Here is a 127051-nt window from a genome sequence, read left to right as displayed (position 1 = left end):
CTTTATCTCAGGTTCCCTAAAACAAAATCTTTGAGCTAGCATGCTGTCAGGCATGAAATAAATAATAGTCCTCAAGATCATTATATTGCTGAAAAAAAAAACTTTGAGTAAAATATTACCCAAATGTCTTATGAGAGTGAACATTTGCATTCAACTAAGTGGTCTGGTTCTAATGTTTATTCTTAAAGGATGCAAACATCTTGGAGGTACTTAATTATATTTTATTTGTTAACTGACACTATGAAGCATCAGCTTTTGAAGAAGATAAAAGGTAAAGTATTGCAGAGTATTGGACAGGGTTTGTGATTAAAATAGCAAAACTAAAGTAACACCTCTAGGACTATTAGCCTTAGTGCAGCTGAGGAAGGGAATGGGAATAAAGAGTAGTCAATACAGAGAAAGAGGAATAGAACCCTAGAGGAAGATGAGCTTTTGAAAGAGGAAATGGTTGATTTTTTACCTTAAAATAAGTAGGCCATAAAAACTCTTGAAAAGACTGAATTGAAATCTTGGTGTGAGCAGTAAAAGGACATCAGTCATGGAGGGCTATGGGAAAATTGGACCTTCAAGGCTGAAAGAACCATATTTTTCCATCGTATACCAACATATAGTAGCAAGTCAGTGTTCACAGTATTCACAAAAAGACCATGGCATGCTGCCTTGTTCTGTTTTATTCTGGGATCTGTTCCTCATTCTCTGTAATTTTGAACCAAGTTTTTAAAATATTGTAGGGTTTTTTTGTTTGTTTGCTTGTTTTTCAAATCAGTTGGTGAAATGAGCTGGGTGGATATCATAGATAATACCACATGCAATACTATTTTTACTGAGGTTTTGTTAGAGAAAAGGTCTGCAAGGATGCCCTGCACATCGTGTCCTAAGATCATAGAATCACAGAATCATAGAACAGCTTAGATTGGAAAGGACTTTACAGATCATCTACTCCAAACACCTCTCAACTAGACTCAGCATCCAACCTGGCCTTGCACGCATACGTCCTGTGTCTCTTAGTGGCCTTTAAAAAGGTAACAGAGAGAGCAGATACTGGAAAAGCAGCTACTGCAAAGAGCCAAGGAACAGAGCTGTGATCCTAAGGTTAAGTAAATGTATTTTTCTTACTTGTTCCCCATGCTACATGCTGCTGTACAAACTGCTCAGCTAGAAGGCAGTCTTTCTTATAGAAAGCAGTCTTATTGACGCTCATTGCCTTCAGACAACAACAATGACCATTTTTAAACTTGCTTTTTCTAAAATCCTTTAAAGAATTTGAGTGCTTTTTAAAAAAGTTGGATATTTAAAAATCCTTTGGCCTAAACTGCCTTGAATGTGGAGTTCAGCAAACATTCGGGTGCATTTATAAAGCTGGCATTCAAATCAGCAGCAATGAAGCTGATCCAGTGCTAAGAATACACAAATGTGTTTGCTTTGTGAAGCTGTGTATAGAATCCAGTAATGATTCCTGGGATACAGGAGAGTCTATCACAGTAAAGTAATTATTTGTTGACTGCTGAGTCAGCTGTGTTGAATTTATGTCTTGGTGTGTTCAGAATGCCAAAGCATCTTTAAATCTCAGTCTTTAGTTTAAATTAGACATGTTAAATAAGAGCACATTGTGCCCATCTCCTGATGTAAAAGGAAATTCTTGTTGAGATAGTGCAGAAGGTAAGTTAGAAATGGGAGTGATTAGAAGAAAAGGCTTTTTGTTGACTAATTACTTGTCTTTGAAAATGCTCTCAGAGATAGTAACTGCTCTAGCCACAAGCTATTGATGTCTTGGGACTGTGAGGTCTGATTCTGCTTATGCTAAAACAGAAAAAGGGCATACACTAATGTGAAAGGAAACTACCTGATCAGCAAATACTAATGGAAAGAAAAGCTCCTCTGTGTGCAGCTAGTTGTATGCATCCATCTGGAACCTGATGGTGAGTATCTGTGTGTAGTTTTACTTGGGCTCATATCACATGAAGTCACCTTGCCCTGGACCACCTTGTGGTGCAACAGAAGGGCTTAGCAAGATAGCTGTAGTGCGAGGGATAAAGGAGTATTGGTCTCCTGAGACCTTGTCTACTGTTTTAGGAAAAAGCCACAGTGCCTTAACCTGCTTTTATGGTCTGCCCCACAGAATTATAGCTGTGACTTAATTCTGGAGGCAACAATTAATTCCAGAGGCAACAGATCATCTCGTAGCACTACGAGACTTCCTGTTCTCAGTGGTGTCTCCTGTGCTGGCAACGTTTTTCAGCAGTGCCCTCTGGGCTTCTGTGGCTGTAGAGAAAATGCTGCACTTCACCCTGCTCTGTCCCATAAGGGTCCTGCATGGGCACATGCATTGCAGCAGACCGTGTGTGTGAGTTTTGCATCCTGCTTTTTCACTTGAAGTGAGACCTTTGAAAGGTACTGTAACCAGAAGAGAGAATTTCCAACAAACATTTGAAAGACAAAGGAGAAAACTCATACCTTTAGGATTGTCACATCTGATGTCTGGTAAAGTCCTATGGCTTGTTTTGCCACTGCTTGGAGCTGAGGAATCAAAGCAGTAAGTGTTGAACCATGCTGCAAATCTGCAGGAAAGGCAAAAAAAGAAAGGGAAGAAGATCAGCAAAAGAAAAAGGAGTAGGGTATAATGACAAGAGATCAGATCTAGGAAAGGTTTTTCAAATTGTAAAACTCTGTAAATCCTCAGCTTTCTTGGAGCTTAATCCAAACATTTCCTACAGCATGTGGGAGTGCCCAAAACCTTAGCTTCCAATCCAAACTGGCTTGAGTGCTGAGCAGGTAACTATGCAGTGTCAGCACATCAAGAACCAACCTGTATGGAAATCCTGTAATGAAGTAATCTTATCCATTCACACCTCATAAAGCCTTGATGGAACCTGTCTATCTGGTAAATCAAAATCTGTGTTCAACAATCCAGAACTTTGTTGTGAAAGTCAGTGTTTGTGACATCTGATTTTTTAATTATTATCCCCAAGAAGTGAGGAGGCCCTATGCACTCTTGTTAAAACCATCTGGACAAACAGACGGTAAGTAGAACAGTAATAACACTGCTCAGCAGCTGCTTGGAAGATAGATGGAGGAAGAAGCAGCATACTGTATGTGTCAGGCAGGTTCTTTCACTCCAGATAGAAGCTGGGAAATGGCTCCCTACAATGAAGCCCCACCAGCCCACCTCCCCTGCAGAGCCACTTGGAGAATGCCTGAGTTCTGACTGGAAGATAAAGCTGAACCATACAGTTTGTTTCATCTGCAGGATTTCACGGAATGTTTTTTTTTTTAAGTTGATCAACTGTGGTATTTTGTATAACCCCCTCCCCAATGATATAAAAGCAGGAAGTATCATAGAATCATAGGATCATAAAATCATAGACTCATAGAATCCCAGAATGACTTAGGTTGGAAGGGACCTCAGAGATCATCTACTCCTACCCCCTGCCATGGGCAGGGACACCTCTCAACTAGACTTGGCTGCTGAAGGCATCATCCAGCCTGGCCTTGAACACCCACAGGGAAGAGGCATCCACAACCTTCCTGGGCAACCTATTCCAGAGTCTCACCACCCTCATATTAAAGAACTTCTTCCTAAGATCCAGTTTAAACCTACTCTCCCTCAGCTTCAAACCATTCCCCCTTGTCCTGTTGCTACACACCTGATGAAAAGTCCCTCTGCAGCCTTCCTGTAATATCCCTTCAGGTATTGGAAGGCAGCTCTAAGGTCCCCCCTGGAGTCTTCTCTTCTCCAGGCTGAACAACCCCAGCTCCCTCAGCCTATCCTCACAGCAGAAGTGTTCAAGCCCTTGCATCATCTTTGCAGCTCTCCTTTTGGAATTGCTCCAATAGCTATTGTGTCCTTATGATGGGGACACCAGAGCTGGATTCATTTTCCTTTTTCAGCCTGACACTTCGGACTGACATTATACTTCAGATAGCAAGTAATTTATATATATATATATATATATTTAAGTGAATAAATGCTAATCTGCTTATATGCAAGGTCTTTGTACAGGCTAATTTCTGAAAGAATTAATCTCTGATTATTCATGCAGTCCTGGAAATCTCTGTGCTTGAGTGTTTAGTGCAGAGCAGGGCTCAGAACTGATCAGCTGTAATGCCTGATGCTCCAAGTATTTTCGTAGACTTGTCTAAGACTGCTTTTTTAAATTAAAAAAAAAAGTGTTTTATTCTTAATACACACCTATAAAGGGGAAGACAACAAATTTCTAAGTTGTTGCAACACACTTTATTTTTCAGGCAAATAGTATTTTAGATATTCAATTAAATAGAACTATGTTAAACTACATTTTCTTCTTTCTTACACACTAAATAATGCATATTCACTGTAATGACAGTTTCATCATGCTAGGAACTTTTACACAGACCTACATTTTTAAAAACAAGATTTTTTCTTAATAAAACACTCATATCTACAATAACAATTGCAAAGAACACATAGTTAGGTTAAGATTGCAACAATCTTTACAAACTACACAAAATAAAAGTAGCCAAAAAAATACCTCGGAACACAGTGAAGTTCTTAACAGAGAACATAATCTTTACATTTGGTGAAGTTATGCATGTAAGTCATTTTGCTTTTGGAATTTTTTAAGGAAAAAAAATATATATACATTATTTAGTAATTTTTAAAATAGGAAGTATTAAATAGCACAAACAATATTACAGTCTTAAGTTTTGGTGTTATCTATCGTAGAGGGGCTACTTTAAACAAAAATGGCAGTTTGTCTATTCTGTACATTTAGGGCCTAACTCTCAGCTGCTATAAACCACAGTAGCTACACGGACAGCAAGGAATTGGTTTATCCCAGCTGAGCATCTGGCTCCTGACTGCTCTATACACAGGGGAAGGCTGCTAAAGCATGGAAGCCTGGGCTTGTTACGCACTGACAGAAGCTCATTAGATATATGGTGAAGTTTTCAGGCAGCAGGAAAAATGTTAGTTTAAGTCTAATCCCTTAAACAGTCATACCATAATAATGGCATGGGAAGCAGCTTTAAAAATATTATTTTATAATGGTATGAAACTGAGCTATGCTGATTGTTTGAACGGAATCCCTTATTGCCAATATTCTATCAGAAAACAGTGTAACTGTAATGTCTGAGGACTAATGATGGCCTGTTGAAATATCACTGTACCTAACCACTTAAGGGGTAAATTGTACCCTTAAATACCTACTAATCACTATATTCCATCTGGAAGAAATTATGATCCTCACAATAGACATTAATATCACACTAACTCTGCTGGGGAAATAGGAAAAGCATGGCAGCTTACGGAGTATATGCACTAATGTCATTCCAGGAGGTAGTTCTATTCTGTGGCACTCCATTTTTTGGTTCGTTGCTTATGCACTTAGAAGTAAGTCATCCTCAAAAGAAAAAAATTAATTGTTTGCTGCACTGAAAGACATCTGGGAAAAAAACTCAACAACAATCAAAACCTTTATTTTTCCTTATATGTGTAATTTCTTACATTTTATTTTATTTTGGTTTCATTTTTATTTGTCAGCTCTTGTGGCCAGACTCAAGCTCACTGAAATCAGATAGAAAGTTTCCTGATATATTTTTTTTTCCATCTGGATTTAGGCCTTGATTAAGGAAATCGCTTAACTAGATGGCAATATATGAGCAGGTTGGCATTGCCATCCCCTTTGAAGCGAACAGGAAGCACACAAATTGCATTTGAAGAGCTCCCATCAGTGTGGGACTTAGTGTTGATCAATCAGGACCTGTTTGCCAGTTATTTTGCATCAGCTAATGATAAAGTGAGACATCTGATATCAAGTGTATACCAGAGCTGCCCCCATTGTAGTAGATCTCAACTCACACAGGCACAAAGCAAGAGGTGCTCTCCTAACTGCAGAGTTACTCCCATAGTACTCTGATAGAATTAGAATCCAAAAAATGCCCAAAGAGTTTCAACAAAGACCCATTAAAATGCTTAAATTGTTTCAAAATACAGCAGTTACTGGCTGAAACTAACAACTTTTCAAAAATATTTTTTCTTACCTTCTCTGGGTTCAGAAACTATTTTCACATCATTTTATTCCCACAGTAATTTACCTTTTAAAAAATTTTCTTTTAGCTTAGAATAGCTCACTGTTGAGCTATTCTCAACTGAAATAGCTCTATTTTGAGCTATTATTTTTCTATACTATCATAAAATATCATGGAATATATCACAACTTTTCTAGGGTACTCATACATTATTAATCCCTGTTATGTATCTCATTTGAACACTCTCATATAGCAAAATGAGGAAGTTTGTTCCTATTTTTTGGCATTAGTGTTACTCAAACTAAACAAACTGAACCAAACTAAAAATTGTTAGTTTTTCCCAGCATGGCTTGACACACTTTTACCCAGTTTTCAACTAACCACCTTTCATTAGACCTGATAGCTGCATCTTAAATAAAACTATTTCTCTTTAAAAGTTTCTCTGAAGCTTGAGTTTTAGCACAAACCCATTTTTAAATTTTGTTTTTCCTTCATTCTTTTTTTTCTTTTCTTTTCCTGATCTTCTTTTCAGCAGAAAACTGAAAATAAGAGGAAGCTGAAAATAGCATTGAAAAGAATAAAGGGTACAAAGACTGGAGAATGGAAAAGGTTTAATTTAAAAATCTTTGCAACTTTGAGAAAATAGTTGTAACAATCATGTTTTAAAACTTTCAAAGACGCTCATGACTTGTTTCCACACTGCAAACCAGCTTCAATTTAACCACAAGACAGATTAAAAATAATCTGTTTTTCAGTTCTGAGTAAACAGTATACTGCATGCCCACATTCTGTCCTTTGAAAAAAACTGAATTCCTTGAAAAACAGCCAGAATACCGAAGCCACTTAGGTGTTCTGCAAAATCATGTCTGTAACATTCTCAGGTTAGCTTCGTGCCACTTAAAAAGCTTTGTAGTGTAATAGGACACCTTATTTTAATAAAAATCAATCTGAGCAGAGATATTTTAAGTTACATTCCAGAACTCATTAATTTAACACAACTCATACTATGCACAATAATCAGTGTTTTCTCAGATAAAGCATAATTCTGTTTTTCTCCTACTCATTCTTTCATTTGACCTCTGAATGAATGAAACATTTCTGTTACACTTTACTTTTTTTTCCTGTCAGCATGCATTCAACATGAGTTGAACAGTGAGCGAAAGATGCAAACCCAGTATTGAACAGTAAACAAGAAGAAACTCATTCTTAAATGCAGTGCAAGGACATCCTAGCACCGTTTTGAGCATGCCTCTTAACCCAGATTCTTTCACCATCAGTCTGGTTGTTACAGTTCCAGAGTTGCATGATGATGCATTGCTGTTGTTAAAAAAAAAAAAAAAATCTGTTCAGCTCTAATTAAACACCGAGATGTTAAAGATGAATCTGGTTTAAGATGAATACCCAGTTCTGCTTCTAGGACAGAGTCCTGCTTTGTGTCAGTAAGCATCTACGAAAGAAAATCCTCTCAATTATTTTCTTTAGTTAAGTTACACTGGATTTTATTGGGACATGGGTCTTTTCTGAGGCTTCTTGGATTTTCATTTAATTTTTTATCAGATTTGCTCAAATTTGTTCTCAAGAGACAAATATAAGCCCCCTACAGTGAGGACAAAAATAGCTATTACTACAAAATAAAGTTAAGATCCAGGTAGTTGATTCCTTCTATTTCTACTTTTCCTGCTATTTATAAGGGCCTTTAGTTTGCTGTAGTCCCCTCTCATCTTCTGGGATTCCTCCCTCTGCTGACCTTGCTGTCTACTGTCTTTACAGTACTGGTTAATCATCTGCATTTCTGAGTGGCTGAAAGCTCCCACAAAGTCCTTTGGGTGGAACTGCAATGCTCGCACTGAGCTGGCCCACGTCCAAGGTGACCACTTGTCAGTCATGAAGGCCACTGTCTCTGAATCCAACACTTTGAAATTGATCTTTGCTAAGGTTTGCTTGAAGTTGTTCTCTGTTGCGATGCAGTGGTAAAGCCCTCGATCGGTATCTTGGACAGAGCGAATGAGAAGTCCTTGCTCAGTAGCTATGATCCTCTCATTCAGCTTGACCTAAAGGGAAAAAAGACAGAAGGAACTGTTTAGGGAAAGTTATGGAACGATACAGTATTGGACCTCTTGGTAAGTCTCACTTGAAACTCCTCTTTCTTTCTTAAATGATTTCTTAAGTTGCTATATTTTGCCCCAGAGAACACTGCTATTGCTACTTCAAGGTATTACATTTCAAAGTAGGAACTGCCATTAAAGAATAGAACTTCAATATTTATATTTGTTATGTGACAAAAATGCAAATATGGAGACTACAGGAAAGGAGTATTTTCATAATGTTCAAATAAGAGAGCTGAGGAAATGAACAGTTATTTGCCAGGGTTACATCCCCAAGAATGTCTTTTCCAGCATCAGAGATCGCTGGTGAGACTTGATGGAAGAAAGGTACAAAACCGGAGGCTGATCTGACATTGAACACAAGGTGGCTTCTAGTTTAACATTTTGAATTTGAGCAGGTTCTTAGGGCTAGCTTCTGAAGAACCTGCACTGCAGAGTCTATAGGCTGGTATAATAGCTTTCATTGCAGTGGCCTCTGATGGAACTTGGCTTACATTTTTCTACCCTGTTTTCTGTTTCTGACTTTAGACCCTGAACAGTCCCTGGAGATGATCACACCCGCTGAAGGAAGCAAGTTACTATGCCTTGTTATCACCTGATTATAAATGCCTGTGCATGTGCCCCCTTGCACGTTAGCTGTGAAGTAAAAATTGCCAATTTTTTCCATTATGAAATACCAGTGCTGGTATTTTTATGAATGATTTTTCCATTTTGCCACTGCACTTTGCATTACACCCAGTTCTCTTGGGAATTAATTTATTATGCTGTTCTGTTACTGTAAACTATTGTTGGCATTGTGGAGGTAAGATTTCAGGAAATCTGAGAGATTGATATGTAATTAACCCTTTGATTGCTACAGTTTGCTGTTATTTAAAACTGCCTTGATTCTAAAACAGTTATTGAATTTAAGAACAAAAAAGCAAGATGTTCTGCAAAAGCAAAGGGTTAAAAAGACTAAGACTGTCAGGAGACAGCTTGAGTACCTGAGGAGTAAGGGAAAAAAATCAGCATGACTCAGTGAAAGGCTTGTAAGTCCTCTGTGATTTTGGAAAATGGCCTGATCTGAGAATAATATTTTTCAGTATTTATAATCTATCAATGGACATCACATTATGTAATAGTTCCTTTCAAGATAGATTCCTTTTCATTCAGATAGGAACTGCCTTGGGTCTCAAATGGAGTTTTTCCACTTTTATATGACTTAAAGAAGACACATTCCCCATAAGCAACCCTACAGTATATTACAGTGCTAAAACTGAGAGTCTTAGAGAGTGCAGTAATAGAAAATGTGATTGCACCATGGTGGGGAAATGCTTTTGTTGACATGTGTTCTTAGCCCAGGCTAGTTTCTTGCTAAGGAAAGCTTTCACATTTCTCACACTTTTGCCTTTTATCTCCACAGTAGCACAGAAGGGCTACTGCCTGCTGACTTCTTCCTGAACTTTAGACAGGTTATTGCTTTTATGCCTGTTTCCTCAGATCAATAAGAAGTCCTGGGTGCTACAAACCTTCAGTTTGCAATTAATAAGCTAGAGAGGAAAAAATCATTAATTAGTTCCCTGACTTTAGGATCTGACAGGAATTTTCTGATAGCTGTTCTGGTCTGATAGAAATCACTAGGGCTGAGGAGCAAATTTCCAACTACATTAAAGAGTTTGCCCTTATTTATCCAAGTAAAGTGCTGGTCACAGTCCTGCATCCACAAAGATTCTCCAGATTCACTGTAGTTGATGAAAACAGAACTTGGGAGTGGATGAGATGCTGACTGAGGTCCTTTCCAGAGCTACTACTCACACTACTCACCTCTTTCCTCCTGTCATTGTCTTTCTGTAGCAGCCATTTAATAGAAGCCTGAGGAGATTTGGGTGTACATTCAAGAAAGGTAGTGTTGTTTTTTATTCCATACTGAACTATTTCTGCAGCATTTCTGTATGCTAGAACAGAAAAGAAAAACTGGTCAGGCTACTGTGAGTGGTGATTTAATACAGAACTCAAGAAACTGCAACACAGATTAAATGATCAGTATCAGATGATCCTGATACCGGCCAATAATAAGTAATTTAGGGCAAACAAATGAAATGTGAAGTACAGCTAGTTCCAAATACTAGTGTTTTGAGTCGAGCATGGTCTGTTGTGAGAAAGTAGGATACCTGTAGGCTGGTAAGCTCTGATGCTGGCATTGCTCCCTGAAACAATCTCATTCTCTACTACTACAAAAATGCCTGTCTAGAACTGTCAAAAAGAGAATGAAGCATTTAATGTATTTCTTCATGCTTCACCACTTACCAATTGGAGGAATATTGATATTTGAGTCAAAATCCAGCAGCACACCCCTAAAGGAAGGCTCTATCCTAGCTGTGTGCAGTATCCCAAGGAGGCGAGAGAGGGCAGGCTGGGCTCCCACTCCTCTCTCTTGCAAAGCAAGGAAGGGACTTGGCTTTGAATCTGACATGCAAAGAATATGCACACAGGCCAGCAACAGAGAGCAGCAGAGATTTATAGCACTCCAGTAACACCTGGGCAAGTGCTGAGAATATGTCATCACTTAGACTTGTGCTCCTTTATAGTCTTGATAGATGAACAATTGGCAGTTACCGCTAGGAAATTCTAGATAATCATTGCTTGGCCCAAATGATAGTAATTGTCCTGAAAACAATACACTTCCAGATTTAAAAGCTTGCATCATATATACAATTTCATAATTTTTTTTTTTTTGGCAAAGGAGCAATGGCTAACAGACAATATCAGAAATGTAAATACCTAGAGGTCTACACCTCTAAAATGTGACTGGTTTTGCACAATCCTAGGACTGGTTTTCCTCAGACTCTACTTTATCTCCCATTCTTTTCAGCTTCTTTCATCAACTGATATGTGAAATTGGAATCTGTTCTAGAAAATGAAGGAGACACTGCTTGATTCTAGCACTTCAAAGCTTCTGGCACATTTATGAGGTCATGCAAAAATCAGCTGTAACCTTTAAAATGATATTGTGGAAATATTTTGCATTAAAAGTCTATAAGCCAGCAAAAGAGCTTATCTGTGGGCTGACCTACATGTAGCTGTGGAGCAGTGAAAATCTGACCTGTAACACATTATTATTTTTATGTATACTGGAACTAAGTGTACCACAAAAAGGCTTTTTTGTCTAACTGATCAAATATATCTAACTTCTTACCTACTCCATAATACTACTACTTAAACATGATAAGAAAAAGACTGAGAGAATACAAATGCCATAAGGCCTAACAGAAGCTTGACAATATTAAACAGAATATTTGAAAAGTGATCATTTGAGACCCTTAATTCTTGATGATCTATTTAAAAAATGTACTATGACAAAAATGTTGAGTTTATGCATGCTGAGAGGTCTAAGGCATGCAGCCTATCACATTTAAAGACTGTTTCAAGATTATGGAACTCTATGAACTTGGAAGATTCCTTGCTGTTGCCTAACTATGTTCCTTTTCCTTAAGGCAGGTTTATTTTTTTTCCTAGCCTAAGCTGCTGTTTATTTTAATTTTTTTAATTTTAATTTTTTTTCTTTTTCTTTCTTTTTTTTTTTCCCACTGAGGAAACAACTATGCTATATCCCATTACTTCACCAAAACACCCTTCATAAAGTTGCTAAAACACATAAACCTACAAATACATCCACATTAAAAACCAAACAAAACCAAACCAAAACAGGTTGGAAAATAAGAATCCTGTTTCACAAGATTGTCAACATTTAAACGTTCAGTTTCCCTCAGCCCAGAAAGCAGACAGTTGACATTCTCACATATTGCACATCAACAGGGGAGACACCCAGCCACCCTTGGGACAGACAATGGGTGGGTGGCCACAGCACATGCCTGCAAGGTAGGACATGCAGCTCAAGTTATTTTGTGCCTCAGAGCCTAAACTTTAACATGGATTTCTCAGAGATGGTGCTAACTCTAATGGTGGGGTTTCATAATTACCTGTTCAAGCTATTCAGCTTCATATAAATGAGCTAATAATGAGTCATGAGCTTTGGATTGGCATCTAGAGCAGGATTAGTCACATTTGGGCTGAGGGGTCTACAGCCACCTGATTTGATCCAAGAGATTCTTCTGAGAACCGTCAGAGACCATTTGGTAGAATTATTATTAATGGGACATTTCACATTTCTTTTATTATAAAAAGTCAATAAAAAATTTAAAACCAGGTCTATCACTTGGTTTCCAGATGATAAAGATGAGAATGCGCTCCATAATACAAGCTCAGAAATAAGGGTGAAAAAGGAGCATAATTCTCTAACAGATCTTTGGTTTGAAGTCATACATTGCCACAGCCTAGCTGAAAAATGCATGGGGTTGAAGAGAATTAAGCTTCCTTTATGTATGTGTCAAATCTTACTATGAATTTAGTGCTGGGGGCTGATTGTTGGTGAGCAGCTCTGGGAAAAAGGGCTTGGGAGTCCTGGTGGACAACAAGATGACCATGAGCCAGCAATGGGCCCTTGTGGCCAAGAAGGCATTCAATGGCATCCTGGGGTGTATTAGAAGGGGTGTGGTCAGCAGGTTGAGAAAGGTTCTCCTCCCCCTCTACTCTGCCCTGGTGAGGCCACTTCTGGAATATTGTGTCCAGTTCTGGGCCCCTCAGTTCAAGCAGAACCTCAGAGAACTGCTTGAAAGAGTTCGGTGCAGAGCCACAATGATGCTAAAGGGAGTAGATCATCTCCCTTCCGAGGAAAGGCTGAAGGAGCTGCATCTTTTTAGCTTGGAGAAGAGGAGACTGAGGGGTGACCTCATGCCTGTTTATAAAGATGTGAGCAGCAGTGTGGGGAGGACAGAGCCAGGCTCTCCTCAGTGATGTCCAATAATAGGACAAGGGGCAATGGGTGCAGGCTGGAGCAGAGGAGGTTCTACATAAACATAAGGAAAAACTTATTCATTGTGAGGGTTCCAGAGCCCCGGAACAGTCTGTCCAGAGAGATTGTGGAGTCTCCTTCTCTGGAGATTTTCAGAACCCACCTGAATGCCTTCCTGCATGACCTGCTCTAGGTGATCCTGCTCTGGCAGGGGGGTTGGACTCAATGATCTTTTGAGGTCCCTTTCCACCATTAATGTTCTTGTGATTCTCTGGTATTTGACTGGTGTCTATAAATTGGGAGACTTGGGCAGGTGGGAGGGTAGAACACTGGCTCCCCTGTCAACCATACCAGGCTGACTAAACACTTGCACAGGTGAAAACCAGGGTCTTTATAAAGAGATTTGAAATGGCTTGTTTTTCACTGTAAGGGGAGAAATAAATATTTTTAACTCAAAAGACAGGTTGAGCTGAAAGATGTGCTCCATAACACAATATGGCTTGAAATACTCAGAATAATTCTGAGGTCCAAGATTTGTATAAAGAGGAATTAATAAAAGGCTGAAGGGATTTAGAATAGCCCTCAAATTAACTGTATCTGTTTCCACTCAACAGTGTCAACTTCTCATTCCATGTATGCTGAATGATGGATTTCACGGTGCATCATTTTAGCATACATATTTTGTGTTTATACAACAAGGAGACAGGTGCTGTTAATTGAAGAGCTACTCTAATTTCAGTTTGACCTAAACTGGAGAAGAGAGGGCTCCAGGGAGACATTACAGTGGCCTTTCAGTACTTGAAAAAGACCTTCAAGAAAGCTGGAAGGGACTTTTTACAAGGGCTTGTTGCGACAGGATGAGAGGGAATGGACTGAAGCTTGGGAAGGGCAGGTTTAGACTGGAGATTAGGAAGAAATTCTTTACAGTGAGGGTGGTGAGACACTGGAACAAGTTGCCCAGGGAGGCTGTGGATGCCTCCTCCCTGGAGGTGTTCAAGACCAGGTTGGATGAGGCCTTGAGGAACCTGGTCTAGTGGAAGGTGTCCCTGCCCATGAGGAGGGTTTGAACTAGATGATCTTTAAGGTCCCCTCCAACACAAACCATTACATATATATATGTTTGATGTAATTTCAAGGAAGGATGCTAAAATCAAATCAAAACAAAACTCAGGCTTCAAAAACAATTATGTTTTACCAGTAAACCACAGAGATAATATGAGTTATGATGAATCACAAGAAGGAAAGCCATGTGTTCTTTATACAGCACAAGGATCTTTAAAATTAGAGTACCTTTCAGGTTGAAACCTCGGCACTGAGTCAGAGGGTTTCCATGTCTCACGTCTTGCCTACGACTTCTCCTGAAATATTTAGCAAAACCAAAACATTATTCCAAGATAGCTACACAGCAAAGAAACACTTTTTTTTTTTTTCTTTTTTGTTAAACTAGATCAGCTCTTAGGGACCGTTCATGACCTGCTGTGAGTATGCAAGCTTGCTAGAGTGAAGATACTGTTAAAGTGAATAATCAATTTGCTGGAGTTTTGGAAGGTAAAGTAATTTTGCAGTAGAAACATAGAGACAGGAAAGTCAGAGGTTATGAATGAAATAGTCATAGGTTCACTGTTGCAAAATCTGACATTCAAAGCCAGAGCCCCAGCTGGAACTCTTCATAAAGGCAAGCACCTAAGAAAGGGATCCATCAGTCACAGTGCTCGTATCTAATGTACTAATATAAAACTATGATATAGGGCATGTTCCCTCCTTGATTTTGGCAGGCACCTTGGTAGCAGCGTGACAAGTATTTGTATAGAATGATGGAGAGTTAAGATTCAGTTCTGTCTTCTGTTTGAGGGTACGTGACTATTTCCAAAAGGTTCTCAAACTTGCCAAGTCTCAGAAAAAATGGGAATGAACTTCATTATATTATTTTGGTGATAGATGCAAAGTTATGATTCTGTAGAAACAGAGGTAGGGATCTTACTGGGTTTGGGAATACTGGGATTTCGGTCCTCCTTAGCTAGAAGGTCATAGCTTACAGAATTCAGCACATAAAAATCTGGTACCCAAACTTCTTATTCCTAAGATATACTGTTTTCTGAATATTTTGTAAGTTAATTCACTATTTACCAAGATCAACCAACCCCATCCCCCCCCCCCAAAAAAAAAAAACAAACCAAACCCAACCAACCCCAAAACAACAATTTAAAAAGTGATAGATTTGTTGCAAATGGATGCTGCTGGAAACAGCAATATTCTGAACTTTATTTGCAAGATTAGAAACCTAAAAAAGCCCCTGGAGGTCCAGTACCTCTGAGTCTCTATGGCTACATTATACCAGATGCACAAACATGAAAAGACAGTTTATCACCTCATGTCACCTGATCCTTCACTGCATTGTTTTAAAAGGAGACATCTGAAAGGTGATGTTTCAAAGGAGTAATTTCTGACATTCCAAGTATATTTGTGATGCTTACCACAAAAATAGTTCATCTTATGCCTTGGGATCTTAACCCTGGTGAACTATTTATGTGAGTCAAAGGAGACAACAAGGGATTTCTGAATGAATTTCAGGATTCCTGTGCTACTGTGAGCGGCTGCACACTGTCAGAAATGGCACACTGCTTGCATTAAGTAGTTCTGAGGATCTAAACTATTTATTTAAAAAAGGCTGAGAAGGTGATGTTCATAAAATAAACATAATACTGTCAGGTGTTTTGAGGTAAATCAATGTTGGATGAGGAACCACAGTAATTCATGGGAGACCAAAGTGTCAAAAGAAGCAAATAAGTGTATGTGTCCAGCAGATACTACTGTTGAGACTGGGATTTTGCTCTAATTATCCATGTTTTTCCCCTCATAATCCCTCTTGCTAGATAAAGGGACAGCTCATTTCCTTCACATATGAAAGCCAGGTTTCTTTCCATACAGTTTTAGGTGTTTATTTTGGTTTGATATAAAATTGAAGTCAAAATGTCAACATGAAAGATAGCCCCAGTGGAAATAAGCTTGGGTGTCTAAAATGAGAATGGAAACGAATCCACTGGAAGCTGTGCAGACTGGGTGTGTTGGCAGCTAGGTTAGTGTAGGAGTTAGATGACCTAAGATTTGTGGATTTTTCTCTTCTTTCCTCCCATCTTCTTCTGACCTTTGTTCCATGGAAGAAAACAATCAGTTTGCAGACTGGAAGCTGAATATGCTGAATGAAAGGATTAAAAACCTCTGGCACTTTACCAATTGCTACATAGCCAGGTTGGGCTTTACCTTTTAATCTCAAATAAGGAGTGTGTCAAGAAATCTTTAAGACAACGAAAGTAACTGTCTTTAATCCCAAGAGATGACATTATCATTGGCTGCCTAGGTCACTGCAGCAGAGTCAAACTTTACCTGTTTCTGTCTACTGTCTCCTTCCATGTAGGTAAAGGAACAAAGCCCATTAAGAGCATCTGGTCTTCTGCATCTCAGGTGCATACAGTGAGTTCATACAGTGAGTGCATACAGCAGCACATAGTGGGTAAAGCCCTGCTCTATATCTGAAAGGTTTTTCTCCTCTGTAATACCTCATTGTGTGCTCTGTAGCTTTGTTTGTATATGATGTGAAACCTTAGTAATACAAGAGCTCTACAGCCTCCTAGTATCAAATGTTTCCCTTGGGAGGAGGAAAAAGGCTCCTGTTTTGCATAAGAATTATGAGATGGACTATTAACTCTGTTGTAAATTAAAGGGAAATTGCTTTTCCTGTCTACTTTAATAAATCTCATGTCAAAAAGCCCAAATCTGCAGTCATTACATGGAAATCCCATTTGCCTAAAATTTCCCTGGAAATAAGTCTTCTCACTTAGCTGCAAATGAGGAACAAAGAATATAAATTACTTTATTCCTCAGACAGCCTAAGAGATATTTTGCTGTATTTAGTGTTATCATAATTACATTCATAGTAACCAATTGAATTTAAACAAAGGTAACGAATGATTCACTGATTTTATGTGCACGAGGCAGAGGGATTAATATTTATGATTATCAAGGGGGTGGTTTGTGTTTTTTTCCAGTCCATTACTTTAAATATGAAAAGGCAAGCTCTCTGCTTGCAGCAGACACTCCTAGGTGATGAACAATGCCAAGCACAACACATAGTGGGGAATTGTTTGCGTGTGTTCCTGAAAGGAAACACACCCCACATAACAACATCCCAGGCTACAAAACAGAACAGAAGACTTCTTTCCTTGTAAACTTCACTGGGCTGCTTAATACTGCTCACCTTTTCCCTGTGGGATAAAATCTGGAGCAGGAGTTACCATCCCAGGCACAGTACGGATCTCGGGCCAGGCAGCAGTCAGCGCAGGCGGTCCCATAGATGTGGCAGCGATGCAAGGATACCTGAGTGACCCCTTCATCTGAGCTCACATACAACTGTTGCTGTAGAAGGAAATGGAAATATTTGTTTTAGATGTGGAGGAGCTTCACCCAAGAATCGGCTAACACACCTAAAAACCTTTCAATTAATTTTGGAATTAACTCAAGACCAAGAAGGGAGATACTAATATGTATAAAGCCAAGACAAACAGAAATCTCCCAGGTGAACAGGTCTATAATATTTCCACCTTCCGGATAGCAAACACAGAGAAACACCAGGGAATGTTAATGTTTTTTGGACATTGAGTATCATTGTTCTGTTCTGAGGCAGACAGGCTGAATTAATACTGCTCAGATTTGGGAACTTTGTTCTTATTCAGGGAGGATTATTGACTCAAGCCTTTGAATTGCATATAGCCACTTTAATAAACATTAAGCAGAGTTCCTAGTTGAATTCTTCAGTGCATAGATTTCTAAGACATAAAACCTAGACATTACATTCAGGCTTAGGGCCAGATTCTGACAGCCTTATATACCTGGAAAAATAAGCCAAAAGAACTTTCCTAAGTAAATGAGAGCTTTTGTAGAAGAAATTCAAAGTGAATAGATCATCACCAAAATCTGTTTTATTTAGAAACAATTAATAAATTGATAAATTCTTAAAACATAAATTAACATTGTATAAACCCTCGAGACTCCCACGATCCTTTGGTCATAAAACAAACACACAAAAAAATTACACTGAATTCAATCTAGTGAATAATGTTTGCTTATCAGTAGTTTTGTAAAATACTGTGCAATGTGTTGCTTGTAAAATAATGGAATACATAATTTTAGTTTAGATGTTTAATATTTCAGCAGAAATCCTCTCAGTCTTATCTTTCTTATTGTCTATTACTAATAAACAAACACAGACAACTGCACCATGGACCCAACAGTCCTGACACTACCTTGTTGGATTGATCAGACTTCTGAGCAAAAGTTTCCATTTAGGACTTACAGGAAAAAAGGGGGAGTTCAAATTAGCTCTTTTGCTACTTATTTGTATTTAATTGTCAAACAAGCCATCATAAATTTGGCACTCCTGGTGAATTAGAAATTTTACATTATGAATAGAAATTGTTTTATCTTAGAGGCTCTGGGGCATATAAGTAGTTCATGCAAATTTCAGTCAACTTTCTCTATATGCACTATGGAAAATCTCCTGTTGTATATAATATACTGCACAACAGTTGGCATTGTAACCCCTTTAAGTCAATTTGCATCTCAATCAAAAAGCACAAAGTAAGCATTTCACTTTTCTTTACCTTTTTAGATGAAATCTTCATTGTTGTTATAGGAGAATTACTCTGAAAGACAAAATTCCAAACCACATTTAGATTGGCTTTCTTCTTAACTCTGACCCAACATTAGAATTTAAAATTCAATAAAACTGAAGTAATATCTTAGAAAACTGTAACTTTTCATATCTTGGAAAGGCATCACTCACTCCTATTAATTTTTTACCTCTTTTTTCCCAGAATTGAACAAAAGACATACATACAATTAATGTGTCACAGAATGTATTGGCTGAAGTTGTCCACATTATTATTACTCATGTGCATCTACAAGTTTCTCTACACTTCTAATTAACTTGCATTTGAGTCACCTCAGCAACAGAGAAGCAATGTGTTTTGAAGCCATTTCTCTTTGTAATAAGTAGCAATATTTGTTCCTTGATGATGATGATGGATGATGAGAGAGGTGATTCTGCCACTTTACTCTGGGAGCTGGGGTTGTTCAGCCTGGAGAAGGGAAGGCTCTGGGGAGACCTAAGCAGCCTTCCAGTATCTGAAGCTTGCCTACAAGAAAGCTGCAGAGGGACTGTTTGCAAAGGCCTGTAGTGATAGCATGAGGGGCAATGGTTTGAAATTAGAGAAGATGAGATTTAGATTGTGTTAGGAACAAGTTTTTTACCACGAGGGTGGTGGAACACTGGAATGGGTTGCCCAGGGAGGTAGATGAGGCCCCATACCTGGAGATAATCCAGGTGAGGCTGGACAAGGCTCTGAGAAACCTACTCTAGTGGAGGATGCCCCTGCTGACTGCAGAGGGGTTGGACTAGATGGGCTTTGGAGGTCCCTTCCAACCCAAACCATTCTATAATTCTATGACAAGGAAAGGAAATCATAGACTAGATCATATATATTTGCCACATGATCTGGATAAGACTATGTCATATCACTTTACACATTATCTAGAATGCACAGAGTTTGGTTAATATCTGATATATGAGTCTAGATTATGAATTACTAGAATGCTAGAGATGGAATGTATGTTATTGAATGTTTTTTTCCCAGAAACAGTACAGAATACTACAGTATGGCATCAGTGCAGCCTATTACTCTCTGTGTCCAAACCCACCACTAAAGTGCTGGAAAAGGAATTATCACTTTTATTGCTTTCAGCAAGTGAAGCAATTCATTACTCTCATCCAAACAAATGATGAAATTTATGGTAATAAAAATGTTCAACATGTTTACAAATCTAGCATTTGCTCAGTCACAAAGGAAAGGCATAATAGGGGGCTAGGATTAATTGCAGTGGACTACGTGAAAAGCAGGGGAGTCAGGACTAGAAAATCTGGCTGTGGATCATGTGAATTGGCAAAGGTTTGAAAGAGTTTAGAGCTGCTGTAGCATTTCATGAACTGTCTGGAGACTCAAGGTCAAATGCAGCATTGGATCTGATGGCACATTCTCCTTTTCTCATTTATACTCTGGAAAGAAATCAGTGTTTTGTTTACTCTTGATATTTACTAGCACAGAGCTAGTGACCTCATCCCCACTCTTCCGGAGAGACTCATCAAGACACTGCCATGCTGCTTGCACAGATTGCAACAGTAGAGGATATGATATCATTTTTAGGGTTCAGGATAAAAAAGTTTCTGCATAGAGGCCCAGAAACTAAGCTTAGGGTGAGAATTCCTCTCAATTAATTTATGTCTGGATTAATTTACATTTTAGTAAATGCAGTTTGTAACACTTGAATGAAGGGTACTCTTTAGATAATATTACTCACATGTATCTTTTTAAAAGGGAAGTCTTCAACAAAAGCCTAGGAAGACTAATTATGCCTTTATGAGGGTTAGCATAGACTCTTTCATAAAGAAAATGTTGATGCTGCCTGTCTAGATAAAAAAAGCTTAAATTTCCCTTTTTGCATCCCATCAGTTAAACAAATAAAAGTCCATGACAAAACCCCTGACTGTGTTTATAGATGAATACTACCATTTGCCACAAGACCACCTGTTTTAAAGAACAGCCCACTGAAAAATTTGAAAGGGATTGTTCAACATGAGGGCAAACATTTTCTTTAGGTTATCACAAGCTGCTACATGCCAGAGTGATTGACAGAGGCTATTCCCTTATTTCTTGCTCTAGTTGTTTGTGGTTCTTTTCAACTTATGTTGTGTTGGGCTTGTAGCTTTCTTGACTCCAGAGGCATGTGGCTTTGAAGAACTGTTGTTAAGCAAAAGTAACACCATTTTGCTTCCACTCTGCAGCTCAGAATCAGGAAGATTATCAGATAAACAAAGAAGTAGAAAAATCTTAGATTACATCTGTAAATAGTGACAGTCTCAATACATGATGCCAAAGGATAAAGTTGCCTTCTGGCAGACACATACGACCTCTTAAAAATGTAATTATTGAAATCCTCCGGCCAACACAAACAACATAAATAAGTAACTTAAATATAGGTGAAAAAAAGGGACTTAAGCTACTTACAGCCTTCATAACAGAGGATATTTTATATTCCTCTTTGGGTGGGTACCAAGCTGACAGCATGCACATTTACTCCATCTTTTATCAAGTCACAGTTGCCCTTGCCAAAGTCTTTTAGAACAAAGTGTTTGTGTGAACATATACATTGGAAAATCAAAAGTAGGAGCAAGCCAAACCTGAAAAACCTCCAGTTCTTCTAAAATGAGTTCTCCACTTGCAGAGAAGTTGGTGGGTAAAACGACAACTTTTTGTACTGTTCCTTGATCTGGAAAAGACGAGAAAAAGTGAGACTGTGTGACAGACAGAAAGAAAAAGCAGATGAATCATTATCAATTATGAAAAGAAACCATCATAGAAAAAATGGAAATGTTCAGTAATTTATAGAGTTTGGGGTCAGAAAAACAACACGAGACGATTCCTTATGTTGGAATACTATATTCGGTATTACATATGAACATGAAAAAGTCATGGTAGGATTTGAATTACTTCCATTACTGTTAGCATTCTACCCCAAAAAAAGGATTAATCAAACCCAGTATCTTCTGTACAAGTTGCTGTACAGACAGAGGTAAGTATCTGTCCTAACCATCAAAAAGTTAAAACACAGCAATATAAAAAAGGGAGCTAAAAAAGGTAAACATTCTGAAGAATTACTCTACACATAAAGTAAAATGAAAGCATAAAATGAAAGCTTTTTATTTCAGGAAAGTCAAACAATAATCAAGTCTGTTACATATTGGTAGGAGTTAACATTTTGGTTCATAGGGAAAAAAGGAAAAGCAAGGTGAAGATACTGTAGCTACTCTGTCAAGGCTGCCCTCTCAAAATACAGTTCCAAGGCTTCCAAATTCACCCAGGTCAAAACAGTAAGAAGTAAGAAGGATGGGGTAATGGCAGGGTTTTTTCCACAGTATATATAGTGAATGAGGATGATGGGGTATTTGTGATTGTTTTTTCAAATTTGTTATGTGGAAAAAAATACATGAGGTGGAGGGGTTCATCTGTGGAGGTTCTTAAAGGCTGAGACTGCCACTGAAGTATTTCTGATGTGGTGGAAAGGTCAGACTGTGGGAGAATCACAAGGGCAAGAATTTTCACTTGGAAAAAAGCACAGCACATAGAAATCCTCTTGCCTGAAAGGCCTGGAAATTAGTCTGAGTAGAATAAATTTATTTGCTCAGTACTGATTCTGAGATCAAATGGTATAGATTCTCTTTGGCCCTCAGAAGTTTCATTACCAATACAGACTTGTCTGATTAGTAAAACATTAATATAGTACAACACAGTTAAGTATCTACATGAATTTTTATTAATTTGTGACTGAGAAAAGGAAATCTCAGCTTCCTGTTTGGCAATTCATGATGTAGGCAGTGTAAACTGAAAAAGAGCGATTTTGCTTCTGTTTTTTAAGGTCAGTGACTAAATTCCATAGCTGGAGCTGCAGGGCAAGTTGGTTAGAGTAAATAATTTACATCCTATTTCCCTGAAGAAGGCTAGCATATAACAATACATTTTATTTTAGAAAGTAAAGCCAGAATATTGATATGTAATGACCTGACCACACACAGAGAGCGCATTGGAGTATTTTATAACTTAGGGAAAAAAAAGTAAAAAGGGAAAAGAGAAATTGAAACCTGAGAAGACATAAAAATGTGTAGCTATCAACTATACATGTTCAGGGCACGTTAGGCATGAATTTTTCATGAGAATTTTCTTTGGAGAACATTTATTCTCATTATGCAATGGCACGATAAACCAGTTCCTTCCGAAGAAACTTTACTGAAATTAAATCTTGTGATAGCACAGCTGTGGTCTAGACTGGGTGCCAGTTTCAGCAAAGCTATGAGAACCCAAGAGAGATTTACTCACTTCCAGGACCCAGCTGAATCTTTACACTCCTGCAGATGCATCTCTTGTTGGAGCTAAGAAGCATACGCATGTGCATGTACATGTGTATTTCTGCTCTTACTAAAGGAATAATCCACTCCCAAAAACACTGAAATTAAGTCCAGTCTACTTCTGCCTCTTTGCACCGTTTATCAATGTTTTCTCTCTGATATTAAACTATATCATATAAACTACAGTGCAGGAAGGAGTTATAGCTTTCTGTAGGTTTTTCATCTGCATGATGTGTCAACTACCTGTAACCCTGACAAAGAGGGCACTAAGCATGTTGACAGTGACCTTGCCTACAAAGGAATGTGAGGCTGCTGAGCCTCTGAAGAACCGGTTTATTTCAATGATCCATTAGCACATGCCATACATTTAAAATTCCTAAATTGTCTTCAGTCCTCAAGTATTGCCCCAAACTGAAATCAGAACCGGAGGGGAGATTTTGTCCTGATCATTGGCATAGAAAATACTGATAAAGCCTGACGCCAAGTCCTTGTGTCCCAGTAACCTTTCCTATTTGAAAAGTAGGTTCCTATCTACCTTTTTGTCACACCCCAGCAAAACACACAGAGTTAAGGGCTGTTTACCTTGGTTTTTCATTCCCTTTGACTCAGTATTTTACCACTCAATATTGTACCATGAGGGACAGATCCTTGCAGAAAGAAATATTCCATTGTTTTAAAGAAAACAACACAACATATAAAATAAATACTCATGTTAGGCAAAGTAGGTAAAATAAAGCTCTTTGATAAATAAAATCACTTAAAGCAAAGGGTTCTAATAGTCTGTACATATTTTATATATATATATATATATATATACAGACTTCCAAAAATACATGGCTTACAAGCTGTAGTTCTCTACTACTTTTAAAAATACTTTTTCCACTGATGCAGGGTCTGTTCCTTAATAAGTGAAAAACAACTATTTGTGCCCAAATCCACTTCTTATTCCTTTAATTGTACTGATTTCTCTACTGTAAGTGTAATAGCTGACAAATAAGTCACTTACATGTCTTGCATCAGAGAGCCTATGGTACATCTGAGTTTTGTTGAAAATCGTATTTATTTATCTCCTTTAATGGCAAGGCAACAAACTAAACTCTTGGATAAGAAGGAAGGGTGAAAAAGGATGCAGATGTTTTCTGTTGTATTTCACAACAGATTCTCTTTTGCATTGTAAGCCAGGCATAAGAGATCACCAAACAAGTATATGTCAAGATGTTTCATGTTTGGGCCAACATATGAAATCTGTAAAAATCATAAAAGTGAACAGGATGGTTTCTTTTGCTCTTTACTTGTTAGTTACAGCAATCCACTTGAAAACAGTTCTAAATTGTTATGATTTCATATAGTCTTAAAAAGAAAAAGCTAGTATGTCTCCAGAATATCAATTCACCACTAGAATGCATGAAGAGGCAGATTTATGCTTACCACTTCCCTGACTTTTCACCAGGAGCTGTCTGCAGCCTCACATCAGCCCAGCAGTCTGTGAGTCGAGGGCAAACAGACAAACAAGAAAGGATCTCTCTCAAGCTGATGGCAAGAGGACAAGAGTGACTCACAGTGTTTTTCTGTGTCAAACTTGCTTGAGCAACCGCACATCTCCCAGATTTAACACGGAATACAATGTTACTGAGATTGTGTTTCCTCTCAGAGGACTAAGAAACAGGGAACAGTAAGGGAGGAAAGTACTAACATCTTGTAGTCTAAAAAATGCTGTAGAAAATATGCACAGTGGGAAATAAATGGAGGAGGAAGGCAGTCCAATGAAAGGTCCAAGGAGGGAACAAGAAGAACAAATGAATAAAAATAAGAATAAGAAAGAATGAGAGTAAGAATAAGATTAAGAATAGGAACAAGACTAAGAAAAAGAATAAGAAAATAATTATTCCTTGGAATGCAGGGCATGATTCTGGGTTGGTATTAATACTGAAAAGATGCCTGATTGCACTAATTCCTAGTCTGCTTGACCACAGGCAATGAAAAAGGCAAATTTTAATGAACAGCAATGGAAAATATGCAGATGTTTGTCTGAATCTGCAGGTCTGAGTTTAAGCCTTGTTCTCTGAATTTTGACTAGCCTTTCTTTCCCCAGCTGTAAATGAACACTGCAGTTGCCAGTACAGTGTGCCTCAAGAGTCAGGACTCATCTACCCCTGAGCCACATCATGTGCACATACTGAACAATAAATAAACCCCTTGACTTTTCCATATCATAAAAAAAATTGTCTGCAATGGACACTGCTTCTCTGATGGGAGTTTCAGAGATGCTTCCTGCAGTAATTGTCCTCCCTGTTTGATATTGCTGGAGAGCCTCTGAAAACTTTTCTCCATGTTGTATCTGTCAGCCTAATGGCAGCTTATCTGAGTTGAACAAGTAACATTGGAAAGAAAAATGAAAGCAAGTGTTTGCAGAATGCTTAAAATCTCTCTCTGTTAGAGAAAATATTGAGGCTCAGCAGAGAACCGGAGATGGTGGCAGGGTAGCAGTCAGGTCTGACAGCCAGGTCGCCATGTTGCTTGCTGTCCTGAGGTGTCTGTTGTCTGTCAGAGCTCCCAGCACAGCCATCTAGCATCTCTGTGCTTTAGTTCACTCATCCGTTAAATGCATGCAACTTCCTCCCCCTCCCCCCCCCATTTATAATATCACTGTGAAACTGCAAAATTCAAGCTGCAAAGAATAAAAAGATAGATATAAATTTCTAATGAGTTCACACATGAGGGCAAAATTTTCACATAGTTCCAGCTCAGTCAAAAATTTGGGGATACTGTGAGCTTGTTTGAAAGTAACTGAACAGGGGAAATGAAACAGGTGGAGGAACACTCCATAAGCTTACATATCTTCCTAAAAAGCTGTGAAAAAGCTTTGGATGAGTTGGTGAATTAAAGGTTTTCAATGTCTCAGGTACAACAACTAGAGGAAGAAGGAAACTCTGTCAACCACTTGTGCAACATTATTTTCCCTAGCTCAGGGTCATGAAGCTACAGCCAGCAAATCTATGTGAGTCAGGCTTCCTCTTCAGACAAGATTGTCTTTCTCTGTTAGAATCTGTAGCTCATGACATGATTTTGGCTATTGTATTGTATTGTATACTGGAGGCTACTGTAGGTATGCAAGGGTTACTTTTCCCAAAAGGCAGCCAGCATGTTGCAAACTTATGCTCTGAAAGCACTTCCTGCATCAGGACTTTGGAAGCAATTGTTGAATCAGAGAAGATAATAAGAAATATCAAGTAACCTCATGCCACATCCGATACATGAGGCCCACATTAATCACCTGAATGAGCCACACGGAAGCCTGAAGGGCTTTTACACAATAGTAACTTAGATCTCTTTCCACAAAAACATACCCTATCTTGATAGCAAGGAACTGAAAAAAAGTTCTATTGGTGCCCATTGGGTGTTTAACGTAGTCAAGTCTGACCCAGACATTTAATATCTTCATAACACCAGCAATAAAATGCATGATCTTTCGTTGTGCAATCTGTGTGTAATTTGATCAAAGGCTTTTGTATGTAAACCATAGGTGGCATGCTTAAAAAATAAATATTAATCTCAGTAGAATGTTCTCATACTGTTTTACTGCTGTTCTTAAAACCCAGCTGGAAAATAATTTACCAAAGGATAAACAGCAAATATTGAAAGCTCAGGTTCTTTAGATATAACTGTGATGAGCAAATGAACTACACTAGAATTTAGGATGGCTCAAAAACTTCAGGACTGAGTTCCTGGCCAGTCACAGAGACAGGATAATCAAAGCCAAAATCTAACCCCAAATTCCTGAGCCAAATACGTTATTACTTACTGCATAGGGAAACAGTATGTTCAGCTTGGCCTTCGTCAAATATGCAAATGAGTGATTACATTCTATCCATGTGAAATATCCCTTGAGTTTCTGTTTTGGAAGACAAGGCATATAGCACTCTTGTATCACTGCTCTCTACTGTTAAAGACTTGCTCTTTACTCTAAATCTGGTCATTTCCTAGGAGGGGTGATGGATGGACTTTTTCAAGTTTTTTAAGTACTTTGGGATTCTTCACATTTAAAAGCAGAGGGGAAACATGAGATCATTATAATTTCAAAAGTGGGTGGATTGCTGCAAGAACAATGCCTGTCTCTGGGATTAATTTTATCTACATAGATGAATGAAGGAGAAAATCAACATATTAACTCTGAGCATAGACCAGTCCCTGTGAGATCAGCACTTTTGTCTGGGGGTGCAAAAGAAACACTACCTTTAGTTCACACTGATGTGAAAAAATGACACTGCTGCCTATACCCTCCCATGCTGTGGCTACATGATTAAAACCACTGGGGTTCTTGGAACTTTCTACCTCTGTTATTCTTCACTTGCATTCAGGAACTGATTTATTACTGAAACTGTAGAGGAGGAAGAGAACAAAAGCTAAACATTTTGTGTGCTCTGCATCTGGCAAGACATAAACCACTCCAATTTCAAGCATGAGACAGGTCACTGACAGTGACAGACATGGCTGGCAACGTCTCAGTTCAGCAGCAGTAACTCATCATCTGAGCTGACTGTAATTGTCACCAGGCGACAAGTCACATTGTCTCTGGCTGTGGGGCTCCAGGCTCCCAAGGAAATTATCACATGAAATTCTCATATACACTGTGTTTTTTGCATTTGCTGGGATAAACTGACACCAAAGCAAATCCCCTCTGCATTCCTTTTGACAGTTAATATCTCTATCAAACCTTCCCTAGTCTCACAGAAAGCAGAGGATAAAGAAAATAAGCTTCTCCTCTTAGTGGCTGAAACCTGATCACTTTTAGTTAAAAGGGCTGAGAAATGCAGTAACATACTTTGCATCAATTTATTCTGAGGAAAACCTTGGAAGAGATTAATGCCCTCTGCCCTGTTCAGGAAGAGTAATGCCTCCTCTCCAACTAACCAGAAAGCAATTAATATAAAGTATCAAAATCTGCAGTTTATGTATTTGATTCATAATGGATCCTCTGCTGATACACAGAAGAGGATACACAAACCCTGAGAATAAGGTGAGGTATGTTAATGTTTTAATGAATTGCAGGTGTATATGTGAGGCTACACTGATCACTTAAAAAGTCACTAACTAATCAAAGTATAAAATGAAATTACCTGCATCTATCTTTTTTTATTTTTCAGAACTACTAAAATGCTAAATATCAATATTGGTATTTCACACACATTTCAATTTTCCAGCAGATTTCAATTTTCCAGTACATTTCCAGTATCAACTATCACTGCTCCTTTAAAAATTCTGTATTTGTGTCTTTATTTTTGTGTCTTTATCTCTTCCACTAATCTTTAGTAGAATTTTCCTCCAATTAACTTTATCTTTTACTAAGAGCTCTTGTAGAGTTGCACAACAGTAGTAGGGGCAATACCTATTAACACTTCTGCTGATTTTACAGTAGTGTACAAAGACTCTTCGGTAGGAAAGGAGGAAAATAACCCTGAAAGGTCCCAAAGTCATGAAGATGGTGACCTGGTAAAGGTTTGACAGAAGAACATGAGTGAAGTGTTTCTGTTTTCTTATTTACTTTCATTGAACCACAGAAGTCTATGGGCTGGAAGAGTCCTCTGGACCAATGATATCATCTTGCTCAAGGCTGTGCTGGGCTGGATTTTGAATCCTTTGGGTCTCTGAGGATGGAGAATTCACCTCTCTGGCCCTTCTTCCAAAGTTTGATCACACTGATGGTGAAAGAATCCTTTCCAGCAAACTGCTAACCAGAAACACTTCCATTAATACAGTACAGAGTGCAGTCTCCTTTGGCCCAAGGGCACTCTGTTCATTTTGATAGCTTGTGGCGGTTTTCTAAGAAGAGTGAAGAGAGTTCCTTTTAATCCTGCCTGACACTCGTGACAGACTTTTTAGCATGAGCTTCCTAAACCTATTATAACAAGATGGTTATTTCTAGTCCCATGTGAGTTTGTTGGCACACACGGTTATTCTACAAGCAGAAAACAACCAGGACCCCAATAACATGTGAACCATAAATGCAAGCCATCTCTGTAATTATTTTCTGATGTTCAGAGATGTATTTGTTCTCCTAGAGTTCTTTCCCTTTGTTCCACTTGAAACCATCTGTACTAAAAAGATTAGCCTTTGTGCTTATCAGCCTATAATGTCCTGTTAAGCCAGTGGGAGTTTTAGATGTGAATGGATCCTAAGATCCAGCCAGAGTTAGTCTCTGCTTGTCTGCTTCCATCAGAGGAGTGTGATTCCTGTATGAATATCTTAAAAAATCAAAATTGATCAGTATGAGAATCACTTGACCTGTTCCCTGCAGACTTCAGGAGCGTAATATTGCATTCTAATTTGATATAACTAAGCCCAAAATGTACATTATATTAGACAGAAATTATTTTAGAATACTTGGATCAAATTCTCTGTTTCCACTGCTGTTAGGATTCCAACTATTTAGAATCAAGAAGGTTGGAAGAGACCTCAAGGATCATCGAGTCCAACCTGTCACCCTACACCTCATGACTATCTAAACCATGGCACCAAGTGCCACGTCCAATCCCCTCTTGAACACCTCCAGGGATGGTGAATCCACCACCTCCCTGGGCAGCACATTCCAATGGCCAACCACTCTCTCTGAAGAACTTTCTCCTCACCTCCAGCCTAAACCTCCCCTGGCGCAGGTTGAGACTGTGTCCTCTTGTTCTGCTGCTGGTTGCCTGGGAGAAGAGACCAAACCCCTCCTGGCTACAACCTCCCTTCAGGTAGTTGTAGACAGCAATGAGGTCACCCCTGAGCCTTCTCTTCTCCAGGCTAAACAGTCCCAGCTCCCTCAGCCTCTCCTCATAGGGCTTGTGCTCAAGACCTCTCACCAGCCTCGTTGCCCTTCTCTGGACATGCTCCAGCAATTCAACATCTTTCCTAAACTGAGGGGCCCAGAACTGGACACAGTACTCAAGGTGTGGCCTAACCAGTGCTGTGTACAGGGGTACAATGACCTCCCTGCTCCTGCTGGCCACACTATTCCTGATGCAGGCCAGGATGCCATTGGCTCTCTTGGCCACCTGGGCACACTGCTGGCTCATGTTCAGGTGCCTGTCAACCAGTACCCCCAGGTCCCTTTCCACCTGGCTGCTCTCCAGCCACTCTGACCCCAGCCTGTAGCTCTGCATGGGGTTGTTGTGGCCGAAGTGCAGCACCTGGCACTTGGACTTGTTGAATGCCATCCTGTTGGACTCTGCCCATCTGTCCAGCCTGTCAAGGTCCCTCTGCAGAGCCCTTCTACCTTCTAACAGATCAACACCTGCTCCCAGCTTGGTGTCATCTGCAAATTTACTGATGATGGACTCAATCCCCTCATCCAGATCATCAATAAAGATATTGAACAGGATGGGGCCCAGCACTGATCCCTGGGGGACACCACTAGTGACAGGCTGCCGGCTGGATGTGGCACCATTCACCACCACTCTCTGGGCTCGGCCCTCCAGCCAGTTCCTAACCCAGCACAGAGTGCTGCTGTCCAAGCCACAAGCTGCCAGTTTGGCCAAGAGTTTGCTGTGGGGGACAGTGTCAAAGGCCTTGCTGAAGTTGCTTCTTTTTCTCTGCTAAGTTTTTGTTTGTTTGTTTGATTGTTTTGTTTTCTGGTGGGGGGTTATTTTTGCTTTTGAAACATCCTGTTCAGATGGTATTTTTCTTCAGAAGTAGCTTACACTGTATATATTAAATAATGATGTTAAGAGCATACAGTATAATACAAAGCTAGATTTTGGTATTTTTTACTTGTTAGACAGCATCAAATTGTAATGTGGAATCATGTTGCAAACTCTGTTCAAGAGAAGTATTATAATTTAGATGATCCCACCTTGAATACTGAATCCAGTTCTGGTGTCCCCATCATAAGAAGGACACAGAGCTGTTGGAGCAAGTCCAGAGGAGAGCCACAAAGATGATTCAAGGGCTGGAACACCTCTGCTATGAGGATAGGCTGGGGGAGTGGGGTTGTTCGGCCTAGAGAAGACTCTAGGGGGAACCTTAGAGCTGCCTTCCAATACCTGAGGGGATCCTACAGAAAGGCTGCAGAGGGGCTTTTCATAAGGGTGTCTAGCAATAGGAGAGGTGGGGAATGGTTTGAAGCTAAGGGAAGGTAGGTTTAGACTGAATCTTAGGCAGAAGTTCTTCAGCATGTAGGGTGGTGAGACTCTGGAACAGGTTCCCATGTAGGTTGTGGATGCCTGACTCCTGGGGGTGCTCAAGGTCAGGCTGGATGAGGCCTTGAGCAGCTGAGTGTAACTGAGAGGTGGGGAGGTTGGAGTAAATGATCTCTAAGGTCATCTACTAAGCCATTCTGTGATTCTACAACTCCATGAAATACAATGCACACTGGTGTTGATTTCTGCCTCAACATTCATATCAATACATTGTCTCCTGCACTTCATTAACATGGATAGTCAACATAAAAATGCACAAAAAGTAAAAAGATCATAATTTATGGATTTCTATAGACATTTTTGTATATAGCAAACACGTTTAAACAGATATTTCTAAAAGATGTAAGTTGTACAAATAGGATTTGATTGCAAATTATAAGACAATGGAGGAAAATGAGTGTTGTTAGGTTGTTCTTACCCGTTCCAAGAAACAAGACGTGGTATCTCCCATCAGCAGCATTCACTCGATCCACTGCAATCTTTGTGTACTTATAGTCGGCTCCTATCCGGATGATTAATGGCCTCTTGTGTATTGGGTAAATGGGATTAAACATCAAAGGGTGATTCCTGATGAAGGTCACAACATCATCTGGAAACTCTTTGGTTGTCCGCATATTAGGTGTGAAGGCTCCTCCTGGACACTGCAAGAAATATGCACAGTAATGATTAGAAGTACTTATCATCCTTCAGAGTTTTCTTCTCCAAGTCATTTACAAATATTGACAGAGAGTTGACAAGGTAGGTTCCCAAAAGAGCACTTCAAACTCTGATTAGAAGTGATTATGTTCCAGTAAGGGGAATGAAGTGCTTGAACAGCTACGCTTTGAACTCTCATTGATTCCGGTAAAGCAAACAAACAGATTTTTTTCACTTTCGAAACCTTGCTTGGTGGCAAAGATCCATACTTCTGGACCCATTTCCACTTTCTTTATGCCTCCAAACTGGCTACTGAAGAAAAATAAGTAAATATATATCCAAGCAACTGGTATGGGAAGAAATGAAACTTTTGCAGATGGTTGGTTCCAGAATTAGTGCAAAGGTAAAAAATAAAATCTGATAATTAACTGGAATTTTGTCAGTCTCTCTCTAGACATTACACTGATAATGAGATGGTGAAAGGGGCTGTGACTCATCTTCATTTGAAAAAGCAATAGTATGTGGTCGATGAGGGGGTCCCATGACAATTCAGTTGTATCCTAGCAGACTGACTATTCACAGCCTCTTGTGTATATTTTCCCCTATGCCTGAGAAATAACAGAGGCCCATGAATACTCTGTATGCTTCTTTAAATGTAATAAAGAATCAGTGCAATAGTCAGCCCTCAGCCATTCCAGACCTCCTGGAGAAATAAATGTGATCTTAGAAAAGTCTATTTGTACTGAGAGTGAAACTAACGGAAGACCTCAGAAGAAATCAAGAGCTATGTCAGTAACTGGTACAATGCTCTGTACCTATCTTATTTTATAAAGCTTTTTTTTTTTAGCTACTTTTACCTCACTTCTTGTTGCTGCTCCCAAGCTTTCACTTTCCCCCTTACCGGATTTCTGAGCTGTGAAAATTTTCTTGGAGCACTGGAGCTATTCAGAAATATCTCAACACATTTTTTTTCCAGCTGGAAAATGTTGAATTGTTCAGTATGAAGCTTTTCATGGAAACGTGTTTATTTTAATTAGGACTGTTCTTATGTCTGGGGTGGAATTTCTGATCAAAACCACAGACAAAAATAGCTAGGAGCTTAGGGAGAGATTTACCTCACCTGACTTCTACTGTCTCAAAGTCAGGTGTTTATTCTTAGTTAGACATCTAGGTTTCCCTTTTAGTCTATAATTCAGATGATATGCCCTGCTTTTAGTTGGCTAAAATTACATCAAATGTGTCATACTCTGACAGGAGAGGAAACTTGCTGGGGACATTATGAGTCATGTGTCCAACCTATCTGATGTGAGCAAATGTCAAAATCTGGGTCTTCACCTCCCAGGGGATTCCTCTAACCACCTGGCAGGACTGCCCACGCTATTCCTCCTGCTAAAAGCTGTGCCATCTTGTTCACCTAATAAACAATTCATCAGGCAATACCAGGAATCAACTAGAGAGGGGACTGCAGCCTCATACCAGGCTTTAGAATCATCTTCTAGTTCAATTAGGATTTAATTATTTAGAGAAAGTAGAACAACTCTGGTAGAAATTCTTCACATTAAAGTACTCTGGCATCAGTTACCTTCAGGAAGAACTGGAACCGAGCTTAGACATGGGTCTTCCTCATCTGAAATCCCTGACAATTGATCCTTCTAGATTCTTATTTATCCTGAGGGTTTTGGGTTGTCTCTCATTAGAAATGTCATAAAATGTAATTGTTCATGAACCTGAATTTTTATTTGCTCTACTCCTTCTCTCTGTGGCATTTCCATCCACATCCTTCCAGGAAATGTATGGAGCTATCTGCTAAGATTAGCAACAAATGCTGAAAAAAGGATCTGTATTCATAAATGCGTAGGCTACTACCAAGACTTTTCAAGATGACTGTCATCTAATTAAATAATTCTTACCACCTTTGCAGCCAAAAGAGCAAGAGTGATTAACATTTTGGTTGACTTCTAGTTTTTTTCTGGATTTCCAGATACTACGTGATTTGTATGGCAAGCTGAGAAGCAAATTACAGAATCACAGAATGGCCTAGGTTGGAAGGGACTGCAGAGGTCATTTACTCCAACCTCCCCACCAAGGGCAGGGACACCTCTCAACTAGACTCGGCTGCTGAAGTCCTCATCCAACCCAGCTTTGAACACCCCCAGGAAGCAGGCATCTACAACCTACATGGGCAACCTGTTCCAGAGTCTCACCACCCTCATACTGAAGAACTACTGCCTCAGATCTAGACTAAACCTACTCTCCCTCAGCTTCAAACCATTCCCTTTGTCCTCTTGGTAGACACCCTTATTGAAAAGTCCCTCTGCAGCCTTCCTGCAGGTTCCCGTCAGGTACTGGAAGGCAGCTCTAAGGTTCCCCTGGAGTCTTCTCCAGGCTGAACAACTCCAGCTCCCTCAGCCTGTCCTCATAGCAGAATAAAATTGTTCTAACTGTAACTGTCATGGTCACATACAGTCCTTTCTTAGTATAAATAACATTTATTTATGTATTATACAAAGACAAGTAATTGGCAAGCCTGCATAAACATCTTTGTACTTACAGTGCCAGGTCGTGGGTATGGAATTCTGCCCTGATATGGAATCAGCTGGTGGTTTGGGCCCTCCTTGTGAGCAAATGGCCCATTGAACACAGTTTGGATGTCAGACAGGTGATACACACACACAGCTGAGCCTTTAAATATGGAGCTGGAATACAGTAGGGAAAAGTTAGTATTGCAGTCTACCGAATTTTGTATAGCTTTTCCATTACTTTACGTGACCCAATGATAAAGGAGACCTGTAAAATAATGTATTTTAAAACTTCTGTAGCATGGATTTAACACATTTTAAATCAGCTAATCTAGCTTCCTACCATAGTCCATTACTCCTTAAGACTTAACACCTTTTTGAACAGTGAACTGAAAAAAGAGGGTGGAAATTTTTTATTGGTTGAGTAAGAAAATTTCCTGATGGTGAATCAAAAAGAAATATAATCTGGTCCCTGTTAAATCAATGGCAAAAATATTGCTGACTTCAGTGAAGCAAGAGTTTTATAAACTTTGTACTGTCAAGCTCATCACAGGTTTCCATAACTCCCCACCAGTATATTAACCACAAGACCTCCATAAGTCTCCTAAAATACATGGCTAAAACACTAATCAAAATATCCAGTGCAATTACAATTGGTTAGACCATTACTACCAGCTGCCAGCTTTTCTAAGCAAAATGGAGACCGGTTGTGGCTGGAAAGGAATTACTCCTATACAGTCCTCAAATCCACCCACAAAAGACATCTTCCAAAGACCTCTTCAAGAGGGTTGAAATTTGGTGCTTTCTGAGGAGAACTGGGGGTGACCTCTGAGAAGGACATGTTTTTTTTAACTGCTCTGGGTTCAGCAATAGTCTGAGATGTTTTTAAACAGCACAAGCCTTGAATGGCCTCCAACACCCCATGATGTAGGGCACTAGGGGAATAATTTCCAGAATGATGCCAGGGCTGACTGCAGTGAATTTTATTTCTCTCATTGCATATAAGGTTTGAGATATTAATCTTAAAAAAGTGAAAAGTCCAGACAGTCTCAAATCTACCTGCTGTTAACTGTAGGATGAAAGTAATCCAGGTAACTATCTGTTTTCAATTGAAGAAGATGAAATATAATGTAGAAAAGCCTGAAAACATTATACATAGTGTCTAAAGAAGGAAAGTGCAATCCACATTGCTCTCAGCTATATATGGACTACTAGGAGAAATCTTTTAGATGGTTTATGGTATTTGTGGAAATTTTAGTAGGTATTAATAGGTTTTAGAGAAATGTATTTAGTCTATCCAGATGTTTTATGTTAGATTTACAGCAGATTATGCCATTAAAATATTTTGTTTCAATATTATTTGGTTTCTCTCTGCATGGTTTAGATAAAAATACTACTAGTTATTTGCTGAGATGTTTGTCTCTTGCTACTGTTATGAAGTGGAGGTCTACAGAGATGAAGATAAGGGAACTGTTAAGGACTAAAAATCCTTATGATCGCTGTATTTAACTAGGTAACACATTCAATCTATAGTTGAATAAGGAGAAAGAAAGCACAGATCCTGTGGTTTGTGATAACAGAAATACATGAATGTAAAAACTTGAAGAGAGAGAGCCAGGAAAAAGTGGTTTTCTCTTTGTTGTCACCTTATATGGTCCTGTGATTCAAACCTCATTTCCACTGCAAGAATACCAAGAGAATTAGGTAAAAGCGTTTCCAGTTTAGGCATGTTGCATCCACAACCTAATCACAAGTGTGGTTTTACTTCTAAACCTCAGCATTTGCTCTTTTTGTGCAATAGGAATCATAAAAAGTAGACAGCATCAGATGTTTACAACTTCAGGGATTTTTTTTTCTCCAATTAAATATAATAAAATCACATTTTCCTGGCTGATCCACAAATTGAGAAAGCAGATCCTTGGATCCACATTAAAAAAAATACCAGAAAAGTGTATCAGGAGAAAAATAAAATCATGCAAGCATTTTTTTCACTAGAAAGTGCCATTAAAGGAATTATTACTAGTAAGTTAAAAAACATGCTAAGTTGATAAAATAAAATAAATGAATTTTTCAAAAAAGCAGAAAACCTATTAGAAAGTAAAACCAGCTAAATAATACAGGATAGCATGGCAGGAATCAATAAATGGCAGCTATTTTTACTTTTTATACTACCACTGTGTGGTGAGGACAAGAGAAAAAGGTTCTGGTAAGACCCCACCTGGAGTACTGCTTCCAGCTCTGGAGCCCTCAACACAGGAAGAACACAGATCTGATGGAGCAGGTCCAGAGGAGGGCCACAAAAATGATCAGGGGGCTGGAACACCTCTGCTACAAGGACAGGCTGAAGGAGCTGGGGTTCTTCAGCCTGGAGAAGGCTCTGGGGAGACCTAACAGCAGCCTTCCAGTACCTGGAGGGGGCCTAGAAGGTGGATGCAGAAGGACTCTTTCCAAAGGTCGGCAGTAATAGGATGAGGGGCAATGTTTTAAGATGAGAGAAGAGGAGATTTAGATTGGATATTAGGAACAAGTTCTTGACCATGAGGGTGGTGGAACACTGGAAACCAAACCATTCTATAACTCTATAGCATAATGTGTTGGTCCATTTGTCAGTCTAGCTTTGTTTCAGCATGGTAAGACATACCTCGTACTTCCACTGCCCTCGGGAGCTTACTGAATGCTTTCTAAACTATGCAGTAAACGAATGCTACTGATTGATAACAGGGAGCTTAAAGCTGCAAGGAGGTGATCAAATGCCAGCTTATTTTTCATAGCCAACTGAAGCTGACATGGGTTATTTGCCATCTGTGCAATCATCTGCCAGTTGAGAGACTGGAAATGACTTGTATGAATTCATGTAAGAATTCCCAGTTTGATCCTTCAGGGTGCTGGATGTCCTTCAGGAGGTGTTAAGCACTCTCAGCTGCCACATGTGTTCACTATATTGAAGTCATTCAGTTTTTCAGTTCTGAATGGTAACAAGTGACCCTCTGCAGAAATGTTTTCCCAGTGCCAGCTGACAGTATGCAAGAGTTTGCTCCAAGCAGCACAGCTCTAACATGGATATCAACAGGAATGTTACTGTTACTCCTGATTGCAAATGATATCCAGAGCAAACATATAAAAAAGCACAGAACAGCCTTGACCCAAACCATCAGTTTTAGTTTCCTGCAGAAAACTAGGCAGTTCAGAAAGGTAAGGCTTTTTTCCAATTTTCATTTACCTTGATGTTGTAAAAATTCCATACACAAGCATTGTTCTGGGGTTATCTGTCTCTAAAAGAAACACATCCTCTGTAAGAAAGAAGACAAACAAACATTTTAATATTAATAACAACTTGATTTTCTAGTTCAATTTATTACCCTTATGAAAAGCCCCTCTCTTCAGCCTTCCTGTAGGATCCCTTCAGGTGTTGGAAGGCAGCTCTAAGGTTCCCCTGGAGTCTTCTCTTCTCCAGGCTGAACAACCCCAGCTTCCTCAGCCTATCCTCACAGCAGAGGGGTTCCAGCCCTTGGATCATCTTTGTGGCCCTCCTCTGGACTTGCTCCAAAGGCTCTGTGTCCACTTACCCATTCTCTTCCAAATATTAATTCTTTATTTATATAATTCCTTTATATAGTCAAAATTCATTACCCAGAGGGATTTATGAAGAATTTTTTTTTTTTCCTGTGCGAGTGGAATTTTGTTATGAAATTCTACATAACTAACATATCACTGTCTTGACTAAGGAGCTGGATGAACATCAGCAATTAAATAGGCATAGGATGCAATATTTAGATGAAACTTTTAAGGGATTTTTTTTTTGGACATACCTAATTCATCAAAGTATGTTTCTGTTCCATCTTCATCCATTACTGAGCACACAAGTCTTGCTTTCAAGAATGTTGTCCACTTGTTCACGAGACTACGCTGTCCACCTGTGTCATTCTGGAAAGGAACATTATTTTCAGAAAAAAAATTACAATACAGCTTAATTTTTTTACTGTGCTTTCCCACATTTTCCTCAGGTTGATTTGACTCATCCTCTAGAAAATTACCATGATAAGTTCAATACAAAAATAGATAGACCTAAATACTGCAGACACAGGAAAAAGAACAACATAGTTTTCCATGCAGAATTTCTGTGCTGGGCTAGCAGACTTGGGAGGCTTAGGCTGTTGATTTTGTGCAGAAGCAGTGTGTGTGGGTATGATTCCAAAGAACTGTGCAGGTTTGTATCACTCAATGGCACCTAGTGTGGAGGAGTCCATTCTATCTCCAAAAGGTCTGATAGTCCTGTAGGGAGATGTTTCTTCTAGTCCTGACAGCAGTATAGCTGCATCTGACCCAGTAAATCATGCTAGCCCATTAAGTAGATGCTATCAACTAAATTCAGAATTAATGTCTAGCTTGGGGCAAGCTAATTTTGCACTGTTGAGAGTCCTGCTAGCTTAGCCCAGGGCTAGCTTGGTCACAGCTAGCTCAATGATCATTCCATTTCTCTCCATTTCAAGGGGGAAACTGTAACTGCTAAACCAGATAGTGCAGCACATAGGAGATACCTCCTGCCTCATTCTGATGGAGAACACCTTAGATAAGAACAGTGTCTTCCAAATTGCAATACGTAGAAACGTAGAAGCTAGGCAAGTGTGATTTTGATGAAATACTATACAAGTTTCACTGGTGCTCCTGTTGATGGTGATCTGACCAGCGACCTATAAGGGATCTTTAGGGGAGTCTTTCTTGGCATGATTATACTGCTATGCTTGGCCAGTCTCAAAGGTGTTGAGATATAGATATGATGGTGTACAAGCCTACAAATATGACTGACTCAGATTTATTTTCATTGGCCTTGGGATTCTGCCACTGACTTCAGTGTAAGATTAAACAGGCTGAGGCCTTTCACAAATCACATGGCTTCAGTAACAATAACAAATACAGCCATAACAGTGTGAAACGTCTTGCAAAACACCCAAGAAGGCCTTTGGGCACCCACATGAAAATAAAGAAAGTGGAGATTATAAAAGAGATCACATGTCTCATATTGCCAGAGAAGGAGATTAACACAATCCCAAACATGCCCTCACACCCATGTACAACATCACAATTCTAAAGAAATTCTAAAGAAATAACGGATTAAAGATAGCAAATACAAAAATGACTCCAATTATCTTCCTGAGCCTTTCTAGAAGAAGGAATGAAGTAACCGTGCATTGATGATTTTACTCTTATTAAAAAAAAATCCATTTCACCAAAGATATTAATAGCTACTTCAATCAGTTTTCATCTATAGTTGATTACACACTTGAAAAAGGAAATAGAGACACTGAAGAACATTGTGATCATAAATTAATTACTGCATAGGAGCAGTCCCAAAGCCGAAATTTAATTTTCCTGTGCACATTTTTAAAGTTAGGCTCATACATACATCAATGCAGGAACTCAGAAAGTACAGTATTGGAAAAGCAATATCTGAAAATTAAATTAACCTGTTTAAATGCTTGGCTCTGATATTTTCCAAAAAGTGTGTTTGTGGGTGTGTGTGTGAAAGACTTCACTGTCTTATAATTTAGTTTTGCTAACCAAGGCATGTAACTCATTTTTAAAAGGACAGCACATTTGGAAATTCAGCACTGGTAACTTTTTGACTGAGTCAGAGAAATACAGCAAAAGATTGAGTCTCTGCATTTCTGTATTAGTATACGTATAGCCAGAGAGATATAACATGTTCAGACCTAGTTGTGTGCTAAGTAAACTCTTCCTAGTTATGAATGTGGAAGCTGAAATAGAAAATTTGTTTCCAATATGAATCAAAGGTTTTTCAATCATTTAGTCTTTTAGCTTCTTATGTCACACCAGCAGCTTGTCTCAACAGCCTGGAAAACAAAATAGTTCTTACTGGGCATATTCTTGCAATCATTGAATGAATTTGCTTTGTGCTGCCGCTGTTGTCTGTGAGTCTCTCTTTGAAGAAGAAGTAGATTTTGGCATCATTTGGGTCAGTACCATCTGGGATAACATGAGCATCCACAAAAATAGGTTCTGAAATGAAACAGTGTACAAAAGAGAAGAAACCAAAAGATTTATCAGTACAAACAATTAATGATTTGACAATTGCTGGCTGCTTCAAGGAAATGCTATATAAAGCATAAAGAGGTACTGCTGTGGCAGGTTAAGCTTTATGCTGTAGCCTCATGCTGATATATTCCAAATATCACCAGGTAAAGGGCTTCTTGCTGGCAGCCTGAAGTTTCTTTGCATTTTATCCGACAGCATATTTTCAGCAAAGTGATGCAAATGAAGCAGTAGTATTAGACCACTGCAAAGAAATCCATCAGGTGGAGAAACCTATGAGACTGGCTCATACAGTGAATTCTTTACAATTTGTATTTACACACATTACTTTGCGGTTCAACATCACAATTTCAGAGAAAAGCTCTTCAAAAGACAAGCTCTTCATTTGAAACAAAACAAAGAAGAATTCCTGTGAAATTCATTAGGAGCTTTGTTAAAACAAAGACATCTCACCACTCAACCACTTGGAGTTGTGTTGGTCAGTTCTCACTGCATTCCTCCTGGTCAGGCTCCGAAAAATGGCTGCATCTGTCCCCATGAAATCAATATACATGCCTGAAAAAAGCTCTTCATCTGCAGAGAATTGAAATGGAGGAGGAAAACCAAATGCATTGTTATTGCTTTTGGGAAATCTCTATTTTACTGATCTATTTTTACTTTAAACTTGTCAGCTCTTTCTTCACACAGGAGTCTATACAGATAAATATTGGGTCATGGGAATAGGGTTTCCCTGTGATTTACAAAGACAAAATCTAAAATACATAAGAATAATTAGATTTTTCTTAAAGACTTTAAGGAATTGCATAATTAAAAGCAACAACAGAACTGCATATGTGGTGAACCTTTCTTTGATAAGAAAAAAGTTTAGCTGCTCAACTTTCATTGCTAAGGATCACTGGAAACTCAGCCTAGTGTTATCAAAGAGAATCACATTCAATTTTTTTAAGTACACACTTCAAAAAGCTTTTTTGTTATGGGAGTAGACAAAATGACTGGGGTGAATTTATTGCTAGTGTCAACTGGCATAACATCAATTGCAGTCAATGGAACATTACCATTTTTTACCAGCAGTATTGTCAAGGCTGCCCCAGGCAGCCTCAAGATGACTTCAGTATTGCAGAGACCAGACAATTGTATTATTGAACTTTACACAGAGCAATATGGAGCAACAACTGTCGCCTTTTATGTACTTGGTTCTAAGGATAGGGTCTTGGACAGAATTAGGCATGCATCTCTTACATCAACAGAACTATGGACTTCTGTGTGGGCCTGAAAACTCAGACCATCAGTTAGGTTGTCTATCTGTGTTTGTGTGAGCCTGTGCACGTGCATAAATACACACGTATATAATTATAATTACACATACTATCATTTTCTACTCCATGAATTACAAGCAATTTCCACTGACTAATGACAATGAAACCCCAGAGAAGAAAACAGTAGCTAAAATAAACTCTCTCAGAGTGGGAGTGGTGGCCAAATACATTCCAGTACAGCTGGGCCCTTTGATTGATGTTTTTGTCTGAATTTCTGGACTACCCAGAGAGTGTGGTCAAGCTGGCAAGAGTCACAGGTTCAGAAGCACTTGAGGCTATTTTATGCACTGTGTGTGCATCAGTATGGAAGAATATTGGCTCATGAGAGAATTAAAACTGGAGATTTTGTCCTGCTGCTGTCTAGATCTCTAATCTAAACCCTGCAGAGCGGCCAGCAGCAACTCTTTTGCTCTCATTTCTCCCAGCAATGACAAGATTCATACACAGGGGATTTAAACAATGCTTTCACTGCATGTGTGTGAAGCATTTACTGCTTGAGTATGTATGCACTGACAGAATAATGTTAGGTATCTGTTGATTTATAACTGACTTTGTATATTTGCCTCATTGCCTCAATCCATCAGAGCTTTATTCATGTTATGAGATCAATTGGCTGAAAGAGATCACTAAACATTATGTACTGTCCTATGCCTATACATATATGGACACAATTTAACAATAGGACTACCAGACGTAATTTTAATCTATCAATTAATCATTAATATAGCAATATCATTAGTTATGTTTTAAGCATTCCTAGTGTCCGCTTGCTAATCATGTATCAGATGATACCTGTCAGCTCTGGTTCCTTTTGGTTAAGATTTAAGTTCTGCACAGCACTTGGATGCATAGCACTAGTTCATATTACTTCTCTGCTTACTGGGGGGAATTACTGAATTGATGAGGTATGACTGCTTTTATAAATATCTCAGAATCTTGGCAGGGAGAGACACATGCATCCTGCATATTAGTTATGTCAAGCTTCTTCAAAGTACATTTTTCATTGCTTTGATACAAAAGTGTCTTTGTACAAAGACAAATTGTACCGAGTTCAAATTTCTTTTTATAGCATCACTTTCCTCTGAAACATGAATCAGTTGTGCTGCTGTATTCCAGGCTGGTGATGCCCAAAACTGTCAAGAAATTGCATCTATATTTGAAAATGGTTCCTTTGTTGTGGAAGAGTTAGCCAGTCTGGCAGTATTTCCCATTTTCCGAAGTGAGGGGAAGGAATTCCTCCTGCAGAAGAATGCTCAAAGGAGAGTCCAGTACATGGGCTAAGTCCTCTCATTATAACTCAAGCTTAAAAAAATCATTCAAGCTTCATATTTTTGAACTGATTTGACTTTGTAGTAACAGAGAGAAAGTAAAAACATAATCTGTGGGGCTCTTAAAAAAGAATGTGATATTTGTGGAAAAATTTAAACTTTGTAGGTGAATCATGTCATGAATGGTCAGACTCTAGGGAAAGTCCTCCCTGAGATCGAGGAAGAGAATGTAAAATCTTCTAAGATGAACAAAACTGCCACAGATCTTTTGTAGAAAAAAAATTTGCTTATTGTATGTATTTCAGAAACAATGTGCTTTAATGGTGTTTCATAAAATCCAGAAGGAACAAGGAAAAGAAACTTTATTTTCAGTGACAGTTGATTCACTTAATCATACCAGATCAGTAATGAGTAACAATGGATTAATCTGTCATTGACTCTGAACAAACATTTTGTTTACACAGTAGACGTCTGCAAACACTGACCAGATAAAGATGACAGTGCAGCCAAGGTTCAGACAGGCAGCTAGGTTCCATTTACCTGTCTTCTAAAGGTGCTTTAGTTCACATATCTGTGAATGAAATTCTCCTTTTGTACTAAATAGATTTGCTATAAAGAATAAAATAATACTAATAAAAAGAAGCAATTTATATTCTGGACAGGCCATGTAGGACAGACTATATGACACTCCTCTTAAGCTCCATTAGACTCAAACTTCCAAGGAAGGAAATTTATTTCAGTGGAATATGAATAGCATAAACACCAGACATTGTTCCTCTGTAAACTCTCAGTGAAATATGCAGTACCTTCGTGCACTAACTTTCATGTGCTAAGAAAGCCTGAAGAATCTCTGCAATGGCTGTTCCCTTCATAGCCAAAAATATAGCAAGGAGTAGGCACATGTTGAAAAATCAAGACTTTGCCACTAGAAGTCTGCAAAATGTCTGGTTACATTAAGTATATATAACATGTCTCCTGGTTTTAAAATACAGCAATAAAAATGTTTTAGTGATGACTTTGCACAAAATGTATGGCCCTTATGAGTTTTAAGTTAGGGTGTGCAATAGGCATTGGAGCAATTTTTATATGGGGTATATCTCACAGACACCAATTCACAAGAATATTTGAGGTGTATCAGATGTATAATTTTCTGGCTTTTCAAACAGAAGGAAACTGCAAAATTGGCTGGGTGCAAAGCCAACTGAAGGATGAAGAGCCTTGCAATGGCTGGTAAGCTCTACAGCAGAGATGACAACAAAAATGAAATTCAAAGTTTTCAGGCTTTCTTTCCCTAGATACTCTGAGATTTTACAAATGATTAAATGAGACAGAAGTGCTGTCTAGGATGAACAAGGTCAGAAATTGTTCAAACATAAAATGCTAGACAGGGTAATTTAAAGTTGAAACTAATCCTGGGAAAAACATGTAAGCTGGAAAAAGGACAACCTTTTATTTTCTGTATCTCTCCCTTCTGACATCTTATGTCTGTGCTTCATTTGTACACCCATTTTTAGCTTCATGTAAACCTTGAAATGAGGATAGACCAAATCCTTGTGCTCATCAGCCTTGTGGGATGAATTCTGCATCCAGCTGATTTCAGGCACGCCTCAACCACACCACATAGAATATGAATTTATAGCTAAGTAACTTGAGGTGTCTTTACTTACTGATCATAACAGACACGGTGTTCACGTTAGGGTTGAAAGAACAGCGTCCCTTTCCTGATTCACACTTGGAGTCGATCTTGAAGACTTGTTCCTGCAATGTAGATTCATGTGTCACTTATAATTTCAAAACCTGTCAGATATAAAGCAATTTTTATGCTTGGCTGTGTCTAGCATTAGCAATGCTCAACTCTGCTGGGCACTTTTGCTGTACTATCCACAGCTTAACTTTCTTCTTCAGCAAGTCACCGTCTTTTCAGTTGACTTTTTCATTGGTACCCAGTTATTTTCAAGACTCAAATTATAAATCCAAGACACTGAAACAAAGAGTTCTCTGTAGCTCATATATACTTTGGAGAGGTTGACTGACCTCTGGAATAACATCTGTGGAGATTACTTTCATGTTTTTAAAGTTATTTATCATTTATTTGCTGACTACATGGTGACACACTAGTCTAAGGCACTATAATAAATCTTTTAAAACAAGAATATATATTAAATAAAAATCTTTTATGACAACTGTCATTTGGTGATAGTATAAATCATTAGATCTTTACTGAGCTATTAGATCTCCAAAATTCCCTAAGTCACATCCCCCCCCGCCCAGTACCATCTCTTGAATTATGCACAGAGCTCCAATGTTATAGTGATAGATGAAATCAGTATCTCTTACATAGCCTAACAAAAATTAAAATAAAGGTCTCTGATATCTAAGATATTCAATTAAGGGCAGCAACTCTTTGTAGTCCCTTTAACAATTAATATAAATCACAAGGCAATGGGGATGTCACAGAGATCACTCAGCACCTGTTTGGTGGCAGGAAACTGGAGACTCCACCAACCTGAAACACTCAACTAAAGCAGGAACTTTTCATATCCATTATGTTTATCTATTGTTTCAGAAAGAAACTCTTTAAAGAAGTATGAAGTTTCTAATATGATTGTGTTTGGGTTTTAAAAGTCATTTTACTTCTAGATTAATATGCAGCTTGATGTTATTCCATATTTTCTACATTATTATACCACTACTTACCAAATCAAAATGCCCATTAGTGCACTATTAAACTAGTTCCAGAGCTACAGTTGATTTTCATATATATTAAATCTACTCTTTAGTCTGTAATTAAATCACATAGTGATTACACTTCCTTCTGTTTGCATTTACTTTGACATTAAAATATATTTGGGTGACTAAGAATCATTACCAAAGTGTCATGTGTGCCAAGCAAGAAAATTAATTATGTTTTTAACCTCTGTTTCAGGGAAAAGGGCAACATTCTGCCTCACCAGTGAAACTGCCTTGGTTTTGTGAGGTTACGTGGAATTCTGGAGACAAAAGAGCAAAACAGGCCCAGTTCTTATGATTGTTGGATATGACTTTTGCTGCCAGGCTTTGTAGCTTCTAGAGAAAAACAGATGTGCTTTCTAAAGTATCTACTTTGCACATACAAACCCAGTCTTCTGTGCATAGAAAAAACTGTACTAAATTAAAGGTGGAATGATAAAAGCAGTGAAAACAATGAATTCTCACTAGTCCCATCAGGACTACATCGTTCTTCATTCTGCTCTATTAATTAGTCATGCGGTGGTCTATGCAATGAGTTCAGAAGGAAATGCTTGGTTTTAGACTGTTATGCTATTGTTGGCCTGTACAGTAATGGCTTTAAGTGTGAGACGCCTATAGTCACGGGTCTGACAGACTCCAGACGTCTGAAACAGAGTTTATTTAATCAATTGATCATAGGCATGTAGCTATACAGACAGGCTAAGTAAAGCCAGTTTTGCTCCTCCAAAACATGTATATTTATTTTTGACTTAAGAAATTTAACATCTTGCATCATCTGGAGATGTCATTTCCTGCCCTCCCCCTCTCCTTCCCAATCTCATTTACAAAACTTCTAAAATAATAAGATTCGGAGTTCTCTGGATTACAGTGCTACTACTTAGGCTGATAAAAAAATATAGCATTAATTAGAGACAAATTAGTTCCCTTTCCCTTTTTTAAATAGTTTGTCAACAAATAAGATGATGCTGAGGAAAGCTGACCCTTGTTTCAAAAGACATCAAAATAAGGTAATGCAGACTCCATTAACCAGAAGGATATGTTTACTTATTAAAATATTTCTGCTTGATTGTAGTTTTAAATTAAGGCCTATAAACCTACTTATTTACCAAAAGTCACTGACATCATCTCATGCAAACCTACCTGGAGAAACAATGATTTATCACCTCCTCAGCAACCTCTGCAGTAGTTTTGGGTGTTGGCCAGAATTCCCATCCCACTCCCAATGAAATCAGTGATGAATTTCCCAGAGTCTTATCAAGGAGCAAGCCCAGCTTTTAAAGCTGCTCTCACATGGCAAAACTCCAGGTAGCACGCTCTGATCTTCCTTCCCAACACATCTGATTCCACATTGTACAGGAAAATATACTGCACACCCCTGTGCCTGCAGACATGAATCTGACCCAAAAGCTACAGAGGTGCTAGGGTCTTGCTTAAGTGCTTTTTCCTTCTCCTTCTGGTTGCTTAATTTATTACCTATTGCATTTGCACATAAACAAACATTGCACTTTCAAATCAGCAAACTCGGACAACATACTTATGAAACATCTGGTACTTTGTAGATTGGAAATATACAAATGAAATGGAATATATAAAAACTGGAGAGCTACCTGGAGATAAGATTCACATCCTGGAAGATCTCACAGTGCTGAAAAAACTTACTGACTTCCTCCCAACAGACTCAAATTGTGCAGTATATGAAAGTTACCTGTACTGCAATATCGTCAAGCAGGTATTAAGCTGAAATCCAGCACACCTTCAAATACCTGAGCAGTTTGGCCACGGAAGGGATTCTCCCAGTAATCAGTAACACAGGGAAGTTATAAAAAGTGGACCACATAGTTTATGTTTTATCTAACTGTGTATTTCCTTTCAAGTATTTCTCAGCATTTGTAAAAAAAAAATAGTAAGAATAAATTCACCAGACAACGCTGAAGAAATGGTAGTATCAAATGTAGCCTAGGATTTGGTATGACTGAAATTTTGGACAACCATCATATTTGAGGCATAGCTTTTGATCATTACTTTGCTTCTAGCTGGTAATACAATCATGGAATCACAGAATCACAGAACGTTAGGGGTTGGAAGGGACCTTGAAAGATCATCCAGTCCAACCCCCCTGTCAGAGCAGGATGACTTAGAGCAGGTCACACAGGAACACATTCAGGCAGGTTTTGAAGGTCTCCAGTGAACGAGACTCCACGACCTCTCTGGGCAGCCTGTTCCAGTGCTCTGGCACCCTCACACTGAAACGTTTTTTCCTTATGTTCATGTAGAACCTCCTATGCTCCACCTTGAACACATTGCCCCTTGTCCTATCATTGTCCATCACTGAGAAGAGCCTGGCTCCGTCCCCGCAATGTTTGCCCTTCACATCTTTATAAACACGGATGAGATCAACCCTCAGTCTCCTCTTCTCTAAGCTATAGAGACCCAGATCCCTTAGCCTTTCCTCATAAGGGAGATGTTCCACTCCTTTCATCATCTTTGTGGCTTTGCACTCAGAAAACTACGGATCTTTCCTTTTTTTCTATTTAACATGGGTCAAAGAACTAACAAGGATCACTACTACATTTTTAATTTTCAATTTTTTTAGTTTTGCGGTGCATCTTCCTAGTGTTATGCAAAAATAAGTGGATAAAATGAAAGGAGACTTACTTCAGACCTGCGTCCTCTGTTGACATAGACACACACGGGGCTGAAGGCGCCGCTGCCACAGACATACAGATGTGTGCGATTGTATGACTGTATCACTCGCACAAAATTTCCACAGCCATGCTGCAGGGAATACAGAAAAAACTCGTTTCACATTGGCAAGTGTTATTTTAGAGCTGGTAACTCTAGGGAATAGACATGGTTTACAATCTTAACAGGATAATGAAAGCAGCTACTGAGTTTAGTAGTCTTTGGGTTTGAATAGCTGCAGACTTCTCTTTTCATTCCATTTTGTGTGATCTGGGCAGTGATAGGGCACTGTAGAGGAGTTATAAGGAGTGAACATGACTTTTCTGTTTCCTCATAGCAAGGTAGTTTTCATCCACAGGCTTCTCTGTACCTTGCGTGGGAAGAAGCAGGGCCTCTGCCAGAAAATAAGAAGTATTCACACAAAGTTTCCTTAAGGACACCTCCAAACCAGTCTCTTTTCCCCCCCAAATTATTTCATCATAGAATTGCTCCATTTGGAAAAGACCTCCATGACATAAAGCCCAAGTAATTACCGAAGACCACCATGGCCATTAAACCATGTCCTGAAGGTGAAAATAAATAAAAAGCAAAGTCCAAAATTCAGATCTCAATATTTGCATAAGCAATGTTTTCCCTAAACTTTAAAACTCTGAACAACACAAAGGAAGTCTGCAGCAAATTGTTTCTTCATATTGAAGATCAACAGTAACATCTTCAAATCAACACGAAAATTAAACTGGAATGTTAAGAACCATACAGTTTAACACCATCAGATGTACAGTTTTCTCATACCAGCATACATCTCTCTTCTCTTGCTCTTTCCTTTTTTGACTATGATCAAGTGTTAATGCATTTTAGGTTGAAAACTCATTTTTTTTTCTGAGTATTTTTTTCTTACTGAGATTCCAGAATTGTCTTCATACTCATTCATCCAAACCTTCACCAAAGACAACGAGTATTGCATGTGTTCTGTGAGCACAGGATCGGAAACTGTGTTGTCTGTCAACAGTTTAGCAGAGTGCACAGTTTATTTATATTTAAATGCACATTTTTGATTCAGCAGGAGCTGGTACCCTACTACAGCATCTGAAAACTGGTATAAAACTGTAGGTATCTCAAAGTTCATAGATGGAGTTTCTCTAGAAGGAAAATTAGATATCCTCAGTTAAATGTTAGCTCTATTAGAAAAATCCTTTAACCCAGTCAAAATACATTGTTTGTCTAAAGCTGAGGGTTATTCCCAAATGTTTCCATTTTCTTCTATCCAGCTATCTTAGTTTGGCTCCAAGATGTCTTGCTATTAAAATTGTGCTTTTCTTAGTAGTATTGCCAACCCACATTACAGCTAGAGAAAGGGCAGAAGTGAAGGTGTAGCACTACCTTATATATGCCAGAGAATAAAGTGATCTTTTCTAGAAGACTCCTAGATAAAGGATTTCGTGCTGAGAAAACTCATAATGAAAGGATGAGGACCAGGAAACAAGGAGCAGTACTGGTACATGGCAGTTGCTACTCTGCTTCAGTATCATGCCATGAGCTTTGCAAAGGGTCTATGGCAAGAACAGAGGTGTTTTTAGGTGAATGGTTTGTTTCTTTAGGGACAACCTTCTAAGGTAACCATCTGACACAAACTGTGTCTTCATGCCTATTCTCTGATGATTTACAGACAAGTAAGACAAGGTGGCTCAATACCAGCATTCCTGTATTTTAATCCTGTCTGGCAGAAAAATCATTTTATGATCTCTGAGTCTTTGCCCATCTCTCTACTGTTGAACTCTTGTTTTCAGATACTTAGCTGGGCATTGTTTTGTGGGAGTAATGGAAAGACATGTTCGGGGCATCCTCATCCCAATCAGCTGCTCAGCAGGCTCTTCAGCATCATCCCTAGGACCTATCTAGAAAAGTACTATTAATGAATTTGGCTTGTGACAAGAAAAAAAGGCAAAGCAGTAGACAGTGCATATGTTTTTCCATCTGTCAAAGTTTGAAGGTGTATTCTGTTTACACAGCTTATTTTATTTTATTTTATTTTTTTCATTAATAAATTCACTTTATACTTTGGCCTGCAGAACAGTTGAAAAGCAGAAAATCCCACTTCTTTCATTTTGCTTCTGGCTGCACTCAAGGTACTCTCACTTTATTGCCAAGTATGTAATTTGCATATATGTGCATGTGGATTATAACTTACTGTAGGATCTTTGCCAGCCATTTTGCACTCTTCAACCTTGTTTGCTGATGCTGGCCAGAAAATCTGCAAGAAAAAAAATATCTTGAAGAAATATACTTATTACATAATTTAAACAAAATATTTCACTTCCTAACTTATACCAATAAGCTAATACTTTGATATCTTTTACACCTTGATTATAAGCCAAAAATTATTTTCATTGATAAATGAAAACAACTTTCTGTCTTAGCATGCAGTAAATGAAAGGCCCAAGTCTTTGGCTGATATAAATTCATTTCATTAACTATTTTTAAAATAAGTAAATTTATTTACACTTCCTTCTTCTAAGTGATACTGTCAACATCATTGTTTAAATTATGTACATCTTTCATTTTTAGCTTCTACCAAATTTCTAAAAATTGTTCACACTAGAAACCAGAAAACCAAAATATTGAAAGAAGGGTTCTCATAAAAAAAAAAATTAGGTTTTAATACCAACAGTTTAGACTTTCTTATGATAAAGCACTTAAAATGCTAAGATTTCAAACTGGTTTCTGAATTTCTTTCTAAGATACCCTACACTAGAGACAGTTTTCCAACAAGCACCTCAGTGTCTGTTTATCTGATCTTTACTCAAACTCTGAAGTTCTTGGCCTACTTCCATTCCTTATTTTGATTTTGAAATAGAAAAGATATCCATTAAAAATCTCTCCCTAGAAATTTAGTAGGTGACAGAGACTGATAAACTTTAGCCTCAAGATAACATAAATAACAGCATTAAAAGCTCTCTGTGCATTTATATAAATATATATACACACACACACACACGTATATCTATGCAGAGATGTACGCATATATGTATATGTATACAGGATTTCTATAGAGACATAAGATTACCAAAGTGAATCTGTTATAAAAACAAAGAAAAGAACACAGGGAACTGCAGAGATTAATTCTTAGCCTAATAGTGGGTGGTCCATATTTTCTGTGATCACACACAATAATGGGTGCTTTTGTTTGCTGTTAATTTTTCTTTAGTCTCATTTTTCCAGGGCAGAATAGACTGTTGAAATGCCTCAGAGATTTATAATGCAGAATATGATTCATGCAATAGAGGCCTTCCTATCTAACCGAACTCAGCGCAGAATTAAACCCAACCTGCTAAGAGAATGTGTGATTGTTAAGTCTGAAGGACACGATGCCATCTAGAGGGACCCGGACAGCTTGGAGAGCTGGACTGAGGAGAATCTCATGAGATTCAATAAGGCAAAGTGTAAGGTCCCACACGTAGCTCCAGGCAATCCTAGATATCAATACATGCTGGGTGGTGATGAAATTGACAGAAGCCCTGGAAGCTGCTGGTGAATGAGAAGGTGGGCATGAGCCAACAATATGTGCTTGCAGGCCAGGAGGCCAATGGCATGAGAATCTCATAAGGGTCAATAAGGCAAAGTGTAAGGTCCTGAACTGAGGTCAGGGCAATCCCAGATATCAATAGAGGCTGGGAGACGATGGAATGGAGAGCAACCCTGCAAAAAACGACTTGGGGGTGCTGAACATGAGCCAACAGTGTGCACTTGCAACCCAGAATGCCAATGGCATCCTGGGCTGCATCAAAAGCAGCATGGCCAGCAGATGGGGAGAGGTGATTCTGCCACTTTGCTCTGGTGAGACCTAGAGTACTGTGTCCAGCTCTGGAGTTCTCAGCACAAAAAGGACATGGACCTGATGGAGTGGGTCCAGAGGAGGGCCACAAAAATCATCAGGGGTGCTGGAACACCTCTGCTAAGAGGACAGACTGAGGGAGCTGGAGTTGTTCAACCTGGAGAAGAGAAGGCTCCGGGCAGACCTAATAGTGGCCTGACAGTACCTAAAGGAGGCTACAAGAAGGCTGCAGAAATATTGTTTCCAAAGGCTTGTAGTGATAGGATGAGAGGCAGTGGTTTGAAATTAGAGAAGAATAGATTTAGATTGGATATTAGGAGTAAGTTCCTTATAGGAACTTAGGGTGCTGGAACACTGAAACAGGTTGCCCAGGGAGGTAATTGAGGCCCCATCCCTGGAGATATTCCAGGTCAGGCTGGACAAGGCTTTGAGCAACCTATCTTGTGGAGGATGTCCCTGCTGACTGCAGGGTGGTTGGACTAGGTGGCCTCTGGAGGTCCATTCCAACCCCAACCATTCTATGACCCTATGATTGTGCCTTGTGGGAGCACAGCAGTTCCCAAATAAGGATGCTGGTGAGACGGGAATTATTCAAAAAAGGTCACACAAGCTATTTCAGATCAAAGAAGACAGCTTCATTTCAGAGGAAGATTTCTGTACCATTAGGAGGAGGAAGGATGTGTTGACGCTGTTCCATGAGAGGCATTTAATTTAAATGTGTAAGTTAGACTTAGCCTCTCTCAACTCCCTGCACAATCAATTCAGGTAGACAGGCATGTCCAGAGGGTGATTCAGAGCAAAGCCTGCGCTTAGTCACCCTTCAGTGGAGCCTTTCTCTCTCTTGACACATTAAAAGCCTTGCCTCTTAAGAAAGGCATTTAACTTTGCTGCTGCAAGCTGGATATCTCTGCCCCTCAATGCTCCTGAGGTACAGTAATAAAGCCCATAGATTAAAGGCTTGGATGAATTCGGTAGAACAAGGTCTTTATGGTATACTTTAAGGCAGTGTTATAGCTGTGATAATCTAAAGATAGGCAGGGCTAAGTCCTTAGAGGGGTAGTAACAGTCTGGCTACTGGGCACAAAAGTACTTCTGTAGGCCACCTATTTTAAAAGCAGAGAAGCTAGATTTGAACTCACTGTGGAAATAAGAGAGGAATCCATGAAACAGTGTGTTTTAAACATTTGATAATTTGATTATTTTCATATACAAGCTGCCGACTACAGTTTTGAGGAGATGGAATACAGAGTTCTTAAAATATGAAATCTTTATACAGGTCATAATGTCCAAAACCACCCAAATGACGTGTTTCAGCTATCGAACCAAAGGGCAAGGGCTGACACAGACATAACAAAAGATTGGAAACTAGTTTGGTGATTAGACATCGGAGTGCAAAACAAAAATATATATAGTCAAAGGTTAAAGCAACTCTGTCCCTGTGGGTTTTTTTCCTGTGGGTGGAAAATGAAAATGAAGAACACTTCATTACAGGCTTTTTTTAAGAAGGTATCTCTGACTTAAGTCATGGAGAGGAGCAGAGACCATCAACTTATACAGGTTTTCCTTGTGAGGTGAACACATGCTGAATGCTGCTTCAAAACGAGCAAAGAGGTCAGTTTTTAAAGCACTTGAGGGGCAGCAATGCTAACAGCTTGTCCGTCTTGCATTACATATAAACCAAAGACCAATAACTCAATGAGGCGCAGGCCTGGAATTTTGCCTGCTGCAAAATAATAAAATACATTTTTTTTTGTCTTAAAAAGGAAAGCATGTGGTAAAGCAACCTTGGATTCTCAAAATAATTCTTGAACTTACGCTGAGAGGGTCCTGACTTATATTATTAATATTCAAAGACAGAATATGGTCTTTGCTGCCCACATAGATCCGATCCTGATCTTCATCCATTAACAATATCCTGTAATCCAGGGGACTGTGGGATATTCTGTGATACTCAGAGGTCTTAGTTTCTTGCAGCTCTGAAATTGTAAAGACATGAAGTTAGGTAAAGCAGTTTGGTTGCCTTTCACACTTCACCACTCCATTTCTTTTTCAATAAAGGCATCTTTGGACACAACTGGGTTAACGGTTAAGCTACAACAGATTTCCCTTTCCCACTTCGAATGTAATGCTTTTGTACATTAAATAGCTAGACATACATCATAAAAATCAAGCATTGCTGTTTTTCATTCATCTAATTAATTCTTATTTTAATGGCTATGATTATTTACAGCTTTGCCTCTGAGGGAAGACCATATATTAAATTATTCAATGTGTTCAATACATTTTGAAGTTTATGACAGCAGAAAATACACAAGATCAATACAACTACGTAAGAACAGTTTACTTTCTTTTCCTAATGGGTGACTTCACAAAAATAGGTTTTTATCATTTTCAAGGTCTTTTTTTTGTTGTTTTTCAGTTCTTCATTACCATGCATAACTTATTAAAAAAGAAAAGAATGTCTTCATAGAAGTCTGAGTGTGCCCATCTTGTTTATGGGATTCAGGCCAAATTATCAGAATTGCAGCTCTACTTTTCCACATAAAACTTTTTTCAATGAAGTGAAGTTATAAACATCCTTTGATCTCATTAATGAAGGATGCACAAGCTTCTGCAATGTATTACTTGCTGCCCTTGAGAAAGCTCAGCCTTCCTGTCTTTGCTTGGCCAATATGTTTTGGCCACCACTCAGATTATTTTTCTTTTCAGTAACATCAGAAAGAGTATTTCTGAAGAGCTGAGAATGGAAAAACAAAACTTTAATGATCAATTTGTCCTTATTCAAATATTTAACATGTAATTATGCTTTCTTACCTCATGAGTATTATTATTGGTTTGTGTTCTCTGCGATTCTAAAAGGGTGGAAAATGCACACTACATACGAAAACGAAGGCCTGCTATAATGTTTATTCAAAAATATAAGAACTGACTCCAGATCCCTTTTGCAAACTGCTTGCCACTGTTGCTGAAGCCTAGTTGTTGCTAAAAGTAAAGATTTTGCTCCTTGATTCCCTACAGAAAACAGTAGATATTTTAGTCAAAATTAGTAACCTAAGTTTTTGAGATTATGAGATTTACATGAGCTAATGACATTTTGGAAAACAAAACTCTCAGAAAAAAAAAAATCTAGGTATGTGCTCTGCTATGTGTGCCTAAAGTATGCACTACAATACATATAGTGTAAAGCATAAATTTTTCTCTGACAATTGCTTGGAGATCAGTTCTTGACAAGCTGTAGACAACATATAGGAAAAGGCTGCAGTCTTGGAACTTCGACATTTCTAGTAGAGATCTAATGATTGAAAGTACACTTATCAGAATACAATTTGCATTGATAAATATATGTAATTCCACTTTTTTATCATGATTGTTGAATAGTTTCACAGGAAGATAAATTATTTTCAGGTGCTGAAAGGTGTCATGTTTTGATTGACGTAGATCTGTGATTGCTTTCAGGAGCTAAGTGTTGTCTCTGTGCATTTGTTTATGGCACTATTAAAAAAATAACCAACAGTTTAAAAAAAATTTTCTCTGTAAGATTTTAACTAGAATTTTCAAAGGAATCTGGGAGACTCACCAGTATAGTGCCATTAAAATGCAGTCTCTTTGCCTGTTCTAAAATTTTCAGACTGTCCTCTCAGAACAAGCCTGAGAAACTAGTTCTCATGTCTTTTCCTGGTGGCCTTATTAACTTTACTGTAATATTTGGCAGCTGGGAGGTGAAACTGAACTGTCTCATAAATGTATATTTGATATACTAGGAAATCACTTCTAAAATGGGAGATGCATCAGATTCCCACACAGCACTGCATTGCACAGTGAGCACAGTGATTGCACAATAAAATGTCCCTCCTTATTGTTTCAGTGACTGACAAAGATTGGCAATGAATAAACCATGATTAGCATAAAAGATGATCGAGGTTGTGATAACTGTTTTTAAGCGGGAGGCAAAACTAGCTACAGAAATTTGATTTCCACAACTTTAATTTATTAAAATCCATTATTTTCCTGGACTTCTAACCTTTTTGCAATGGTATTATTCTTTCCAAGGCATCTCAAGGGTAATCTGTCTCCCTCATGCTGCTGCTGAGAAGAATAACTTATGACATATCACTAGACTACAAAAATGCAACACCATTCATAAGAGGAAGGAAAGTCCTGAAAGAAATGTTCTCATACAGATTTATAATTTTTTTTTCTTTCAGTGATGAAGCTTACAGTTTGTTAGCATCTTAGGGCTACTCAAGAAAGTGGGGAGGGAATTACATAAGTGATCAACTTTTCCTTTAACAAAATTTACCATATAGTCACCCAACAAAAATCACTTCTGAAAATATTTAAACATATTGAAATTTGGAAAAAAACCCTAAAACCTGGAAAGATGCTGTAAGGTCTTCCACACCCCTTCTCATCTCCGAAAGTTTTGGTAAAAAGTGGTGTAAACATTTCCTGATGATTAAATACAAAATGATGCAAACATTTACTGTCATGGTTTAACTCTAGCCAGCAATTAAGAGCCACACAGCCACTCCCTCCAGCAGTTTGGGAAGAGAAAAAAAAAAAAAAGAAAAAAAAAAAAAAGGTAAAACTGTTGGGTGGAGAGAAAGTCAGAAAAGGAAGAGAAAATAATGACAGAATATACAGAACAAGCAATGCACAATACAGTTGCTCACTACCTGCTGACCAGTGCCTGAACCACAGAGCCTTCCAGCCAGCTTCCCCAAGTTTATCTACTGAGCATGATGCCATAGGGAACACCCCTTTGGCTTGTTTGGCTCAGCTGTCCCACTTGTATGCCCTCCCAACTCTTTGTGCACCCCAGCTTCCTCACTGGCAGGGCAGTGTGAGAAGCTGCAAAGTCCTTGACTTCATATAGACACTGCTTAGCAACAAGCAAAATATCAGTGTGTTACCAATATTATTCTCACACCAAACCTCACACAGCAATGGGCCATCTACTAAGACAAAAATTAACTTTATTCCAGCAGAAACCAGGACACCTTTAAAGCAAATTCTATTCCATGCTTTGGGAATTTATTAACATTCACAGCATTAACATTTTTTAACATTCAAGGCAGTGAACCCTGCATGGAGAATAATGCTGCAGACAGCTCTCTGTGAATATTAATAATTTTGCTTGACAATAAAAAAAAAAAAAAAAGATGGTAATACATTCCATATGCAAATTACTGTCTTCCTTAATGATACAAGAAAAATCTTTGTTCGTCTTTTTTTCACCAGTCAGCAAATTTAGTTTTGGCTTCCCTCAAGGATAAAGCCAATATCAACTTGATCCCTAGTGTTAGAAATCTAATCTTAGAGAGGACATGTTATACAGCTCTTGTCCCTTTTAATGAAAACTGAAAGCTTCAGTAAACTCTCTCCTCAGAACTACTATTATTATTATTATATACATGCACATTTTGGAGATCCTAATGCCTGGGAGTTTTGTCTGTACACTGTGTACAGCTTATTGAGAGTACTGCAGTTTAACACTTTCTCTTTAATTATCCTTCTAATACACCACAAAAAGGTTAATGTAAGTATTATTTTTTAAAAGTTGTGTTCTGGCAGAAGAAATGACAAAATATTTGTGTAATATCTATTATTAACATCACAAAAGTCTTTGGAACACTCAAAACTCGTTGTGTTGACCAGGACAAAACAAATTACAGATATCACAGACTGGAATTCCAGGAAGGTGAAGATACTTCAACAGTCTGTTATACCCAAATCATCTAGTCTGCATAGGGGTACCTGAGCAAGATACACTCAACAGGTAGTCCTCTGAAAGTCCTCTTTAACTACTCTGCATCAACCTTTCATCACTCCTTAATTTGAATTCCCTGGTGTCACAACACAGAAAATACAGCCAGACTTTTCTGATGTAAGGAATATAACAAGCCCTAATGTGTAAGATAAGGCCATAATGTAAGTAACTTCCTCAGTAAGACACCTACTAATATAGATGTTTGATGCATTACTGAAACTAACAAGTTTTAGCAGGACCTTCCCAAAATGTGACTGTGACCATACCTAACCTCATTAATAAGAAGTTCAATAGAATCAAGAGATATCTTCACCTTGCAGAGTTTGGTAAGCTACAGCCATGGTATGCAAGCATCCCCAGCCTAATTTCAAAGCACTGAGTTTATCCACTGGTAAGGTGTGGATAAGCTATGATACATGAAAGAGTGCCTGCAGTTGCCTCTGCACTTTACAACCCTGGACTTCCAGGCTAGCAGTGCTTTTTTGAGCTCTGACAGGCTTTTAATTTAGGATTCCCTGTGGTAAAGTACAAGAAATAATATGTTTTCCTCCTCTTTCCTGCTGGCATAAAGATTGAGCTTCCAAAAGTTGTTTATGGGGAAGTTCAGAGCAGAAGACATTTGGCATATGTGCCTCAAAACAAGAATCACAGAATGATAGAATGTCTGGGGTTGGAACAGATATAACCAGGTGGGTTTGGAATGCCTCCAGAGAAGGAAACTCCACAGCCTCTCTGGGCAGCCTGTTCCAAGGCTCTGTCACCCTCACAGTGAAAAAGTTTTTTCTTGTGTTCACGTGGCATCTCCTCTGCTCCAGCTTGCATCTGTTGCCCCTTGTCCTGTCATTGGACATCACTGAGAAGAGCCTGGCTACATCTCCCCAAGCAACCTCTGCTGCCCAAATCAGCATGATTTTTATTTAATCTTAGTGACTTGGGAGTCAGGAATACAATGCTGTTTTCTTTTATTCTGTCACAGGACATGGGGTACACACACAAGAGGCCTTGTATATATCTAGCAGTAGGCTTGACAGCGTTAGCTTCCAGTTAAGGGGACTGTAAAACTCTCTTAAACTTCAGTAAACCCTGAGCATGAGCCAACAAATATGCCAGCTCATGCCAAATGTGAAATTGCAATGTGAAATCTCACCTTCTAGGAACAGGAATAAAAACAGTTTTGTTTGTTTGTCCTTTAAGCCTAGAAATTAATATTTAAGAAGAACCGTGTTTTTGCTTATAGTATCAAATGAAAATGACACCTTTTTACTTATAGGTCACTTTTGAACAGGTGAAAAAAAAAGCAATTTGCACATATAACTTCAGAGAGAGTCTGTACAGAACTTTAATAGCCTTGAAAGGAATGGTAACGTATTTTTGAAATGTGAGTGGACTCAGAAGTATCTGGAAAGTTAAGAAAAATAAACTGAAAATAAAAAAAGAAAAAAGAAAAAAAAGAAAAAGAAAAAGCTACAGTCAAAAGAAAAGCTTTGGTTTATTTTAGTTAAGATAACTTGCTTTCTACTTTGTGTAGACTACCTTCTCTGTTTTGTACCTTAGAAAGAAGGGGTAATGTCTAGTTAAAAGATACTGGATTTAATAAGAACATTATAATCTGAACTTATTTCTAATTTTTTAATAGCAATGACACAGAAAACACTGATTGTGTTATTTTTATAGTTTACACATTGCCTGTAGAAATTAGTGTGCCATTTATAACATTTATTTTCAGCTACGTGCGGACACAGTATGAATACTTGTTTAATTTTCTGTGTATTTCCTTGCAAAACTTCAGAACAAGTCACCTTTGCACTATCAATGTTCCTTTTCTTTGAAGAAACCTGTATGGATTCCTTCTTCTTAAAGGGGGGAGATAAGAGGGTTGTTATTTTGCCATTTCTCATGCAGTGTTCAAACTCAAGCCCAACCCTCAGCCAGCTCTCAAGTGAAGCTGATTACAAATGGGTACAGAGTCATCTGGCCAAAGAGCCATAAGCTGCCAGATGTGCTACCAGCCGGTCCCTTGTGCGCCTTAACCACACGGGACACAAAATGGTCAGGTGGACCTTTGACCTTTTCTTTATCTCTTTATCTCTTCTTCATGCATGAGAAGGCTTTGCAGATTTTTTTAAATGCTGTTAGAAAGAAATCTGGGGTTTCATATAAGCAGGTAATAGGTTTATAAGGACTGGAAATCACAGATGTGCACACTTCCTAGCTTTTGAATCTGCCTGAAAAGGGTTTAATTACATTTTTATTAAGAGGGGGGAAAAAAAAAAGTGAGAAGGGAGAAAATAGATTTACAAGTGCTCATAAAATCACAGGCCAACTAATTAACACGATCACTTGGAGGATAGAGAGGAAAGGAGTTCAGACAGTGAAGGATTTGCCCAGAGCTAAAATGTCTAATTTGCTAGAAGGAAACTTAATTGCTGTATTTGAAATGAGAGTAAATAACATGGAAATGTTAACGATATCTAAATATGATCTGGTTTAAATACAAACCTTTAATACTTGCTGGGTAAATGAGTTGAAAATGGAATTTAAACATTACTGGATTGAGAGAGTGCAGTCTTTTACAAACAGAAGCAATAGCATCAAGGTGAAGTCTTTGGAAAATCAGGTCCAGAGGTAGCTCTAGCATGTTTAAAGAACAATCTGTCACATTGAGCAAGTCAACATACACATTAGGAGCAGTAAAACACTCAATAGCTCTTTGTGAAGGGGACCATGTGTTGATAGGACATACCAGTTACTAGATGACCTAAAGCAGAGTGCTCACATATGTGAGCAGATCAGTCTTTTTTTTTTTTTTAACAATTCATAAGACACACAAGTCCTAAAATCCAGATAAATCATAGAATGAAAAAAGATCACAATGGAGCATTAACTGGCTTTTGAAAAGTTGTACTGAAAGGGGAATCACTCATTACAGAGTGCTGTTTTATGAGAACTACCAAAAAACGTCACAGAATTTTACATCTTTGAAGAATGAAGAGGGAGGAGCATATCCACCAAGATGTGGGCAGCTGCCAGTTTTGTGCAGAAGGAAATTGCATGACAAAAGAAAGTCACTTTCTTGTGTGCAGCAACATGTATTAATATGGCTTTGTGGCCACCTTCATCAACCCAATGGACCCCACAAGTTTAAGTGCATTTTTATTGAAGCTTACCATTGTGAAGATCAGACCCTACTAAAATGAAGAATTTTTGTTTTTTACCAGACCCTACTAAAATGCTGAATTTTTGTTTTTCACTTGTCATGATGAAATCACACCACATTCCGCACTAGAAGATTCACTCCAAAACAAAGAGGAAAACGTAAGTCAACTTTTTCCAAAGTGCAGTTGCTAAATATTCCAGTATTGAGATTCCTTCATTGAGAATTATGCAAGACCACCCACATCCTCCAGCTAGCCAGTCTCACTACACTGGAGACACTTTGAGGCAGAATTTTCAGATTATTTCTTCCCTTACCTCCCTGTGAACCTAGAAGTCCATACAAAGTGGGCTTTATTTTTAGTTAGTGCACACTTATAATTTTACCAGTCATCAGCTTTGTCCTTTTATATAATTGCAGTTTGTGGGGTTGATTTCAGAAGATGTCACAAATATTGTCACTCTACAGAACTTTCCAGAAGTTCTGGAATAGTTTCCAGAATATAATAAAGTTTCAATAATAATAAAGTTTCCAAGTATTACAGTGTGCATTTCTGCCCATTATTAACCTGGCCGGGCCTAATTCTCAATTTTGGTCTCAAAATCAGAGACAACTTTGGCAAGCATGGAGAGCCATAAAGACAGACCATTTGAGTTTAAAATAACTGCAACTGAGATAGCCACACTACATGGGAGCCAATCTTCTCCATGTCTTCTATCTACAGAGTTTGTGTATTACAGCTCTACACTGTGCAGACAGCCTTCCAAGAGTTGTAAACTTCAAAGTGCATACAGTTTTATCTGTTTCAGAGTTTACCCTTTTGTTTCTTTCCAAAAGATATGGAGAAAGTCCTCGCCACATTGCCTAAGGCTGTACAAGCTCAATCTGGCCCAGGTGCGCTCACTGGCTTTGTGTTTGGAACTTGAGGGTTTTTTTGTTTGCCAGATGCAGGAGACAGAAGCTTTTGGTTGTCGAGTATGACATTACTTTTGAGACAGAGCAGTAAAAAAAGCCACACCCATGGAGAATTCAGACAAAATCCACATTATTTTACTTCTGGGGGCAGTATATCTTTTATTTGTTATCTCTTGTGTTTCTCTCAATTTTTTTTAACTAGTTGACCAGCAATCACATCATTGGAGAAATGGCTGTGCTTCCTCCTCAGTCACACAGAGAATGTTCCAAGTAGCTAACAGACTAACTGGACAGATGAAGCCTTGACTGAATGCAGACACCAAAAGTCTTTATCCATATTGAAAGAAAGATATGAAAAACTGAAGAAAGCAAATTATTGCAATAGTCTGAAAAATGAATTACACCCGAAGACAGTGCTATTCTCCAAGTCAGAAATGGACAATGTGCAACTTGTGAGCTGTTCTTCCAATTCATTCATCTTCATCCCATTTGCCACTAGTGGATTTACCTCTGGGAAAAGAACTAAGTCTGAGTAAACGTCCCATTAATTTTGCATCATATTTAGGCTGTTATTTCTATAATATAAGGCTTAGGTTTGAGAATTTGACTATTTACTGTCCACAAAATGTTGTCAGATGAGACATTTTTTAATATTGGGAGGAGAGAAAGAATGGAACAGGAAGAGTGCAAGTAAATTTGCATGAAAGGCAGGTTGTTTTACTGCTAGAATGGTTTTGCTCTGCAAGTCTGCCTTTCTGTTTCAGTGTAAAAGTGTACTTTGCAGGTTTAGTGGAGTAGCCTGCAGACCGTGAAGACATAATTTGCCCTTTGAAAATTTACAGAGGCACTGTTTTCCCAAATGTGCAGTTTGAAGTATCAATACATTTTCACTGACATGCCAACAATTGTGCCTCTAAACTGTAGTGAAGAACTGTGATAGTTTTAAGACTGTCTTTAATTTCTTCTCACAAAAACTATCAAATTTTGCTAAATAATCAACACCCTAAATAATGAAAGTATGAGAGTAATCTCTTCTTTTTTGACAAAAAAAGCTCTTCACATCAACTCACATGCACCACGTTTTTCACTCCAAACATATTGTCACTAAACTGCAAAATTACTCTTGTTGCCAGAGCTGATAAAAAGTCATTGAGAACACAGCTGAAATATATCATTATAGTTTCTGTAATAAAGTAAGAACCCATTTCACTATGGTGAAACCCTTTTCATTATCTTCCTTTCTTTCCTTCAGAGGACAACCTCCCTGAGATTCAGCCAATCTTTTAATATCTATGATTGGCATCACTACCTCTGCTGCAGTGTTCCTTACCTTTTGAGGTTACCAACTTTACCTGCAATTTTAACCATCCCAATTTATCTACATTTCTCCTTAAAATATACTGATCCCATCTTCAGCTGTCACTTCTCACCCATACTCTGTATAAAAAAGGCAATTTAGTATACGCAGTAACAGTTTCATTATTATTATTACAATTTTAATCAAATTAGGATTAGCTATCAGGCAACATCAGGCATAAAAAAGATCAAGCTAAATCCCAAGTGCTTAGCATTTATTCATTCTTCAGGAAAATTGTAAGGCAGCTATTACACATTCAAAAGAGTTTCATTAATAAATCCATTTCAATGGACTGCTGAGTTAAAGGGTGGTGTTTTTAGATTTAGACAATTCTGAATAGAGAGTGATGCTCATAAAGGTGGGTATCTCATCAAACTGGGTAAACTACTGCTTCCTTTTCAAGCATATTTTCTTGTTTCCTAGCTGTATCAGTACGTGAGTATGCATATACCTGGTATCTATACATTCTCTTCTATGGATCAGGTAATCATCTCTATATACTAAATCCAGAAAGTCAGCAAGCTCCACTTCACATCTGGGAAGGATAAAAGAAACACTTATTCTCGCTCCACTACGTGAGAAAACAGAGCAGCCGGAGGTCAACAAATGGCATTCCCCCTTCAGTGAACCTTCAGTGAACCCCTAGTCCAACGTGATGCCAGAAGGGTCATTGTATTAGAGATAACAAGCTTTACCAAAAGAGACAGCCCACTCAGCTTCCACAGCTCTACCATAACTGTATTTCTAGAACAGAAATATTAGAATAACAGAATACTTCTCCACAACATTCTTTGTTGTTCTGTATGGTTAAACTACCCCTTGTAGCCTAATTTGCTCTTTTTGATTAAATTTGATTTTGCATCCAAGAGGTCACCCAACCTTTTGTATCAATAGGAAACAAACTGCTTTCTGGGTGTGGGTGTTTGGGATGGCTTCTGAAGCCAAGGGAATTTTGGTTTGTGAGAAAAGCAAAGTTCAAACCTATGCTTAAACATTTTCCTTATTCCTCCCCCCCACCCCTTGAAATGCATTTTTCTGGTATATTAAATGCATTCACTCCCATCAGAGAAATGGCCATGTGAGTTCATGAGATGGCACATTTAGATCTTTTAAGTTTCTTTTTTCTTCCCTCAAAGTATTATAATGCCACTACCTGCTTCACTGGGCACAGGGTCTGGCTACATCCCCCAGAGGACTTCAAAAAGTTTATGCAACTGGGAATTATTGTTTTCATCAATGTTCACTTTGCATGTTGTTGAACACCTAGGATTGTTATAATACTTCCAATATTAAAATTACCTGATATTTAGGGTTGTTTTTCAACTTCAAAACCAAAATACTTCCAAGCATATATGCAGTGAAAATTATTTACCTTTAATCTTACTTTATTTCTGTATGGGTTTAGAAGCTGGAAGGAGATCTGTCAATGGTAGGTGCCATGTATGAGATGTGTCTGTTCCTGCTGCTGGCTCAGTGGGAGTAAGAGTGCTGTGCTCCATCCCCGCAGGGAAATGTGTAGCATGCTTGCTGTTTAAACACACAGAATGTAACCGTATTTCACTCTTTTTCACACTATGAAGACTAACACAAAGAGTGAATTTAGGTACACATTCCAGAGCTGCATGCTACCATCAATCTTCAAGTGATCACCAGCTGGTATTTGGGTGCACAATAAAAGGCATGTTTAGTGGGCTGAGCATAGCCTGGTGGATTAGAGTCCACTCAGCTCTAAATCCTGGTTTGCTGGTATTTTGCTTTTTGACTTAGGACATGGCACACAAATTCTCTGAGTTATGTACGTAAGGCGGAGGTAACGGTTTGGTATTTATTTGACTGAGTTGTTTTGGAGTTGCACTTGGTAATGTACAAAAAAGCCTCTGAAATGAAAAATAAATAGCTGGAGGAAGTTATTTAAAGTGTGTTTCATATGTAAAAGGAGAGATTTTTTGTTTGTTTGTTTGTTTTAAGTCCAGACTCTTCAGACATAATAAGCTCGTCAAAACTCTGGTTTGGATTTAAGAGATAACTTTTATGCTTTTCTGTTTAGATTTCCTCTGAAAAGGAAGCCATTTAAATAAATAAACCTTCTGCAGTCACTCATTCTGTGTTTAAACTAGCCTTGCCATATTTATTTGGCAGGATGACCATCTAGTGTTTGGCCATAGGAAGGAAAAAAAAAAACATGAGAATTTCTCCTCTTGCATGCCCAGAGATATTAAAAAATGGAGATAAAACCTCTTCATTTATATTTAACTCTCCGTTATGGAGCATCTCATGGTTACAACACTATCACTTTAGATAATGTCAGGCTCTAACAGAAGTGAGCTGTTTGGATGTGCTGAACATCAGCAAAAAGAAAAGGGAAGATAATCATTGCTTCCAGGTGAAAGAAAAGTCAATAAGAATAGCATACTCTGCCAAAGTACTACATGCACCTCTCACTGGTTCAGCATAGAAAAATCGTGTTCAAGGACAGAAGGGCTTAAACAGCGATCCAAAACTGGAGGGTATTTAGATTCCTGACAGATTTAAATTGGCATACTGCAGGTATGGGATAGGAAGTGATAGTGAACAACATGGGACAGAAATCAGCTACAGCCAACCACTTATCTCTGTAGCAAACTACTAATTGTAGCAGAGGATGATGTAAGTGCCCTCAGTATGTAACTCTCTGTCCTTGATCCTGAAACAGCATAAAAATTGCACTAACTTTAAAAGCAAATTTCCTAGTTGGGTTCTTTGTGTATGCCCTGTATTAATGCTTTTGGAAGCACAAGTGAAATAGCATGGCTGTTATTTAAACCCTAATGTACAAACATCTAGAACAAAGGAGATTTGTTTCATGATCAGAACAGGGAACTCTAAGTCAGAACTCCTGGGTACTTGCTCTCTGACCTTGAACAAATCTCTCCCCTACATTTATGTCAGTTTAACCATCTGCTATATGTTTATAACAAAACTTACCTGTCTTTCAGAATTGTGATCATGTTCAGCTAACGTATGTTGGTGAAAAAAAATAAACGAATGAAAGGATTTTTTTTTCTGTTCAAGATGTTATTTTAATTCATGTTCCTGCTAATCATTTAAGCTCTTTGCATAATACATTTAAACCACTCGCAGGTACACATGCTTTAGTGTTTCTGTGTCATATAAAGTAAGGCTGCTTAATGCACTATCCATTTCAGCTCCATTAAATAGATACTGTCATGAATTCTATTGTAGTAGAAAGGAACTCTCTGCCAAGTGGTGTGTCAGAGTACATAGAGACAGTTCTGAATAGCTTTTAATCAGAATTGGTTTATTAAAGGCATGTTAACTTCACTCAATTTGCCCATGAGAAGGAATGTCAAACAGTGACCTGCAGAAATCTTAACCTGAATGTAAAATATTTTTAACAGGTTTAAGTCTTTTAGCTCGTATTTATTCAGGAAGGCTTTCACTATTGGCATATTTGGACTAGTTCCCTTAAATAGCTTCACCTTCACAGCATTTCATGGTATCCTTCAACTATTTATCAATTACAAAAATACTAAAGCAATTCCCATAACTTAACTTTTTTAAACTGATCTCTTATAGCTTCCCCTCCTCCTTAGCTCTGTTTACTACTCAGTGTTGGGTCATTGGGTGGTTTACTTGCACTGGAAGTTCCTAGAAGCAGTGGTCTCTTGCATCAGATACATATTGAGTGAAGAATAAATTACTTCAATTTATTTTAATATATTTTTTATTTATTTTTGTTGCAATCTATAGTGAAGTCTAAATCACTCACTGAAGACACTATAATCTAGAGATGTTGCACATCTTTCTTATTTGTGCTACAAAAATTACCAAATCTGCTCTTCCTATAGGAATATCATTAGCTTGAGAATTACACTTCACATGACCCTGGGTCTGTTGACCTTATCTTCCACCACATTGCTTCAAATGTTCCATTCTCAACACCAACAAAATCAACAGAACCACTGGCACAAAATACTGTTAAAGCATTAGGTGTCCTCCAAACAGTCTCTAAATTTATCAAATCTATGTTGGTTGAACATAAGATTTCCAAAAATCATTGAAATATGAGTTCAGAGTGAGAAATTTCCTAGAAGTTCAGATGCTTGGGCTTTACTCCTAGTACTAAGCTAAAGTGCAGATAATCATTCTTAGAAACGTGATTCTCAGCTTTGCAAAACCTATCAAACTCTTCTGGTGCAGCAACCCGAAGGCAGAACTGAGGAGAACAAAAATATCCAGCTAATGTCAGGAATATTTCAGGCATTACCTTTTGACTTCTTTTATGGCTGCCATTTGGTGAAAGTTGCTAAGGCCATATAGCGCTCATCCAGGAATACACACAGAGAAATGTCTTGGTAGACATCTTCTTTGTCAACCCAGAGGAAAGAGAAGCATTTTTCTGGGCATGCCCAGTAGTGCATCTTTAGTTTATGAAAATTTTTGATTGTGAGCTAATCTGGGTTTCCTGAATTACTATTCTGATCTAAGGCTGTTAATTCCCAAAGTCCTGCACCTAGATCAGGGCAGTCCTAGATATCAATACAGGCTGGGGGATGATTAAATTGAGATCAGCCCTGCAGAAAAGGACTTGGGGGTGCTGGTGGATGAGAAGCTGGACATGAGCCAACATGTGCACTTGAAGCCCAGAAGGCAAATGGCATCCTGGGCTGCATTGTAAGAATCACAGCCAGCAGGTCAAGAGAGGTAATTCTGCCACTTTACTCTGCTCTGGTGAGACCTCACCTGAAGTACTGAATTCAGCTCTGGAGCCCTCAACACAGGAAGGACATGGACCTGATGGAGAGGGTCTAGAGGAGGGCCATGAAAATTATCAGGGGGCTGGAATGAGGGAGCTGGGGTTCTTAAGTCTGCAAAAGAGAAGGGTTCTTATAATAGTGGCCTTCCAATACCTGAATGACACCTACAAGAAGGCTGCAGAGGGACTGTTTCCAAAGGGCCTGTAGCGATAGGACGAGAGGCAATGGTTTGAAATTAGAGAAGAGCAGATTTAGATTGGATACTAGGAACAAGTTCTTTACCATATGGGTCGTGGAACACTGGAACAGGTTACCCATGAAGGTAGTTGAGGTTTCCTCCCTGGAGATATTCAAGGTCAGGCTCAACAAGGCTCTGAGCAACCTGGTCTAGTGGAGGATGTCCCTGCTGACTGCAGGGTGGTTGGACTAGACATCCTTTGGAGGGCCCTTCCAACCCAAACCATTCTTTGACTTTGTGAAATGCCAGGAAAAAAAGCTGGCTGACACAGATTTGTCATTGCCTATCAGATGACCTGCCCCTTTATCATGTCAAATCAGTATATGGTAGTACAGAAATAGAACAACACAGAACAAATGATTAATGATTTATAACTTGCAAGATTAAGTACACAAAAATAAGTTAATCCATCAGTGTTCCTCATACTAAGAGTGAAATGGTAACAAATCCTGCACTGACAGAAAATACATCAGGATTAAAACATGACAAAATAATGGGGGCAGTGTATGTGAAGGCTGAAGAAAGGAAACCTTAACAATCAGTGACTATTCTGGGAAGAAACATTCTGGTGAAGGAAGGAGAGATAAAGTCAGAATTTTCAATTGTTTTCTGAAATGAAGGACAGTGACACAAGAAACTAAGTAGTCCATGTTGACTTAATTTTCTCTTTCGTCATTGATTTCAACTTCTGCAGGTTCTTGTTTTTGGGTTTGTGTTTTGTTTTTTTAATTTGTGTTATTTTTGTTTGTGTTTGTTTTGGTCTGACTTTTTCTATTGATTAGAAATGAAGTGTGTTTGATTAACTCAGACCAGACAGCTAGCATCTAGATGGCAACACTAGAAGTAGATGAATTTCCTTAATACAATAAAAATACAACTTTGGCTCACCTGGTTCCACAAGGGTGAGGTATAACCGTGGGAGTAAAATAATACATCTGAAACCAGTTAGCTAATGGTTTTGTTTTCTTGTTTCCATAGCTGACATTGGCCTATTTCAATAAAAGGGATCTAATTCTCTTTTAATATATTGAAGTGTAATTGCATCAAAAATCTCCAAGCAGGACAAAATCCACAGACACAGGAGTGAAATAAAGTGACTTGTTGGATTTATCACCTTAAAAAACAAGTGACACATGAGAGGAAGGAAGAGAAAGCATTAGAATATCTGCAATTTGAATAAATTTACACTAATTTCCTGATAACAGTAAATGCCACCCAATATCCCCCTGTCCCTCACACACTAATGCCAATGCAAACCAAACATCCTGAAAACACTATTTATAGAAGCAATCAAAATGTGCCTTTTCAGAGATGCAAAAAAAATAATCACGTGAATAAATGTCTGCTAATTGTCAGGCTGCATGTTACTGATATTTAGATGCCGCTAACAGAAAGCATTTCACAGATCGTATAATTAACACAGTTTTTCTCCTTCAGTTTTGTTTTCTTTTCTCCAGCTCTTTATAAAGCAAAGGTCTATGCTTTCAGTTGGCATGAACTTGTGTATCAACTGAGATAACAGACCACATGAAAGTGTGAACTATGGTACACTTCCAAACACTGATTAACATTTATTTTTGTTTAAATTACAAAATGCAGTTGCTAAAAGACAATTTTTGTGCTGTGCCTTGGCCTCCAAATTACTTACAGCCTGCCGAAATTCTGCTTTAAGTGGCTGACACTAAAAATCCACTGAGTTGTTCAGGTATGATATTTTTAAATATTTGACAAGGTTATTTATAACCATTGTATTAATTTAATTAAAATATGACCTCCCAATTACATTAATTAACAGGGGTAGTGTGTGGATGTGAGCCTAACAAGTTGTTTGAAATGTTTTTTCTGCTGTGATGATACTGTTACTCAGGAGACATTAGTACTTGGCTAGATTTAATTGAACAAAAGAAACTATGTCAATAGCCTTGGGAAAAACATTCTAATCAGAAAGAACCAAGTATTTAAAGAAGCTTGCTTCTGTACTAAAAAAATAACATATATATATACAAGAAGCAGAAAATAACTGCTAATGATTAAGTTATGAGGATATAAAAAATGTACACTACCATTCTGGAATAGCCAAAATATGAAAATATTCAGAGAGCCTCCTCTCTTTTGCTATATGTCAAGGTAAAAAGCACTTAATTACTGCAGCTGTGTAGGTCAGAATACCATACTGTGATGAGGGATACGTTATTTCTGATGCCGTTTCATCACACGGCAGACAATATTCTAAACCTTTTGTCTCATTGTCAATTCATTAAGTTGACACATTTTTGCCTGTTACCTCTAAAATTATAGTGAGCAGTTGTTGACAACCAGTTGACTTGGCTTTTAGGTGGCATTACCCAAGCTTCTCTTACTGAAACCCCACATGTTCTTCGTGACAAGGACCTATTAAATTAACCTGAGCTCTGCTACTGCCTAGCTGAAAACTGTGGGTGTATCATTCCATTTTTCTATTTCTCCATCTGACTTTGTTCTATCTTGCTTATTTAGATTGCAAAGTCCTCAAAATGGGGCCACAGACAGCTTCTAAACCTCTGTGTAGAAAGGCAGGGACAGAGTAATACATAATTTGAGTTTGTTGCAATATCAATGAAAACAAAGTTTTATAGCGGCTTAAAAAAAATGGAAGTGAATTCATACAAATGCATGCTCATTTTTTATTACTTCTTCAACAGTACTTTCAGCTGAAAATTTTTCAGCTCCTAATTTGCATTTTTAACAGCTTCAGAGTAACATTTGTATTGGAAACTTTCTCTCAGGTTTCCTTCTGTCTGCTTCACTCTGTTGGGAGATCCAGGATAAATACATTATCACTGCTTTTGAGTCACTCAACCACATTAACAACTCGAACCAAAGCCAAAGCCTCTGTGGCCACTAGGGTTATGAACAATCTAAGCATCATCTTCTGGAGCAAACAAACAGGCAAGAAACACACTGTAAAGTGATATGGAACTATTGCCTTTGAATATTAAACACGACAGGTCAGTAGAGGGTCACAAATATTTTGTATGGTGGCACAAACCACGAGGTGAAAGTTAGGATGGCCACTAAGTTACAACAGACCTCCAAATGTTATGGGAGGAGGAAAATCAAGGGCATTCTTCCAAAACCAAATAGCTCCATCACCCTTTCTAACTCAGTGAATACATAAGCAATTAAGAGGGGCTCAGGAGGTCTGTTTTAAGAATTCCAGGTTATCTGAAGGTAGGGACAGGTTGGATGAGGCCTTGAGTGACCTGGTCTAGTTGGAGGTGCCCATGCCCATGGAAGAGGGGTTGGAACTAGATGGTCTTTAAGGTCCCTTCCAACCTAAACCATTCTATGAATGAATAAATGAACGAATCATGGACATTGTCAAAACACCAGGTCCTTAAGTCAGTGGTGACGTACATTTCCTTTCAAGTATTTTAAAATGCTGCAATGCCATACATGTCTCTTACAGGAACCATCAGCAACATGATACTAACAACTTGTAATTTTAATTAATAAAACTTCCGTCTTCCTTTTATACCCTTCCAAAGACATTAAATACTTTCAGAGCTGATTCAGCCTGTGTAGGTCTTCACCCCTGCACTCACTGCTTTTGCAATCAAAGGGATTCACAAGATTGCTCTGAAAGACTGGTGGCTGTATTTGCAGTAGGACGAAGCTAAAAGGTTGAAATAAACCAGGCACATTTAAGGAATTCTAGGAGGGTACAAGAAGAAAATATGGGGAGATTTTAATTTGTTACAGTTCTAATATGGTTTGCTCCAGCAAAATATTAAGCCCTTTGACTTTAACTGAAAACACAGAAGTTCTGCTAGGACTTCTCGGGAATGCAAGCTCGGGAATCTTTTGAGCTCTGTTGAAACAGTTTTTTAATTTCAGGTGAAAAAGAAAGTGAAGAAAGACAATCACATATGAGCTAAAGGAAAGAAAACAATTAAAAAAAATTAAACCATTTTGTTAGTTATTACAAATGGGAATAGTGGAATCAGTGTTTTAAAATACACAGCTGTGTCTTATTGAAAGATATGAAGCTAAATTTTAACTGGAATTTGTAAGTAAACACAGAGCTGCCACAATTATGTATTGATATCCAAGCAGAGGAAATAATCAACGGGAAATTAAAGAGTAACATGAAGAAAACAAGAAGAGGAGAAATAGTATTTTAGCAATAAGATTGCCAAGGCAGTTGAAAATTGGTTTGCACACTGTTTACTTTGTCCTGCCTTGATGCAATCTTGCTTGGATGAATTTAAGAACAGCCATTTTCAAAAGTCCTTCTAGGTTAAGGAAACAAAGATGATAGTGGAAAGATACTCCTCAAACACCCAAGATGCTAATATAGCTATCTGATTATCACTGTCAGACAGTATTAAATTACTTCAGATTCAAAGCAAAATTGCAACTCCTTGTGCAACATGAACAAAAGGCAATCTGCCAAAAACAGTTGCACCTTTGTAAATAAGTCAACCAAGAGAAATCAGAAATATAAAGAATGAAAGTGACCTGCCCTAAGTCATTCAAGACAGTAACTGGGAAGAGTACTTACTGTCAAGCCCACTTTTATGTCATGTAAGATCAAGGGTGGCATCTTGGCCTCTCCTTGAGCAAAAGGAAGGAGGCTATATACTGCAGTGCCAGGATTTCTTTTCAGATCATCAATGCAGCTGGGTTCCTCTGAAGTCTTTACAATGTCCTTGGAGAGACCAAATACTCTAGCTGCATACTTGCATGGGTCGCAAATAAAGAGCATATGCTTCAGGACAAATATGCAGAACCCCATACTTTAAACAGCCATTTGTGGCTTAACTAAAAATAACAATGGTTGGAAACACAATCTCAATTTGTTTTTTCTCATGAGTTCAAATTAAGTTGTGCAGTGACCAGGACATTTCATGAGATTCAGTCCAAAGAGATGCAAATTTTACTTTCCTAAGAGGACAGATCAGTCTTATATCCCTGGAAAACCTGTCAGAAGGAAGTTGGCTTTTTTAAAGCCCACACTAATACACTTCACTCCCAGCCTCCTACATTACAGAAAAGTGAGCTAAGACATCATTCAGCCCATCTGCCTCTCTTACCTCCTAAACATGCTTCCCTTGTGTTTTAATGGTATATATTTCTCTTAGTTCACAGTTACTAATAATAATGTTTGAGGAGCAAGGGAAAGCTTGATGTGGGCAAAAAGAAGTATATTTTCTCTTGTAGACTTAAAGAAGAAAACTCACCTAAACACAGATACTGTAGATAGAACTAAGCATGCAATCTAGCAACCCAGCTTTTAGTGCAGGGCAGTCTCCAAGTACAGCACGTGAAATGGCAAAATCTTGTTACTTCTATGTCTTGTCACTGACATCAAAGTCCACTGATGGGGTCTTAAGTTTTGTGACTTGTTTTTTATTTGGTATTTGTTAGTCTTGCTATACTTAATGTGCTCAAGGTATATAAAGCTGTTTGTTATTTCTGTTTCTTATTAGAATTAAAATGCTATTACAATGCATAAACTCATCACCACCCTGAAAACAAAAACAACAGGGAAAAGAGGAACAAAAGAAAAGATAATTCAGATGCATATCCACAAAGAAAAACGTTCTAAAGTTCCCTAAAAAAAGACATATTTTGGTCATGTATGTATGTCTTGGCAAGTTCTACCAAATATAAAATGTAAGGGCTTTGGCCCAGAAAGCAGAAGAATTTTTGGAACAGCCACAGACATGTCCACTAGCAGAGATGTGCTTCAAAGAAAATTCAGAGAATGAACAAGAATGTATCTTTGCCCCAGTATGCTCAGAAGTAAGCAGCAGGATACACTGGTCTCCAGTTAACCCTGCCATCCTCTTTCACATCATCAAAGAAAGGTACAAATTTTCATTAGTCTCATAAATACCACTGTCTCAAGGAATATTACACAGGTCAAAAGTTCAGAGGGGTAATTTTTTTTACAAACACACTTGGCAGAGAAAGAGAAGAAGAAATCTGAATAGCAAGACAAATTCAATCTTTTTTGCCAAACATTGGCCTACACTGATAGGAATGAGAGGAAGTGTGACTAAATCTGACTCAAGACTATTTCTGCTAAAGGAGATGGAGAGATGAAGATTTAAAGAAACAAAGTTATTGTTACTGCAAAGATCATAAAGCCATCCTGGAAAATAGCAAATTATTTTTGTTTTATAATGAAAACAAAATAGATGACTCAATCTCTGAGAAATAAAGCTCTAAAACTTTCTTTTTTCCTCCAGTCACTAAGATTCAAAGAAATTTGGCAAATTCTCCCTTAAAATCTTATTGCAGACATTAATTTCCACTATTCTTCCATGGCCCAGATAGAAGAAGAGCTGAACTCTCATGGGAAATGTGGTAGCACCTCTAGTTTGTTCAGAAGTGGTTTGATATTTCCTGAAGTTCTGTAGTTTTCAGAGTTAATTTTTCAGAATCTTTCCTCTGACACAAACTGAACCATGATTTTAGACAGTCAATTAGCAATGCTGAGTCTTAGACAGGGCTTGGTCCAAGCCCATTAGAGACCTCCCAAGTTTCTGTGCCTGAACGCTCCAGGCTCCACACATGGGGTCATGTGAATGGTTACATCCTCCACATCAGGGCACTTGCAGAAGACAGGCAGGGCCTGCTGGCCAAAGGCTGAAGCCAAGGACTTTTGCAAGGGAGGTAGCTTTGCAGAAAATGTTCCTGAGCTCTTCCTGGTGTGCAGTACCCAGGTGTGTCTCTGATCCACAATTTCATTTTCCTGCAGCAGTACAGTCAGCAGGTCCTGGCAAACACATTGCTCCAGAGGCAGAAGAAAGCCATGGTGTGGAAAGAATTGATGTGTGGGTGACCATGTGAATTACCCTTCTGTGTAAAGCATGGTTTATCAGGTATAGTATAAGTGTCAGTAGAAAAACTTTACAGATAAAATATAAATGCAATAGAAAAAATTGTTTTCATAAATTCATAGAATGGTTTGGGTTGGAAGGGACTGGTAAACATCATCTAGTTCCAACCACCCTGCCACGGGCAGGGACACCTTCCACTGGACCAGGTTGCTCAAGGTCTCATCCACTTGGCCCTGAACGCCTCCAGGGAGAGGACATTTATGACTTCCCTGGGCAACCTGTTCCAGTATCTCACCACCCTCACTGTAAAGAATTTCTTCCTGGTCTCCAGTCTAAATCTTTCCTCCTGAAGCTTCAATCCATTTCCTCTCATCCTAACACTACAAGCCTTTGTAAAAAGTCCCTTCCTGGATTTCTTGCTAAGCCTACATTTGTACTTGGGATAGCCTCAACCCAGGTGCAGAACCTATTGAAAAAGTCTGGGAGACAGCAAGTCAATGTACATTTTGTCAAACAAGGTGACCCTAAAGCTAGGCAGAAGTCTGACAAAGGACTCACAGATGGAATGTAAGTCAGCCTTCAGACTTCTCGTGTTTATCAGCAGCAAACTAAACCTTGGCTTTATTGAGGCTCTCCCCATTGGTTTAACTGACTAAGCAGTAAAAACAGGCCACATAATAATGAGAGTTTAGATAATGTCTCCCAGCACAAATGTTTTGAAGCTTCACTTGTTGCCTAATGCTGCATCGGGAAATCATAAATACTAGTTAGAAATATATAGGTCTTTATGGACTTGTAAGACATTTGTATCTGTTACAACTAGGATTAAGGTGTATACAGCTAGACCTGCAGGCTAAATAATAGTAGGTTTAATTAATTGTTAAAGCCAGCTTTCTAAGTACAACAATTCTATTCATCCAAGCTGAATGAATACCAATAATTGCCTAACAGTAAATCTAGCTATGAGACAATGCAAATATTCAGATAGCAAAAGTTACATGTAACAATTAGTTAATACAGTAACACTAATAAAGCAAGTGCTTATAGAGGGGAAAAAAGTGATAGAAAACGTTATCTAAAAAAATAATATATATGATATAATTATTGCTTTTCATAGAATCACAGAATAGCTTAGGTTAAAAGGGATCTCAGAGATCATCTACTCCAACCACTCTGCCCTGGGCAGGGATACCTCTCAACTAGACTCAGCTGCTTGAGGCCTCATCCAACTTGGCTTTGAACACCCCCAGGAGTGAGGCATCCACAACCTCCCTAGACAACCTTAAACATTTTGGCTCTCAAAATTATTTCCTTCTCCCTTCAGGGAAGCACACTGCCTCACAGAAGGTATCCAGGAAGAGCTCTAATCCTGCTTGCGACATACATCCAGGAAAAAAGGAATGGAACTGACTTGCTCAATTTTTAGAGGTCTGCATCTTCAGAAGGAATGGCCTACTTGTCCAGACTGAAGTACCTTTCTGTGAGCAGATCAGCTGCTTCAGCATGAAATTCAGTATTCTTTCTTTTGAACTTCACTTAGAAAAAGAATAGGATATGAATTATTCATATGAATGCTCTTCATTTATATTTAGTAGGTTACATAAGGAAATCTGATGGAAGGCAAGAAATTGGACTGTAGTCTTAAAAAAATAAGCTTGGTGCTCTCTACCTTCTTACATGCCATTTTGAGTATTAGATGTACAAATTTAGCTCATGTATACAAAGATATTTTAAAAATAATAACCAACATTTATGTTGCAGCAGGTAATAGAAGAATAACATGCAGTAACACTGCCTCAAGGATCCCAAACCACTTTTAATTAAGTCTTAAAACATAACCCAGAAAACAGCAAACAGTACAGAGAACACATTTCTATACCACCAGCTCCAGGTTAAAGGGAAGAGCTGTTTCTCACCACGTAGCAAACAGCACTCAAGCTTGGGGATGAGAATAAAAGTGAGTGCTGAAGCCAAACAAAGATGCAAGTAGTAGGTTGAACACAAAAAGCTATATAAGGTCTCACATTCTGAGTCTTCAGACTCTAGTAATCTGAATTCTGTTTATCATCTCACCTAAAGTGTAGCAACTCCAATAGCACAAAGCCATCCAACTTTATTCTGCCTGTACTGATTTAGGAAATGATAGCTCCTGAATCAGCAGCCAAATTCCTGCAGCAGCTGGGTGTGCCTGGGTGCACATCCATCTCCAGTTAACTCCACAGCTTCAAGAGATGGCAGGATCCTTGTGCAAAGCAGAGTAGCTGCAAAATCTAGGTGGAACAGTGTCTCAATCTATCTGTAATGCACATTAATATGCTAAGCATGGAAAAATAGACTGTGTACTATTTACAGTTACAACTCTAACAAAGCCACAATTTGACATTGAAAACAGAGTTCGGTGGTTTTTGACTATCTGCATGGAAAGTTGTCAGTAATACTAGTTTATAGTTCATGTCATCCTTTGCCTATCCAGATTTATATACACAAAGATACCCAGATTAAGAAACCTTGGCTAGTGCTCTCAGCAGCACTTGCCAAGGCTGAAAATAAGCATTACAGTGATAAGTCTTTATAATGAACACTAATTAGCTGGTGAAATATGTAGGAAAACATGTATGATACACATAAGCAAAAGGAGCATGTTTGTTTGGTTTTAATCCCCAGAAAAAAAACTACATATCAAAAGGAAAATGCTTTCCATGTCTGTGGATCAATTCTAACATGCTAATGCTTTGGACACTCAAATTTTTCCTCATATGTTCTTTTCTGCTGCTTAGATCTGTAAGAGGCACATCTAGCCCAGAATGTATATTTATATGCTGACAGTGCAGCAGATTATCAGTAAACACAACTCTGGGCAAAATAGTTTTAAATGGTGAAACCTGGGCACATGGACACAGATTTCTGTCTTTGGCATGTTTTGTAACCATTAACAAATATCTGCTGCTTCTCACACTCAAAATAAAAGTGGAATCCTCAGAAAGCCAGAGGCTTGGATATTTGAAAAGGGGTTTTATGCCTTTTAAATGTCATAGATCAGTAGAAGAAAGCCCACTCATCACCCTTGAAAAATGTTTTTAACCATTCTTTGGAAACAATGATGACAGAGTAGTAGCATATTTGTGAATAAAAATTCACTGCTTGAGAATTTGAACCAAAATAGCATGTTAAGCCTTCACAGCTACTAAGCACAGAGAACCCACAATAATCTTGGGAATATTTTTGTTTTCTCTCAGTGTGACAAACAAACAAACAAACAGAAACTCCGCAAACAAGCTAAGAAGTCTATTGTTGTGCACTTGACTGCATTGCGAATCTGTTCTGGATTTGTGTCTTGAACTTCTTTAAAACTTAACCAACATTGAGGAATACTGAACGATTTAATGGTCATGTGAGTTTCTTCTGTATATAACTGCCCAAAGCTGTGTTGCCTGGCGAAAAATCAAGTATAATATGCTCCTATAGAAATAGGGAATCTAATCATCACCTGCCAGTCCTCACTGACAGTTACAACACTTGCTAATTAGATACATAGAAAAGGTCAAGGAAGGAGGCATCGGAAATGAGATTCCTGTGGTGAGATCCAACATGCAACTCAGTTTGACCAAAACAACTTACATCTGGACAAAATTATCACTTGTATTGCAGATTCTTTGAACTCTGAGATAGTGACCAAAGTGGCTTGGATGCAGATATATATATGTATGTGTGTATATATAAACACAGACACACACGACTCAGAAAGGTTGCCAACTGAGTTTTCTGTAGGTCCAATTCTGAGACATATGAGAATCTGTGTCACACCTGTTAATGTTACACTTGGTACTTCAACACTAGGCAGGAAAAAAAAGCACATAACATGACTAAGCGGAAGATGGATACATTAAAAAAAAAAAACAACAAAAGGAAAAAAGGACACTGTCATCTCTGAGGGCACATTAGGCAGTGAAGAGAATTGAGCTTTCAGATGTAAAACACATGGCTAAGGCTTGTAATTCACAATACAAGAGTCTAAGAATGTAAAGAATCTCATTATACCAGCCAGGTTAAACATTTAGATTCCAGCACAGAAAATTATTCTGTTGCTAGCTTTCTTCAGAGCTTTGACTTCTGTTAACTCTTCTATCCTCATCTTGTCTTGGAATTGCCAGGACTGCATACATCAAGTGAAAGCTGCTTTCCACCATTCATTCTCCCACTGCTGTTAAAATTTACTAGTTGAGAAGGCCTAGAACTTTAATTAAATGCTAAATATGAAAGGCTATGTCTTCAGCATCAGTGGAATAAAGCCAGAACAATGTAACATTACTGCAAAACTGGCATGGTTTCATAGTAACTCTATGCAGCTTTCTAAATCTAAAATTTAGGTTTTCAACCAGCAAAAGACTCACTGTTAAAATGCTTGAACACATTTGTCACTCCCATAAAAGTGTGCAAAGGAAGGACATATGTGACACGTGCTCAGATTTCTTGTTTTTGTACCCTTTCTTCAAAATATTCTTGCAAAATATGCCACCACCAGCATGATGCCAAGTGCTTTAAGAGTCACACTGGGCTTACTTCACAGGACTACAATGATTGTATCATGGTGGCACTGACACGCAGCCATGTCCAAACAGCTGCTAAAGAGATGACAGGATACCATCTGTCAGGAAAAACCATGCCCAGCTGCTGTCTAATCTGAAGATTACTTTGATGACATGATGCAGATGGCACAAAAAAAGCTTCATTACCAGGTTAGTTAACCAAGTAACAAAATTTCAATGTTATAATAACAAAAGCCTTTGTACAGCTATGACAATGAGGCCAGAAGAAAATGGTGTACACACCATGGCACAGCAGAAGGCACTACAATCCACCAGACAGGAGATGAAAGATAACAAGATAGTAAAAGACCTGACAGCCTTGGCTGTAAGGCTGCTAACACTCTCTCTGCCAGGATAATTTCTTCTGGGCAGACAAATCATATTTGTCCTCTAAGTTCACAGAATCACAGAATGCTAGGGTTGGAAGGGACCTTGAAAGATCATCAAGTCCATCCCCCCTGCCAGAGCAGAATCACCTAGAGCAGGTCACACAAGAACATATCCAGGTGGGTTTTGAATGTCTCCAGTGAAGAAGACTCCAAAGTCACTCTGGGCAGCCTATTCCAGTGCTCTGTCACCCTCCTCCTCTAAGGATCCCCCATAACGCAGCAGCGTATCACGGACCTCTGAGCAATAAAAAACCCAGTGTTCTCTCTATCCAGGTAGCTGTCAACAGGCACCTCTACCTTTGGCCCACCAAGTGAGAGAACAGATCTCACACAAAAACGTACGAGAGAACATTGCCACAGGCATTTTCATCACTCAGGTGAGCAAGGAAAGGGGTTTTGTTTTCTGGAAATTATCTTTCCCCCTCTATCAAATGGAATGTGATGGTTTTTAATTTTCTTCACTGCATTGCCTATTAAGGAAATTGGTAGCACATCTAAGGACCCGTATGAGCACAGTCAACTGACATTAGCAAGCCTACTGCTTTTCTTTCCAATACTGCCAAGAAAAAAAAAATGTTTGCTGTAAGCATAAAGATGCTAACGTATCCCTTTCAATATGTTCATAGCTTTACACTACTATGAACTTGTTTTCTTTTTGATTCACATTGCATGTCTTGTGATTGCTGCAATGTGAGAAGCATGAGAGGAATTTTCCATCTAAAAAGGTTTAGCAATACAACTCACTTTCAGTAAGATTTGTCCCACCAGGCCATAATTGCTTCTGAAAGCCTCACCCTCTTGTACTTTCAGTAAAAAAGATAATGTCATTCCATACAGTGTACTACAGTTCACAAATATGTATGGTCCTGTAGGCTCTGCCAAACTTCAAAAAATAAAAAAAGGAAGCAATGCCAAATGTGGAAAAGGAACTTTGTTTTAATCATGTACATAGTTTACAATTAGCAAATGCAGTAATTCCATTTAAGGTTACAAACTGAAGATGCAGAACTCATAACGAAGAGTGCAGCTAGTAAAAAAGCTACATGAGTAATGTCTTCTTATCATGCTTTTTCATTTTTAAAAAGAGGCTCAAAATAAAAAGGAATGCAAAGACAGTACCAAAATAGTTGATTAACAGTTAGTAACTTGCTCTCTCTACCTGCTGTTTTGGTAGGATTATGTGAAATATTAAGTAAATAAACTGCAAATTGTTCCTTTCTGCCAATACACTCTGCATAGCTCTTGTGTATGAGTGTACAAGAATTTACATGATTAGTGATCAGTAAAGTGAAGGTTTATGAGCTGGAATTTCCATTAGATATTTACGTAAAGCATAATTATATACACCTTAAGATGAAAGTAAACAATGGGAACAAAGTCTTGATTTTGAACTCTCTGTGGACTGTGCTGACTCAGAATTTGCATTACCAGGTCCCTCTTGAAGTGATTTAGACTGAGTACAGGGATATACACTGATAAATGCTATTCCTGTTCTGTCTGACATGCCTATAGTTACCATAATACCTTTCCAATCTGTGTCTTTATTCTCATAGTATATCTGTGATGTAGCATCAATACTGATCCACTGCTGGGGAATTACTTACAATATCAAAGCAGAAGCCATTACAGGAAAGTTGTTAGGCAGTAGGGAGGTGACCCTCCATCTGCAGGTGGCATCACAGATGCTGGGCCAACTTTCTGCCAAAACATAGCCAGGCAAAATTGGCAGAAATCTACTTTTGCTTCCTTAAACACTAAAACCTTCATTGGGGTATGGAGCATTCAGAGAAGAGAGACGGTGATTTATTGTGCTTGTGGCTGTGTCTAAAAGAGTAATAACGGAGACTCTCCTGAACCTGGATGACTTCTCTCTGCTTCAGCTTACTTATTGGATTATGTCCCCTGCAAAGCTCTTGATGCTTCTTTCTCTAAAAACATTTTAAGTATGCCAATTACTGTTATTGCTGCTACCCATTCAAGTTTTTGAGTCAGCAGAACAGGTCAGAATATCTTACAACCACTGCATTGAAATTCTTTACATGCTTTGGTAGTATATGCTGGATAAATCTCTGTAAATGTAATACGTTGGTTCACCATTCTTTATAGAAACTGGAACATTTTCAGCTACTTGGGAGAAAAATATATTCCGTATTTTCCAAACCAGTGGTTTCCTTCTGAAGTTAAATATGAAATTATGAAACATACAATAAAATTTCCACTGTGTTTTTCATAAAAGTTAGAACTACTGCTTCATTCATATAATAAATGCATGCTGCTAGTGCTTCTAGTCTCAGTGAAAGCTCCCCTTTCTTTTCTGACACTGCTGTACTAACAAGAAAATCTCCTGTAAGTGAGAAACCACACCACCCACCCAGCATTTGGGACAGCAAAGTCCAGACAGTACTCGTTGTTGTCTCCACAATATCCCAAACACAGGAGTGAAAAGCTGCCAGTAGCCATTCCTTTTTTTTTTTTTTTTTTTTTTTTTTTTCCCTGTGTTTTACAAAGCAGCAGCAGCTCCAAGAACAACTCTCTGGCAGGATGCTGTACATGCTGACTTGGGAACTCATGTCTGATTCTAATCCAAACCAGCAGGCTGTGAAGAAACCATAGTCTCTCAAGTGCAGCAAACATTTCTCCCCCCACACCAGTCCACTGGGACATTGTGTCATCAAAGATTTTATTGCCTCAGCAGGTGGGGGTTATGTACCTCACAGATACTAATGTTTTCAATTACAAGTCAAACATGATGCACTGTTTTTTAAAGGAATAATTTTCTGTTAAATGGTATGAAAAGCATCCTGTATAGTTACAGAGCTCTATCAAGTCATTTAGGTAGCAGAGGGATCAGCATAGCAGATCAGAGGCACATCTACAGTCACAGCTGTATGTTAAGAAGATTTCCTCCTATAGCTATAGAGCAGAGCAGTTACGCACACAAGTGTTGAAGACCTAACTGATACAAACCCATCATAATTAAAGCAATTATGAATCCTTAAGGCCATTGCTGCCCTCCAGTAAATTGGCTTCAAACACTTGCACAACCAGAGGATCAGCTTTGTGCCAGTACATGCCTGTTGTATCATCTCCTTCCACATTCTGCATTGCTGCCAAGTAATTTTCCTTTCTAAAATTATGCTGACGTTTTAAATAATATGTACACAGCACATAGTATTTGTACATAGACTTTGTATATAAACTTTTGTGCATATCTCTGCAGCATGGAAGGCCTCTCCTAACCTATCCCTAAGAGTGCAGTATGCACAACGTCATTATGGTTTGATGCTTATGTTGGTTTTAAAAGATTAACCATCGGGAGGTGCAAGGACTGTACCTTGTTGCATTTCTAGTGCAACCATTTCTGATAAACCTGGAAATCTTTAATTATTGATAGAGAAACATGTTTTCCTGGAGCACAGGAGAGGAATGAGCTACCTAAATGATGCTGCTTAAATAGCTGCGCATTCTCGATAGAAAAGCTCCTGGGTTATATAGTTTCTCCCTTTCCCTCCATATGAGTAACTTCAGTCTAGCATCTACATTTGGAATTGCAAACCTAGATCAGAGCTTCCCTGTATTTCAGTGCTTTTTAGGAGTGACTCTCAGTCCTAGGGATGCATCTCAGAAACAAACTCTATGCAAGACTCCTAATGTTATCGGTCCTAAGATGTTTAGAGTAGCTACAGCAGATTCAGACCGTCAGATAAATATGCTCCTCTTAGGCCTCTGATATTTAATCATGGAAATATTAAGTGATTCTACAGCTGGAATCCCACCATTATGCAGATACTGTGTACATCCAGTACATTCATCATTCCTTGTGGGAGTAGTTGATAAGAAATGCTAAGGGGCAAATGGATTTGGCATACATATGAGGAAAAGACTGACCTTCACAAAAATGTGATTGATGGGAGGAAAAAAAATGCACTTAGAGCTTACTCTGGGTATGCCTCCCCTTTCTGCAGACACAGTAGTGTTTTTAAGTCTGTTTTAACCAGATATGGCATTTACCTTACACTTCTAGTAGCGAAACACATCTCATTATTATTAGTTCCCTGTGGCCTTTATTATTCTTTATCAGCATAATGAATCACATCAATGTAACAAGACAAATGCACATAGCTTCTCCTTCTGCTGCGCTTACCTCAGATGTGGCAGCATGGAGGGGTCAGTCCAAGCAAAACACTTGTGTTAAACCTCAGATAAAGTAAAACCCAAGTACGAACCATGAAAAGACCAACTCCTGACCTCATCCAGAAGCTCTCACATCCTTCCTGTCCTTCCTTGAAAAGACTATTGCTGCTCAGTGACAGAGAGGGAATGGACTAAAGCTTGAGGAAGGCAGATTTAGACTGGAGATTAGGAAGAAATTCTTGACAGTGAGGGTAGTGAGACACTGGAACAGGTTGCCCAGGGAGACTGTGGATGCCCCCTTCCTGGAGGTGTTCAAGGCCAGGTTGGATGAGGCTTTGAGAGACCTAGTCTAGTGGAAGATGTCCCTGCCCACGGCAGGGGGGTTGGAACTAAATGATGTGTAAGGTCCCTCCCATCCCAAACTATTCTACCAATCTATGAATCTAGTCTGTCTTAGTTCTTGGCAGGGAGATCTCTTAGGCATTATTTGCAGATGTGAAGAACTCCCATTCAAGCAGCTGGCACACACCTGCCCAAATTCTATGCCTTTTCAAGACAAATCCACCCAACCAAGTAATTACTTTTTTGGTCATATATTCACATATTTGATGCAAGTGTGTAGTCAAATTTCACAAAAGCTAAATATTACAGTTACAGCCTGTTCTAGAAACTTGTGGTATAGTAACATTGCTTGCAGTTATTACTGACTTTATGTACAAGTGAAACCCTTTGAGGTATCACCAAAATGCCACTACATCTGTTGCAGTAAAAATTAATTATTTTCCTGGACTTCATTGTTCATGATTTGTTTTTTGAGTACCTAGTATAAGAAGGCAAACACTTTCTTTTGTATGTATAAGACAACACCAATAGCAGAAGTTTTCTGATTGTAATTCTAGCTATACAGCAATAGCAATGCTTAAGTTTAAGCTTAAAAGGAATGAGTAGCACAAACTTAAGGTATTTCTCCTTGCACTTCCCAGATGGAAAATGTGATCAATCCACTTATTTATTGCATGTTTCACAAAAGAGCATATTCACTCTGAAGCAAAATAATGTTATTTATTCATTTGGAGAATAAAGAAAATACACTGGGTAGGATTCAAAATCTGATAATCTTACTAATTTTAGGAAGGATTGTGCACTGTAACTTAACCCAGTGTGCAAAATTCCCATTTTTTTTCCTTTAGCACTTTGCTTTTCAACCTTTTAGTAGTTGGTCTTTAAATATGCTGCCCTATCTTGCTCTCTTGCCTTGTGTCACTGCGTCTTTATTCATCCTCAGAGCACAGCTGCTGCAGCTGAACAAGCCTCTGCTTTCTTCCTTCTCCCTTGGGATTCTGTGCCTGCTGCAGTCATACTTGAAGCCTTTCCCTAATGTGTTCAGAGAGGTTACAAGTCTGGATTCTGCTCCATACTATACCTCATTTCCAATACTGAAGGTGGACTGGCTCCCTTTAGAACACTTTGTGCAGGAGTTCAATAGTCATGCTCATTTAATATTAATGATCAAAGCCACTCAAGAAACAGAGAGCAGCTATTAAAGGTGAGCAAATGCTTAAGGTCAAAGAATGCTCAGATGCACAAATCAAGTTATAAACCCATGAAATCAATGGAATTACCATGGCAAAATTCATTGGTGTCAACAATAGATCTATATTTCAATTTACATTTTCCCTATGTGGCACATACGGTTCATTCCTGTAGTTGAAGTTGTATTTTCTTTGGGTGTATTACACTGCTCTGTTTAAATTTCTGAACTACTCAAAGTTAGGGTAAGAACATGGTATGCCCTAGAGGGATTCCAGAAATGTTAGTTGATATTTTTGTTACACGAAACTCAACCTGGTACAGTATGATGCAGATAACAAACAAATAAACAAATAAATTAAAAACAGGAGGAAAAAAAGTATCAAAGCTGAATGAAGACCATGGGAAATACCAGGCTTATGATATTATGCACCACAACACACATGATGACATCACTCATGCATGGCAGTCATCCCAGACCTGTATCAGGAAATACACAATTTTGCAAAAGGAACTGAAGTGGGAATTTTGGAACTATCTTTGTCTCATTAAAAATTTCTGTTTTATTTTCAGCTGGGGGCAGAATATTGTCTTATTTTATGGATGTCAAATAGTTAGTTTAGATTTCCCCATTTTTCAGTTTGAGAAAAGATCCATATTAAAGCCAAAGGTTATGACCACTAGGACAAGGATGGGATGCCACCCAGAGGGACTTGGAGAGGCTGGAGAGGTGGGCTGAGGAGAATCTCATGAGGCTCAATAAGGCAAAGTGTAAGGTCCTGCACCTGGGTCAGGGCAATTCTAGATATCAATACAGGCTGGGGGATGATGGAATTGTGAGCAGACCTGCAGAAAAGCACTTGGGGGTGCTGGTAGTTGAGAAGCTGGACATGAGTCAATGGCATCCTGGGCTGCATCAAAAAAGCAGCATGGCCAGCAGATGGGGAGAGGTGATTCTGCCACTTTGCTCTGGTGAGACTCCACCTGGAGTACTGTGTCCAGCTCTGGAGTCCTCAGCACAAGAAGGACATGGACCTGATGGAGTGGGTCCAGAGGAGGGCCACAAAAATCATCAGGGCCACTGGAACACCTCTGCTATGAGGACAGGGTGAGGGAGTTGGGGTTGTTCAGCCTGGAGAAGAGAAGGCTCCGGACAGATCTAATAGTGGCCTGACGGTACCTAAAAGAGGCTACAAGAAGGCTGCAGAAATATTGTTTCCAAAGGCTTGTAGTGATAGGACGAGAGGCAATGGTTAGAAATGAGAGAAGAGGAGATTTAGATTGGGTGCTCACTTCTAGGCATTTGACTTTTTAGTAAGCAGGAATGTATTGGTAGCATTAATTTCTGATATACGGAAAATATAAAGATCATCAGCATCAAATGCCAACATCATGTCCTCCTACACAACTACTGGAGAAATGCAGTTTTCATTAAAAAAATTAAAGGTTATGGATTGCTACCAATTACTTGACTAAGTTATATTTCAGCAAAGGCAAGAAATGCCTGTTTTATTATTAGAGCACTTACATGGAAGCTAATGTAATGGAGCAAATCAAAATGCAGAAGCAGAGTTGGAAAGAATCACCCTGTTTCTACACCATCCTTCTAAGCTGAAGAAGGATCAATAAATGTAGATAGTGTTACAACGTGGGGCTTTTTTCTGATAAATGTGCAGTTCTCTGGGGACCATCATGCCCATACTTCCAAAACAGTTAACTCTGCACAGCTGAAGTTTCTCCTATAATCCTTTCTACAAATTGAGTCAGTAGTTCCTTGCCTTGTCCTCCATGGACGTGGGGAACAACTGATAACCCCCATGGCTGTAACCATTTTGAAAACTCTTATCAACTTGCCTTTTTCCACACCATGACTCTTCTCCCTTCTAGACTAAACAAAGCCAGTTATTTCAAGATTTCCTTGCAGGTCCTGTCTTTTCTACCTCTTATCAGCCTTTTTTCTGTCCTCTAAATTCCCTTTGCTTTGCCTACATCTTCGCTAAGTGCACTGACCAAAACTGCACTCATCAGTGTGCAGCAGAATAATTGCCTTCTGTGCCTAAAACTGACATTTCCATGAATTTATCTGACACCCTTATGCTATTACTCTGTTTGCAAGGTAGTACACCTAACCCTAGTTCTGTGATGCTGCTGCCCTATTTTCTTCCATTCTTCATCTGACCATTTAATTTCTTCTCCCTAATTGAATCCACAGACTTTGCAGTTCTCATTGAATTTCAATTTATTGATTGCAGACCATTTTTCAATCCAGTGAGATTATTTTGAGCTCTGACCTTATCCTCCAAAAATCATGAAACTCCTCTCAGCTTGGGCTCATGTTCAAATGTGGAAATTCTATTCCATCCTCCAGGCTGCTGCTGAAAATGTGTAATAGAAATAGATTCAGACAGACACTTTGCAATCACACTAGAGAAGACTTTCCAGTTTGACAGGAAAATACTACTCTTAAATTATTTTCCACCCACTGAACATATATTACTCTAACCTTTAATTTCATAGGGCAATATTAAGTCAAGCTGTAAGCTGTAAGCTCATATCCATGAAAGCTGACACTGTCAAAGAAGGAATTTGGAGCAGAATAAAATCCACTTTCATCCTTATCAATCTATGTGGTTTAATCTATTCACCTCCCTATTTTCCCAAGACATTTAACCCAACTGCTACAGCATTTTGATTAATTTGGAAGATTTTTTTGGGTCCAGCATTATTGACAGCTCTGTACGTTTTTGACCCTTCTGTTTACCTCTCTGCAAAGGGCAGCCTCAACTGATGCACCATGCTCTTATCCACTTGATATTACCATCTTCCAGGGACACTTGACTGACTAATATTGCACTTTGCAAGTAAGAAAAAGAGTCATTTATTATGTAATTAAACATGAAGACACAAGTGATGGTGTTAAACTGTGAACAGAAGCCTGACTGTTTGGGTTGGTGCTAGGTAGCACTTTCTCAAACAAACATTGAGGTTGGGTGCAGTATGCCAGGCATGATCCCCAGCAAATTCTTTGGATGCATATGCCCCGTTTTGGAGACAAAGATAGGTTTTAGTGGAGACCTGGTAGTTTCATGACCCATGGAATCAGTACCCAGGAAAGTTCCTAGAAAGCTATATTTGCAGGTACAAACATAGCCTTAGAATTTACATTTTCCTTAAATTTGTCTAAGATAAATTTAATCAGCCTCTCACACTTGAAAATATCTTGCTTGTATAAAAATCCTTAATCTTGTTCTTCTTGTATTATGAACAGTGTTTGTTTCTTTCTCCAAGTTAAACTATTGAATTTGCAAGCACAATATGTTTATTAGCTCTATTCAGACATAGAAACAGAAAATCAGAGAGTGGTTTAAGTTGGATGGGGCCTTAGAGATCATCTACTCCAAGCTCTCTGCAGGCAGGGATGCCACTCAACTAGACTCAGTTGCTGAACACCCCCAGGGAGGAGGCATCCACAACTTCCCAGGGCAGCCTATTCCAGAGTCTCACCACCCTCGTACTGCATAACTTCTTCCTAAGATCCAGTCTAAACCTACTCTCCCTCAGTTTCAAACCATTCCCCCTTGTCTTGTTGCTAGACATTTGTATGAAATGTCCCTCTGCAGCGTTCCTGTAGGATCCCTTCAGAAGGCAGCTCTAAGGTCCCTCCCCCCCTCCCAGAGTCTTCTCTTCTCCAGGATGAACCACCCTAGCTCCCTCAGCCTATTCTCATAGCAGAGCATATCCCCCAGCCCTTGGATCATCTTTGTGACCCTCCTCTGTATTCGCTCCAGCAGCTCTGTGTCCTTCTTATGAAGGACAATGCTGCTCAGTGTCACCTCTGAGTGCCTTTAGAAACAATAACTAAACTACAATTGTAACACATCTGTTAACTTACAGATAGAGAATTGAATTTAGGAGCAACTAGGGTATGCAAGTACAGTTTCAAAGATGCATTTCTCTGCAGATTTTCACATTGCATACTACTTTATACGTCCAGTTCTCAGCTGCTTATTATCAAGCCTCAATTTTAAATACTTGTCACTTCTGCAGTCACACAGGAACCTCATTCCTGCTGAAAACACTTTGTGACTAGCTGAAAGCATTATTGTCTAGCGTTATCAGTGAAAATTGTAGACAAGAAGAGGACTCAATTCCCTCAGAAATATTGAGTTGAAAATTTTCTACTTTGTACCTTCTGCAACTGAATAAGAGATCCACAGCCAGCAATTGTATTGTAGGCCCTGATTAATTCCTAAGTTGGACGCAGCCTACAAAAAAATGACATGATAATTTCACAATACATGATCACAGAGCAGCTGAGTTAAATTTAGGCTGGCTATTTTCTAGTCTTTCAGAGGCTGACTTGTTCCTTCACTAATGCTTTCTTCACATGGGTGAGTTTTGTGATGAGTCTAATTCTCAGTCATGCTCACTCATCAGTTCTATTTCCAGGCTGATGTGAAGAGGGAGCTCTGTGAATAGCTGACCTAATATATTAAAAGGCTTCATATTACACAAGCTCTTATGATTCCTAATCTTTGGTAACACAGTTTGTCATTTTTTCACTTTATAGCCAAGCTGGGATTCTACCAGAAAATGCCAAAAGGCTCCCTCTGAGACGAGAGCCTCCACAGCAACATTTAAGTCATGGGAATCTTTTAACTGACTTCAAGAAACAGTGGCTCAGACTTTAAAAAGATGCCAAAAGCTGGTATTTCTCTGTATTTCACAGGGCTTCAGATTACTGTTCAGACAACAGGCAACACACTAATGTATACACTGAATGGTGACAATATAAGGCTTAGCCTGCCAAGGTGATGTGTGTATCATAAAATCATAGAATTATTAAAGCTGGAAAAGACCTTTAAGATCATTGAATTTGTCTATAATCCAACTACCATGACCACTAAACTATATCCTGAAGCACCACATCTGCAGCTTCTTGAACACCACCAGAAATGGTGACTCCACTGCCTCCCTGGGCAGCCTATTCCAACCCCTCACCACTCTCTCACTGAAGAAGTTTTTCCTAATGTCCAATCTAAACCTCCCCTGGTGCATCTTAAACTCATTTCCTCTCATCCTATTGCTGGTTATTTGGGAAAAGAGACCAACACCACCTTCACTTCAACCTCCTCTGAGGTAGCTGTAGAGAGCAACAAGGTCTCCCCTCAGCTTTCTCTCCTCCAGACTAAACAATCCCAGCTCCCTCAAATGTTCCTAGTATGACATCCTCCAAACATCAGCCTTGTTGTTCTTCTTTGGACATGCTCCAGGACCTCAATGACTTTCCTGACATTGTATCTAGCTTTTGACCTATTCATACATGGCAAAGAGAGATTCCACAGCTCAGAGCTAAGGTAACCAAATCCTTTGAAGTAGGCTATAAACACACATTGAGCACAAATAACCTGTTGGGTTTGTTTCTTGCTAGAGGAGATTTTCAGTGTATTTATAATGTCCTTTGATGCTGCCTGTAAATTTGCAACCATGAGGCCACAAGTCCTTTCGATGAAACTCCAGTTGTAACTATATGGAAAATAAGCTGCTGGAAGATTTTATAATAGACAAACAGAAATAGCAACACATACATCACCAACACACAGATCAGTTAAATTTTAAAAGCTCGGTAAGGCAAGGTTGGCTCTCACAAGTTAAAAAGGTTGTTTAAACAGCTCTTTTAAACTGGTTATTTAAACTAAAAACACTATGACTGAACTGGAGATTAAGATATACACTGGCTACGTGTTTCAGCCCTTTTTAAACAAACCCTCAGAAGCTATGCACATTAGAATCATACAGACACAATTAGGAATGACATCCCTCTCTCCTGCACACAATTTCACTAATTTCTAGAGCTGAACTCAAGCAAAATCTGATGTGCAGACCTCAAATATTCAGACATGCTATTTTATCCTAAATGATAGAAAGGGGCTGGAAAGGACTGTCTCAAGACTCTTTTGTATTGAATGGAAGAAAGTCTAGAGAGGCATCTTAGCTTGAAAAGTTATTAATGGAAATCATACAATGGCTTAGGTTGGAAGGGATCTTAGAGATCATCTATTGCAACCTCCTTGCCATGGGCAGGGACATCTCTCAACTAGACTCAGCTGCTCAAGGCTTCATCCAACCTGGTCTTGAACACCCCCAGGGAGGGGAAATCCACAACCTCCCTGGGCAACCTGTTCCAGAGTCTACTACCCTTGTACTGAAGAACTTCTTCCTAAGATCCAGTCTAAACCTACTCTCCCTCAGTTTCAAACCATTCCCCCTTATCCTATTGCTAGACACCCTTATGAAAAGTTCCTCTCCAGCCTTCCTGTAGGATCCCTTCAGGTATTGGAAAGCAGCTCTAAGGTCTCCCCAGAGTCTTCTCTTCTCTAAACTGACCAACCCCAGCTCCCTCAGCCTGTCCTCATAGCAGAGGTCCTCATAGCAGAGGTGCTCCTGCCTTTGGATCATCTTTGTGGCCCTCCTCTGGATTCGCTCCAACAGCTCTCTGTCCTTCTTGTGATGGGGATAGCAGAAATGGATGCAGTATTTGAGGTGGGGGTCTCACAAGAGCAGAGTAAAGGGGCAGAATCCCCTCTCTTGCATTGCTGGCCACAATCCTCTTGATACAGCCCAGGACACAATTTATTTGCCTTCTGGGCTGCATGAGCACACTGTCTGCTCATGGTATGCTTCTCAGCCATCAACACCCCCAAATCTCTTTCCTCAGAGAGACTCTCAAGCCACTCCACACAGCCTGACTTTGTGTCTAGGCAGCAGGCAGGAGAAGGCTCTGTAAAGTGGGCTGTGTACTATGTGCTAAATCAGAATCTAAACAGATGTCAGCTTAAAATTGGAAGCCTGGATATCTTGTTGGTCAACATTCATGATGAGAGGATAGAAAATACGTTTGACTTCCCAGATTTGTATTTTACATCCAAAAGCCTGCTCTTGTCCTTGCTAACTAAAACACCCATCAGGTGAGAAAACACGTTATAATTGTCCCAAGAAACAAAAAGAAATAACAACTCTGAGCATTCGTATACAGCATATGAAAAGAAAGGGAAACTGCACAATCTTTAGCTGCATACAGGTCTGCAGTTTCTTTTGTACTTGGAACTGAAGTCTGTTTTCCACTGCTCTGAAGGAGGTAATGATATACTGCACTGCTGAAGTATTCTAACTCTCTGGAAATATCAGCGTACGATGTATTAGCAAGAGGGTCTGAAATAGTCCTTCTATGAAAGCAAGCAGGATGTCACTCACTAATGGCACTGAACTATTTTGCAATGGCACACAGCATAGGAATAGTTTGCCACAACAGACTTTGATCCATATGACCTGTCATCATTGTTATCCACAAAAAAACCACCAAAAATACCAAGGCAGGGTTCTTTTAAAAAATCATCTTTAGTTTAGACCTTCTACTCGAGCTATTTTCAAAGAATACATTAAATCCAAGTCTTGATGACTTTATGAGTATTTTTGTAAAAGTCTATCCTATTTTCACACACATTTACAACTTTGGGGATTTTTTGCTGATTTCTTCCAGCTTATCCAAGACCAGAGGGGTTCACAGAATCACACAATGTTAGGGGTTGGAAGGGACCTCGACAGATCATCTAGTCCAAACTCCCTGCCAGAGAAGGATCATGATGCTCATGCAAAGAAAGTGACCCAGTTTAAACTATGTTATTTTATGCCATCTGATAGGGTAATACTCTTACACATATGAAAACACCTTGCAGATTAAAAAGCACAGACTAGGGTGCACTGAATTTCTTCCTTGGTAGCATCTCCAGCATAACAACCATGGACGGCCTGCTCATCAGTGAACAAATTACCATTTTGATTAGCTTTTACAAACATTCATCTTTTGCTGTCCCAAACATTTGAATGAGACTGGGCAACCCTTTCATCTAAATGAGTTGCTGTTGCACAGTGTACCATTAGCTTATATAAACCTGCTGCTGTAAGCATCCATTACCACAGCCTGCTAGTGACATATTGATTTTCAAGCTGGAACTACTTCCCTTGAGACTAGAGAGCATATGGCTGTTTGTTAGACCTGCTGGGTAAAACATGTTGATGGCTAAGAGGGAAAAGATGGAAGAAATAGGTGTGAGTCTTTGACATCTTTCTTGTTTAATTATTACAATTCTTAAAATAATAATAATTCAGTCTTAGCAACTGCCTTTTTGTTTTAGACAAAATGAGCTTCAGACTAGGTGTTTCACAGCGGTTACTACACAGAGAGAAATGAATGATCACTGGAGTTACAATCAATAGTGATATCAAGTTAAAACTGTAAGATTTGGAGAGAAAAGTCTTGAGAGGCAGCAGCAGAGAGCATTGGTATAGAGGTGACTGAGATCATAATGGAACACCTGTTGTACAGAGCCTGGCCAAATAGTCATGTAAGCTGCAAGAGTTCTGTGAAATGCTTAATGGGCTTTATTTTAGAACATAAAGAAAGGTGGTTTAGCTCACGCTGAAGGTTTGCGCAGTGTCTACCCCAAAATAGCTATAGAGGCATAATATAATGGAAATTATTTTTCAAATGAGATTCCATTTTTCCCCACAAAATGCCCCCAGACATGTAACAGATCAGTATTTGGTGAATCTGAATTTCTGTTTAGCATGATAACGAGTCAGATTTATTGAAACTTTTTTAGGCTGGACATGTAAAATAAATTATATCCAGTGGAAAAGTTACACATTTCAAAGAAATTTCTATTGAGGCATTCAGAAAAGCTGTGTCAAACTGTTTCAACCTCTCAACTTCTGATAGATTGATGAGACAATTCCATCCCTGAACACACTCATAAACTTTGCTATATGCTGAACAGTAAGTAGTGTCCTGTTCATGGCAGACACCCAAAATATATAAAGAAAAAACAACCCAAACCTAAACAAAACACCAACTTAAAAGAACTCAGTAAATGCTCAGGACACAATATTTACTAATCACCTAAAGCATTCAAGCTGTCAACCATGCGTTGGCTCCATGGATACATCTGCAGTCTTGTCTACCTAGTGAAAACAGTGCTCACTGCAGGGTTCCAGGCAGTTTGGACAACTTTAAAATCAGTACACAGAGAGAAAGAAAACAAAGTTATCAATCAGAAAATGTGAAGGGACTGTTCCTGTATGGTACATGTCTATGGAATAGGCTGTAGTCTGTAGTGGTTAAAGTCCCAGTTCAAGAGATCACATGATAAGAACAACATTAAGAATTTATTAAATAATTCTGTTAGCAATGATTAAGGACAGTCAGTCATTACTGCAAGGTGACCCCTGAAATGAATGGGAGTTTACCTATGACTGCTGTACTGAAGTATTTCTTTTTTATCCCTCGTTATAGATTTGCAGCACGGAAGATTCTCATAGTAAACTGCTTTGCTTCCAGACTCAACTTTTCTTCAGGAAATAGCCTAGCAGCAGCCTTGACCAATTGCAATCCAGTATGGCCCCACTAATACCTTTAATTTTTATGTTGAAAACGATATTTACCCAAAGACCGCCCTAAGTGTTTTTAATTGTTCCAGAAAAAGACTAGCTTATATTGGAAAAAAAAGAATAAATAAGCAAAATAAAAACTACAAACATTTGTGTTTTAGAGAGCCAAATACTAGCAATAAAATATAACTACATAGATTGGATGTGTTTATGTGGGGGGGTGAAAAGATTACAAATCAATACTCCAAGATGTTTTAGAAGTTTTGCTTGAGACAGAGTTCATCACAAGTGTTCAGCACTTGTAGAAGCAAAACATTGCATTATATTGCTTTAGTGATTTTAGTGATTTAATGATTTACAAGAAGCTCAAAAAGAGTACTTTTGTGACACTCCAAAAGTGGACCAGAAAAGAAAGCAGTACCCAGTAGTGGAGAGTGGGCACAAAGGTGAGAGGCAGTGCAGATACAGTGAAAGAGCAGCACATATTGAGTCCTTCAGAGGTGCTAAAGTGCATGGGAGGAGAGGTAAAAACCTGTTGTGTGTTGTTCCTCACAAATCTTTTTCCCCATAAATAATTTCAAATCTTTCCTGAAATACCAAATCATAAGACAATTATGTTTCTGGACTGTTACATAAATGCTAAATCCCCTGAGAAGCAAATAAGTCCCTTGTGGAAAATACTTAGGAGAATTACAGAAAGAAAAGCCACAGGAAATTTTTGTTCATCTTGAATATGATTTAATGGCTATCTAGTTTTTCCTTCCTCAAAAGCCAGTAATTGTCCCATTGAGGTTAAATAAATCAGACACTTTGGGAGACTAACAAATGCTTTTCACTACTTCTTTTTCTATAAATAAATAAATAAATACATTCCCACTTTAATTCAGCTCAGTACTTTCCTAGCACCTCTGCGCATTCTGAAACAGAGTCCATTTCTGCCCTCCTCTTGCCATCATTCCCCCTCTTCCTTCCCAGTTTCCCTCTCTTGCCCCTGCTGCGGAGCAAAGCTTGACACTGGGGCACACTCACCAGCAGTGCCCCAGTTCAGCCCACATTATTTCTGGGGCCCCCAGCATAAGGAGGGCATCAATCCAGAGGAGAGCCACAAAGATGATTGGAGAGCTGGAAAACTTCCCCTATGGAGACAGACTGAGGGAGTTAGGTCTTTTCAGCCTGGAGGAGAGAATGGTCTGGGAAGACCTTAGAGCAGCCTTCCAGTACCTGAAGGGGGTTACAAGAAAGCCAGGAAGGGACTTTTTAGAAGGGCTTGTAGTGATAGGATGAGAGGGAATGGATTGAAGCTTCAGAAGGGCAGGTTTAGACTGGAAATTAGGAAGAAATTCTTTACAGTGAGGGTGGTGAGACACTGGAATAGGTTGCTTGGGGAGGTCATGAATGTCCTCTCCCAGAAGGTGTTCAAGACCAGGTTGGATGAGGCCTTAAGCAACCTGGTCTAGTGGAAGGTGTCCTTGCCCATAGCAGGGGGATTGGAACTAGATGATGTTTACAGCCACTTCCAAACTAAACCAGCATATAATCTAATCGATTACAAGTCTCTAATCCCTGGAAAAAAATATATTCTTAAAGTCTTCTTTATTAGCAACCTGAAAATTTATTTTAGTCACTTTTAACAAATGGTGAAACTTTCTAAGGAGCAGAAGTAACTGCTGGTTATGAGGCAACTGAAACAAAGTAATGTACAGCTGTAAACTTGAGACAATTAAATTCAGTTAAGCACTGTCAAACTAGATTTTACTATCGCTGTCAGACCAGCAAGTTAGAAAGCAAGCACTCAAGTGCCTCCTGAACTTTTCTTAAATACTTATGGCGCATCTTTAGCTCTGAAGTTCAGAGACTTCCAAAAATATACCACATGAGACGCAGCTGCCCACTTGCAATGGCATCTCCAGGCAGGATGGCTGCTCTGCACTGTGCTATGGACACGGAGGGAATGGCTGTGACCCCATGCCAGCTCGCAGGGCAGCTCTGCCATCTGGGCAAGAAGTCAAAAGAGCTCAGCCCTGGCATGGGCAGTGGGACCTCTGGGAGTCCTGCCTTGCTGCAACAGCTGGTGGAAGTTGAGCTGCTCTCATGGGGACACAGAGAGTGGGCAGGGACAGTCAGATTTACCGAGATATTCACCACCCCAGTAAGATCCAATTCCCTGTTCAGACATGTACACGCTGTATGTACAACGTGTGAGAAGCAGGGGATCAAACCAGCCCTGGGAAGAATGATCATTACAGTTGCTGTAGCATTATTACACAAAACTCTGTATCTAATTTTGGAAAGTAATAATGGAGAGAAGTAGGAGAGGAAATGACAGAAACTGTAACTGAATATTTAGAAGCATTGATTTCTCCCATCTTATTTCCAGTTCTGATTGTCTTATCTGCATTCTAAAGTGATAGAATCTTCTTGTCCTCCAAGCCTTACAGATCTTGATGTCATTTCTGTAGCTTACTCAGTGGCTCTTCCACATAGAGCTTCCTGATATGCTTAATACTGCACACTATGTTCTCATCCAGCTTTTTAGATTTTTACCAAAAAAAAAAAAAAAGTAGGTAATGAAAAACTGCTTTAAAACCTAAGGATGAATCCTAACAATTGCAAGGATAAGCATTTTGGATCTTATTTTGTTGGATCTAATGCTTCTTCCAAAATTTTTCATACCTTCAAGGAAATGATAAAACTAGTGGGCTCAAAATTATATTAATTTACACTACTTAAAGAACAGCAGCTTCAAATTAATTACCACCACTAATTAAACACCATTCTCTATTGCATACCTAAACACTTCTGCACTTTAAAACTTCCTGCTGCATGGCACACATTTAACCATAAAGCAAGCAAGCAAACAAACCAGTAATTCTTCTTATTTTGCATATACTTTATAACTTATTTTACAATCCTTTAAAGTCCATGCAAGCTAAAACCACCTTTGCATACCTTATACACCTAAAACGAAAAAAAGAATCCAAACAAAGAACCAATCCATGTAAGACTAATTTATTTTGCTATTTTGATTCACCTGCATCCTATTTTGAAGGATACATTTGCTAGAAAAATAAAATACTAGGCATTAGAGAAAATATAAGCTTCTCCTGAGAATCAGGGTTAATCTTTCTTGGGTTTTATTCTTTAACAAAAGCCCATTCACACTTCCCAAGCACTTGTTTCTCTTTACCTCCTTTTCCAGCTCAAAGAACTGCAGATGCATTAAACAGCAAGACTGAGGCACCCACAGCAAGTATGCAGATGATACCAAGCTGAGTGGTAAGGATAAGACTGAAGGATTGGATGGGTGCCATCCAGAGGGACTTGGACAGACTGGAGATGTGGGCTGAGGAGAATCTCACGAGGCTCAGTAAGGTAAAGCGTAAGGTCCTGCACCTAGATCAGGGCAATTCTAGGTATCAATACAGGCTGGGTGATGATGGAATTGTGAGCAGCCCTGCAGAAAAGGACTTGGGGGTGCTGAACATGAGCCAACAGTGTGCACTTGCAACCTAGAATGTCAATGGCATCATGGGCTGCATTAAAAGAAGCATGGCCAGCAGATGGGGAGAGGTGATTCTGCCACTTTACTCTGCTCTGGTGAGATCTCACCTGGAGTACTGTGTCCAGTTCTGGAGCCCTCAACACAGGAAGGACATGACCTAATGGAGAGGGTCTAGAGGAGGGTCACGAAAATGCTCAGGGGGTCTGGAACACCTCTGCTGTGAGGACAGGCTGAGGGTGCTGGGGTTCTTCAGCCTGGAGAAGACTCCAGGCAGACTTAATAGTGGCCTTCCAGTACTTAAAAGGGACTACAAGAGGGCTCCAGAGGGACTGTTTCCAAAGGCCTGCAGTGATAAGATGAGGAGCAATGGTTTGAAATTAGAGAAGAAGAGATTTAGATTGGATGTTAGGAACAAGTTCTTTAGCATAAGGGTGGTGGAACACTGGAACAGGTTGCCCAGGGAGGTAGTTGATGCCCTATCCCTGGAGATACTCGAAGTGCAGCTGGACAAGGCTCTGAGCAACCTGATCTAGTGGAGGATGTCCCTGTTGAATGCAGGATTGTTGGACTAGATGAGCTTTGGAAGTCCCTTCCAACCCAAACCATTCTATGATTTTCTTAAGAAATTCCTCAGTGATGTAACTTTTTTGTTTGTTTGATAGTAAACAACAGGCATAAGGAGATGATTTTCATGCATATTGCTCAACAGCTGTAAAGATTCTACTTGTGAACTACAGTTTCAACTTCCCATCACTATCTTTTTAGGGAATGCAGGGAGGATGAGCAAATGTGGAGGCAGTTTTCTGTGGAATATACCTTGATGCTGTAAGAGAGGCCAAGGAAGAATCAGGTTTCTAAGTTGTGTAATAAGGAGTGCTGGCACTGGTTGCAATTATCTAAGAGAAAAATACTACAGCAAGCCTAGGGCTGACACCAAACTTTAGACCTAAATATCCTTGTTCGTTAAGTACAAGGCTGTTCAGAGTACAAGTCCATCATGGTTTAACAAGCAGACAGATTGCTCTACTGCTGCAAAAGTGGTAAAAGAATAATGCTCACACAATTGGATTCGATAGTGATGGAAAGTTTAAATGGAAGAGCTATTCACAAACTACAATGCTACAGTTACATAGTGGTGAGCATAGCAAAGCATATAAAATACAGAGTCTAGGCTTAACACACAAGCCCACTAAGCCAAAGCAGATACACAAAACCTTCCACCAAATTGGACCAAAACCCCAATACTCCTTTTCTCCCCCCACCTGCAGTTTTCCATAAGCCCCAGGCCTCTTTCTTCCCCCCCAACACTGCTAGGCTGGTTTCAGGCTGGCCAGGACTAAACTGCTCCCCTTTGTTTCTCTCCTGAGGCCTATCAGAGCCATGCTACACTCCCCATGCCTAGGCCATCAGTACGCAGTAAAACTACCAGAAGATAAGAGAGGTGCCTCCCACGGGACCAGAAAGGGAAGAGAGAGAGAGAAAATAACTTTGCAGCCAGATTTATAGGGATGCAGGATTTATGGGAAGGGATACAAAGATTACACCTCTTGGACACTGCACCTTCTGGAGATCTGCTCTTTGTGGTCCTCATAAAGGCACCTAGGCTCAAACAGCCACATAATCTATAGGGCTAAGTTAAAAACCTTCTTTTGAAGGAAGCTCTTAGCAGAATGGATGTAACCATACACAAGGCATATACAGAAAACAGGTCCAGAATTGGCAGCAAGACGCTGTTATGAACAAATCTGATGTAATCTGGTTTCATTGCAATATTCCACCTCTGGCTACAATACTGACACAAGATCAGTCATGGAATGAGAAACATGTAACTGGTTCCTGCATCACAAAATCCCTATTCCAGGATTATAACACTGGATCTGTTTCTTGACTACAGACACCAACAACAAGAGACTGCCTTGACACTAAAAGCAGAGTCCCAAAGTGCTGTGGAGAGAAGCAGGGAGACAAATACCCGAGATGAAAGCAGCCTAACACTACACTGCTGCCTGCTCGTACAAGCAACCCACCTTAGCATGGGTTTCCCTCATTACATCTGCCAAGGTAATTCTGCCTCAGCCATCTACAAGGAAATTCCTTGAGTGACTTTCAGGTGCATGACTTCAGGTGTCATTTCCCTTTGTAGGTAAAACCTGAAATTTCCATCTCCAGCCAAACCCAATGGCAAAGTCTAGGATGAATTAGTATGAAAACCTCTGTATTGACTTAACCTCTAATTTACACTTCTGTCCTACTGCATAGGTGGTCTTTAGAGTGCAAGAATAGACATGTGCCTGAATACATTAAAGAGCTGAGAGTGCAGCCCTAAGCATTTGTACAGCTGGTGAGCCAATGGCAAAATTATAAACTTCAGGAAACAGTGTGCACATAAGCATGTAAATAGAGTTGTCGAAAGTCTTGGCTCTATTACTCCACTACTACAGTGTCATTGTTGACATGTTAGTGTGCCTAAGGACTTGACTCACTGCATTTTTACTATTTCAGATCTAATAGCTTAAAACACAATTAGGAAGGTGATGCATATCCACCAACTTCAGGAGAGTTAGTCTCGATTTGCACACATTAAAATACCATTAGAACAATGGAAGCATATGCACCTGCAAGAAATAAATTTAAAATGCATTGAATTGTGTTTAGCATTACTTTGAACCTTACCTGGAGGGATCCCGTACAGAACTGCCCTTTACCACCTTGAGATTATCCATGGAATAATGAACTCTCTTGCTAAGATCTGTGGCATGAATAATGTGAAGGAAAACTGGCAAGAGTTCGGAAGACTGTTAGCATTCAAGAGACTGAAGAGACCGAATTATGAAGGAAGATCAAGAAAACATGAACAAACAAACAAATCAAAGCACTTCCAGCAAGGCCAAGAAATTATTGTAAAGCTACGTAACAGTTCTGTGTGAGTGCTCTATGCTCAGATGGGATAGGATTAGGATGGTGCACAAAAGTATAATTCACTCTTACAAAGAATTACAAAATAGAAAACAAAGGCTCATAGTTAGAAAATAATTCTTCCTCAAGTAACAACTCAGAAAAAACGTTTCTGTGCTTAGGACATTCATTACTGAATAAGAGAAAGCACTACAAAAATGTGGTGGAGCAAACACTTGTTCACAAAAATGCAGTGGATTAGAGTTAAAGACTTCTAATATTTCTGATTTCCAAGATTCCTCCATTTCTAAGACATGCCTTTTCATTAGGACTGGATTTAAATATCAATTGGATCTATTTCTTAAGACGGAGGATGCACAATGACATTTTGTCCCTGCATGTGTATTTGTGCAAATGTAGCCAAAGCAATAGAAAAGCGCGTGCACTTATTAGGAAAAAAGAGCTATTTAGGTACCTTGCTCACCTGAGGCAAAAAATTATCTTGACTAGGTATCTATCCTGTTGCTTGAGGGAAGCAAGACATAAAAGCCCCGTGAAACAAGCAAAGTTAATGAAATAGAGCCAAATTCTCTGCTGGCATAATTTCATTAGAGGTAAACGCAGCTGCCCCCACATACATAGCTGAGAAGGCTACTTGAATGACGAGGAGAGAAGAGGGAGTCAGCCTAAATGTGTGGCTTCAAATAGTGTTTTTCACTGTCAGCACAAACTGTAATTGCAACACAGAGCAATTTTGATTAATTATGCACTTCAGACTTAGTTTATAAGTATGGACTGTGCTTCATTTCCCAGTTCTTAAATGAGTATCTTCAGGAGTGTTCTACTACATGTACTGACTACCAAAAGCATGCCTTATATCAAAGAAATGTACTATTTTCACCCTGACTCTTATATCTTTTTCCCCCCCTTTCACTTCTAACAATTTATAAAACTAACTTCACAGTCTCCATCATGTTATAGTTGCTATCACTGCAGTAAGTCCCTTCAAGTCATAAAGTGATTTTACAAATCACCAAACAACAATTTAATTAACCATATCAAATTTTTAATGGAGATAGTAATGAGGGCTTAAATCCATTCCAGAACACAGGCATCTCTGTATGTCTGTATCCAGCATTTGGGGATCACTAGCATATAGAAATGACAGATTTGTTCACTCTTAACAGCAAGAACTCAAAACCTCCAAGCACAGAAATATCTTCTAGCAACATACACAAATTTAATTCAGTTTTGGCATCTATGAGCCAGCCTAAACCCAGGCCAAAGCGTTAGCAGCCTTCCAAAATGAGATGTTTTCCAAGATCCAGCCTTAGAGATGCAACATGGCAACTAATCTACAAGGATTAATCTGTGCAGAAGATAGTCAAAGAAAAGACTTTGGATGCAGGAGGCTAACACTGCACTTCAGAAAGCTACCGCTGTCATCTTGTGGATGTGAAGAATGGAACAGTGGCTGGCACAGCTCTGGTCTTCCACCATCCCAAAGGCTGCTTCTAAGGGATGATTTCTCTCCAAGAGCTACCAGTTACTACCAAATAAAGTTGCAATTATGGAAACAAGAAACTGCAGCTGGGACACCAGATCCATCTATTGTCTTTTATGCTTTTCAGACCAGTTCATTCTGCATTATTGCTTGCATGTAGTGGCAGAGGTTAAAGAAAGGAGTGAGAAGTTCACTTCTTTGATTACCTTACTCTAAAGATAGTTTTCTATTTACAAAAGATTTCTAAGAAACACAGGCTGTAATTGGAACTTCTTTGCTTCCAAATAAAGATGGGAAATAAAACATTCCTTTTTCTCTTTTTATTATACATAACACATAGAAGAAAGTAATCTCTGCCCAGTCATTTCAGCACATTATTCCTTTGTTGTATTAATCTTCACCTTGTAATACTGTTTGCGTGCAGTCACTACCTAGCATGCTGTGCGTTTCAGCATACGACACACAGAAAGCAGCATTATTAACTGGTAAATTGTCTGTTGAAGCTCTACTAATATATATTAATATATATATAAAACCAATATATATACAACAATATGTATTAATATATTAATAAAGGACCTTTATACATGAGGTATAAAGGTATGAAGGTCCTGTATAAAGGACCTATATACAAGACTGCAACGGTGTGTTAGCTATTTTACAATTTGATAGTGGAGTGAGAACAATTTAAGTTCTCTAATCACAGCCCATCAGTTACCACAGGTATCTCCCATTCAACAGCAATGATCCATCATTTATCCTAGAGCTAGCAAAGCCTAGGAAAGGGTCTAACTCTGAGGATGCTTGGGTGAGAATTGAATGTTGCTACAGAAAGCTAATTCAATTTATCCAGAAACAAAACGCACTCATTCTTGTCACTTTTTAAGCAGATCTATTAATACATTTACCTAAGAGTACTTTGAATGCATCTTTTTGTTTCAATTGTTTCTTGCCCTAAAGTAAATACTTTATAGGCATATTTTTATGCATTTAATGAAAGATATGTGTGCTTCCACTGGATGCTTAAGTGCATTAAAAAAGCCATGGTATGTGTCTACCACTCTTATATGGTATGTAAACCAGTCTATGAAAAGTGACTGTATTCCTACCCAGTGGACAAAGGCACAAAGAAGTATGGGAACCTTGACCCAGCCTTTATTGTTGGTTTTAATAAAACAAACCCTAATTCTTTATTTGTTAAATTACGGTATGCTACAGTTTGAGCTTTCCTTAAGCTTTACTCTCCTAATGAAGTTTATTCTGCCTCTGGCTTCAAGCAAAAGAGCATTGTGTGTTTCCCGTGTAGGCAGTGGGAATGTGGTTTTGCAGAAAAGGAAGTCTTCTGAATATTGGGGACTAAAAATCAATGGTAAATGGAAGCCAGCCTACTGCCCTTGTTTTTCCAGCTGTCAAATTTTACTCTAATAAAGTAAATAGTATTTCTTTACAACCCCATTAATTTTTCCTAAACAATCTGACAATACCATTCACTGTTCTGTGAAAGCAATCTCTGTAATTTATGCCATTCTTCTGTGAGAAATACTCTCAACATGTGTGGAAAAAGGAACCTTTCAGCAACATGTTCAGAGGCCCAAACATCTCTTCTACTTTATTTTACTTTTAAACTTGGACAGGGGGCTAGATACAGAAGGAACCAAATGTGAGTCAAACTGGAAGAGACAGTAACTGTTAAGAATTGTCAAGGCAAAGCACATTTTAGTCTGGCAAAATACTGCCCAGTCTCTTAATGAGCTTAGGAATAAGTAACAATAGATTTTATAGAACGAGAAAGACATTAAAGAGATCAGCTCTATAAAATCCTTCTATAATTATACCACTTGAAAGGCAGCCAAACCGGGTGGGCGGGGGGGGGGGGGGGGGGGGGGGGGGAAGGGTGTAGAAAGCACAAATACCTTCTTTGCTACATGATACAATCTATGATTTCATATAGGATCTTCATCTATTATACTTGTGTCTACACAGTAGACATCAGCTTTCAGACCCATGGTTTTGTACTGTGTGAGAAATTCTCAGATGTGTTGCATTGTTTAAGACTCATCAGGAGTCAAGATCAGAGTAGGAAAAAAAAGCTTCGCAGCTACAGAAATTTGAATTTGCATTTGTAGAGAATACAGTTATCTCCTCAGTACTTATATGGTCCTCAAAACTCAGGTCTCAGAGCCACTAATAAATTTCATTTTACCAACACCCCTGCGAACAGAGGCAGCATGAGCACAAATGGCATGAGCACAAATGAGTATTAAAAAGCCTATAAACATCTCTAGGTGTCTCACGTTTCTTAGGAAGCATTGAAATTGCTTTCATTAAAGACACTCTGTAGATGAGTATTTTGTTCTTTTTTTTTTTCTTTTTTTTTTTTTTGTATTTTGAAAAATCTGCATTGGATTTTGACTCTTCATAATCAAACTCAAACTGGTAAGGCTGGCATTTGGCTTTTTGTTTTTCCCTTCGAAAAATTTGAGATGCTGGAAGAAAGGGTCCTACTGTCAGTCTGTTTCTGAAGAATCTTATTATCATAATGGAAAAGAGGAAGCTTTAATCAGTTAAGTATGAAACATATTTAATTGACTGCAGGAGAGACTATAATGAATTATTGCCTGCCATCCACCTCCACTCCCACTGATTAACACAAGCATTACCACTGTCTGCTGAAAAAGAGAGTATTTTGCTTTGGTGCAAAATTTTTCATAGAGAGTTTTGGTGCAAAATCCTCTATTAGAAAAATTAAATATCCCCAGATGTGAAAATATTAATGAGCTGTATGAGACAGCACAATTATAGAGAAAGTCTATTTCTTTAACCTTCACCTGAACTTATAAATTATTGATTCCTTTTTGTGGTAGTTGCTTGACGTGTCTCATTTCAGTTGCTGCCAGTTGTCATCAGATGGCATAGTACACAAAAATCTGAAATTCTGCTTCCACCAGACAAACCTCAACAGAAACCCTGGGTGCAGTGGTGTAGGGTAGTGGATAAAGAGAAAAGGCAAAAACAAATCTGCAAACCAACTCTGCCTCTACAAATAATACAAAGTAGCAATTAGTGGCAGGAGCAGTGAAGAAGGGACAGCAGCAAACATTGACCCTTTTCATCATTACCAAGGGAGCAGCCAGGGCTGTTCTGACATGTTTAAGTGCCCCCCTTTTTTAATGCATCCCCACTTTCATGGGCTTTGAAACCTCTGAACTGGATAAATGCTTCATGTTGAAGAAAAAAATTGTAAAAAACATTGAAACTTACTCGACTTTTTTTTTGTTTGTTTTCTTTCTAGCTTTCATTAGAAAATTGAATACTGTCCTGCAGTGGACCCCTTTGAAATTAAAATGCATCTGTTTGCAGTACATGGTAACGCATATATGAATAAGGGTATTTTGTAAAAGTTGTGTGCCATAAGGCTTTGTAACACAAAGTTCTGTAACACTACCTTACTTTAATTCCTGTGTAACATCCATAAAATTGAACTTGGAATGAAAGCTCAAAGAAACAGTTTTTCCATGCCCTTTTTTCTCCCTAAGAGTTTCCTTTGGTTTTGACATTTTGGCTTGCTTGTTTCTGAGGGCTCTTTCTATGAAGAATGCCTCGGTTACTCGGGAGGCAGAGTTTTCAGCTGTAGCGACTCTAACTTAACAGTATGTATGTAAAAAATACAATTCCTAATGAAAAAAAACCCAAAATCTTGCAAGACTTATTCCTGCATTCTGTATCACTGCTGCATGTTGCTATCTAGCCAAAACTACACAGAGAGACTATGTCTTCATTCCTGTTGAGTGGGATATGTACATGGAAGCAAAAAGTCTTAATCTTGTTAAACCATTTGCATTAATTGTGGTCTACAAGCAGAACAGCACTAAATCTGTTATTCCCTTTACCTTAGTTTCAGACTCTTTGTTTCACGTGCAGGAGGAGACAAGGCAGACAAGGTGTGACAGCTGGGCAAACAGAGGCAGCATATTTTGCTGTGAACTGTGACCCTCAAACGCTAAGCAATATTTGTAGAAAAGAACGATTACTTTATCCAAGAACAACCTTGTTGGTACTTTCTATCAATAAAGAAATCATCAAAGGATTTTTTTTCTCCTAACCTAATTTGGAAGAAAATAGTTTTATTTGTTCTTCAAACCCAATCTTCATCTAGTCTATTTTTTTGATCGCTGGCATTTATTACAGTAGATAGCAGCTGCTGTGAGCCTTCAATTGCAGAGCATTTGAAGGCTGATGGAAACATCAAGCTAATATTTTCAGTGGCTCTGGGATCTGAACCCGTGTCCTCAGGATTAAGGCAGACCAAGTGAGAATGAATACCTCCTTACAGACAAAATCCACCTATCCTTTGCCATGCAGAGAATGAATTTGTCTGCACAAAGTAGAGCCTAAAGAAGTTAATTGAGACATTTTATATTTTATTATTTATATACAAGATATTTTGCTCCTATTTTGGTGCTACCCAAATGACAATATTTCCCCCATGACACAAATTAATGTCCAAAATGTAAATTAATAGGGAACTGGTAATGCATAGACAGGCTATTCCTTTAAACTGCTTATATGAATTATGAGCAGGAATCAAAAGATATCCTCAAAAAGTTATAGAGAAACTTTTCTAAAAAAGGTTGGCAGGTGAGTTTCTCATGATGCCATGATTCAAAAATTCATAGAATGGTTTGGGTTGGAAGGGACATTAAACATCATCCAGTTTCCACCCCCTGCCATGGGCAGACACCTTCTCCCAGACCAGGTCACTCAAGGCCTCAATCAGCCCAGCTTTCAACACCTCCAGGGAGGGAGCATTCACAACCTCCCTGGGCAACCTGTTTCAGTGTCTCACCACCCTCACTGTCAAGAATTTCTTTCTGATCTCCAGTCTAAATCTACCCTCCTCAAACTTCAACAGAATAAAGGAGATTATATACAGAAGACAGAGGTAGCATCATCTGATATTGCTTTCATATTGTTTCAAATAATGCTGCATATTCTAGGATTTCTGTTATTCCATTATATTTTAACGTGCAGCTACAGACAGATCCATGTTTGGGTTTTGTTTTTTATTTTTCCCTCCACATCAGGGAAATCCATCATATTAAACTGTAAGAAAACAATCCATATAACATGCAAAGTTTCAAACTTGGGAACCCACACTTTAGGCACAATAATTTGCAGTAGGCAGTTAAAAAATTCCTCATGTTGAGTGTTTATAGCTTTCATTGTGGCCACAGGCTGCCAGGTCACTCGGGTCAGATTTCTGACCTTTTTGAGGAAGGCTGACTTTCTTCTCCAGAGCTGCTTTAGCAGATAAGCTGTGCTGGAAACACTGCCAAGACAGATATCAGCGTCTTAATTCTTACACCTGCTGATTGCTGAAGAAAATCACAGACCCACAGTCACACAGGTTGGAAAGGACATCTAAAGGTTATGTTGGGCCAAATCATGTTCAAAAACAGGGCTAGGTACTGTAGTGAGATGGATTTCCACAGGACCTCATCTAGCTGAATTTTGAATACCTGGAGCGATGGAGAGTCTACTACCTCCCTGTACAACCTGTTTCAATATTTCTCTATGTTCATGGTGACAAAAAAAAAGAGAAAGAAAAAAGTCCTTCCACCTACACAGAATTTATTTTGCTAAAACTTGGGACTTTTGCCTTTTGTCCTGTCACTGTGCACTTCTAAGAGTCTGGCTCTGCTCTCTCCATACTCTGCCCATCAGACAGTTGAAAGCAGCCATGAGATGCCCCTTAGCCTTTTCCAGGCTGATGAAACTTAGCGGTCTCAGCCTCTTTCTTGTTTGCCATGTCCTCCAGAACCCATACAGCTTAATGACCCCTCACTGAGCTTCTTCCAGCTTGCCAGCACCTCATGGTGGGAGAGCTCAAAACTAGACACAGCAGTCTCTTCCCTAGTCTCTCCCATCCACAAGCCAAAAAAAAAAAAAAAAACAATGTTGGCATGATTGCAGAAAATGTTAACACGTAAATAATGCAGCTGGCCAGACCATGCTCAATTAATATGTAGAAAATTAGTATTTTGCCTCCTAACTGAGTTTAAAGAGCGTACACACATGTACTTTCTCCAGCATGAGAAGATCTGGTACCAAATATGAAGTCAGTTTCAAAGCAGATGGAGATTACCTCCAGAGCAGATGCTGCAGCTGAAGGTTCTCATACAGCGTGAGCTGGGATGAAGTAACTTCATGCCAACTCCTTGTGTTTGTGAGTAATGTCCACAAGACCCTTTCGCCTTTTGGTGACTACTGCATCCTTCCTTCACTCTCCACAAAGGAACAGTTGATTTCTTGAAAGGGCTTTTCAGAGAAAAAAATATCCCACAATCTGCTATTTTTCCTTCACACATTTCCACATAGGACTCACACCTATGAATTAGACCTACTTTGAGCAAAAGTCTTCTTCAGCTGCTCAGCAAACAGGTTGGGGCCATCATAGGCACAACGCAGGAAAAGTAAGCAAAGGAATCATAAACAGTGAGTGGCCACCTTGTTTATTCAGAGTGCTACAGTTTATTGATGTTACACACAACCTGAAGTTAGATGTTGGATGTTTTCTTTTGCATCCAATCTGATCTGAAAGGGAGTTTTCTCCAGCTGGCTAGGGCAGCTTTCAACAGATATAAGCAAACCATAAACCCTTCTCAAAGCCACTGTCTACTCAACTGTAGAAAGAGAATAACCTTAAAGCAAAGGTTCTTCACAGTCACAATGTAGAGTGAAAAGAAAACTCTCAGCTGCTTGCCTCTTATATACTCAGAGAGGAACAGAGGCTGCCTCAAAACCAGAATTCAACACCTTCCTCCAATACCAATATTAATACCAATGCCAAAATACCAGTATCGATACCAACAAAAACACACAGCCTAGAAGCACAACAACAACAATAATCATCATAATCATAATAAAAGAGAGGGATCTTATCACTCTTCAGCAGTGTTGGATGCATCTGAAGTGCTCCTATGAGGAAAAGTTCTTTGGCAATGACGCCCTCAGAACCTGGAATGAATGTACCTTTTTTAAAATAGCAAATGGAAGCTAAGTAATCATTGGTGGCAGATTTCTGTATCTGCAAACAAAAGTAATTCAAGAAAGGTTGGGGGTTTTTGTTGGTTTTGTTTGTTTATCTGAATAATTAATTCTATTGGATCACCCCCATCTCCCCACTCCAAACACATCTATGTAAATCACCACAGTAGGTATGAAACGTGCCTCAGTATTGATTCAGCTGGCACAACCTTCCTCTATAAAAGCCTCTTCAGAGCTCCAGCATCAGGGTGGTCTGCTCTCCCCATCTGCCAGGGAGATGCTGGATTCCTGTGCTTGCCCCTCTCCCCCAGTGTCTGCTTGCATTGAAGTGGACACAGCAGCAGCTTTACCTAGTCCAGTCACATATATACACAACAAATGCAGCATGACTCATATTCTTTCACTTCTGAAAGCACCATGCTTGTGTTTCATGAACTCACTGCTCATTTTCAGGGTGCTGAGACAGGAGGTAAAATTCATCATCTAAGGAAACACATACTGACCAAGCAAAGATTTTCCCATCTCTAGAAGGAAAAGATGGGACCAGGCAAAATCTTGTTGTTCGTTGGACCTGGCTGGCAGGCCAAAACATGATGACGAAGACCATAAGTCTCCTCTTTGCTTCAATTTCTGAACATTGTTAGTATAGGTAGGTAGGTAGTATAGGTATACCTGACCACATCTGAAAGTTCAAATTATTTTTTGCAATTTTATACAGTTTTGCAACTGTAGGAATGGACTTTTTCAGCTCCCTGTGTGAGCTTCAGAACATGTTACCTAAGATCAGGAAACAGTAGAGAAAGAGTTGTAACAAATGCATAATAAAATAAATCAAAAACCAAACAAAAAACCACTCACATTTGATTCTTTTCTTACTCTATTTTTGAAAATTATATTTCAAAAAGTCTTATTTTTGCAAGTATCCCTAAAATCCCCAATGTTTCTACAGGAGAAATGAGTGCCTGACATTCTTCTCATTTTTAGAGGGACTTAACCAAAGCTACAAAGATGGCAAATTTTTAAATCGGAGGTGATGGTTTTACAGGCATATTCATTTTCGGATTTTATAGCCATGTATGCACAGCTTTATTTCCCCAGCACAAACCACAATAAAACACCTCATGAGGACTTTAAATGTTTTTGTCTTTGCTGTAGGTTTGTCTGCTTTAGGGAAAAAAACCCAAAAACCTAAAATGATGGTGCATTATTCTCAACAGTGGCAGGAAGTGGGTTTTTAGCTGCATCAGCTTAAAAAATTCTAGCTGCGTTCACGTTGAAGTCTAAGCCTAGGATCAACTCTCCATGCCAACTAAATCCTTTTCAGAACTTAAAAAGTAAATTTTTGAAAAGATGCCAAGATTCCTCTTGAAATTAACATCTCAATTGGTTGATATTAAAAACCTAGAAAGTGCCATTCTGAAGATGCAAGTGCTCTCATTTTTGTACTCTAATTTGATATCACACCTCATAAGAGCACTCGACAGAGACTCTCTCAGAACACTGCACTGACAGGCATGCAGGTTGATTATTTCAGACAAGAAGGAATTTCTAAGAATTGCAGAAACATTTTGTATTAGGAACTGTCCTGTGTTGTTGGAATGCACCAGGAAGGTCAAAGATGAGTGTGACAGTGTTTGCCTCCATAAAATACCCTGTTCTGTCTCCCATATGGCTGTGGCTCAGAAAAGGATAAGGCAAAACTCCACTCTTGCCTTCTAAGGTCAGTAAATCTTTTCAAGGAGTTTCTGTAAGCGTTTTAGGTTCCTAGAATCCTAGAATGTCTTAGGTTGAAAGGGACCTTAGAGATCATCTACTCCAACCTCCCTGCCATGGGCAGGGATGCCTCTCAGCTAGACTGGGCTGGTCGAGGCCTCATCCAACCTGGCCTTGAACACCCCAGGGAGAAGGCATCCACAACCTCCTTGGGCAGCCTATTGCAGTCTTGCCACCCTTGTACTGAAGAACTTCTTCCTAAGATCCAGTCTAAACCTACGCTCCCTCAGCTTCAAATGACTCCTCTTTATCCCTCTCCAGCCTTCCTGTGGGATACATTAGGGTATTGGAAGGCAGCTCTAAGGTCCCCCCAGAGTATTCTCTTCTCTAGGCTGAACAACCCTAGCTCCCTCAGCCTATCCTCATAGCAGAGGTGTTCAAGTCCTTCAATTATCTTTATGGCCCTCCCCTAGACTTGTTCCACTAACTCTGTGCTCCTCTTACGATGGGGATACCAGAACTGGACACAGTATTCGAGGTGGGGTCTCACAAGAGCAGAGTAAAGGAGCAGAATCACCTCTCCTGACCTGCTGGCCACACTCCTCTTGATGCAGCCTAGGATACAATTCACACTCAGAATAATGTTTGTGATCAGGCAGAAGATGCGGGCATACATATAGATGTATGCGATACTGTGTTTTGAATAATGTTTTTTTGCACTAAAAATCAGCTACTGTAGAATTATCATAGAATCACAGAATGTTAGGGCTTAGAAGGGACCTCACATCGAGTCCAACCCCTCTGCCAGAGGAGGATCAGCTCGAGTAGGTCACACAGGAACATATGGAGGCAGATTTGGAAAGTCTCCAGAGAAGGAGACTCCACAACCTCTCTGGCAGCATGTTCCAGTACTCTATCATCCTCACAGTGAAAAGGTTTTTCCTTATGTTCAGTATCTTTCTCTCTTTGTTTCCTATTACACTATTGATTTTTGTGTGCATATATACCATGAGATTTATCTTCTTATGCTGTTCAAATCTTTGCATTCTTGGTCTGTTACGTGAGAAGGAAAGAAAATGAACCTCATCATTCCCAGCCATTGAACTGAAGGAGCAACCAGACACTTGCCTCTCATATTTCCATTATCCCTGTAAATCTAACTGCTGCTCCTTTAAGCTGGGAGTCTGAGAGATACAGCCTGACTTGTACAAATGTTAAAAGCAGTTAAATATTTGCCGAATTTAATTGATTCTGAGCTGACAGGGACTGATTTATTCTGCATAACTCAAAGCTTTTAGAAGTAAATGTATTTTTCATTAAGAATGGTAAAGGGAAATGATATTAAACGAATTAAAATTCTAAGAAACAACAACAAATTATCACAAAAACAGGTGACTAAGCCTCTTAGTCTCAGGGAAGGATTTACAAGACCTTTTTATTCACTTCTATTTGCAAAGCAATGTAAGAACTATGAAATTGCAAAGGAAATACAAAAAGGAGACAGAAGTTGACAGTTGAAAGAGAATTCTGTCACACATTCAACATGTAAGTACAAAGAAGAGTCCTTTTCCTTCATTTCAGAATGCCAGTCTGAACCTCTTAATGGTTGAAAATTATGCCTTTAATTAGATAATTTGGCTTCAGTTTAATTTTGGGGAGGGTTGGTTGTCTTTTTTAAAAAATCAGATTAAGTGCCAAGATTTTTTTTTTTTATTAATCAAATTGGCAATCCAGGGTGATTGTGATGTCTACTCATCTCCACTCCAGAAGATGATTTGGGTGAGGCAATACTTTATCCCATGACAGGAAGCAAGATTATGCGGAATAGTTCAAAAGTCTTAGTATTCACCCCATACTATCTCTAAATGTTGTATTTCACAAAAACTTATTTGCATTTGAAAGTGGTACTAGAAGAAAAATCCTCTCATAAAAGTAGTGTTGTGTTTTATATGAAGCCTTCACTTACAGACCCAAATGAAAATAATAAACCCCAAACCATTCTTCCTGTCCCAAGATTAACAACACCATTAAAAATGTTGTCTCACACTCCTGAGATGGTCACCCAGTTCAGAATTGGCCAAATTAAGAGCTCAGCCCTGAAAGGTGTACACATGGATCAGACTCTAGGCTTATGGTGATTTGCTGACATTCACAGAGCAGATAGGATATTCACTTTATTCACAGACTTCATTGGGTTGGAAAGGACCCTCAGAGTGGGTCTTGTCCAACACCCCTGCACACAGTAGGGATATCTCCAACTAGATCAGGCTGCCCAGGGCCACATCAAATCCAATCTGGAATGTCCCCAGGAATGGGACCTCAACCATATCTCTGGTATTTCACCACTCTCACTATGAAAAACTTCTTCCTAACATTCAATCTAAATCTACCCTGCTCACCAGGGCAGAGTAGAGGGGGAGGAGAACCTCCATAGACCTCTCGGATACACCTTTCTTAATGCACCCCAGGATACTATTAGCCCTTTTGGGCACAAGGGCACATTGTTGTTCCATGGGGAACTTCCTGTACGTTAGGACTTCAAGGTCTTTCTCCTTGGAACTCCTTTCCAGCAGGAGGATCCCTAGTCTGTGCTGCTGCCTAGCATTATTATTATTTTTCCTGACACCCTACCTCTGCAATGGGATGAGCAGGGCAAAACACAGCCTTCTTTTAACCTGGTATCTGTTGCAGACACTGCTGTCTGAATGTGAGATGAGATGCCACACTGTGTCCCCATGACAAAGACCTTTCCTTGAGAAAGAGTGCCCAGTTTTTTTATTAAGAAGCGTTATTGAGAACACTGAAAAGTCAGCACCATAAAGGACAAAATACACATCGAGGACATGGTGGGTTCAAATGACGGGTAAGGTCTTGGTCTCTGTGTTTATTCATGGCAAGACCTCAGTCAATGCACTTCAATAAAATGAGCAATTACTGTGTGTCTCGTCACTAATTACATCTGATACACAAAAAGGCTTGTGCAGCACCACATATCAAAGTGCACTGTGAACTCATCCAGTATGGAAATGGCTCACAGAAGAACTCTTGTTACTGGTACTTGAAAAGTCCCAAACAAGATAGAGTATAAGAAACATTTCTGCCATTTTTCCTCTCGTCACATTTTTTAAACATAAAAGAAGATGTGTTGTAAAACAATGGCAATTTAACTGCCTGTGTAGGGAGTGCAGCATTCGCCTTGCACAGGCAACACAAGAGGGAATTGTAATGAGAAAGAAGTGGAATCGGCCAAGATAAGCTGCTTTCTTCTGTGACAAGTAGAGAGCGCTGAGATGTGTTGAATCTATCAAAATGTTCTCAGATAGTTTGATTTCTTCCATCTCAAAAAAAAAAAAAAAAAAGATGATTCAGGTACAGGTCAAACTGACTGATTTGGGGAATAGAAAGAGATTAAAAGGAGGAACTAATCTCTTAGATAGCAGATCTACTTTTTATCGTGCAAGAGACAACCAAAATCCCCAAATTTAGTAAAATTTGGACAAGTTCTTCATCCAAGAGGAGGATTACGTTTGTAAGATTTTCTTCTAAATTTGAGAACTACCTTGAAGACCATGTACTGATTTGTGCTTTCCTATGGGGATAGCTCTTGTAGTAACTTCAGAGAACAAAGAACTAGACCAAACGTTACCTGTGACTTCAGCTTAATTGTTTGATGTTTTTTATGACTGAAGTCACAGCACTTGGCAAAATCTGTCTTTATATACTGAAACAACTGAAGCTGTCAATTTGACCAGATGCAAGAATTTTTAGTTGACAGTATTCCAAAGTGAGCTTTTAGATCTCCATTGTGAGACAATTGAAGAGGAAACATTTTCATGACCGGTGTTCAACGCTTTATAAATTAGTATTACTTAAAATCCCCGAATTTGTGAAAGCCACTAATCAGTTACTTTGGAGAAAATTTGACTCACAGTTTTCTGAAATTTGTGCAACTATATAAACGCTCAAAAAGATGTCTGTATGAGTGCTCCATATAAAGAAAGATAAAACCATAGCTTCACTCTTAAAAAAGAAAATAAAAAATAATTTAAAAAAAAGCTTTACTTCTATTTCATTTTGCAAGTAGCTTTCATTTCATGGACATCACCAAAGACCAAATCAACTATTTGAATATAAACCATTGCCTACTAGACTGTCATCAGCACAAAGTACCCCAAATAATAAATGAACTTTTTATTAACTGTGGTAACATTAACATTACAATGAGGGATTGTTTCAAAACAACTTGTATTGCTGTTGCTCAAGAGCTCAAAGAAAATGGTTCTGTCTCTTTATTTTTCCTTGAGGGTAACCACAGGGGATGCATTAAATCTTTTCAAATATGTTGACAGTTGAATAAGTGCTGCTGTTGCTCTGGTGACATTTTATGCTTTTTAATTGCCATTAATGAAGCTGACTTGATACTTTCTTAAAAGTGCTTTACATGTTCTAGTAACTTTATGACAAAAAGAACAAAACTGTCTTAAAATTAGCATTGATCCACTTCTCATATGGAATTTTAACTGGAGACAAAGGGAGAATCCACATGGGAAATATCTGCTTGACCAGACATTTTAGGTTGGCATGAAATACTCCTAAGTGAGTTGTGAAACCATTGCTTGGTTGTGTGTTTCCACAATAATTCAAAGCCCAAAGAAGACTTCAAGCGTCTTTTAAAAAAATAATTACTTCAATTTTATTGACCAGTTCAGAATCTGGTGTTCAAATGGTATGGCCCAACATTTCAGGGTTGTGATAAAACCCAAAATGTTAGCTATGAGTTGGAATCAAAGTCTGGTACTATCCTGGAGTCTAATAACTCCTTGTTTATTTTGGTAATAGTCCTGTTGGCTTGAGGCAGGTTTTGCCCCTGTAAAGACTGAAGGAAATTGCTCCCGATTATCTCTTCAAGAACGTGCAGTCAGAAGAAGGAACACAGGCAGCTTGAGAAACAGCAGGCACTACCTTTGATAGTTCATAAAAAGACAAGGTAAGTCTTTTGCCATGGGAAAAAAAAAATGGTGCTTTAAATTATGATGGGTGATTTAAGTAGGTTAAGGAAGATCTATTCTGAGGACAAGGAGTCAGAAGATGTATGAGAAAGCAGGATAGTATACTAATAGTGTAGTAAGATGTCAGGTCCTTTGCTTCCCCCATCCCAGGTTTCCTCACCCTGTGGTAACACAGCAGATGATTCCCCAACACTACTGCAGCTTCTGCACCACAGACTTCACATCTGTGCAGTTTCAGAATCAGAGAAATCCGGAGCCACTTCTTTGAACTGCAGTGGCTCTGAGAGCAGACATTGTACAACTATTGGTGGTTTGAGTCATCACAACTGAGCAGGGCAGTTAGGTTATGACAAATCATTCCAAGCAAACTGGATCTATTTCCCAATTATGCACAGGCCTAATGCCATGTAAAAGTCTACCTGTGCAAAAACATAAAATTTAGCTCCAGCCCGACCTTCTATTTAATCTGCGTAAATGGCTACACAAGGTGCAAAGCAACAGAAATCAGGCCTCAGGGTTCTGTACGGCACAGACACTCAGGGTGCAGACAGCTCTAAGTTTGGCACTCATATCAGACACACATTTAGCAATCTCAGCTAACTCATGAAGTACATTTTAATTAGTCAAGGGGCCAGGCTTTTGATTTAGAAAGTAGAAATTAGGGTTGCAGCCCTTTATCCATTGAAGTTAATTGCAAAATCCCTATTATCAGGCTCTTGAGGTATTATCCAGGCTTACTTTTTAATTACATTTGATTCTTAATGAAGTAAAAGAAAAACAAGCCACAATTGAAACGATTCTCATTTTTATCTTTCCCGATGAACAACAGAATAGGTCAAGATACTTTCTGGATTTTCCCATGAGAACTGCTGCAATGTGAATAAACTCAACTGACTTGATCCTGAAGGAGCAGGTTAGCTTTGAAAAGCATCACTCATTTTCTCCTCACTATACATTCTACCCCCAAAACATATGCAATATAATTATAGACACAAAGCCAAATCCAATTCAATTCAGAACTTGGAAAATATCATCTAATCATCCTAAGCTTGAATAACTTGTCTTTATTGTCTAATGTCATTTAAAACATAAGGAGTCCTAATTATAGTTTTGTTTTCAAATGATGCACTGTAAAAGAGTGACAATTCTCCAGACAACTTCTCAGAGCATGGAAAGAGCCAGTAACTTGATATTTCTAATTGATTTAAAAACAATAAGCTATGAGGGAGCTTATGCAGGAACAGTATGTTATGATACTTGGGTAAAGAACTATGTTTCATCTTTTTATATTATATCATTGTCCACATAAATAAATGAAGATTCAGAGACCAGAAGTTCATACTATAGATGGGAGACCATTACCTTTTTGTACACAACCACCTGCACACTCTTTTCACCTAAAGAAAGCTGTTTCTTACCACCTGGAAATCAGGCTTAAAAATAAAATTACTGGGTTTTTATTATAAAAAAAAAAAAACAAAAAAAAAAAACCAGCCTTTTATGTCAGACATTATTTGTTATATTATAAAATGCATAATTATTTTCTTATTTTTGTGACTTTGATAGACTAATTAAAAAAACAAGGACTTTAAAATGTAGGGGGGGTGGGTTTTGAAAGGTTAAATGTTGAGATAAGTATTAGAGAAATTGAAATGTCCATTTTTTAAGATAATCAGATAGTATTTCAAGCCTCTGGTGACACTTTCCCCTAACTTTCACTGAGGTTGGAGATCCACGCAAAACATTACTTTAAAATCCAGGAGCGGGAATAGGATATGTGCCAACTGTGCATGATAGTGCAGAAGTGAGCTGTTATGGAAGCGTCCAAAAGGGTTACAGTCAGGAATCAGAAAAGTGAGGCTGTGTCCCCAGGGCTGGTGTGGAGTGGCAGAGCTCTTGAGATCCAAGAACCTCATCATATGAAGTGGCTGCTCTGACAAAATTGTCATAACCCTTTTAAAGGAAAGAGAGGTGACTTCCTTGCAGAGAGGGACATAAAAACTAAGGTCTCAATTCACCCAGCCATTACTTTTTCTAAATCTCTAGGTCTGGGGGTTTTTGCCTTATGGGTAGCTCTGTGCTTCAAACTTGTAGGATACCCATGACCAGCCAAGGAATGAAATGCATTCACATTCACAAGGCTGAATACCACAAAAGCTGAACGTTTCCTACATCACGCTCATACCAGAGATCACAGGAAGCCAAGACTACTTTCAAGGCCATCACAAACATGATATGGAAATGTTGATCAGCCTGTACTGCACAACTGTGACAAACCTGCAGGCTTAACACTCTAAAACCACAGCAAAACTTGCTTCTGTGTTGACCTGTGCTGAATCAGTGTCATCTACATTAAGCCAACATTATTTAAAAGCAAGGAAGAGAAATTCCCACCTACTTCTTCATGTACCAGCTCCCTCTTGGAATGCAATTTCTACTGTTGCTTTTACTGGAACTATGCCAATTTACACCTATTAAGTATGGCACTCATAAGTGTAGGGCCTTAGAGTCTACAATATACAATATCTTATAATTGTTCAGTCTGCTGGTTTCCATTTGTGGAAGGTCTAATTTGGCAGGTCTCCTTCCAGATGTCTCTCAAACTCAAGAGTACATAGTTTGGATTATTGTGGTGTAATAGCAGTTTGAGATACTTACTACCTATGATTACTTTAAAAATGATTTTTAAAAGGCTCTTCAGAGCACACAGAAAGTTCCCATGGCAGGACATCCTTGCACTTGTGAACCATACACACCAAAAAGCAAAAGCCCCTATAGTTAGTGACAGGAAATTTCTGCTCAGGTTTAACGGAAACTGTAAGCCTGAAGAATATTTTAAAGTGTTGACTAAAATCAGCATTTAGGACAAGGATTAATACTAGAAGAATAAAGCTACCTTACTATTAGTGTAATTGAAGCAGTAGGGTACTGCACATCAGAAGTAAAAGGCCCTTTCTTTTTAAAATAATTTTGATTGCTTGTTTATAGAATTCAGGCTTCAGTGATTGCTACATGCTATGTACATCCAACACGGTGCACAAGGAATGACATTTTGTCAAAGCACTAGGCCTTAGATGATTATCTTGCTAAATCTTCAAAAAGTCTCATTTGCAGAGTATCAAATGAAGGAAATTCCAATAATTTATATCTTCCACTGCATGTGACACACTATCATCTTTGCCAAACAGAAATAAGGATAAGAAATAAAAGTTATTATGACTTACTAACAAATAAAGACTTCAAAATAAAGAGAAGGTATTCATAATTATGTACCTATAGGTATAGCAGCAATGAACCTCAGGTATAAAACAGATTTAGGCTGACAGATACCTCAGCAACACAAACCAAACAATAATGGAAGTAGACCAAAAAGCCAATTTCTACTCAGTCATTGACTTTAAGAGGAAGAAGAAAACATTCAGTCATAACATTTGCTTAAGAATGTTTATCTTTTTTCTTACCATTGAATGTTAGGAACACCCTTGCTTGAGGCTGGGAAGATCCTTTTACACTGCTAAAGTAAATAAATATCCCAATCCACACGTGCAGTGCAAGAAATGCCATCTCTTCAGATTTTCAACTTAATAACCAAGAAGCAAAACCTGAAAGACAGAGATATCACATTACTGTTGTTTTACAAATTTGTGGAGCAAAACCAACACTACAGAAAGACCTGTGTTAGAAAGCTTTTCTAGATGAAGTCATAATATAATGGAAGGAGGTACAGCACTTCTATTTTCTCTTTGAACACCTGAAAATGTTATTACTCCAGTGGTCTTCTGCGCTGGCACAGAAGGAGCTCTCTCCCTCTTAGAATGAGCCAACAGAGCCCAGGTTTTGGCTAAGGCAGACTACAGCACTAGATTCAGTTTATTTAAATAAGGACAATTCCACCTGCTGGAGAAATAATTAAACTAAATGTCAAGGCAGAGCAAAGCAAGGACAGGAGATAAAGTTTCACAAATAAAAATCTTGCTGATATTTTTAGATGTCTCTCCTTACTTTACATCATATTTAATTTCGCTCTCATGTTTGGTTTGTTTGAGTTTTTGGGTGTTGGTTTGGTTTGCTTTGCTTTTTTTGGGCAGAGGGTGGAGCGAGGAAGACCAGGGTTGTTGGTTGGTTGGGTTTTACTTTTAACATTTGAAATCAAAGGTGTTTAGAAATGAGCATTAAGATTTGCTGAGTTCTCTAATAGCCCTCTAGATCTTCTTTTAAGATGAAATCCTAACTATGTACATTAGTAATTTCAAAACCATTGAAACCAGAAGTATTCCAACATGTCTGAAACTGTTAGTCAACATTAGGGTTTTGGGTTAGCTCTTTTCAAGATACTAACCTGCTCTTGTAGATTTCTGCAGAGCACTAAGAGTACCCAGCGTGGCATAATGCATTACATTTGATATTTCTGCTACTCCACCTGCATCTCTGCTGAATCTTACAGAGTACAGCTGCTGAGATGACTGAGCTCCTCAGAGAATCAGAAAACACCACAAAACAAATCTGCATATTTTCCAAGCTCAGGGAGGGCTTGAGCTCACTGAGTCAGTGGCTCTTTCCCATTAATTCCAATGGGCTTTGGACCAGACTCATAAAATTCAGCAGACATTAGAAGCTGTATATTGCATTTCTGTAATGCTCCTAAACTGCATCTCTCCAAAAACTGTTAAGTCCAAAGTCAATGTACTTTGTTCTTCAGCTCAGCTACCAAAAGCGAGGATAAAACACACCCTCACTTTTTAGGCCCATTTTACTTCCCTGCTGATATTTATTTTTTTTCTTTCTGGCATCAACAGCCCTTCTACTAGCCATCACTTATTGGTCAGTCAGGTGATGTATTTGATTCTGTGGTAAATGGAAGCACTTTGGAGTGCTAGAACTTAGCATTAAAAAATATACATTTGTTTTTAAAAAACATATACATTTGTTTCATGAAGCTTTGTTGCCTGAGCAATTACCTTACAGTTCTGTAGCTCAACTCTGCTCTATCACTACAGTCCAGTGAAAAGCCAGTATTCCTACATTCTTCTTCATTTGTCCTTCTGAGATTCACACCTGTCCTAAAAGAACCAGGTGTAACCACCGTATCATGGCAGGAACCAGCTGTGGGGCAGGGATGACTTCAGGTCAGCACCAATTTAGGCTGGATGCACACCACTGACTTAATGGTAAAAACCCCGTATCTCATTACTACCTCTGTTATTCCCTGTCCACTCACTGTAAATCGCTTTGAAAGACTTCTTTCTGCATGAGAACTTCATACTAAGTCAGGGGTGGGATCAAGAGCATGTGAGTAAGCACACAACTCTGTAGCCCACACTCTAAACTCTCATTCACAACTTGCTCTAAAGTACTGAAAAACGCATGAAGATCAAGTAATCTTACAACACTGCTAATTGACAAAAACACCAGCTACAGATCTGGTCTACAGGAGAAATGTATCTATTCTGGCCTAGTTCCAAATTATCTCTAAGGGTCTGTTAACTAATAAAATGATAGTTCCAGACACTTTGCCAAGAATAATTTTTAAACAGGCTGCACAAACTCTAGTATTAATGCTGCTTTGTGGGCTTTAAATTTAAAACCTCGTGAGCAGCCCATGGGATAGTCTTTAACTTACCCCTCTTTTAAGAGAGAGATGCTGTTAAATCCTGATAAAATTTCCCTGACTGGCCAAAACAAATAGCAAATTATACAGAACATGTGATTTAACAGATGCAGTGGGATTAATATTTTACAGTAGTAGCACTATGCTTTCTTTGCAACAGAGATAAAAAGTCAGAGGAACAAGTGTGTGACTTTCTGTCTTTCTTTAAATTATATTGTAGGAAATAATAATAAAACCCCTTTCAGCAATCTTGCCCTCCCACTCTCATGCCTCCTGCCAACTCTAGTGCAATCAGTTACAGAAGTGAAACATCGCTACATTTCATTGCTCAAATGGTAGATCTCCATTGTTAACAGAGAAGTGACAGGCAAATACAAGATTCAAACCCTGAGCTGCATGGTTCCTATCCAGCTGTTAGACACATAAATAATAAATGCACATGGTGCCAAAAAGGTACCTCAGGGTATCTGATATGCAAGATACCTAATGGAAATAGGTTTAATCTCAGAGATTTACATACCTGGTAACTGAATATAAACTCATTGCAGGTTTGACTCCTGGTTTGGGCTATATCCGAGTTCTCAATTTATCTCAGTAAGTCATGATACTATATTCAGCATGTCCAGTGCACATGATCTCTGCTGACAACTCACAGACCTAAACCCATGCAAGTACTTTTAAGAATATTTTAGGACAGACAAAAGGCAACTTCTAATTACACATCTGCTCTTATACCCTATTCCAACTGTAAACAGACTGGCAAACCACTATGAAGGTGAAGTGCTGAAGTTTTTCTGCCACCACAGTTGCCTTCAGCATGCTGTATTGCTTTTGGAAAGTATTATGCAGCTTTGTTGTGAAGTGCTGCACAGGTGTCATCCACTACAGGCTGCGTTCTACACTTAAATCCTGTAAGGAAAACCATTCAGCAAAAGAAAGGAAAGAAAGAATGGGGAAGAAAACCCCACCAAAGACAGACTATGCCAATCTGGAAAATATTGCTTTAGCTGTCTGTGAACAGCAGGATAATTCAACTATCAAACACATTTCACATCTATGACAGCAAAGAAAGAGAACTTTCAATTATGCTTACCCAGCTATTGGAGGAACCAGTGATACAGATTTTTATCTGGTTTCTATCAGCTTGCGGACTCTGCTTCTGCTACCAGAACAGTTTAATTCCAAACCCGGCTCATTGTGAGGGAGAAAATAAAAAGGGGAAAAAAAAAAACAGAAGTAAAAGAAAAAGAAAAGTGTCTCTCTTCCCGGTGGTTGCAACGTATCCCCGGCTCCTTCGTAAAATAATTCTTATAGCTGGGCTCCTAAAGCACAAGGAGCGCTTCTCCCCAGCCCTCAATTAAGCACCTAGGAGTGAATGGAAAGTGGCCGGGCGGTGACTGTGCGGGCTTTGGTTTCCAGTTACAGGCGCTGCCCTGCCCTCGCCGCTGCCGCGCTAGCGAGGCGAGGCACGGCGGCCTCCGGTGCATCATTAGCTGAGCAAATAGGGGCTGGAGCTCATAAATAATGACGAGGCCACACCCCGCCGAGCGCGCCAGCAGCCGCTCGGCCCGGCCCGCCCTAGGCAACGTGGGGCCGCCGGCTCAGCTCGGTACCGCGGAGGGAGCGCAGGGCGCGTTTTGCTGCACGGATTAGATGGGGACAATGCAATCAAAGGCTTAAGGGGAACGGCCCTTCCCCCCGTCTTATTCTAAAGGGGCTTCAGCAGCAGGCAGTCTCCGACCCCCTATCCGCGCAATTTGCGCGCTCTCGACGCTGGCATGAGTCGAGAGGGAAACTCTCCAGGGAAGTTTCTGCCCCTCCGTGGGGGCCGTCTCTGGGGCTGCCCCGTCGGCAGCGCTGGGGGATGTCTGCACGGACTCCAAGCCGGGACCACTGGCCAAGCCCGAGAGGGGGGCGGCCGTGCCGGGTGGCGATTGGAGCCCCCCGGGGAAAGCAGCCCCCAGGGAGCCTGTCTCCGGGGTGGGAGCGGGTCCGGGAAGAGCGGCGGCCAGTAGAAGGGTTTCGAGGGAGGCCAGTAGATGTCACTCTGAAGAGAGGAAAAGAGAACGTTGTGGTGGGGAGGAAACCAGGTCACGGCCAGTCAGAGGGGGTCTTCTTTCTTTTTCTTTTTTTTTTTTTTTTTCCTTCCCCCTCCGTCTCGAATTTCCTCGATTCGAAACTTTAAAAGACAATGAGCGAAGAAGAGTAAGAAAGGAGAGTTAGAGCAGGAGTTGTGTTTGTAGTTCAGTTTTCTGTTTGCCCCAGTACTTTAACTACAAGCTTTCAGGAACTTCTGTAGTTAGGAGACTGAGATTTGCATTTTCTCCATCTGGATTTTTTTTTCCTCAAGATACTGAGGAATGGCAGTGGGGCAGCTGCAAAAATTTTACCCAAGATACCAGGAAGATGTGAAGTGCAGCATAGATCTATTAAAGCCAGTGGGATTTTTCAAGCAGTATTTTGGGTTTTGGGTTAGGTTTTACCAAGTTGCTTTGCAAGCATATCTGATGCTACTCAGACCTGCTGGGTGCAAATTCCTTTTTAATCAAGACTTCCACTTTTGTAGAGAGAGGTGGTAGAAAGGTTGCACAGAAGGGCACTATTACAGCAGTACTCAGGGGAGCATCTCTCATGATACACTTGCAGCCATGTCCCACAGACCGAAATATGTTAACAAGTAAACAAGTACCCACAATGAATCAGTGTACATGCTCAAGTTACAACTTTGGTTCCAGCTATTACACACTTTGGCCATACTAACCAAAGCAGTCAATAATACTAAGGCATTATAGCCAGAGAGCAGGGAGTAGGCTGACTACAGTGCCCTTACTAAACAAACTTTGTCTGTACATGTAGATGTCTTTATGGCATGAGAAACTTTCAAAGAGTTTCTTCCCTATGCTTTAGTGCCAGCCTAGCAGAATTACTACTTTCTTCAAGTTAAAAAAAAAAAAAAATCTGGTGTTAAAATGCGGTTATGATCCCAGAGAACACAAAAGCATGAGATGCTCCATTCCTCTGAAATAAAATGTCAGATCTTATTGATGTCAGCTTGCAAGTAATGCCAGAAAATAAATGGAACCAGAATTTTGAAAAGCTTGGCCCACTTCATACCATATCTGGAGGATGGACTAGCTAATACTGTCAGATGAACTACACTCTCCAGATCATGTGTCCTTACAAATATTGATGCGCTTCCAGTTTTCCCCCTTAACACAAATAAATTGTGTAGAAATGTGTGAACATTTGCTGCCCTAGAGAGCTGTTAAACTAAGCCATCAGCAAGCTTCTTCTCTCTGGGCAGGCAGTGTGGCTGTGAACATGATGCTGCTCGTCCTTGAAATATAGTGTGTTCGAATGCCTCAGTCCTGACAGCAACACCCTGGCAAAAGAAATCACTTGTCTGCTTTGGAAAATCCCTACAACTAAGTGCAGTCAGAGATCACCACACCAAGCAACAGAAGTGAATCAGCTAAATCAGTATTATCCCTCTTGCTGTGGTCTGTGCATGGTGATTCAATGGAAAGCCACAAAGCAAATACAAAATAACCTCTCTTTCAGAAGATTTTTGGGAGATGTGTCGTGGGTAGCAATACCAGTTAAAGAAAAAAGAGAATGTTATCATGAAGTACCAACACTAAAATTATGATTATTCTAACTGTCCTCCTCAAAGATTGTTGTCCCAATAACTATCTAAAAAGGAGTGATGATTCTTCTTTTTCTTCTTAAAATTCAGAATAATAATCTCTTAAGTAAGATCAGAAATACATGGTCCTAATATAACATTAGAAAAACACAAATAAAACTCAAGCGTGAATCAACATCAGCATTAGATAAAGTCACTTGTGTTTGTCAGTGCTTTTGTATCGATGGATGCTGGGGAGCCACCTGGCTATCTGCATTTCTTTTTCACATGTGCTAGATACATCAGAGATAAAAAGGTAAAATGGAACATTGAGGAAAATCATGGGGCTTTCCAACACTCCCTCAAGGACTTTGGGTTTATAAAACAGCAAATGAACTACAAAGAGACAAGCGCAAAACTTTAATCTGTGAGATACCATCAGATTCATATATCTGTTAGGCAAAGCAAGAGTATGCTAATTAAAAAAACCCAACAAAATCAAAACCCCTCACTCGCAAAAAAAAACCCAAACAAAACAAAACAAAACAAAAAACACCCCAAAAATCCCAACAAAAAAAGCAAACTGAAACAAGAATAAGCATGCTGTATTGATTTATTTGTATTTAACATGTGCATATGTGCAGGTCAGAGCATGATAAGTAACTTTAAAAAGCAGGTTGAACTTCACAGCTGGGCTGAGTGAAATGGTTGGTTTTGCTTTAGATGTTTTGTAATAGCATGTATTAGCTTCAAGCAAAACTCATGGAATGGAAATTGCATCTCCAAAGTATGAGGTGGGGTTTCAGTATTTACTGGCATGAATCAGCCCTGTGAGTGAAACGAAAAGTATGCAATACACTTGCTTTCCAGGCTGTG

The 127051-nt window shown here is 39.0% G+C and overlaps 1 protein-coding gene across 1 annotated transcript; it reads right to left on the bottom strand.

Moving 5' to 3' along the window:
* Nucleotides 1–7643: 7643 nt before the first annotated feature.
* SEMA3C (semaphorin 3C) lies at nucleotides 7644–120527 on the bottom strand. Its single transcript, XM_054399898.1, has 17 exons — nucleotides 120404–120527; nucleotides 53981–54141; nucleotides 50522–50584; nucleotides 48307–48426; nucleotides 44589–44679; nucleotides 40791–40910; nucleotides 40162–40304; nucleotides 38096–38210; nucleotides 37507–37576; nucleotides 34319–34463; nucleotides 31550–31772; nucleotides 21233–21321; nucleotides 18600–18641; nucleotides 17198–17355; nucleotides 14233–14300; nucleotides 9915–10045; nucleotides 7644–8057 (listed from the first exon to the last, which is right to left on the bottom strand). The coding sequence occupies exons 1-17, from the start codon at nucleotides 120504–120506 to the stop codon at nucleotides 7644–7646; spliced, it is 2256 nt and encodes a 751-aa protein (XP_054255873.1). The 5' UTR covers nucleotides 120507–120527.
* Between the last annotated feature and the right edge of the window lie 6524 nt (nucleotides 120528–127051).

This window comes from Indicator indicator, chromosome 3 (assembly GCF_027791375.1).
Source record: "Indicator indicator isolate 239-I01 chromosome 3, UM_Iind_1.1, whole genome shotgun sequence".
NCBI classification, from domain to species: domain Eukaryota; kingdom Metazoa; phylum Chordata; class Aves; order Piciformes; family Indicatoridae; genus Indicator; species Indicator indicator.
Note: the sequence above shows the minus strand (reverse complement) of the source record. Positions and strands in the feature narration are given on the sequence as shown.

Coding starts and splice junctions, on each gene's coding strand:
- SEMA3C (XM_054399898.1), bottom strand. CDS start 120,506: ATGGCATTTCTTGCACTGCACGTGTGGATTGGGATATTTATTTACTTT. Junction 40,305..40,790: donor CAACTCCAAGTGGTTGAGTG/GTGAGATGTCTT, acceptor GTTTCATTTCAG/AACCTATTTTTGTGGATGCT. Junction 21,322..31,549: donor CGTCTTGTTTCTTGGAACGG/GTAAGAACAACC, acceptor CGTCTTTTCCAG/ATCAAGGAACAGTACAAAAA.